At 32.4% G+C, this 120,216-nt stretch overlaps 5 protein-coding genes across 7 annotated transcripts; 2 read left to right on the top strand and 3 right to left on the bottom strand.

Moving 5' to 3' along the window:
* Nucleotides 1-4,388: 4,388 nt before the first annotated feature.
* On the bottom strand, nt 4,389-35,464 carry LOC139502499 (cell surface hyaluronidase CEMIP2-like). Its single transcript, XM_071291981.1, has 24 exons — nt 35,317-35,464; nt 32,276-32,495; nt 29,136-29,299; nt 28,547-28,688; nt 27,262-27,429; nt 26,528-26,746; nt 25,884-25,988; nt 25,366-25,502; nt 24,597-24,669; nt 23,640-23,773; nt 22,238-22,368; nt 21,406-21,475; nt 18,718-18,852; nt 18,117-18,258; nt 16,601-16,664; nt 14,792-14,827; nt 14,211-14,339; nt 11,991-12,174; nt 11,259-11,474; nt 9,472-9,665; nt 8,075-8,215; nt 6,303-6,483; nt 5,026-5,178; nt 4,389-4,509 (listed from the first exon to the last, which is right to left on the bottom strand). The coding sequence occupies exons 1-24, from the start codon at nt 35,434-35,436 to the stop codon at nt 4,480-4,482; spliced, it is 3,288 nt and encodes a 1,095-aa protein (XP_071148082.1). The 5' UTR covers nt 35,437-35,464; the 3' UTR covers nt 4,389-4,479.
* A 20,180-nt stretch (nt 35,465-55,644) lies between these two features.
* LOC139503911 (uncharacterized) lies at nt 55,645-60,731 on the top strand. Of its 2 annotated transcripts, none has more exons than XM_071293922.1 (3): nt 55,645-55,723; nt 57,207-57,260; nt 59,567-60,731. In XM_071293922.1, the coding sequence occupies exons 2-3, from the start codon at nt 57,215-57,217 to the stop codon at nt 60,715-60,717; spliced, it is 1,197 nt and encodes a 398-aa protein (XP_071150023.1). In that variant the 5' UTR covers nt 55,645-55,723; nt 57,207-57,214; the 3' UTR covers nt 60,718-60,731. The 2 variants fall into 2 exon arrangements, with proteins under 2 accessions (XP_071150023.1, XP_071150024.1); XM_071293923.1 differs by having other exon boundaries at nt 55,647-55,723; nt 59,594-60,731.
* A 6,493-nt stretch (nt 60,732-67,224) lies between these two features.
* LOC139503152 (uncharacterized) lies at nt 67,225-69,227 on the bottom strand. The gene has a single exon (XM_071292885.1). It carries the CDS (start codon nt 68,991-68,993, stop codon nt 67,311-67,313), a length of 1,683 nt encoding a protein of 560 aa, XP_071148986.1. The 5' UTR covers nt 68,994-69,227; the 3' UTR covers nt 67,225-67,310.
* Nucleotides 69,228-73,315: 4,088 nt separating this feature from the next.
* LOC139503603 (dnaJ homolog subfamily B member 11-like) lies at nt 73,316-87,881 on the bottom strand. 2 transcript variants are annotated; one of them, XR_011659141.1, is made up of 11 exons: nt 87,767-87,881; nt 86,067-86,226; nt 85,355-85,446; nt 82,770-82,902; nt 82,116-82,258; nt 81,461-81,543; nt 78,677-78,734; nt 78,060-78,171; nt 77,489-77,648; nt 76,199-76,639; nt 75,742-75,999 (listed from the first exon to the last, which is right to left on the bottom strand). XR_011659141.1 is itself a non-coding variant. In XM_071293413.1 (10 exons), exons 1-10 carry the CDS (start codon nt 87,838-87,840, stop codon nt 76,566-76,568), a joined length of 1,089 nt encoding a protein of 362 aa, XP_071149514.1. In that variant the 5' UTR covers nt 87,841-87,881; the 3' UTR covers nt 73,316-76,565. The 2 variants fall into 2 exon arrangements, 1 of the variants encoding a protein (XP_071149514.1); XM_071293413.1 differs by having other exon boundaries at nt 73,316-76,639.
* LOC139503602 (microspherule protein 1-like) lies at nt 87,882-116,772 on the top strand. The gene is made up of 14 exons (XM_071293412.1): nt 87,882-88,160; nt 92,388-92,692; nt 93,374-93,418; nt 95,138-95,218; nt 102,874-102,983; nt 106,200-106,308; nt 107,335-107,473; nt 108,682-108,757; nt 110,361-110,389; nt 110,886-110,978; nt 111,671-111,753; nt 115,018-115,233; nt 115,794-116,253; nt 116,656-116,772. Exons 1-13 carry the CDS (start codon nt 88,001-88,003, stop codon nt 115,878-115,880), a joined length of 1,533 nt encoding a protein of 510 aa, XP_071149513.1. The 5' UTR covers nt 87,882-88,000; the 3' UTR covers nt 115,881-116,253; nt 116,656-116,772.
* The last annotated feature ends 3,444 nt before the right edge of the window (nt 116,773-120,216 follow it).

The raw sequence follows: 120,216 nt of genomic DNA, 5'->3' as shown, positions 1-120,216 counted from the left end.
TATGTTGACTTCCATGTTGTTTGATTATTTTTCTATTTTGGGGATTTTTACTATCTGTTAAAAACCGTACACTTCGTCGTCAACTTTAAGTATAAAAAAGAAGTTGTGGTATGATTGCTAATAAGACAACTCTCCACAAGAGACCAACATGACACAGACATTAGTAGATACAGGTCACCGAACACCCTTTAGCAATGAGCAAAGCCCATACCGCATAGTCCGCTATAAAAACCCCCGAAATGACAATGTAAATCAATTTTAACGAGAAAACTAACGGACTTATGCATGTACAAAGAATGAACGATAAAACAAATATGTAACACATAAACAAACGACAAACACTGAATTACAGGTTTCTGACTTGGGACAGGTCCATACTTACAGAATGGTGGGGTTAAACATGTTAGCGGGATGCCAAACCTCCCCTAACCTGGGACAGGTGTATAACAGTGCAACATAAGAACGAACCATACAAATCTTAGAAAAAAGGCTTAACTCATCAGATGGACAAAAATCATTAGTTTAAGTTTTTCATTCATAAACAACTTTGTCAAGTCCTCATGATTGCTTTTAAAAATATTACATGGCAGTATCACGAGCAAAAGAATGATTTTTTTCTTTATAATTACACATTTGGTAGTAACTCGACTTAGTTAATTGCCGATTTGAATGAAATACATGGGATTCTGTTGACCTCACTATCTACTCTATATAGAATGGCATAAAAAAAATCAAAGCTTGGTGACTATGCTGAGGATATCTATACCATCAAACAGTTATTTCGGCCTAATATATGAATTATCTCTTTAAATTGACAATGAGAGTCGGTTTAGATCAAAACTTTACGAAAAATGAGACGATTGCAGTTTCTCAATTGGAAAATTTTGGGGATTTTTTTGTTCAATGTAACAACATTCCACCAGCACTTGAATATGTATGTATCTCCTAATATGAGGCTTTTCAGTGTTCACATTTCCTCTAAAAATGATTTCCTCACCAAACCTTTGATTACAATTCAAACCTGAAATTTTCTAATCAAATAGCAAATCAAAAGCTCTAACACATTATACAAATGGATAACAAATGTCAATATTCCTGACATTCTACAGGCATTTTCCTATGTATAAAGTGGTTTTTAAATCTCACTTGTATGACAATCGTATAATATTCCAAAATTACGTTTTAGGCAAAAATAAATTTAGAATAGTTAATTGTCAGTTATCTTGTCATTTGAGTAGTCTTTTTGTCGTATTTTTTTTTTAATATTGACTTGGCTTATCCGCACTTCCTACTTGTGCAGCTGAAATTGTCAGTTAAACTTTTTCATATTATAAAGAAACTAAGGTTTAATTCCCTTTGGAAAACTTAGATGAATCCGACTATTTTTTGTATGTCTTTTTGTCCCTATAGCACTTAAAATGTCTCTTTTCTCAGTTCTTATACTTCATTCGGTTTCTTACAATTGCCTTTGAGCGTTCCTGTTAAACCCAATTCCAAATTAAACCGCGTCGGACGCATGTCATTTATTAACTGTTGTGTTGATCTACTCACGGTTGTTGGCGCTTATTAGATATACCCCTTTTTCTCTAAAACAAATGCTAATGCTAGGGACCAAAGGATCTAAATTGAACGATACCTTTTGAAATTAACCGTTAAATACAGAATTCAGGGAAAAGATTCATATGATCTTAAATATTTGCGACATGTTGGATGACTTTTTTTTTTTAAATATAAAAAAGAAGATGTGGTGTGATTGCCAATTAGACAACTATCCACAAAAGACCAAAATGACACAGACATTAACAACTATAAGTCACTGTACGGCTTTCAACTATGAGCAAAACCCATACCGCATAGTCAGCTATAATAGGCCCCGATAAGAGAATGTAAAACAATTCAAACGATAAAACTAACGGCCTTATTTATGTAAAAAAAAATGAACGAAAAACAAGTATGTAACACATAAACAAAGGACAACCACTGAATTTACAGGCTCCTGACTTGGGACAGGCACATACATAAATAATGTGGCGGTGTTAAACATGTTAGCGGGTAAAATAAAAGTGTTTTTCAATGTGTTTTCGCGTTGATCTTTCTTTGAGATACGCAAATGAATCCTTTGAAACGCATTTATGTTGTTAAATTCACCATCAGGGCATTGTTTATTTCATGATGTGTTTGAACTGGGGTGTCCTTTCGCGCACTTCCCGCCCAAAAGTGTCCCATATATGCTCGATATGGTTCAAATCTGGGCTACGATCCGTCCACGGAAGATGACCCGAATTCCATTGGAACAATGAATCTTCCTCCATGATGCTAATTTTCAATTTTAGCGAGCTCTGCACTACATTGGATACGGAAAACTGTGTATCTGTTCGTGAACAAAGGTCTCCGAAATGGTCTTATCGCACGATAACCAGTAGCGATGAGTCAATCTCGAACAGTTCTTGTTAAAAGGTCCCTGTATGCCAAACACTCTCTTTTTTGGATTGTATTGTATGCAAGGGGTTTCCTTCTGACCAACCTTTTTTATGCTTGATTTTCCCTAGCAAATGGTATAGAGGGTCTTCTTTATTTCGGAAGGTCTTTAACATCGTTTAGTGCCATTTTTAATTCTCAAAACGACTTCTAGTGGAATGGTGATGACCAACAATGCAGTTATTACAGCGACCTCCTGCTTCACTGATGCTGATAATCTGTCATCTTGCTGCAGTTAAGAGTTGTCGATGACCCATTACAAGGTGTCAATCACATAACTTTAAAATTTTGGTTATTTAAAGTGTTGAAAACAATGAGGATGAAAACACCTGTTTTGCTGTTTACGGGTACAGTAGCTGCATGTGCAGATAAAAACTTACTGAGTCGATATTTATTGATTAAACTCAGGTGATACTTGAATAATGTTTAAGTAGTTCTATTTTACCAAATTATATCACAAAAAAATAAAAAGTGTTTTTTTAATTTCAATTTCAATTTGGTGTTGCAATACTTTTTTCCATGTGTATAGGTTCGTGTCTGTGTGTGTTGCATTGTTGGTTTTTTTTTGTTGCACTTGATTATTTCTGTTGTTTTGTTGTTTTCCTCTTATTTTCAATGTGTTTCCCTCGGTTTTAGTTTGTAACCGGGTTTTCTTCTTCTCTCAATCGATTTATGAATTTCAAACAGTGGTATACTACTGTTGCCTTTATAAATCTCTATATCGATGGAATAGATGCGTTCACATTTGTCACCAAAGTTAAATTATTGAGTAACAACATTATCTATATAGCGGGAAGTAAAGTTAAAGTATATTGATAATTTCTTTTCTTTCTTCCTAAGAAGTTCCTGTATAAGGTCAGCCTCATAAGTATAAAAAAACAAGTCGGAAAGAAGAAGAGCATAATTCGTTTTCATGGGAAGTGTCGCTAGTTCGTTGAAAAACGCACCATCCCAATGTATTATATATATATGTTGTCAATCAAGATATCAAGTGGCTTGATAATATCAGTTTCGGAGAATTTTTATTGGAATCAGAGTAATTCTTTACACAGGAACTTCTAAGGTAGAAAGATAAGAAGTTAGCAATATCCTTTAATTCTACTTTCCGCTATATAGATGATGTTCTTTCACTAAATAATTCAAAATTTGGTGACTATGTTGATCGCATCTATCCCATCGAACTAGAAATAAAGAATACTACAGATACAGTTAAGTCGGCCTCATATATTGACTTACATCTAGAAATTGACGATGAGGGTTGGTTGAAAACAAAACTTTACGACAAAAGAGATGATTTCAGCTTTCCAATTGTGAAATTTTTAAGTAGCAACATTCCAGCAGCACCTGCATATGTCCCTCTTTTACAAAGTAGTATTTATCCCTCCTTGTATCTACGATGGTAATTCTTTTTTATGAAACAAAGCAATACCAACTCTTTCAATTTGTCTTTAAGCTTGGAATGGGGAATACTTGTATTAAGTGTAGAAAAGTCAAATGTTTAATACCATTGCAAGATGAAAGAGTCTTAGATCGTATGTGCCCTAAGAGGTCTTTGGATTCTTTTAGTATCCGCATCTAAATCATGCCACCTCTGAAAAAGGCAGTTTCACAATAAATTTAAAACCTGAATTTGGTTGGTGGTTAAATTGATGTTAATAATTTAGAAAGAGGTTTCGTGGAGTACAATGGCTTAAACTTGTCTAAAACGAACCTCTTCGAGACTTCAGATTTTGTATGGTTTGGCAGATGTAAGGTTTCGTCAGGTTCTCAACGCACACCATTTGATATGACTGGTCTAAAGAACATGTTTGGTTTTGGTTAATGCAATCATCGGTTTAGACAAGTTTCATTGTATATTGAAAAATTTTCGGAATAGAGAGTCATCCAAAAGACAAGAGAGGCTAGGTGAATAAATAGAAACAGTTTATTGGTACAACGAAACAGATATGTTTTTGCATGATTTTATTCATTTAGAATTTCGAATTTGACACCCTGTTTTTCTTATCCTCTGGTTGAACCTGCTCCCCAGTTCTGAAAAGAAATGTAAAATGTTTAAATAAAAATAAGTATTATATTTAAAAGAAACTGACTCACATGAGAGCATGTCGTCTAATGACAATTGGTAGGGCACCATAGTTAATCTTTTTTTCAAAATAACTTAGTAATATTAAAATGAATAAAAATTGTTAAAGGCCTTTTTGTGACTTTGGTGGAGATTTGTCTCTTTGAAACTCATACCAAATCTTCTTATTTTTAAGAAATGAAATCTTTTGCAATGTGCGGTAATTAAAATTATTGAAATCGTTTCATATTACAACTGTGATAGATACAAATTATACATATATCTAGACGTGAAATATCTCTACAAAATTTCATCAGCTAGACAAGCATAAAAAAGATTAAAAAAAAATAGAATAAGATTGTAACAGAAAACCATTAATGTATTTGACTTATCTTCTAAATATCCTATTCATATAGAGATCTTGGAATTTGGAACCTGCTGTTTGTTTTTCGTATTATTCTTAAATAGAAAAGAGAATTTCTTACCGCAGGTGGTTCATTAGCAGTAGCAGGAAGTTCTCTGGTATCTATCTCTCCGTCTGTGTCAACAGATCGTTTTTGTCTGCTTCCGTGACTACGTCTTTCACTAAGTAGTTCGAGTAGTGTTGTCAGTTTTCTTCGGAAATCGGACTGAACATTCTGAAAGACGGAAAATATAATTAAATGCGTAACGTTCTGTGGATTAAGTTATTTTCGTGGGTACCAATTTTCATGGATTACGGAAAACTTGCATTTTCGTGGATATGTGATGTGATTTCGTGGTTCGTCCAAAGCGTGAATACAACTGTACAGAAATTAGTATTTTGTTGAACATTTAAATTCGTTGCTAAGCTATTCCAACGAAACCCACGAAAATTGGTATCTCACAAATAATAATGAATCCACAGTATGCATCAATCAAGGAATAATTTAATTCAGATGCTGGTCATTTATCAGCACGGAAGCTACTAGAGAACAATTATATTATTTCTGTTAAGTGAACAGTATGCTGATATATCATAAACACTAACAACAAATGTTCTAGGTACTGTTCGATAAAAATAGTACTAGTATTTATTTACATATGCGAAAATCTGTAAAATAACGATCAAGTTATAATAAGATATTTACGTAACGCGTTTGTTACCATACGAAAACAATCAACATAGCAAAATTATGATGCACAAATATATGCCTTGCTTGTATTAGGACTCTTAAACATTTGGCCTTTACCAATAATAAAGATACATCAATTGTCCAAATGCTCATCTAGTGCAGTACAACGGATATCTCTGGGCTCATAAAACACAGATAGAGCCTTTTAATAAAAAAAATCACGCTTTTTGGTTACCCTTTAATGGAAACTAAACTAGCTACGAGATATATAAAAAAGAAATATGATTTTGCTTGGATCAGTTATTTATAAAAGTGAAATTGTGAAATAATTATTCGCTTTTAGCAGCCAGTATTCATCAATTTTGTCAAAATAAGCTAAAATACATCGATGATGAATTATTCACTTGCAACTGAATAATTGGCCCACATTGAATCCGTATTCACGTGAACTCCAATCTAACCCCTTAGCTAGGATGATTTATGCGTGTTCCGTTTTTAAAAGAAAAGAATGAACCATTAAAATTTAAACAAAGGTAAATTATCTGTCAGATTGATAAATTAGATAATTCTTATACATTATGTTGTAAATCAATTATGAAAATTTGGGTCAAATTGAACAACATGATTTTGATAGTAAGTGTCTCCTTCAATTTGAATAATAAACTTACCACATCAGAATCTGATGAAAGGTTGAATTTTTCATGAACAGCACTTAAACAGTCAGACTCGGTTAAATCGCCCTTTTCAATTTTTATCATTACTCTTTTACACATTTCACCCTCTCCAACACACTGACCGAATTCCCCAGGCTCAAAATCGTTCACGTCAGCTAGAAATAAGGCAAGGTACCTATTTACAAAAAAAAAACATAAATTCAACACAGATATACATTTTGAAAAAGTATACAAAAAGACAGGTTCACATCGTACGACCTTACTTATCTTATTGTACGTTAATATTGATGTTTTATGAATATGGTGTGTCCAAAGCGGGGTCGAGGTGTTACTTTCAACTTGCCCATATTGTACATGAAAAAAATAACCAAATTGAAGTCAACTTGCCTGAGAGACTTGGATCCTAAATTTCAAAAAAGGTAATTTATTAACGAAGAAACTTTGTTAGTAATTCTTCCATCGAGTTCCATGGATTGCCAGTCAACCAGCACTAAATTTTAAATTCGTAAATAAGTTTCTACATTTCAACTTGATAGATCAACTTGATGTGATTTTTGCAATCCACTATGTACTACCTAAGAAATGACTGTACCAAGTCAGGAATATGACATATGTTATCCATACGTTTGATGTGTTTGAGGTTTAGATTTTGCCATTCGATTAAGGGACTTTCCGTTTAGAATTTTTCTCTGGGTTCATTATTTTTTTCATTTTACCTTTTTTTGCATTTTGTTGGAGGATTTAAACCACATATTTTGGGGCCGGTCAGACATTTAACCTACGGTAAAGTAGTTTTTTAATCAAAATAGTTTCTAAGCAGAGTTGTTACTTTTACTAAGTACCACATTTAGGTAATTTTGGTATGTAATGAAAAGCCAAGATACTTGTGATCACTGTAAAGCCCTTGTTAAAAGTTTCTTTGTAATGTAAAAAAATAACATGAAATAATAATTGGAGAACACATTTGTCATGTTGTTTAGTTTTTCTTATCTTTGTAATAAAAATATCAAACTTGCAGGAACCAGTGTGCTCTAATATGCAATTAAAGATATGTTGAATGGGTCTGCACAAGTCAGGATAAGTTATTGTTTGTTATAAAATAACTGACACTTTTATTGAACTTTAAGGATGTTCGCTACTCTGTTTAAAAATAACAAGCTTTTTAAAAGACTGTTATGAATTGATAGTATATAAAGAAAGAAACTAAAAAAGAAGAAAAAAATGGAGGGTCCGTGTGCTTGTTTTTTTAGATATAAGCCATTGAAATTTGGCGGGAAATAATTCTGTCTAGATTTTTCTTACATTTATCATTAGCACCTTTTTGTTTCAAAAACTATGAAAAAATAACAAGTATTTTATAAGATTTTGAAATATGGCTTTTTAAACTTTATGTAATAAAATTATGAAAAGAAAAATAGGGGTTAGTGGGCATTTTCTTTTAAAGGCAATACATAGATAAAACCAGAGGATTCCGAAAATCTGACAAAAATTCACCAAATAGAGAAGCAAACATCCTTAAAACAAAGTAATAATTAAATCTTGAAACTGCAGAATTTCGGACGCATGAAATCCGAACGTTTTGTTTTTATTTTTTACAATAGAAAGCAATGGGGTTATGAACCAGTCGTTTCATTTCTAGAAGGATTTGTTTGATGTAGTATGATTTAAAAACATGTAAACTATAAATGTTGGCTATTAAGAAATCATGGAAAAATAAATTGACATTTCAGACTATAGAATAATGTATTAATCTTAACAACACAAACCCAGTATCGGAATCGTAAAAATAGTCTCCAATCGCAACAACGTCGCTTAACGAATCTACGGCTGCCCATTTCACCCTTCCTCCAGTAACTTTAAAAGTAGCATCAGATGGGATACACACTCCAAGTCGTACACCTTGTGATCTGAAAGTGAGACAAATCATGAGAAAATACATTTATTATATACAAAGTTGGACCCAGAAGGACATTAAAAGGTATTTAAGCAGACTGATAACGTATGGTGTAGACTTCTGTCTATTAATTAAAAATGAAATTGATGCCTTTTGATTATCTTTTCCATTGGCTTGCTTATTGTTTGGTGTATTCACACTTAGTTCTTTGGTTTTTATTAAGAATTTACTTAGGTATATGATTTTTTTGTCAAATGAATGAATCTCCTTAGGGTTTTTCCTACAATATTGGGTAAAATATTTTGCCACATAACACCCACTTTGTTCATATTAGACTGCAATAACTCATGAAAGGTCATTTACCAAAATTTCGGCTGATTTTAGATTTCTTTTCTTATTATTTGAGACCAAAATAATGATGATTCTAAATATAAAGTAAAAGTCAGATTTAGCCTTTTCCCGCCATTTAAAAAAAATATCAAAAAGGAGTTCCTTAACCTATTAATATGTTAGTAGATATAGGGAGATGTGGTATGAGTGCCAATGAGACAACTCCCCATTCAAGTAACAGTTTATAAAAGTAAATCATTATAGGTCAATGTACGGCCTTCAACACGGAGCCTTGACTCACACCGAACAACAAGCTACAAAGGGTCTCAAAAACTACTAGTGTAAAACCATTCAAACGGGAAAACCAACGGTCTAGTTTATATAAAAACGAGAAACGAGAAACACGTTAGTAATATGTTAGGCTTATTTTGTTTACTAATGCTAATTAGACTTACGATGTCAATTAAACACTCTAATTACATCCTATACTACCTTTTGAAGGATTCTATCAAGTGAAAATACAACATGTATTCAGTGAGAGAAAACATATCGAGTTACTTTTACGAGTTACATGTCATGCACGAGGAAAAGCCGACAGAATTATTATATAGTAATAATAATAATAATAATAATAGTTTATAAAATATACACAATAATTGAATATATAATAAAAAAGTGTATAAAGGCACAAATAATCTAAATACATTACTATCTTATGTAGTAAACTTGCTTTGAAATCCGATAATTTTCGGAATACATTGTGATTAATTGATCCATTGTTGTTTGCATGACGACCAGTGCAAACTTACTTTGACAATCCAATAATATTTAAAACAATTTCTTCAGAACCTTTTTTGACAATCAGATTGATTTTTACCTGCTTTTAATATAATATAAGGTTACAATCTGACAATTTATTTAATGTCTTTAGAAACTTACTTTGACAATCCTACCATTTTTATATTAATATTTTTTGGAACTTCTTCTTCAAAAAACATAGAATAACTGTAACTGTCTCCTGTAATGACAAGAAAGCTGGCATCTTCGGATGAATCCGCATCTACTCGGGCTGACTCATAATCATCGTCCCTTGTCATCGTTAAAACGTTTTCTGAGGAGTATTGTATAGCTAACTGAAATAAACAATAATTTGCATTTTGAAGATTTTCACAGTTTTCCATAACAGAATTAAAAACATTCTGGTAATACCCGGTATATTCAAGAATGTAAATCGTCACTTTATTTGTTTTGTCGGTCTATCAAGGCGAACCAATATTTAGCTACCGTAAATAGAAACTTGGTTTTCTTCCAGATATTTTAAATGCGACAATAAGTTATTACAATTTGATATTTCATACTAAGGAATATCGTAGTTTCTCAAAGTTGATTCTCAAGGTCTGATTGATCATGGAAATTCGAACAAATACTACTGATTATTGTATTATTTGGTGGATTTATTGTACAAATATTTGATTTTCTATATGGTGAAATAAGAAGTTGTGGTACGAGTGCCAACGAAACAGCTCTGCACCCAAAATATAATGCGTAAAAAGTATACAATTTTAGGTCAAAGTACGGCCTTCAACACGGAGACTTGGCTCAAACCGAAGTGCAAGCTATTATAAGTGCCTCAAAATAACAAGTGTAAACAACTAAAACAGGCAAATCAACAGTCTATTCTAGCTTTCTATTGAAGAAACGAGACCACACCAACAAATGACAACCACTGAACAGCAGATTCCTTTGTTAATTCACGAAACTTTTTATACTTCAGTGGTTATTGTTCATTTCCGTTTCTCGTATTTGTTTTTCGTTTTTCGTATATTGATTTGAATAGTTTGTTCTTGTGTTGTGTCATTGTACCAATTTCCCATGCAAGGGGTTGGTATGCGACTCCAAACATGTGCAATTCAACCACATAATTAATGTACCTATTCCATGTAGGAAGCTTGGAATTTCGTGGTTGTAGTTTGTTACTAATATCAAATTTGAAAATAAACGGACGGACAGGACATTCAAACAAAAAAGAAGACAGGATGAGCAACTTGGCCAAACAAAAAAGACAGCAAGACAATTTATGTAAAATATGGTCAGGACAAACTAATAAAAAGGCAGGACCGAATCGATTAATAATTAATAAGGCAGGACAGATATGACAATTAAAATCCTCGCCCCCATCCCGCAAAAAAAATCAAACGGAAGCTCACTTGTGTAATCATGTACTTGTTCTTTTTTTTTCTTATTTTACATTTACATTTAGGATATTGCAATATATATTTATGATACATTTTCTTTTGCAATTTTTTTCTTTTGAATCTCTTTAACTTCTTATATACTTTAACTTTCATTTTTATTCAAGCACATGAAATGAGTCTGGTGTTTTAAAAATGCCATAAATGGTGGATCAAATTCAAATCATCATTTTTTAATAATTAATGTTTTTATAGTAAATAATGCTATACTGATGATAAAAGTGTTTATCAAGCTTGCTTTCGTCAAGCGTAAAACTGTCTTAGAGAGAGGAAAAAGACCATTAATAGAACGATAAACGGATAATCGGATTTTCTACGTATAGATATCGTACAATATTAGCCGCTCGACACAATGTGAAACTTTTTAGCTCGTTCGCTACGCTCACTCGCCAAAAAGGTTCACATTGTGGCTTGCGGCTGATCTTTTACGATATCAATGTGTAGAAACCCCGATAATCTATACAAACTACTTACTTTACCAAAAGCATGTTCGCAGTATCCGAAGTTCCAATTTGATCTAATCTTACAATCTTCTGTCATGTGAAAGGCTTCAGGACTTAGAACTGTAACAGCAGAGTCAGCTGATAAGTCCGTTACCGAGTTATCCATATCCCTGAATGTTCGGATATCGTCACCAGTTCTCTCCGTTTCATCCTGACGAATATCTCGAACTCTGTTTCCTTCACTAGGCTGTGGTAGAAAAAAAAACATTTGTATCGAAAGGCAGCTATGAATGAAACAAATGATAATCTGATACGAATTCCGTAAAATCATCTATAAATAAAGGCATCAGTAGTATACTGCAGTTCGAAATTCATAAATAGATTGAGAAAAAAAACAAATCCGGGTTACAAACTTAAACTTACGGAAACGCATAAAATGTATTATTATACAAAAACACATGGTATTGATTGATTGCAATTTTTTTTCTAAATAACATTTTATAACCCAATAACCCATTTTTAATTTTGAGGGTACTAGTTGGTCTTTTTTTGTAACGTTTGTCTGATATTCCTCTATCCTAACTAATATAAACATTTCACCAAATTCCTACTTTATTTAAGATTCAATATTCAGCGATTTATCAAAATTTAAGAAAATTCGATATTTCTTTTATTTCGATTTAGGACCTGATAATACCTATCCAAATTTAAGGTAAAAGTCCGAATCAGCCTTTTCTCTCCATTTTAAACGAATAAAACTTACATCAGAAAAACCAAATTGAGCATTAGTAATACTGTGGAAAGGTGATTGTTTTTGTAGTTTATCCCAACCAATGGCTCCCATTTGGTAATATTCGTTATCAGCAAAATCATCGAAGAACACATCTGTCACATAAATAGGCCCTCTTCTCAAGGCGATTGCATTTCTTGGATTGAAATTTTTCATCCTTAAAAATCAAATGAAGAATATCAGTATATCAATTTTTTAATTATAATATGTAAAACATATATACAAAGTTCGTCTAAATATCAACCCAACTATTTTTTGTTTTTTCCTGGACGGGATTCGAAATCATGCTTCTGCGATATCGTGGCACCATATCGCTTTGCACTATTTCCGACGCGCTAGCGCACTCGATCACCTAAGCGCGACAAAAAGAAAGCTTTCGGTTGCCGGGTTTTACCTTTCCTAGTCAGTTTCATCTAGCGGCGTAACACAGTATATGATAAATAAGGCATGAAGATGGAAATTTTACAGATCAGCTAAATTATCTATGCAAAAGGATCTTACAAATAAATGTAGGATGCAATCACAGAAATGATGTTATTATAAGTAAGTCTGAACAAATGACACCTCTATGACATATTTAATCCATCAGATTAACAGTGATTGTAATACAAGGCTGAAAACACATTATGTATGCATATTTCGTCTAAATATCACCCTACACTGTAATATATAGACATATCATGATTTAAAATCCCGGCAAAGGAAGAATAAAAATTTGCTTCCTAAATTCGCTGATTTAACATTGTTATGCTGATAATTAAGTAATTTTTTGTGAATATATAAACCGGTCACCCTTTTCAACACATTACAACAGTTCATTAAATGTATTGAATTGAAACTTTCTAACTTAAAAGTTCATTTAAGAATACAAATTTATATATCGAAACATGTCCTTTTCTAAAGATTATAAAATTTCGTGAAATGAAATGTTTTATCCGTTTATGTTCAATTAAGTCATAAAGATAACCTAAAAGTATATTCTTATATATACATCGGATTTGAAATTCCGTTTCAGTATACCAATTAAAAAAACCTTAGTGAGCACGTTCACATACCCAACATCCCCACATTGTCACTGGAGAAATAAAATAATTGTAAGAAAACAAATTGAATTATAATTTCCTGTGGATATGCACATCTACATAGTATGTCCTTATAACCCAAAGTTTCATAAAATTAAATAGATTTTTCGCATTTTAATTTCCACGTGATATATCTTTTAAGATATTATCTCTATTCAGAGATGATCGAAGCCCATCTAAAAACAAGAATGTGTCCCAAGTACACGGATGCCCCACTCGCACTATCATTTTCTATGTTCAGTGGACCGTTAAATTGGAGTAAAAGTATAGTTTGGTATTAAAATTAGACAGATCATGGCATAGGGAACATGTGTACTAAGTTTCAAGTTGATTGGACTTCAACTTCATCAAAAACTACCTTGACCAAAAACTTTAATCTGAAGCGGGACAAACGAACGAACGGATGGACGAACGTACGAACGAACAGACCAACAAACAGACCAACAAACAGACAGACGAACAGACCCACAGACCAGAAAACATAATGCCCCTCTACTATCGTAGGTGGGGCATAAAATTGAATTGGAGATGCATTCCCAAATTGAAAACATTTTCCAACATTATATTACAGCAATATTCAATAAACTAATGAGTTCAATTTGATACCGAAATACAGTACAATACAATTTATTAGGATGGCAAATTCCCCCTTGGACTTATAGTCCTCCCGCAGAAAACAATTAACCGATTTTCTAGTTACAGAAACTATGACAATTGTAATTCACAAGATGCGTTTTCAGAATTAATTTGTATCTTTAGCAATTATCGAACCTTATGATTCGTCTACAAAAGACTCTTCAATGTCGTGCTCTAATCATAATGTTTTAAAAGGGCAAATAAAGTGAGAAGTGAGAATGAGACCCAAAACTTTCGAAAAGAATGGATTAGCTTTTCTGTCATCATTTCTTAGATTTAAGATTAATTTTTTCCATCGTATCAGTGTTTTTGTGGCTTTTCCTTAATAGGTTTAAATAGAATAGTTTTCAAGGAACCAGTTTGATTAATGGGTATTGACATTGAAGATATGATTTCGTCATTCAATTGTATTATACTTTGACCTCATGTTACACATTTATATGTCTGAGCGTAATCAATAAATCTTATTTCTTACATATTTGAAACCAACGGGAATGATCTTCCAATTGATACGGGTTGGCCGTTTACTTTTGCTGGTTCTCCTAAATTAGGAGAATCTCCTATAAATACACTCTGGTCAATGAACTGCAAGGCGGTATTCTCTCTAAAAATATCATATATAGAATCATACGATGTAGTATAAGATTAGTATTAGTTATTGACCACAGATGGGATTAAGAACTACAAATTTCAATAAAGATAATATTCACCAACGTGATGCATAAAATTCCTTTCAACAGAAACGTGTCATAGTTATTACATTTATAGTAATAGAATAGTTATTCCCACTTATAAATGGAGGCAATTCACATTGACCGTATTATTTGTTCTGCTCCGAATGCGCAGGTCGACAATAAAATAATAAACGTCTCTCAGTAATGCTCCAGATCAAACTATTAAATTTAAAACTTTTAAATAGTAATGATTAAAATAAAATTGAAACAATAATTAATCCAATTCTCACCCAAAATTTAAAACGAAGCTATTACTAGTATTATAAGTGTCGGGTGTGATTATGTGTGTGCATTCATATTTAAGCTTTCATGTAAAACTTACTTCACTATATTAAGTAACTCGGCACTGTCTGATAACCTGTAAAAATGAAGAATGTATTATATATATTAAATTTATCATAGTAGGTCAAATACATTTGTTGTAATACGATTTCGTAGAAATGAAACTATATTTAAAAGATGACTGATAGAATAAAGAAAACAAAAACAGAACTGACTGTTGCCTCTAGACCTCAAATGTAAACAAAAGTAATAGACTATTTTCATATTGCCGACTTTTGACTCCGGAAGTTTTCGACAGGTTTCCTTCTCTCTGGTAGGACATCATGGTGCTCGGTCAACCAAGTCAATTTTAACTTTTAATCGGTATGTTGTGTTAGATTTGAATTATAGGCCTGGTATCTTTAATAAGTATAAGCTTGTCGTAATGTTCTATTATAGTGTTTGTTTGTGTTTTTCTCTGTCCTCCTTGTCCTTAAAATGTCCTGTACCAAGTCAGGAAAATGGCCATTGTTATATTATAAGATTGAGAAGGGATATGGGGAATGTTTCAAAGAGACAACAACCCAACCATAGAATAGACAACAACCGAAGGCCACCAACAAGTCTTCAATGCAGCGAGAAATTCCCGCACCCGGAGGCGTCCTTCAGCTTGCCGCTTAACATATATACTAGTTCAGTGATAATGAACGCAACACTAAACTCCAAATTGTACACAAGAAACCAAAAGTAAAAATAATACAAGACTAACAAAGGCCAGAGCCTCCTGACTTGGGACAGGTGCAAAAATGCGGCGGGGTTAAACATGTTTATGAGATCTGAACCCTACCCCTTAACCTCTAGCCTTTGTAGAAAAGTAAACGCATAACATTTAGTTTCTGTGTGTGTTGAGTTTTTGGTGTTTCTGTTGTGCCGTCGTTCTCCTGTTATATATGATGTGTTTTCTTTTTTATCAATCGATTCATCAATTTCGAAAAGCGGTATACAAATGTTGCCTTCATTTAGAGGAAATAAAATGTTATAGGTTTTCATAATACGAAAAAATAATCGGGAAAAAGTAGACTTTCCAACAAAAGTTTTCAGATTTATTTTTTGATTTAACTTCTTTTGCTTCCTTTTTTTTAACCAAGTACCAGAATGTTTAACCATATACTAGGTAACCTGACGAAAATAATATAATCCGGAGTCAATATTTTGTTATATGAATAAACTCATCTTAGATACCAGGCAAAAAATTTTAATTACGCCTGATGCGTGTTTCGTTTACAAAAGACTCCTCAGTAACGCTCGAATCCAAAAAAAGTTTTAAAAAAAAATTTTTTTTTTTAAATACAGAAATAGTATACTGATGTTTGTTTTCCTTTTCGGTCGTAACAGAAGGTTATAAAACTAGTGAGAGCTTAACAAAATTAAACAAAGATGTCATAGCTTACTAATTTCGTTGCAACAAAGGACAAATATAACAAATATCAGACAAAATATAACTTCTGGCAATCTATAACAAATAACCATGTTTAACAGTTGATATTTACAAATAACTGCATCCCCCATGTCTGTAAGTATTCGATTGATGACTAGTTACTAATATCTTCAAATGAAGACTTCAAAGGAATATTTTCAAGAATGAAATGTCTAAAAAAAAATTCACGTTCGAAAAAGATATGTGAAAGATACGCATAAGTCGAATTTAAATTGACATCTCCATTGAAAACAAAGAAAAAGATAAAAGACAAACTTCAGTACACAACACCCAGCATAAAACACCAAAGACTAATCAATTGGAACCCCATCAAAAACCGGGTGAGATATCAGGTGTTCCGTAATCATAGGCAGATATTGATTAATAACTTACGATGCCTGGACTACTTTAATCATTCCTCCTCTAATCCATGCGTTTCTGGGACTGTTTTTGTAGCCTAAAAAGGGTGAAAATGTCTGTAATCACACTGTATATTTTTGTATACCGTCTAAATTCATTAACTTATCATGTGATAATAAAAAAATAATAATAAATTAATCATAGATACCAGGACCTAACATGTGTACCCTTAAGGGTGTGTGTCTTTAAAGGACGCTAGAATGAAATAAGTCAAAAAGGCTAAATAAAGTACGGAGTTATAAAGCATCAATATTCTCAAAGGAGATACAAGTTTTACCACCAAAAACATCTTAAGAATCTAGAAATAGCTCAAATCTGCATCACTAGTTAATGTTGTTGAATAAATTAAAAATTATTGAAATCATTATATCAAGGTTTCAACAAAAAAGGAAAACTATTAATAGGTCAATATTGTTTCCGTTAAAAAATAACTTACAGAACAAGTAAATGTACAAAACAATGATACTTGTTGAAACTTCAATTTTTTTATAGACATATTCACACGTGATACTATTTTATCATAGTGTCCACGTAATTTGATTGTCTGTTTGTCTTTTTTCATTTTTAGCCAGGCGTTGTCAGTTTATTTCCGATTTATGAGTTTGACTGTCCCTCTGGTATCTTTCATCCCACTTTTAAAGTTATTTTACTTATTTTTATTTATCTTCCAAATACAGTTTCGATTCCTATCAAACATAACGAGACATTTATCCGGATACGGTGTACATTTTTTTTGCACATCTTGTTTCCGGTATACCATATTTATTCAAGTGTATTGCTTTCTGTTTGTTAATAAATAAAGGCAACAGTAGTATACCGCTGTTCAAAACTCATAAATCCATGGACAAAAAACAAAATCGGGATAACAAACTAAAACCGAGGGAAACGCATTAAATATAAGAGGAGAACAACGACATAACACTAAAATGTAACACACATAGACAAAATCCCACGAGAATAACAAATATAACATATATATATAACATCAAAACCAAATACATGAATTTGGGATAGACCAATAAATATTAATACGATCCACTTTGTCACATCAGACGATCCATTCTGTTACATCTGGCTATCCGTGTATTTGACAATCGCAAATGGCAGTCAGCAGAGTTTAAGGACATTAGTTGTTCTACCTGCTATTGAAATGCGTTTGTAAAAATATACTTTTTCACTTTTTTTGGTCTGTTGGGAAATGTTGTTTGTGTAGTATTAAGATTCCTCTACAAAGAAATTTGTTTTGCATGCACATGCATAAAACATTCTATCCAACGCAATCATAGGTTTGTATGTAGTTTCCAGTTTAGACCTGTATAAATGTGGGTTTGTGTTGCTTATAGTTTAGTTTTCTATGTTGTGTCTACTATTGTTTGTATGTTTGTCTTTTACATTTTTAGCCATGACGTTGTCAGTTTATTTTCGATTCGTGAGTTTGACTATCTCCTTGGTATCTGTGGTCCCTCTTTTATATATAAATAGTTTTTACCTGTCATTCTGTTTATTATAGAAGGTTTATCCGTAGAATTCTTATATTTCAGGTGCATTATGGGATCTTCTTTTGGTCTGTATCTGTTATATCCTGTAGCACTTCCGTCGGGGTGAAATTCGTTATCAAGGAAAAATCCATGCTGAAATTAAAGTAGCAACCACAAATAAACATATGACAGTAAATAAAGCTTCTTAATAAATGGCTATGCCCATTTGATTGTAATACAAGTGAGAGGTTTATCTAGCTATAACATGTATAATACCAGGATTAATTCAAAATTTTCTAAATAAGGAATTAACTGCTTCAAGTTTAGAGTATGATAGTTGTATTCCTTTCGTTTGATGTGTATGATTTTGCCATTTGATAAGGGACTTTTCGATATTTTTGTTATTATTCTACTCTTTTTTTTTGTAAACATCAGGAGATATATGATGGATTTTGATAACTAGGTACTTGGTTCAGTTCAACTTATAAGCAAATGCTACCTATAAAGTTATTAGTTTCTTGTGATTGTTGTAGTTGTTTCAACAATGATTGTCGATACCATGATTGTCCTTTCATCTTGTAAAAACGAGGTAAAAATATTTTGCATGCCTACCTTTTTATTTGAATGGGCAACATTGTTGTCAAATTCAGTAATAACTGTGTGTCTTGCTTCATCTTTTAACATGTATCCTTTATCAGCTGAAGGTCCCGTTGGAATTCGTGGATATGTAAACCAATATCCTCTTCCCTGTAAAATATAATAATTGTTTATGAATGGTTGGAAGGCTGTTTCACGTCCAGTGACAAATTAAACGCATATTCAAAACGATAACATGGTAATGTGATAACCAAGAATTGAATGGTGACGTCTGGAGAGACAGATGGCGTTCAGGGAAGTCTGAAACAAGGGTGTGAAGGGTTGGCACCCCAACACACTGTTCCGTGAAGGAACACCAAACCAAGATACAACACAAAATAAAGAGCAACAACCCCAGGGTTTTCCGAGAGGGGAGGATGAGAGACCCATTGAGCAGGACAAAACGGAAACAACTCGGCTACTCCAATGGACTTTGACTGGAACAACGGCAAAAACCAAGTGTCACTGTGGAGAGGTTTGCAAGAACTTAAAAAGTTTAAAGATACACCAGGCAAGAACTAAATGTGGATCTGGGGAGCAGCAAATGGAACGCACAGTTAACACTGATGAGACGACGGAGGACCATAGCCAGGAAGCACGCCACAGTGCTGAGGACCTCTTACCTTATGAAGCTACTCAGTTCAACATTGAGGAGGAGCAAGGAAATCAAAACCTGCAGAAAACAGCGAAAATACCATCAACATACAGCAGAAAAGAAAAGATACAATGGCCAACAACAGATGATAGGAAATATGGGAGATCTTTGAAGAAGACCTTGACAAGATCTTAAATAGACCACTAATTGGAGATGTACAGAAAAAGATATCATCATTGTCAACAATTGTGTATGCAGTAGGACAAGAACGATTTGGAGGTAGTAACATCAAAACAAGAGAAGGCACTCAAGGTAACACCAAACTTAACCGACATCAACAAGAAATACAAACACTCAGAATCGAAATAATTGATGTCACAAAACAGTATAAAAGAGCAAATGAGGAGAAAGAAGGATTGAATGAGCTAAGATCAGTTCTGAGGGAAAGAAGAAACAATCTACAGAGAGCAGAAAGAATTAAAAAAAAAGCAAGTAGAGAAAGAGGGAAGAAGAGAGCAATGTTTGTTGCTAACCCATACAAGTTTACCAAAGCCACACTGGATGGAACAAAGGCGGGATCAGTAAAAAGCACAAAAGAGGAAGTAGAAAAACATCTATCAGAGACACACAACGACGAAAGGCAGTTGGAACATCTAGGAAACTACGAAAGGATAGAAAAAGTACGAACCAGAAATACCAATGAATATTAAGGAACCATCATGGAAAGAAGTATCAGATGTAGTGAAGAAAGCCAGATCTGCATCATCACCAGGACCAAACGGCATCACGTATAACGTATATAAGAAGTGTCTAAAGATTTTGAAACACCTGTGGAGGCTACTGAAAGTGGTGTGGAGGAAAGGGAAGATACATCATGTTGGCAGAAAGCAGAGGGGTGTTTTATTTCCTGTTGAGGTTGGCTGCAGAGGCTTCCTGCAAAGTCAGTTTGGCGGTTGTTTTCTGCAGTAGGAGTGACTGACCGGCACAGAAGAACAGCAACTCAGAAACTGGGCCAAGCAGCAGAGAAAGCATCTTGCTAGATGAAGAGAGATAGTAGTAGCTGGAAACCCACCACCAATGCACACTGATTGATCACCACTGTGGACCCACTCCTGAGAGTGTACCGAGCTAGGGGTCAAAACACATGACGGATGGCCTCGGCTGAGGACATTGATGGTGTTTGCAGTAATTCCACCAGTACTGTATGTAAGAAAAATAGGAATATAAACAATGCTTTGTACTACATCGACATGCTCAGCCAGATTGGTAACATTCTAGTTCACAAGGAAATAATCCTGTATTCCTACCAAGACACAGTCTTCTGACTCCAAAACAACTTCTCCTAAATGCCACGTGCTTAGTTGAGAAACAGCACAGTTTCAAAGTCTTTGGTTTGACCTTACCGGGGTTCAAAAGAGGGACGAAAGATACCAAAGGGACAGTCAAACTCATAAATCTAAAACAAACTGACAACACCACGGCTAAAAATAAAAAAGACAAAGAGAAAAACAATAGTACACATGACACAACATAGAAAACTAAAGAATAAACAACACGAACCCCACCAAAAACTAGGGGTGATCTCAGGTGCTCCGGAAGGGTAAGCAGATCCTGCTCAAACCTATGACCTCTTACACTCGAGGCGACCACAGAGATCATGAGAGTTTACAAAGTGTGAATACAACCCTCACACAGTCCCATAGTGCTTTACTTAATAATTCATCACATTCTACATGTCAAAATTACATTGATAGAATAAGATGATCTCGTGCCGTCTTAGTAAACAGAGACCCAAAAGGCAACGTTCGCTATATTATCATTTGCTTAAAACTGGCCTGCACAAACTGATAAATTGTATTGTAAATTTTAAGTTTATCAATCTGATGAATGTAAATATTTAGAAAAAAATTGAATTTGAATGTTGAAATCGAATATTTGACTTTAAATGTTGAAAAAAAATGTTGAATGCTGAATGTTGAAAATAATTGTTAAAAAACATTTTTTTTAGATGTTGAAAGTTGAGTGCTGAACATTAACTAAACTACACTGATAATTAAGTAAACATTTACCTCTCCCCCTGCTGCTACGTTGTTTGTCACATTACTAAGAGGATTCGTAATCCAGAAGGTAGATGGTGATCTATGAAAAAAAGTAAAATGGCAGTTTTAATTATGCCGAATTTCTTCCTAAACCATGTATGAGGTTTTTGATTTTATGTAAGATGTTAAGACTTATTGGGTTTTTTTCTTTGTTACAGGGTAAAACATTTCGTCTAATATCACCAACTTTTTCTATATCAAAGTACATAGTTTATTAAATACGCATAGTTTGTTCTTGAACAATAGACGATTAAATGATCAATTTTTTTCTTTCATTTTTGCTAATGTGCTTTGTTTATGTGCCTTTATGTGCTTCTTTTTTACATATTTGTTTGTCTTAGTAGTGATTACGATTATAACACAATGGTGACTGTTGTACCCCTATTTTGTCATTTTTACATACAAGTATTATGCATATTTGTTTTGTTCACACGCCGTTGTTAATATAGTGGAATTTGATGCAAAAGTCATACAGGTGAGAGGTTTAGCTAGCTATCAAACCAAGATTAATCCACCAATGTTCTACATAAAAAAAACTGTATGTACCAGAACAGGAAAATAACAGTTGTTATCCATGCGTCTGGTGTATTTGAGCTTTTGATTTTGCCATTTGATTAGTGAATAAACTCATCGACTTTCCGTTTTGAATTTTCCTCAGAATTTAGTATTTTTGTGATTTTAATTTTTATCTTCTGTAGAATTGAAGTTTTTTTTTCTTTTCAAGAGGTAATTCACACACGTAGAAACTACCAAAGTTGTTGTTGAAAGAAAAATGCATTTATGAGATATTTAAGATATTTACTTATCAGCTTTAATAAGTGTTCCCTTTTCCTGCCCGAGGCCTAAGTTTCCATTTAATACCGTTCTCTTCTCGCCACCATCTTCCAAGAAGTAACCATGACCCTTTGTCATGTAACATACATTATCTTCAACCTAAATATCAACAAATTATAATTTAATTTATTGTTAAGCATTCGATATAAAGAACAGATTACTTTAGATTATTTCCCAACCACCTTTCGGAATGTTGATCCTCAATGCTCTTCAATTTCATACTTCACCAAGTTCATGTTGGCATTTTTTAAATGTTTGGTTCGTGTGTCTTGTCTCTAATGAGTGTTTTGAAGTAAAAACGGGCATTTGACATACCGAATTTTAAGTCAGTATTTATGTTGAGTTTATTATCCATATCAATAACTATTGTGATACTCGAGTGATACTCGAGAATATTTAGAGTACTAAATGTCACTTGTAAAGGGTGCACTTTATTTCATTTCGGTCTTTTCGATTTAATGTTTTGTGGACTTTCTTGTTTTATAGTTTTATTATTTTTGTATTCGCCTAATGGTTAAGTTTGATTTTTTATCTTATTGAAATTTTAAATTTGTAGTAATTTTCACGTCATTTGAATAACGCTGACACTAGTTTTAATACAAAAAAACTATTCATATCAAAGTAGTATTGTAGTGTTACACATTGCTCTTTTACATTAATGAAATTAACGATAGAATTTAAGACCATATGTGTTTATGATTAAAGATTTTCCTTCCCCAATGCTGGTGGACGTTTACATGGGAGATCATATTTATGAATTGACTGTTAAGAAAACATTGAATTGTTGGAAATAATAAGTAGCCTACAGACTATTTTTTAGTGTTACTGATGAGTCTTTTGTAGACAAATGTAAGGTTGCAGTACAAAATAACAAGCATGCAATAACCAATACATACGAACCCACCACTAAGCGTTAAGCAACACGACGGGTGCCAAATGTGGAGCAGGATCTGCTTACCCTGCTTACCCTTCCGAAGCACCTGAGATCACCCCTAGTTTTTGGTGGGGTTCGTGTTGTTTATTCTTTAGTTTTCTATGTTGTGTCATGTGTACTATTGTTTTTCTGTTTGTCTTTTTCATTTTTAGCCATGGCGTTGTCAGTTTGTTTTAGATTTATGAGTTTGACTGTCCCTTTGGTATCTTTCGTCCCTCTTTTAAGCCCGCGCTTCAACAATGTTACAGGTTTTATAATCTAAATACGTTACGAAAAGGGGGGTAAAAATCTGAACATGCGCTATATCTTTCAATTGTTCCGCTGATTGGTATCGTATGATTTTCTCAGTTTTCATTGACTTTCCATTTTCGACTTTTAATTGGAGTTCGGTATTTAGTTATACCTTGTATCTGTCATAATCAATATCTATACTTACAATAAGACCATGTGTTCCGTGAATAGTAACGCATCTGCTGTTTGAATGATGGATAGAGTTGTGTTTGATCCATGGCCTAGTAGCTTCATCAGCATCAACATCTTCACACATATGAAAATGAATTGGGTATCTGCCTGTAAGTTTAAACAACAAATATAAAATTTATAAAGATAATGAGATGTAGTATGAATGCCAATCATACGATAACATCAATAGTACATATGTTACTGCATTTTGACAACACAGGTCTCTACAGTGATGCCCGAGTCTAATATCAATAAAATATTTGTAGAGCTGATAAAATAAAAAAAGACAAAAAGATTTTTTTGTAAAAGTTAGTTGAATAAAATGAACGAATCTATCATAAATTATGAACATTCCATTTCTATGAAGCACCATTCCAATAACGCCTGCATATAGAGTTGGTATCTTCCAGTTGATACGTTATTCCAGTCGATGAATTTCCTTTTTAGATTTCCTTAATAGAGGGGTGACGTTTATGAGGAAGCTAAAATTCCATAAGTTCCAAACGGTGAAGTTAAAGTCATCATTTTCAACACGGTTTTGAAAGCCATCAATACTGTTCAACTTTGTGCTTTGTTTTGCATTTCAACTATTCTTATTTAAAGCGTTAACAATGAGTCTGCTCTAGACGAAAATCGTATTTGGTGTACCCGTACACAATCATAACCTAGGTATCTTTAATGAGTTGTTTGAGTTCATAACATTCCTTCAGAGTTTGTTATATACCATGATTTGTTTCGATCTACGATATTTGAATGTCGGTAAACTACTGTTGTCTTAGTTTATCTGATGGTCGTTTTCAAATCAATTTCCCGCCACGATCTTTCAAAATGTAGAGAGCAGATGTTTATGTAATGTGACTTGCTTAACTTCTAGATATATAGAATGTAATCGAAACATTTATAAAGCTATTCTGAGATTATTTTTACGTACCTAACACTTCTTGTTGACCAAGATCATTAAATTCTGTATTTTCAATATGAACGCTTTTGAATCCTTTCAGTACCTAAATATAGAGTTAATTGTAATAGAATTTTAATATAAACGCTTTTAAATTCTTTCAGTATCGCAATATAAAGCTCTACACATTTGAAGAAATAAAACAAAATGGCAGTTATTCGACTTTAACTAATACGAATTACAGAAACCTGGGTCGTTTGGGGATTGGTTCTAACCCATTCTTCTACCATTCAGTATGGATTGAAAATTTAAAAGTGTGAAACTATACATTGATTAAGGCTATATCTACAAAGTAGACACAGAAAGGAAAGTGTTGTCTCAAATAAGCGTAAGTGGAAAGAAACTTTCAAATTAGGTATTTTAATGTTACAGTATAGATGTTATGCCACAAACAGCAAACATCCCGGCAGTTCATGTTCCATCCGAACACTTCTTACTCTACACCAACTTGATGGAGTAAAGGAAAATCGTTCCGGAGCCTGAAATTAACAATGCACAGAGTTTGCACAAACAGGTACCCTTTTCCGTTAGTTGTTTCCTGGCGATATATAATTTAAGAAAATGCATATAATAATTCAGGAATATGACAGTTGTTATCCATTCGCTTGGTGTGTTTAAGCTTTTGATTTTGCCATTTGATTAGGGGCGTTCCGTTTTGAATTATTCTCATGGTTCGGTGTTTTTTTTTGTATTTTTCTTTTCACACTGTGAATGACATTTCATTACACAGTGATATAATAACCTTAAGATTTCCTCCATATGTAGTCGATCCTTCTGCATCTTCAGTGTCAAACAAAATGTTTCTGGTTAGTAGTCCGACTTCGCCTCTCATATCAACATTTTTGTAGATTTCTCCATAGTGAGTGAACTTCAATGGACCTGTAAAAGATAACCAAGACATGAGCCAATACTAAGAATAGCTTTGCTTCCCTCTAAATGCTCTTCGTCAACTTTTATTGATAAATGCATGAATTATGAAAACCATTCAATGTTATTTTCCTCCATATCCATCTTCGTGAATTTCTTAACCATGCCGAAGTAAAAATCTATTTTTTTTTAATTCAGTTTATTGGTTTACCAAAAGAGAATAAAACAAATAGAATGACAATCTATAGTAAAACATAACTTTACGCATCTGTTCAAAAAGGTAATGTCGGAACCTAAAGATTTAGTTATAACGTCAATATCTATAATAATCAGGATACAATTGTGGGTGTGTCTATGTGTTGTCACGTGAGTTTTATTATTACAGATACTTACTTGACACCCGTATTTGGTTATCACTACAGGACGAGCAATCAATAAGAGTTTTGTCTTCAGCCTGCCTCCAGTCATAGTCGGTAGATGCAATTACGACAGTATCGCCTATAAAACATAGCAGAAGAGGAGAAACATTTCTTCTTCAATTGTCGAAAAAAAAGACAAAATCGAGGGTACATTGTAAAAGGTATGAAAATAATTCAAATCGATTTTTTTATATATAAATGAAATATAATTGAAATTTAAGATATACATATCCCACACCTCATGGTTTAATAAAAAGAATTGTTTCATTTATAGAACAGGAAATAAAGAACCAAAACAAACAGTTTTAGAATCGTAAAAGTGAAATGATTTTGACTTGTTCGCTATTAGTAATTATTAAATTGAAATTAAGCTTCCATGGATATAAGATAACAGAAATGTTACATAACGTGTGATAGCTAGTTTGAAAACTAACAACATAAGGTCAAAGGATATGGATATTTACTACTTTAGATCACCGTAAGGCCATCAAAAGTGAAGGGAAATAAGTGTAGATCGTGTAGTAAGCCTCCAATGCATCATGGATATTAAACAAAATGTGAGACTACTGCAAAATTCTTGTTTCTTCTAAATTGATATAGAATTGTGACTTTAACTACCTGTTTCCCATGTGCTGACATCTTCTATAAAATTCAAAACTGGTCTGTATTTCAAATCGACTGCGACCAAAACTTCAGCTTTAGACCTATCTCTCCTATTGATATCAAATGTACTAGTCATAACGACGATGAATTCTGCAAAAACCATTGAAACTTCGGCAATTGTCTTGCCTTCTGACTTCAACGGAAGGTACACCTCTTTCGTCATGGAAGTTGAGCCTGTAAATAGAATGTGCTTATCTTTATATATGTTTTTATCACAATAACCTTACTCAGAAAACAACTTCAATCCTCAATATCTTGGTTCGCACTATCAAGATCGTATACTCCATTCTGACAAAGACAATGTTAGTCATACTAAGTAAACACCTTAAGTTATAAAAAGATCAGGAAAAGGATCACTTATTTCCCTGAGCAAATTTATTGTTCTATCTTTTGTTGAAAGAAGAGTGTATAATCATCCTAAGCATCCCTGAACAGATTTATTGTTTCACATTTTGGTGTGAGCAGAACATAAATGTAATTTGGAGATGGCTTTTATAGGTTGTCCCTGTTGCTCAATCATATTCATATCTTTATGAATAAATAGATGTAAGAACATGTCGTATGATTTCTAATGAGACAAAGTAAACTATATATATACAATTAGGTCACAGCACGACCTTCAACGTGTAGTATTGGCTTACACCTTGGCCCCAAAATGACTAATGTAAAAACAATTTATATTATTTTACCTTTTGTTGTAAGAAGAGAATACATTGCATCCTCAGTGTCCCTGAGCGGATTTGTGCCATCTGTCTGTCCAGCTAAAATCTCAATTGCTTCAAGTGCTCCAGTGATGTCTCCTCTACGGGGTAAGTCTTTTTGTATTGCAATACCAACTATGTTGCCATCGGGAATATCTGTATTTTACAATTTTACATACAAAATACAGTTTATACAAATAAAAAAAATGAGAAATATGGCCATACGAATATTTAGACCTAAATCATGACAAAGAATTTCAAAATAAAATGTTTCTATAAATGATATATCTAATTCGAAAATACATTTGACTGACGTATTTTTCAATGCTGTCTGGCAAACTGTAAACAACTGACAAAAAGAATCATTGTGATATCTTATTAGTTATTAAACGGAAAACGATGACAAAAGTCGACACTTAATTGCGAAGATGAGAATTGGGTATTCCAATATATGCAAAGGCATTAAAGAAATTAAGCAGACCATGTTTAAGTGGAAGTTTAAATTTCTAATAACGATTTTTTTTTATTTTGGGTTGAAAAGTAACGATTTTTGAAATAACAACAATATTCTAAGAAACGATAATCACGGCAGAAATAACACTTTTATTTAAATACACTGTATGTATACCAGATCTTGAATATTGATGTTTAGGTATGATATTACAAATTCAGATCTTAAAACATGAATGTGTCCAAAGCACACTCTGAAATGATTTTCCATGTTCAATAGACCGTGAAATTGGGTAAAAAATCTAATTTGACATTAAAATTAGAATGATTATACCGTAGGGAACATCTGTACTAAGTTTCAGGTTGATTGGACTCAGACTTCATCAAAAACTACCTTGACCAAAAACTTTAAACTGAAACTCCCACTTTCATTTTCTATGTTCAGTGGATCGTGAAATTGGGGTCAAAAGTCTAATTTGGCTTTAAAATTAGAAAGATCATATCATAAGCAACATGTGTACTAAGTTTCAAGTTGATTGGACTTCAGCTTCACTAAAAACTACCTTGACCAAAAACTTTAACCTGAAGCGGAAAGAACGGACGGACGAACGGACGGACGGATGAACGGACGGATGAACGGTACGACGAACAGACAGACGGACGGACAGTCCAGAAAACATAATGCCCCTCTACTATCGTAGGCGGGGCAGTGGGGCATGGTGACACTACTCATTTGTCACTTGTATTACATCTCCATTTGAAACTTGTGACCTGCATGCACGTATCTTAGAATTTTAAAGAGACTCTATATAATTAATCTTACCATCTAAGAAGTTTACAAATGAAATTATTAGGTCTGGATATTTTCTACCATTGATCAAAAAGTTGAAGAAAGCTGAGTCAACTAGTTCTCCTGTAGTCGGGTTGATACTGTAAACAGCTAGTCCTTTTTTCTTAGTATCTTCCTGTAAAAAGATTAATCAAATTAACTGATTGATTGATTGATTGATTGATTGCAGTTCAACATTGTGGCCTATTTTGTAGGACTTGGTTTTATTGGTGGAGGAAAGCCGAATCAGTGCCCTAGAAGCGGTATCACGATTTCCCAAGGATTACAAGAACAATGTAATATCCCAAAAACAAACTGATATATCCCAATCACAAGATTTTTTATGGTGTTATACTACTTTTTTATGGTGTTGTACTACTTTTTTAAAGAGTTATACTACTTTCAACAATATTAAAGAACAACCGATAGGAGTCTCGCGCACCTGTCACGTGCTGGATTGGTACTCACAACTTAAGGGGAAACAGACAAGTGGTATGATCGTTGAACTACTCAGACCACTTGGCCAAACAATCCCGTTTCTCTATCTAATCAGTGTACATGAATGTTTTCTTATTTTACTTACTATTTGGCTGGCAATAACGTCTGTCTCCGTGTTGAACTTTGGAGCGGTCTGCGCAAATTTGGTCCAGGAAAGTTTTGGTTTTCCGTGAATTTCGAGTGTTCCACCAGCAGTTACAAACAATGCTTTATCTCCGCCGGCACCCAGATTGTTTTCTTCAACATTTCCTGAAATAAACAATTTAATAGTATTCAAAATTTGTGAACAAATAATTTCTCGAAAAGTTTAAAGAACTTTAAAAATGAAACCGGGTTTAATGAGGTGATATTGTTCAATGTCGTCTTAGTGAGACAATGCATTATCATTCGGTCACACTTATGAGTTGTCTAGGTACCAACTTAAATATTAAATAAAATAAAAAAAACTTTTTGCTTCACTTTTTTAATTTTGTAAAACTGTAACGTAAGTTATTTTGTGAACGACTAAAGAGATCATTACTTTTTATTTAAGCTTGAATGACAATAAGAATATGGCATTTAGTATAATACTAGTAAATTAAATATCACATAGCTGAAAGGGTGATATAGCTTCGTCGCGGTTGACAATGATTTCTAGTGGTAATAATCTGCTCTATCACCCTCTCAGCTACGTGTTATTTATATAGTATCAGGTGACACTCTCAGATATGTGGTATTCTTTTTTAGTTTAGTTTTCAACGAAATCGATACAGTTTAAACGCGGACCTCGGAGAGGACATCAATATCAACTGTCTTACAAAATGACATATTTACATTACCGTTTGCTCAATATGGAGCAAATTATGTGTGTCCCTTTTATTGAACAATACTTAGCTAATTGAAGGATGAACTTAATTGGTTATCGACTAATCAGAAAAGGAAATAATAATACATATGTCATTTTAATTTTTACATTCACCCTAAAACAAATGTCCTTACAATGAAATCAAATCAGCCTGTAAATGTTCATTTAAGGGAGCTACCATTTGATTTTTATGGGGGGGCTAAGATGAAAAATTTTGTCCTGCATTTTTTTTTAGTTGTAATCTGTCCTGCCTTTTTATTTTTCACTCTATTCGGTCCTGCCTTCTTTTTTTTTAGTTTATCCTGACTTTTTTACCTAAATTGTCATCCTGACTTTTTTTTTGGCAAGTGTCTCATCCTGCCTTTTTTTTTACTCAAAATTCCTGTCCTGCCTATTTTTTTCAAATTTCATCCTAGCCCCACCCATAAAAATCAAATGGTAGCTCCCTAATGCTTGATTGGTTGTTTGGTGTTTTATGCCATTACGTACAGTATTCATAGCTATATCGTGGCGACTAGTTTCGATTATAAGTGGAGGAATTCCGGTCGCCTGAAACACCGACCTTCGGTAAGATAACTGGTATTCCTAGTTAATTAGGATCGAAGTTTTACACATCTGTCATGTGTGTGTTTCGTACTCACATACTAAAGTGTTGAGAGGCTAGTGGAAAATTAAATGAAGTACTTGAACCATCTAGCCACCAAGGTCAAAGCAAATGTCTAAAGTAGATAAATACCATTTAACTCATTTAACCAAAATTTATCTTCCTGGGGTTTCCATAAGATAAGTAAAGCGTACATAAATACGAAACATAAGATTAAACAAAGTACTACAACATTTTATACTCACACAAATACATACATGTCATCAAAGACATCTATTTAACATGTTTAAAAGGATATATTTCTTATTTCTTTTTCAAATTTATATAAAGGATATAACGTTCTTTCTTATTATCTCAATGATTTTATTACTAGCATTTGTATTATAATTGATTATCATTAAAACCTTTTAATCATCTTAAAACATGAAAGCACTTGTTATTTTGACTAAAAAGGTTTTTTGACGGTTAAAGGTCAATAATTAAGAGAGGTAATTGAGTTAGTGTAAGTTTATTATTTTTTGTCGTTTTCTTTAGAATTAGAGATCGTTTAGTCATCGTCGAAGTGATTGTAATTGTTTTCAAAATTAATAGTAGCAATAAGAACACCGCTCTTTATTGTGGGATATAATAATAGTTCCCTGTCTTTTGTCTATTTGTTTCTAACAACAAGGGGGATTTAGGTACCAGTATGTTGCATAGTAGAGAACCTTCATCTTGGAACTGCTACGAAACGTGCAGTGACTGAAATACTTTTTTTTTCATTGTAGCATCTGGCCCTTTTACTCAAAAAAGTTTATCGGAAGGTACCAAGACCTTGATGATAATTATTCCGTATCAACTTCACAAATGATACAAGATGGTCTTGGTGTAAAGATTCTGCGTACTGACATTGTTTATCATCTTAATAATGTGTTATATTGTTCTATAATAATAAAATATTACTTTTACTGTTTGATCTGTTATCGGTGATATCTATTTGGCGTGGCTCGGTACTTATACATCCCGTCAACGTGTTGTTTGTATTATCTTTAGTTTTTGCTGGCGTGTTTTGTACGTGTGACTTTTTCTATTTCTTCGGTACATATGAAGTGACTGTATTTTTAAACATTCCGCCATTATGTTATTGTTCTGTTATAATTTTGAAAATAATTTGAACGACAAAATTATTTTATATATCTTCCTGTGTGACGTTTAAATTCTGACGTCAAACATGCGACTCTTCACTAGTCACAGGACTTCTAATATTTCAATCCTTTATGGGTTGATTTAAAATACATTTATATTTAAACAATGAATATGGTTGTTAAATTTGATAGATGCATTTTTGTACTCCTTTGTTAAACTTGGGGTGGTTTTTTTTCTAATTGAGATTGTGACACGTTGATGACTGTTGTACCCCTATTTTGACAATTTACCTATTACGTCTGTTTAGTTCACGCATCGTTGTAGATATAATGGAATTTGATGCTACTGTCATACAAGTGAGATGTTTAGCGCTATAAAACCAGGTTCAATCTACCATTTTCTGCATTCGAAAATGCCTGTACCAAATAAGGAATATGACAGTTGTTGGCCATTCGTTTGATGTGTATTATCATTTGATTTTGTCATTAAAATTTTGACTTGAATTTTTCTCGGAGTTCAGTATGTTTGTGATTTTACATTTTGCTAACTTAGAATCCAATTGTCATATTAGTATTATTAAACGTGTAACAACTTGGATTATTTCCAACCCCAACATCCCCCACAACTGTAACCCAATCCCCAATCTGCTTACCTAGAAAAGTGATGCGAGTGTTTGATAGAAATGGACAATCCTCTGATCCGATGTGTAGTTCTCCGTCTACTTGGACCCAATGTACTTTCAAGTGGACCTCAGTGTTTGGATCCCAGACTAATTTACCAGTAGCTGTGATGACTATGGAGTATAATGTTGGTGGCTGTTCGTCTAGTAATATTGGTTGTGTAATTGTCAGGTTGTCATTTTCAGCTGGAGGCTGTAGTAAAAAAATAAATAAATATTATATAATATGCATATGATGAAGACATACTCTTTCAATCAGTTTAATTGAGGTCTGGAACTGGCATGTCAGTAACTGCTAGTAGTCCTTTGTTAATTTATGTATCATTGTTATTTTGCTTAGTTTCTTTTGTTACCTATTCTGATATCGGACTTGGATTTCTTTTAAACTGGGTTTTACTGTGCGTATTGCTGTGTGTTCGTTTTTCTTCATTGGCTAGAGGTATATGGGAAGGATTGAGATCTCAAAAAACAAGTCAGGAGCCTCTGACCTTTGTTAGTCTTGTATGATTTTTAATTTTAGTATCTTTAATATATATCAATGAAGCACTGTGCTCCAAAACATTCATGTAAACAGCCTAGATAGTGTCTGTAAAGTGTAGCCTGGAGCCCAACAATAAATTTCGATTGGATCCCAAATCCCGTGTTATCTCCCAACGTTATCGAAGAGGTCGTTTAATTTTTAGAAATAGACAAATAAATAAAATCTAATAGCTAACGGTCAAAAAGTTAATAAAAGATTTAAATCGTCCGAGTAATATCATATTAATGTTTTATTAAACCACTTTAAAATGACAAAAACGAAATTTAAATTTCATCATCAAATATTTATCGCAAAGAAAACAAATGTTTAGATACCAGATTTTCACTGTAAAAATATTATCGTACTTTCACATGTACTTGTTTTTTTAATTAAATTAAATGTACATAATATCTTTTAAAATTTCCTTAACATTACATTTTATTTGTACTAGACCTATAATCGACGAGTCAGGTTGTTCAACACGGTAGTTCACAAGGTAAACAATCTAAAGGAACAATTTTCTGACTAAAAGCCAGTTCACAAGGTAAACAATCTAAAGGAACAATTTTCTGACTAAAAGCCGACCGTTCTTATTATCTTTGGTCCTAAATGTCGAGTGTGATACACAGAGAAGCAACAATTACAGTTTCAAGTATTCGATGCGACCCTGCAGGGATCGACGCGGATCGAATCCATGATATCTTGCACGCATGGCGAGCAAACCTAGGCGTTTGTCAATCTATTAATGAAGAACTATACTATACATTAGTTTAAAACTTTAAAACTTAAACTTAGTTAATCGATGGTTTTACAGAAATTTGCAAAGCACTAAACAAAAACAAAAATATAAACTAATGCAATTTAAATGATACACGTACTTACTATATACATGTGGAATTACGTTTTTTGTTGTTTTTTTTTGTTGTTTTTTTTTTTAGATTATATAGTTAGTTAGGCTAACTAAACATGTTGGTTTTTATATAGAGAATCCAAACAACACAAATTTTCCTTTTGAATAAGTTATCAGTGAAAATTAGAAAATCGTCAAAATTATAATGATTCTAATGATCCAACACGTGTAATCCTATACATATTTAGAAAAATCTGTAGGAAAAGAAGTCAGACAAATTTCTCCTTAGTTAATTTTACACCAGGACTATTGTAATTTTTTCAATCGTTATTAACAGCTTCGAGTTCGTATTTTCATGATTATTGCTTCATAATGTATTGCCACCGTTACTGCGATTTTAATAGAATAAAGTGTGTTCTTTTGTTGTACTGTACCAGTTTAGGGGCGGGAAGTGTTTGTGCCTTAAAACTAGTTTAACCGCGCCACTTTATATATTTGCCTGTCCCAAGATTTGTTTTTTCGTTCATTATTTTGTACATATAAGGCCGTTAATGTTCTCGTTTGAACGGTTTTACATTGGTCTTTTCGGGACCTTTAATAGCTGACTATGCGGTTTAGATTTTACTCATTGATGAAGGCCATAATGTGTCTTATAGATGTTATGTTCTGTCATTTGATTTATTGTCGAGAGTTGTTTCATTGGAAATTATACCACATCTTAATTCTTAATTGTATTTTTTTTTTTTTTCATTAAATGCTGCATACAATTATTCAAAAAAAAATGTGAGTTCTTTTTTTTTTTATATTTTTGCGGCAACTATTCCGTCGCAATTCACAAAAATTAAGAAAATAGTATCAAATACATTTCTGAACTTTTCAAGTGTCCAACCAATAAACAGTACGTATTATCTATGAACGTTTGACCATCCCATAAAATTTTGATAAATTTAAACAATTTTGGTCTATCAATTAAGGAAAGTGTACCTTTTTGTTGCTTCAATGCCAAACATATGGAAATTTTATTTAAAATAAGCAGCTTTTCCGCTTTGAATACAGTGAAACCTGGCTAAACCGAATTCTGTATAAACCGAAAACCTGTATAAACCAAACATTTTCTAAAGCACCGTCATAATAAATTTTATGCGTTGTGAACCTGATAAAACCGAACATCAGCCAAAATCGAACAAAATCTTAAGTCCCGAAGAGGTTCGGTTTAAACAGGTTTCACTGTAAACAGGTTTCACTGTACCTCATATCTGACTAGTAGAAGACAGAGAAGTATGGCATGCAGTTCTAGCAATTTCTTTAAAACCAGAATATGGATAAAGATATTAATTAAAACATAAAACAAGTATAAAAATGACGAAGGTTTTGGATTGTTAAGGATGTTTGGGACTTTTTGTAGACAGTAAACGACACCACGTTCAACTCTAATCTTAAATATTTGGTATGGTAATTAAATAATCACTAAGAAACCGGACATGTTATCACATTATCAAAACCCCCAAGAGGAGGCTCCAAACTGAATCAAATCGAAAAAAATATTATAAAAAGTCTAAATAAAATTGGCCAATTATTATAATAATGTCGTTTTATTGTAAAATGCAAGAAAATTATTTAATTCTTGATGTAAGTAATATTTACCGAGCCGTTCCACGTTCCAGCATGATCGCTCCATTTGAGTAAACTTGCGTCAGATTCCGGACACTGTGCTGCACAGGCAGCAATCAAAATAAAATAGAAAAGGAACTTTAACAGTTCCATTTTGAAAGTGATTTTTCGTTATAATGAATTCGGGGTACTGGTATCTTTTATATTATAGATAGTCTAGGGGGTCATCACGGGTTTAATTTAGACCTATGTCTTCTTAAATGTGCTTGTTGAATAATACCATGTAAAATTATAATTAAGCTTCTTGCGTTTACAATAAGTTTGAATTAATTTTAAGTACAAACTGTATTCACTGTCTACTGTTTTTATTCAATGAAAACAAAATGAATGATAGGTACAAAATCCTTATTGGTACCTCTAAAAGTTAATTGAATATATATCACCGATGGCTGTCCAAGTACCATGTTATAATTAAATCAACCATGCCATATTCTTTTCTAAACGTTTAGTTATTGACGTACATGTTTTGATAAATAAATGAAACCCGCAAATAGTTGTTTAGAAGTCGTGATTTTGAAAAGTGCTGACCCTATCTAATGGTCATTTTAACGATTAAAAAAATAAGATTGTAAAGTTATTTAGGGTTCAATGTCAAAATTGTTTTTGTTTTGTAAAATTTATATTTCGTCATATATATAACATCACAGTACCCGAATTGCACTCAGTATCAAGTTTGCACCCAGTTTGTGTTACGGACATCTGGGTTTCTTAGGGAGCTTCCATTTGATTTTTATGGGGGACGGGGGACAAGATTCTGTCTTTTTTAAGTTGTAATCTCTGACTCTGCCTATTTACTTTACATTCTTTTCGGTCCTGACTCATTTTTGAAATTAAAACACCTGTCCTACCGTTTTTTTTTTCAAATTTTATTCTTTATTTAACCCGAGTTTTACTATGCGTACTCCTGTGTGTTTGTTTTTCTAAATTGGCTAGAGGTATTAGGGGAGGGTTGAGATCTGACAAAAAAATGTTTAACCCAGCCGCATTTTTGTGCCTGTCCTGCCAGGAGCCTATGCATGGCCTTTTTAAATCTTGTATGATTTTTAACTTCAGTTCATTTATATATTTTGGAGTTTAGTTTGACGTCTATTATTAATGAACTAGTACACATTTATTTGTATTGGCCAGCTAAGTCACACATCGGATTGCCGGATTTGTTTCGCTGTATTGGTGGCCTTATGCTGTGTTCTGCTCTTAAGTAGAGTGGTTGTTTCTTTGACACATTTCCCATTTTCATTCTTAATTTTATAGACACTTTTTATAGGTGAAGACCGGTTGGTAAACGTGTTGCGTGTTTTATCCCCCACCTACGATAGTAGAGGGGCATTATGTTTTTTTGGTATGTGCGTTCGTCTGTTCGTTCGTCTGTTCGTTCGTGCGTTCGTCTGTTCGTTCGTCTGTTCGTTCGTGCGTTCGTTCGTGTGTCCGTCTGTGCGTCCGATCATCCGTCTGTCCCGCTTCAGGTTAAAGTTTTTGGTCAAGGTAGTTTTTGATGAAGCTGAAGTCCAATCAACTTGAAACTTAGTACTCTTATTGCTTATAATATGATCTTTCTAATTTTAAAGCTAAATTAGACTTTTGACCCCAATTTCACGGTCCACTGAACATAGAAAATGAAAGTGGGAGTTTCAGGTTATAATTTTTGGTCGAGGTAGTTTTTGATGAAATTGAAGTCCAGTCAACTTGAAACTTAGTACACATGTTCCCTATTTTACCTTTTTAATTGTAATGTCAAATTAGATTTTTTACCCAATTTTCCGATCCATCGAACATCGAAAATGATAGTGCGAGTGAGGCATTCGTGTACTATGGACAAATTCTTGTTCTGTTCTGTTGTTGTTTAACTTACGGACGAAAAATGCTGAGCTAAGCATAATTCAAGTGTATACGTGATTGTACTTCTTTTTTCTTTATATATATGAGGATCTGGTTGGGTTTTACAGAGTTAAGAATAATTGGACTTCTTTAAGAGTTTAGAAAATTGTGCAAAAACAGTAATGAATAGAGAAAATAGACCACAATAGAAAAAAGATAATAATGGGTACTTAAATATAAGGAAAAGGGAATAATGACCATAACAAATAAAGACTATAGACATACGTTCTAAACCTTCAACGAACACAGAAAAGAAAACACTCAAATATAAACAAATCTTAACATAGATCAGTCTATATCTACCGGGTAATAACGTGTGGCATATTATCATTGGCAGGTGGCAGTTAGGTCCGCTGCTGTATGCCCTGAGGTAATCGGTGCCCTGAGGTAATCATGGTAATGCGTCATTGATTAAATACGCACGAAAATATAGTTCTTATTTAGATAGATCTTAATACCAAATTTTAATGTGACCAAATACCAAAGATGTCAACAAACTTCCCAAATGATTTTATTATTTGTATTCACCGATCGTTCATTTCGTATGTACGTGTAGGGTGGGGATGGCTTGTAAAATTATAAACTTTTTTTTTTTTTTTATAAAAGTTCAATTAATGATCTGAAGTATTCATTCATGACAGGGTTACCTGAGGTAACCCCAATTATAACAACAAATGCAACCATTAAACTCAAGTCAACTGGGGTAACTTTATATATAATCACATAAACAATACAAATCTATGAAGTCCTACATTCTAAATTAAGAAATTGTGTAATTAAAATATAAATGTATACACTAGCAAAGTATGTACTAAAAATTCTTTCATAACAGGGTAACCTGCGGTAACGCAAACAATAACAGTAAATACAACCTATTTAACTCAAGTTAATTCAGATCACTTTTACATATACATCACATAAACAATATAATTTCAATGAATTCCTACATAACAAAAGAAGAAAGTGGTTTATTACAGCATAACTGCATATACTAGCAAAGTATCTACTAAGTATTTTGTTATGACAGGGTTACCTCAGGTAACCCATAAAATAGCAACAAGTATTATCCATTGATATCAAGTTAACTAAAGTCGCTTTTCCGATATATCACATAAACAATACACATCTATGAGGCCTACATGTAAAATAAAGAAATTGTTTGATTACAACATAAATGTTTTCACTAGCAAACTATCTAATAAGCATTCTTTATAACATGGGTACCTGAGGTAACCCCAGACATAATTACAAATATAACCCACTTAACTTAACTGAAGTAAACTGAGATCACCTTTACATGTACATCAAATAAACAATACAACTTTCACGAAGTCCTACATTTAAAATAAAGAAGTTTGTTTATTACAATAAATGTAAACACTACCAAAGTATCTACGAAGTATTCATTCATGATAGGGTTACATGAGGTAACCCCAATAATTACAATAAATACAACCCATTCAACTCAAATTAACTCAGGTTACATTTATATATACCTCGCATACACAATACAAATTTATGAAGTCCTACATTTTAGATTAAGAAATTGTGTCATTACAGCATAAATGCATATACCAACAAATTATCTACGAAGTATTCTTTCATAACAGAGATACCTCATGTTATTTCAAAAATAACAACAAATATCCATTCAAATGAAGTTAACTAAAGTCGCCTTTCCTGAATATCATATAAACAATACTTATCTATGAAGTCCAAAATGAAAAAGTAAATGGTTTATTAGAAGTTAAATGTATACTCTGGAAAACTATCTACGACGTATTTTTACGTGATAAGGTTACCTCAGATAACCAAAACAATCACAACAAAGATAACCCATCTAACTCAAGTTCACTCAGGTTACCTTTAAATATATATACATCACATAAACAATACAAATCTATGAAGTCCTACATTTCAAATTAAAAAATTGTGGAATAACAATATGAATGTAAACACTAGCAAAGTATCAACTAAGAATTCTTTCATAGCAGGGTTACCTGAGGTAACCAAAAACAATAACAGCAAATACAACCTATTTAACTCAAGTTAATTCAGATCACCTTTACATATACATCACATGAAATATATAACTTCAAAGAATTCCTACATTAAAAATTAAGAGGTTGGTTTATTACACCATAAATGCATATACTAGCAAAGTATCTACTAAATATTCTGTCATGCACTGTTACCTCAGGTAACTCATTAAATCGAAACAAGTATTATCCATTCATATCAAGTTAACTTAAGTCGCCATTCCAATATATCACATAAACAATACCCATCTATGAAGTCCTATATTTAAAATAAAGAAATTGTTTGATTACAACATAAATGTTTACATTAGCAAACTATCTAAAAAGCATTCTTCATAACATGGGTACCTGAGGTAACCCCAGACATAATTACAAATATAACCCACATAACTGAAGTTAACTGAGGTCACCTTTACATGTGCATCACATAAACAATACAACTTTCATGAAGTCCTACATTTAAAATAAAGAAGATTGTTTATTACAATTAATGTAAACACTACCAAAGTGTCTACGAAGGATTCATTCATAACAGGGTTACCTCAGGTAACCATAACAATAATAACAAAGATAACCCATCTAATTCAAGTTAACTGAGGTCACCTTTAGATATATACATCACATAAACAATACAACTTTCATGAAGTCCTACATTTGAAATAAAGAAGTTTGTTTATTACAATTAATGTAAACATTAGCAAAGTATCTACAAAGAATTCATTCATTACAGGGTTACCTCAGGTAACCATAACAATAACAACAAATACAACCCATATAATTCAAGTAAACTCAGGTATGTCCTTTAAATATATATGCATCACATAAACCATACAAATCTATGCAGTCCTACATTTTTAAATTAAGAAATTGTGTAATTAAAATATAAATGTATACACTTACAAGGTATATACTAAGAATTCTTTCATAGCAGGGTTACCTGAGGTAACCAATACAAATACAACAAAAACAACCTATTTAACTCAAGTTAATTCAGATCACCTTTACATATACATGTACATCACATAAACAATATAAATTTTTTTTTAATGAATTCCTACATTAAAAATGGAGAAATTGATTTATTACACCATAAATGGATATACTAGCAAAGTATCTACTAAATATTCTGCCATGACAGGTTACCTCAGGTAACCCATGAAATAGAAACAAGTATTATCCATTCATATCAAGTAAACTGAAGTCGCCTTTCAGAAATATCGCATAAACAATACAGATCTATGAAGTCCTACATTTAAAATAAAGAAATTGTCCGATTACAATATAAATGTTTACACTAGCAAACTCTCTCAAAAGCATTCTTCATAACATGGGTACCTGAGCTAACCCCAGACATAATTACAAATATAACCCACTTAACTGAAGTAAACTGAGGTTACCTTTACATGTGCATCACATAAACAATACAACTTTTATGAAGTCCTACAGTTAAAATAAAGAAGTTTGTTTATTACAATTAATGTAAACACTAGCAAAGTTTCTACGAAGGATTCATTCATTACAGGGTTACCTCACGTAACCATAACAATAACAACAAAGATAACCCATCTAACTCAAGTTCACTGAGGTCACCTTTTAATATATATACATCACATAAACAATACAAATCTATGAAGTCCTACATTTTAAATAAAAAAATGGGGAATTACAATACAAAGCTACACACTAGCAAAGTATCTACTGCGAATTTTTTCATAGCAGGGTTACCTGAGGTAACCAATACAATAACAACAATACAACCTATTTAACCCAAGTTAATTCAAATCACCTTTACATATACATCACATAAAGAATATAATTTTAATGAATTCCTACATTTAAAAAGAAGAAGTTGGTCTATTATACCATAAATGGATATACTAGCAAAGTATCTACTAAATATTCTGTCATGACAGGGTTACCTCAGGTAACCCATGAAATAGAAATAAGCATTATCCATTTATATCAAGTAAACTTAAGTCGCCTTTCAGAAATATCACATAAACAATACACATCTATGAAGTCCTACATTTAAAAAATAAAGAAATTGTCCGATTACAACATAAATGTTTACACTAGCAAACTATCTCAAAAGCATTCTTCATAACATGGGTACCTGAGGTAACCTCAGACACAATTACAAATATAACCCACTTAACTGAAGTAAACTGAGGTCACCTTTACATGTGCATCACATAAACAATACTACTTTCATGAAGTCCTACATTTAAAATAAAGAAGTTTGTTTATTACAATTAATGTAAACACTAGCAAAGTTTCTACGAAGGATTCATTCATTACAGGGTTACCTCTGGTAACCATAACAATAACAACAAAGATAACCCATCTAACTCAAGTTCACTGAGGTCACCTTTTAATATATATACATCACATAAACAATACAAATCTATGAAGTCCTACATTTCAAATTAAAGAATTGTGGAGTTACAATGCAAAGCTATACACTAGCAAAGTATCTACTAAGAATTTTTTCATAGCAGGGTTACCTGAGGTAACTAATACAATAACAACAATACAACCTATTTAACTCAAGTTAATTCAAATCACCTTTACATATACATCACATAAAGAATATAACTTTAATGTATTCCTACATTTAAAAAGAAGAAGTTGGTTTATTACTCCATAAATGGATAAACTAGCAAAGTATCTACTAAATATTCTGTCATGACAGGGTTACCTCAAGTAACCCATGAAATAGAAATAAGTATTATTCTTTCATATCAAGTTAACTTTAGTCGCCTTTCAGAAATATCACATAAACAATACACATCTATGAAGTCCTGCATTTAAAATAAAGAAATTGTCCGATTACAACATAAATTTTTACACTAGCAAACTATCTCAAAAGCATTCTTCATAACATAAGTACCTGAGGTAACCCCAGACATAATTACAAATATAACCCACTTAACTGAAGTTAACTGAGTTCACCTTTACATGTGCATCACATAAGCAATACCACTTTCATGAAGTCCTACATTTGAAATAAAGAAGTTTGTTTATTACAATTAATGTAAAGACTAGCAAAGTATCTAAGAAGAATTCATTCATTACAGGGTTACCTGAGAGACAGGGTTACCTCAGGTAACCTAATAATAACAACAAATACAACCCTTTTAACTCAAGTTTACTCAGGTAGCATATATCTATACATCGCATAAACAATACAAATCTATGAAGTTGTACATTTTAAATTAAGAAATTGTGTAATTACAACATCAATGCATATACCAGCAAAGTATCTACGAAGTATTCTTTCATAACAGGGTTACCTCAGGTAACCCCAAAAATAACAGTAAATATAATCAATTCAAATAAAGTTAACTTAAGTTGCCTTTCCTAAATATCATATAAACAATACACATCTATGAAGTTCAAATTTATAAAAAAAAAGTAAATCGTTTATTACAACTTAAATGTCAATTCTGAAAAACTATCTACAAAGTATTCTTACATGACAGGATAACCTCGGGTAACCATAACAATAACATCAAATAAAAAATACAAATCTATGAAGTCCTACATTTTTAAATTCAGAAATTGTGAGATTAAAATACAAATATATACACAAGCATAGTATCTACTAATATTTTTTTCATAACAGGGTTACCTGAGGTAACCCAAGTAATAACAGCAATTACAACCAATTTAACTCAAGTTAATTCAAATCACCTTTACATTTACATCACATAAACAATATAACTTCAATGAATTCCTACATTGAATATGAAGAAGTTGTTTTTTTACACCATAAATACATATACTAACAAAGTATCTACTAAGTATTCTGTCATGACAGGGTTACCTCAGGTAACCCATAAAATAGCTACAGGTATAATCCATTTAAATCGAGTTAAGACAGATCGCATTTTCTAAATATCGCGAAAGCAATTTACATCTGTGAAGTCCTACATGTAAAATAAAGAAATTGTTTGATTACAACATAAATTTTTACACTAGCAAACTATCTAATAAGCATTCTTTCATATCAAGGGTACCTGAAGTAACCCCAAAAATAATTGCAAATATAACCCACTTAACTGAAGTTATTTGAGATCAACTTTACATATATACCCCATAAACAATATAACTTCAATGAAGTCCTACATTCAAAATAAATAAGTTTGTTTATTACAATTAATGTAAAGACTAGCAAAGTATCTACGAAGTATTCATTCATGACAGGGTTACCTCAGGTAACCCCAATTATAACACCAGATACAACCCATTTAACTCAAGTGAACTCGTGTAACATTTACATATAATCGCATAAACAATACAAATCTATGAAGTCCTACATTTTAAATTAAGAAATTGTGTAATTACAGCATAAATGCATATACCAGCAAAGTATCTACGAAGTATTCTTTCATAACAGGATTACCTCAGGTAACCCAAAAAATAACAACAAATATAATCGATTCAAATCAAATTAACATAAGGTTGCAGTCTTGTTATTGACTGCTCCATAGGCTCACATGCAAAACAGCTGATCTTAGAAAAAAATTCATGTTCATATCATGGATGTACCAAAGTGAAATTGTGATTTAATTGAAAAAAGGGGGTCTTGCCACGAAGAATAAAACGTTATGCAATCCTGAAGTCAACTCATTTTTTCTACTTTCTGTTTGCTATTTTTACTAGACCTCACCACTTCAAGTAAACATGATATCCTTCCACTTTCCTGGAATGATATCCCCAAAAGATGCAAGATTTTTTAAAAAGTCTATATTTATGTTTCCATTCACCATAAACCTATAAACAAACAGAAAAAAATGAGTTCAGAAAAAAATTCAGTCTACTAAATTATCTGTAAATCTCATTCTTGTCTATCTTTATGAATAACCTGACCATGCACAGTTGTACAGTGGTTCCCTGAGGTAACCTGACCATGCACAAGAGTACAATGGTTCCGTGAGGAAACGTGACCATGCACAGTTGTACAGTGGTTCCCTGAGGTAACCTGACCATGCACAGTAGTGCAATTGTTCCCTGAGGTAACCTGACCATGCACAGAAGTACAATGGTTCCCTGAAGTAATCTGACCATGTACAGTAGTACAGAGGTTCCCTGGGGAAACCTGACCATGCACAGTAGTACAATGGTTCCCTGAGGTAACATGACAATGCACAGTATTACAATGGTTGCCTGAGGTAACCTGGCCATGCACAGTAGTACAGTGGTTCCCTGAGGTAACATGACCATGTACAGTAGTGCAATGGTTCCCTGAGGAAACCTGACAATGCACAGTAGTACAATGGTTCCCTCAGGTAACCTGACCATGCACAGTAGTGTAATGGTTCCCTGAGGTAACCTGGCAATGCACAGAAGTACAATGGTTCCCTGCAGAAACCTGACCATGTACAGTAGTACAATGATTCCCTTGGGAAACCTGACCATGCACAGTAGTACAATGGTCACCTGAGGTAACATGACAATGCACAGTAGTACCATGGTTCCCTGAGGTAACCTGACCATGCACAGTAGTACAATGGTTCCCTGGGGAAACCTGACAATGCAAAGAAGCACAATGGTTCCCTGAGGTAACCTGACCATGCACAGAAGCACAATGGTTCTATCGGTAACCTGACCATGCACAGTAGTACCATGGTTCCCTGAGGTTACATGACCATGTACAGTATTTCAATGGTTCCCTGAAGTAACCTGATCATGCTCAGTAGTGCAATGGTTCTCTGAAGTAACCTGACCATGCACGGTCATGACGGTAGTCCAATGATTCCCTAATTACTTACCATGCACAGTAGTACAATTGTTCCCTGAAGTAACCTGACCATGCAGAGTAGTACAATGATTCCCTGAGGTTACCTACCATGCACAGTAGTACAATGGTTCCCTAAAGAAACCTGACCATGCACAGTAGTGCAATGGTTCCCTGAGGTAACCTGACCATGCACAGTAGTACAAAGATTCCTTGAGGTAAACACACAATACACAACAGTACAATGGTTTCCTGAGGTACCATGACCATGCATAGTAGAACAACGTTTCCCTGAGGAGACTTGAACATGCATAGTAGAACAACGTTTCCCTGAGGAGACTTGAACATGCACAATAGTACAATGGTTCCCTGAGGTTACCTGACAATGACCAGTTGTATAGTGGTTACCTGGTTTAACATGACCATGCACAGTAGTACAATGATTCCCTGAGGTTACCTACCATGCACAGTAGTACAATGGTTCACTTAAGAAACCTGATCATACACAGTACAATGGTTCCCTGCAGATTAGTATAATGGTTCCCTGGGGTTACCTGACCATGCCCAGTTTTACAGTGGTTCCCTGAGGTAACCTGACCATGCACAGTAGTACACTGGTTCCCTGAGGTAACCTGACCATACACAGTAGTACAATGGTTCCCTGAGGTAACCTGACCATGCACAGTAGTTCAATGGTTCCCTACGGTAACCTTAAAATACACAGCGGTACAATGATTCCCTGAGGGACCATGACCATGCACAGTAGAACAATGATTTCCTGAGGAGACTTGACCATGCACAAGAGTACAAAGGTTCCCTGCACAGTAGTACAATGTTTTCCTGAGGTTATCTGACCATGCCCAGTTGTACAGTGGTTTCCTGAGGTAACATGACAATGCACAGTAGTACAATGATTCCCTGAGGTAACCTGACCATACACAGTAGTACAGTGGTTCCCTGAGGTAACCTGTCCATCCACAGTAGTACAGTGGTTCCCTGAGGTAACATGACCATGTACAGTAGTGCAATGGTTCCCCGAAGAAACCTGACAATGCACAGTAGTACAATGGTTCCCTGAGGTAACCTGACCATGCACAGTAGTACAATGGATCCCTGAGGTAACCAGACCATGCACAGTAGAACAGTGGTTCCTTGAAGTTACCCGATCATGCACAGTAGTACCATGGTTCCCTGAGGTAACCTTACCATGCACAGTAGTACAATGATTCCTTGAGGTAAACTCACAATACACAACAGTACAATGGTTCCCTGAGGTACCATGACCATGCATAGTAGAACAACGTTTCCCTGAGGAGACTTGAACATGCACAATAGTACAATGGTTCCCTGAGGTTACCTGACAATGACCAGTTGTATAGTGGTTACCTGGTGTAACATGACCATGCACAGTAGTACAATGATTCCCTGAGGTTACCTACCATGCACAGTAGTACAATGGTTCACTTAAGAAACCTGATCATACACAGTACAATGGTTCCCTGCAGATTAGTATAATGGTTCCCTGGGGTTACCTGACCATGCCCAGTTTTACAGTGGTTCCCTGAGGTAACCTGACCATGCACAGTAGTACACTGGTTCCCTGAGGTAACCTGACCATCATAGTAGTTCAATGGTTCCCTGAGGTAACCTGACCATACACAGTAGTTCAATGGTTCCCTGAGGTAACCTTAAAATACACAGCGGTACAATGATTCCATGAGGGACCATGACCATGCACAGTAGAACAATGATTCCCTGAGGAGACTTGACCATGCACAAGAGTACAAAGGTTCCCTGCACAGTAGTACAATGTTTTCCTGAGGTTATCTGACCATGCCCAGTTGTACAGTGGTTCCCTGAGGTAACATGACAATGCACAGAAGTACAATGGTTCCCTGAGGTAACCTGACCATTCACAGTAGAACAGTGGTTCCCTGAGGTAACCTGTCCATCCACAGTAGTACAGTGGTTCCCTGAGGTAACATGACCATGTACAGTAGTGCAATGGTTCCCGAAGAAACCTGACAATGCACAGTAGTACAATGGTTCCCTGAGGTAACCTGACTATGCACAGTAGTACAATGGATTCATGAGGTAACCAGACCATGCACAGTAGAACAGTGGTTCCTTGAAGTTACCCGATCATGTACAGTAGTACCATGGTTCCCTGAGGTAACCTTACCATGCACAGTAGTACAGTGGTTCCCTGAGGTAACCTGGTCATGTATAGTAATTTACAGATGACCTGAGGTAACCTGGTCATGTACAGTAATTTACAGATGACCTGAGGTAGCCTGTCCGTGAAAAAAAAGAACATAGATGTAATCTGGACTGACTAAGCTGACGAAGGGGGTTATGAACATTCAATTGTGGTAACCTGAGGTTTGTAGAAAATTAGCGTTTTGCAAAGTTTATCTGTGGTAACATGCAGCTGGTACAATGACCATGAAGTTGTGACCTTAGGTTACCTCAACATATTCTTATATACAGAGGTATTCTGAGGTTACATATTTATATACAGTAGTTAAGAAATGACATTAGTTAACATGTGCACTTGGCCATGTATAGAAATGCAGAAGTGCCCTGAGGAAAACTAAAAAAATAATGTTTTGTAAAGTTTATACAAAGTGTTGTAATACAAGTATGTGCAGTAATACAGAGTAACCTCACCATGTACAGCAATACAGAGGTAATATTAGGTAACCTCACAATATTCAATCATACAGAGGTGACCTGAGGTAACCTCACCATGTGAGCAATCATAGATATGATCTGAGATACAGGAAATACACAGTAATTTAGAGATGACCTAAGGTTATCTGACCATGTACAAAAGTCCACTGGAGATGTGAGGTTTTTCCTTGAAAATATCCAACATCTCTCAAATAAGATTGATAAAGACAATTAACATTTTAAAAAAGCAGTTATATACTATATAACCTGTGCTTGTAACTACGTTACTTTCAAAGTAATGTCAAATGAAAAAAAATAGATTACTGTTCGTACTACAATGTTTCTCTTTTTTAATACTGGTGAATAAAATCCTTACAGTGTGTACTGGCTGGTCATCATCGCGTACGATACGATTTTGATACTCATACACAGTTAATGAATATTATGCATGAATATAGATAAAGTCAGCACGTGTAGCCATAGACTGAGAGTTGTAGATTTGTAGTGTAAATATATAGATGCAGTCTATAGAATACAAAATTAGATCAGAAACATAGTTATTAAAATTGAGAAATGAAATGGTGAATATGTCAAAGCGACAACCACCCGACCATAAAGCAGACAACAGCCGAAGGCAACCAATGGGTCTCCAATGTAGCGAGAATTCCCGCAGCTGTAGGTGTCCTTAAGCTGGCCCCTAAAAATATGCATAATAGTTCAGTGATAATGGACGTCATACTAAACTCCGAATTATAGACAAGAAACTAAAATTAAAAATCATACAAGCCTAACAAAGGCCAGAGGCTCCTGACTTGGGACATGCGCAAAATTGCGGCGGGGTTAAACATGTTTATGAGATCTCAACCCCCCCCCCCCTATACATCTAGCCAGTGTAGAAAAGTAAAAGCATAACAATACGCACATTATAATTCAGTTCAAGAGAAGTCCGAGTCCGATGTCAAAAGATGTAACAAAAGAACATAAATAAAATGACAATAGTACATAAATAACAACAGACTACTAGCAGTTAACTTACATGCCAGCTCCTGACCTCAATTAAACTGATTGAAATATTATGTGTTCATCATATGAATATCAGGCACAATCCCTCCCGTTAGGGGTTTAGTATCATACTATCATAAAATATATGAGAAGAACATAACCCGTGTCATGCCAACAACTGTTTTTTAGAAATAGATGTGTTTAGTTCCGATTCAAAGACTCTATCAGTGAATCAATATTAAATCCAAAATATGCAATCTTTAATGACCTGACAACAGTATCGTAACTATATCCCTTTTTAATAAGTCTATTTAAAGGTTTTGTTAGTTTCTGAGGAGAATACTGACATTTTTGTTCTTTATTTAGAATACTTCCATAAAAAATTGGATGTGAAATACCCGAACGTATAAGATGTCTGCATGTTGAGTTATATGTACGAATTATTTCCTTATACTGATGATAAAATTTAGTAAATGTTTTGACCAGTTTGTGATATCGAAAACCCTGGTGTAATAATTTTTTAGTAATACATAAATTTCTCTCGCTCAATCTAATACGTTGTTACATACACGAGAGAATCGTACAAGGTGAGATATATAAACACCATTAGATGATGACAAGGGAACGTCACCATCTACAAATGGATAATTTACAATGGGAAATGAAAAAACATCTCTCTTATCAACAATTTTTGTATTAATCTTCCCGTTTATGATATAGATATCAAGATCGAGGAAAGGGCAGTGGTCATTGTTATCATTAGCTTTAATTAAAGTAAGTTCTACAGGATAAATTTCTTTAGTATTCATACGGAAGTCGTTATTATTGAGAGCCAATATATCATCCAAATATCTAAAAGTATTGTTGAATTTTTGTACCAAATATTGTTTAGATGGGTCTTTGCTAATTTAAGTCATAAATTGTAACTCATAACAATACAAAACAGGTCCGCAATAATTGGTTCACAGTTAGTCCCCATTGGAATTCCAATAACTTGATGATGTACGGAATCTCTAAAAATAACAAAAATGTTATCAAATAAAAATTCAAGCGCATAAATAGTATCAAAGCATGTCCAATTGACATAGTTCTTTTGTTTATTGCTACTAAAAAATGATCGCAAAGAGTTTGAACATATGTACTCGCATTCCGACTTTTTAAATGCCCAATTAATCAGGGATGTGATTTTTTTCTCAATAAGAATATGAGGCAAAGTGGTATATAGGGTAGAAAAATCAAAACTTTGAACAGATTTAAAATCACCAATATATGCATGCAATTTATCAAGTACTTCCAACCAGTTTTTGACACTCCAAAAGTAATTAATTCCACTATTTTCAAAGGCCTTATTTGAACAATTTATTATCAGGTTTTTTATTGTACCAAGTGTACTAGTAAGTAAAACAGACAATTTAGTAGTTGAACAATGGACAGTGGCGGGTCCAGGGGTGTTCTGGGTATAGGAACCCTTTTTTTTGGAGATCAATGCATTTGAATGGAAACATATAGTTGGAACCCCTGGATTGGGAACCCCCTTTTTTTTAAATGGATGGATCCGCCGCCGCCCCTCATGCAGTCGGACAAGATGGACTGATTTTCATTAACCTATCTATTTTATTTAATGTTATCGTTTTCTACTTATGTTACTTTAAAAGAAGTAACCAAAATCAATATATGCGTAATCTGTCCATATGTAAGTGTCATATATTCAACAGGACATTCACGAAACTTAGGCAGCAATCATTTCATTTTCAGGGGGGGGGGCTATGTTTTTTTTAAAGTTTGTTTCTAATTGTTCTGCCACTATATGTAATGCTAAAATTGAAATGAAAGAAAAAAATGTTTTCGACCTGTCTCCAAAATATTGTCTTTCGCCGAAGAAAAAAAATCCATACCCCCCCCCCCCCCCGAAAATCAAATGTTTGCTGCCTTATTCATGTGTTGATAACTTTTATTCTTTAATAGTTAGTTTAAATAATTATATATACATTTATTTACATAAGTCTCTATGAAACCAGTTTTTGACAACTATTATTATAAAAGTTTAAATCGCCATTCAAAAAGTGTTTTCTTTTTAATTATTTTAAGTCATTTACGTTTCACTAAATAAAAATCTGTTCACGTTGCACTGATCACAAATAAATCAAATATTTGGATTTTTTTCGTGAATTATTTGTCGTAACTTATTGTAAAAAATTGTATGTGTTCCTGTTTTCTCCTATTTTTCGCACAAATACTGTCAGTCGAAATAGAAAGTACAATGATGTATTTTTAGTTAATTCTATTTTTAGATCATGTTATTACTACGCATATGGGCACTATTGCCACGATTACCTGAGGGCACCGATTACCTCAGGGCATACAGCAGCGGACCTAACTGCCATCTGCTTATCATTGTGACATCTCCATTGGATAAATGCGATCATGTGAATAAAACGATATCTCCGATAACACATCTCAGATGTGATCGGATCGGTTGAATTTGAAGATTTAATTCCAATGACAGATATTGCTTGCATATTAAGGACGAATACGAAGTAAAATAACCAGATATCGGTTGATTTTTTTAAGTAACTGCATGTATATATAAATAGCCTGATATGTGTAAAGGCATTGACCGCTGCACATTTTGAATGAAACTCTTCATACAAAAAATGTGTACACGGTCAATGTTTTGTAAACCTATACACATACACAAAGGAGCATTCCATTCTTTCACTAGTGACATGTTAAGCTGTAACAAATAAACTATAGTTCTAAAGTAAATCAAGCTTTTCGAAAGTTCGTCTTTTTCTGAGTATAGTTGAGCCGTTGTTGTGGAGAACATCATAAATGTTGCATCTTATTTGAAAATGATATACGAAAAGCGAATTTCTCGCGATTGTCGTTCACCAGCCCTGTGTTGACTTGAGTTATCATTGATTCGTTCATAATAATAAATTAACTATTAACAAAACTTTGAATGTTTGAAATACTAAGGCTTTTCTACCTCAGGAATAGATCACCTTAGCTGTATTTGGCAAAACTGTTAGGAATGTTTGGTCTTCAATGCTCTTCAACTTCGTACTTTATTTGGTCATTTAAACATTTTTTGATCGAGCGTCACTGATGAGTCCTTTGTAGACAATACGTGCGTCTGGCGTAAATATAAAATTTTATTCGTTGGGCCGGTTTCACGAAGCTATCCTAAGACCTGTCCTAAGATATGTCTTAGGACATGTCTTATGATCCTCTTATGACTATCCTAAGACATATCTCAGACCTCGTCTTTAAGCTGTCTTATGATGCTCTTAGCTAAGATATATCCTATACGCAAGTTCTATAGATTTTTATATATTAACATGTATAGGATTTATTGAAACATTTATGTAAATGTAGTATGTGGTTCCCATAGATGATCATAGATTACTATACGTATTGATTAATATTCTATTATTAGATCATTTGAAAAACTAATATAAAACAGTAAAAAGAAAAAAAATTATAAAGTGATGATCATTTTTCTTTTTTGGTGAAAGTGAGTTGAATTCATTTTGAATATAATATAATTTTGATAGAAGCGTGTATTTTTGCGCCTGTCCCAAGTCAGGAGCCTCTGGCCTTTGTTAGTCTTGTATTATTTTAACTGTTAGTTTCTTGTGTACAATTTGGAGTTTAGTACGGCGTTTATCTTCACTGAACTAGTATATATTTGTTTAGGGGCCAGCTGAAGGACGCCTCCGGGTGCGGGAATTTCTCGTTGCATTGAAGACCTGTTGGTGACCTTCTGCTGTTGTCTGTTTTATGTTCGGGTTGTTGTCTCTTTGGCACATTCCCCATTTCCATTCTCAACTTTATTCTTCCTAAACACATATCGAATGTTTTTATTGATCATGTGAATCATTTGATAATTCGTCAACCTATAAAGAATTAAATAAGAGCAGTAAAGGGAGATTTACTAATACGATAATAGATAAATGATTTGCAAAATTGATATAGAAAATAAGTGTAAATTATATAGATAAACGTATGACTATCCTAAGACCACCATAAGACACTTCTCGTGTAGTCCTAACTTTATGACCAACGTTAAGAGATGTCCAAAGTTATGACCTCTTTGTGAAACCCACTTAATTAGGACTAAGATATGTCATAAGACCATCCTAAGACATGTCTTAAGTCCTAAGACAGCTTCGTGAAACTGGCTCCTGGGCCCAGTTTCACGAAGCTGTCTTAGGACTAAGACATGTCTTAGGATGGTCTTACGACATATCTTAGTCCTAAGTGGGTTTCACAAAGCGGTCCTAAATTAGGACATCTCTTAACGTTGGTCATAAAGTTAGGACAACGCGAGAGGTGTCTTATGATGGTCTTAGGATAGTTATACGTTTATTTATATAAATTACATTCATTTTTTATATTAGTTTTGAAAAAAAAAAATATCTTATTATTATCTAATTATCTATTCTCCTGTTTCTGCTTAAAACATATATACATTGACGGATTATCAAGATTTGTCAACAATGAAAATTCGATGTTTTGATATAAAAAATGCACTATTTTATCTCTTAACCTTTTATAACCAATAAAGTCGAAATTGAATTCAACTCACTTGTACCAAAACAATGTCATAATTTTATATTCTTTTTTCTTAATTTTGCATTGAAAATTTCATATTTATATTGATGTATTGTTTAAAGATAATTTATATATAAATTACTTTTATTTTTTTTATATTTATTTTGCAAATTATGTCATTATATTAATCAATACGTTTAGAATAATTTATGGTAAGAAATACTACATTTACATGATTTTTTTCCGTAGATCATATTTCTATTTGAAAATTTAAAGAACTTGCGACAGGTTTAGGATGTCTTAGCTAAGATGATCCTAAGACAGCTTCGAGACGAGGTCTGAGATATGTCCTATGATAGTCATAAGAGGATCATAAGATATGTCCTAAGATATGTCTTATGACATGTCTTAGGATAGCTTCGTGAAACCGGCCCCTGATATCTATGATGAGTCTATTGCTAATCAAAATTACGGAATTTATGTTAAGTTGGGTCAGGTAAGAGGGGTCCGTCAAATCTGTATTCTAAAAATAAAACTTTATGATAGGCCATTTTTCTATTTATTTACGTTTTCTAAATTATTCTGTATTCTTTATATTTTCGCATTTCATTTTTCTCTGGGGGTTTTTTTTTTTTTTAATTTTTTGTTCCATCTTCTGTATTTTTTATAATTTTCCCAATATTTTTATTCTGTAAACGAACCATTCACACCCTAATAAAGATAGCATCAGTCTGACGAACTCAGTAGTAAAACAGGCAGGGTGTTACCGAGGGATCACGAAATATTCATACGGTAAAAGATAATTAGACAACATACCTCGGATGCTTCCTAAGAGATATTTTGAAAGCTAACACTCAAGGGCGGATCCAGCCATTTAAAAAGGTAGGGGTTCCCCACCCAGGATAAAAAGGGGGTTCCAACCACATGTCCCCAGTTAAATGCATTGATTGTCCAATAAAGGGGGTTCCAACAAAATTTATACATGTATTGAAATTGATATTCAGGTATAACCACTCATGGTACTTCATCTTGTCGACACTAAGTCTTATATAGTGGAATATATAGAAAATAGGTCATTTTTTTCTCAGACCGCTCATATCGGCTGTAATCTTACCAGGGGCGGATGCAGGAATTTTCGAAAGGGGGGGTGCTAACCCAGGGCACCCAGGGCAAAGGGGGGGTGCAAAACATATGTCCCGATCCCGATACAAATGCATTGATCGGCAAAAATAAAGGGGGGTGCGCACCCCCGGAACCCCCCCCCCCCTGGATCCGCCGCTGTAATCTTACTTTATCAGAGGAGTATTAATTGATATTTTAGTTTGGGAGGACATGATTTCAGTTATTAGCTGAAATTGGGCTTCGAACTAGTTTTTAATACAAGTTGTACTTTAGATATTCTATCTAAACTCATGTATTATGATATTAAACGCTGGAACCAGTTGCGAAATAAAAAAAAAAAAGTTATTAAACTTAATTTCAATGGTATTTTAATTATAACCAGTGGTTATAAAAATTATAAAAATCAACCTTAAGCAGTTACAAGTAAAATAGCATCGTTCATACAGCGACAGTAGATAACACAGTAGATAAAGTTATATTTTGACAATTATGAACTTGGTGTGACCTCTAATTCTAATTTACGTCAAAGATATTAGTCCGTTGAAGACCGTAATGTGACATTTATAGACCGTGATGATGAAGATTGCTTTTTTTTTTATTATCTTTGTTGGATGGGTTTTTAATTGTCTACATGTCTCCTGATTGACAAAAAGAGACCACTGATTCTTCAAGATTTTATTTTTTCCACAACGGAAATGTCAATGAGACCGTGGCAAGCATATCCGACTTCCCTAAGCAGTCTTGATAGTAGCAGATCCAAGTCGAAGCCCCCCCCCCCCCCCAAAAAAAATATTGTAAAAAAAAATCGTTTCGCTTCGTTCTCTAGAATATTTGAATATTTTCCAATTTCAGGAATTACCCCTCCCCTTTTTCATAATTCTGGATCCGCTTCTAATTCAAACTCTAGATCCATTACTGTAGTAATATACATATATTATTGTGCAAAGAAAATGTAAAGAAATGTCAAAAAGGGGGGGGGGGGCTTGAAAAAAAAATTAACAGAAGATCCAGTGTTTCCTCTCAATGACCAGTCCTTAATTAACATGTTTGATCAATACGAAATGATAACAAAGATCATAAAAATCAATTATTATAATATAATAATTCATGAATAGCAAAGTACCTTTTAAAAGTATTTTGACTCAGGACTTTTTTTTTTTTTTTTTGTAAACTCATTTATACAAAATATTCTTTTGTTAATTATTTTTTACATATTCTAGTATTCTAGAGCATTTTCAAGACGATTTACATGTACATCTAGTATATAAAATACCCTTCAGGAGCCCCCATCACGATCATGATCAATTGGTTTTTCTCCAACATGGCGGATCATGTTTGTAGTGTTTAGGAAGCTGATCATTCTGTTTATCAGGCACGTATATCGTACAATTTACAGTATCAAAATAAACAAGTACATTTGTAAAATAATCATTTCCAACAAACAATATTTACTGACAAAATTAAATGCACGTAAAAGGCTGACAACGCTTAAATGATTTTAATGACCCCTTTTCCCGACCGACTTTACAAGGTGACAAAGACCACAACAATCATAATTTTATCATAAGTAGGTCATTATGTAAACAATATGTTACTCGTTTTACTTTGTTTATTTATAAGATATGCACGATTGGTTAATCAGAAAGTTGGTCCTCAACGCATGCAAAAAATGTTAAAAATGAACATGATTATGTTGGCCTTGATCCGTCATGCTCTGTGAATCTCTATGTAAATACTTTGTATTTTATTGAGGGGCCATGTTGAGGGTAAACATCTATTTATAATTATGTACATGTTAATTTTGAAATACCATACTCGAGAAAATTCGGATTGATTAATATGTATTGAGACAGAGTTGATGGCATGTAATAAATGAAAACAAACATAACTTATGGGTATGTGTATTCTAATAACCATGGAGGCAACTGCTGAAAAGGGGGTATCTTTCTACATTTTAATTGTTCAAAAGTGTTTTTATTTTATTTGATCTTGTGTATTTATTGCCTTGTTTAAGTCATATAAAAAGAATTTGAAATGAAAATACACAAATAAAATACAAAATTATAAATACGAAGGAACGGTAGAAGTTGAACAAATATTTTTGGAACTGTTATAAAAATAATTTACGAGTCAGTTTACAATGCATGCAGATTCTAAAAATTTCTCAATTTTGCAGTGAAAAAAAAATGTTGTTACTTTCTCAGTTCTTAGCTGAATTATGTTTATATATTGATGCATGGATGGGTTTTACAGAATAGAGAATAATGGGCCAATTCTACAGAAAAAGGGGCCAAAAAAAAAGGACAGGGAATAATGGGGTGTTAAATTATAATCAAGAGAATAATGGGCTAAATTTATAAAGAATAGAGGAAAGTTGGTTTAACAATATAAGAATACACAATTGGTATGAGTTTTAGGTCCGGATTCATTTCTGCTTTCTAGGTCATTTGAAAATGCCTGTACCAAGTCAGGAATATGACAGTTCTTGTCCATTCGTTTTAATGCGTTTTGTTATTTGATTTTGCCATGTGATTATGGACATTCCGAATTGATTTTCTTCTGAGTTCAGTATTTTTGTGATTTTACTTTTCACTATGCCCAATATTCTCATTTTTTTAATATCTTAGTAAAAATTGTCTCTCTCTATTCCTTATTTTTAACCCTATTTCTCACTATTTTTTTTCTTTATATTTGGTCCATTATTCTCCATTGCACAAACTCTTCCATCCTCTATGATGCATGTAATATTTGCCACTGGACCTTACACAATAATCCATCGTCGTCGTCATCATGTTTACCAGAGACATATAATATGTCTCTGTGTTTACTAACTATTTTGTTTTATTTTTTTTTAGTTGATAAGATGGACCAACAGAATGAAGAATCGAGTAAAGGAGATCATAGCATTGGTAATATTTTAAAAGAGAGTCAAAAGATCAGCAAGACAATAGATATAAGAAGATGTGGTATGAGTGTCAATGAGACAACACTCCATCCAAGTCACAGTTAACCTTCATAAGTCAAAGTACAGTCTTCAATCTGTCAATACGGAGCCGTAGCTCAAACTGAACAGCAAGCTATAAAGGGCACAAAAATGACTAGTGTAAAACCATAGAAACAGGAAACCAACGGTCTAATCTGTATACAAAAAACGAAAAACACTTATGAACCGCATCAACAAATGACAATTACTGAACATCAGATTCATAAAAGAGTCGAAAGAGAACAAAAGTAAATTAAAACATCAATGGTCGAAAATAAACTGATAACGCCATTTCTAACAAAACGAAAATGACTAAAACAGACAAACAACAGTACACAAAACCAACATAGAAAACCCAAAGACTGAGATAAAAGAAGTCAACATAAACCTGCACGGGGGATGATCTCAGGTGCTCCAGAAGGATAAGCAGATCCTGCCCCACATGTGGAACCTGTACGTCGTGTTGATCATGTTAGTGTGTAGGTGTATAGTTTAATTAACGCATTGAAACCTATGGCATTTGTCTCTGGAAAAAAGTACGTACTAGTATAAAGATTGTACTTTATCCAAACTATCTTATTTATGTAAATAGGTAGAAGCTTGCATCATTTACAGTACATGTAGTTCAGCATCTATTTAACCGCATACAGGTTTTTGACTCTTGTCAGTTTTATCACAAAACCATCGGAAAAAATACAACTTCGTGGTTGGAAAAGACGAACAAAAAAGGCAATAGTCCTAAAAACAGTAAAATGAAGATTGAGATTAATAGCAATATTCTACGTTACTAATCTCATTAAAAACCCGGCGAGAAGAACACTAACTGTCTTGCTCATGTGAACAAAATGTATCATAAAAGCTGCATGTGGTCATTAAAGAGGAAAATCAACTCACCCGTGGTCATCACTAACTCAGATTCAAATAAAACCATAATATTATGAACGATAAAAATGACGAATTATTGTGATATAGGTTTTTGATTATTTAATTAAAAAAAATCCGTTACAAATGATTTTGTTTAAAATTTGGGTCGCCAGTTGTAGAACTTTCAATGTAGCAAAAAGTACATTGAATTAAATATTATTTGGCCTTTTATTAGATATAGGAAGATGTGGTGTGGGTGCCAATGATACAACTCAGTCTCCATCCAAATAGCAATTTATAAAAGTAAACCATTATAGGTCAATGTACGGCCTTCAACACGGAGCCTTGGTCACTTTAAGACTTTTATGACTGTTGACTATTTCGTGTCGACTTGTTTTTATTCATACCTCATCTCACTCACTTAAAGAGTGATACAGTAGTTGGCCTACTTAAGTCGACGGGTCATAATTTTTAATTCGTAACTTGTCAATTTGTAACTTGTAGTTGTATTTACACCAGAGAACACTGATATTAGTATGAATTTTCCAGCTCCGTCTCATATTTCATGTATTTCGTTTGTTTTTCCCAGGTTTGGTGACGAGTACAGTAAATATCATATATGTTTATTCGAGGTTCTATCATATGTATGTGCTGTATATAATTAATTTAAATTAGTTATGTGTACATTCCATATGGAGGCGCTCCTACTTACAGAAGAAGAAACCGAGCACCATCTGTCGTCATAATGATCGTTAGCATAATACAACGACAACATTTATTAACACTTTGACATTTCACACATCGACATTTCACGAATCGACAAGTTACAAAACATCAATATATAAATTGACAATTAAACGATAAAGAATTTTGAAATCACACAGTTACAAGTTACAAATTGACAATTTACGAATTAACAATTTTGAATTATAAATATACAAGTTACAAACTGACAATTTACGCATTACGAATTATGAAATTACACAACTACAAGTTACGAATTGACAAGTTACGAATTAAGAATTTTGACCCCGTTGGCTTTCCATACTCGACCACCTGCCCCTTCTAAATTATATTATACTTAACTTGCCAAATAATAAATATTTTTTTAACCGTCCAATCATGGTGCCCAAAATTGCCCAAAACTTGCCGCAATACAATCATGACAATCAAACAAATGATTTCACAATAAAGAAAGTAAATGATTTGAATGATTGGGATGATTGGGTGATTGAAGTACATTTTAAAATCAAAAACATGTACTAGTATACACATTTAAACAAAGTAACCTATAAATAATGTCATTGACAAAACATAAATGACTATATGTATGAATAAATATTCACCTTCGAGTGTTTTATATTTCAGATCAGAAATCGTTTAATTTATTTGCAGAAATGGCCGAACAATCTCAGAACATGCCACCAGAAAGTCCAGTTCTTATGTCGGATTTCAAATGGTGCGACTCAGCAACTGCTCTGATGTTGAAACTTTATCGTGAAAAGCAAATGAAATTCAATAATCCTCACGTGAAAAAGAAAGTGGTTTGGCGGGAAATAGCAGACGTGATGCAACAAAATGGATACGCTTTTGACGCAGATCGTTGTGAAAGAAAATTTTTGAACCTTAAAACTAGTTACAGGAATACAATTCAGCATAATTGCATGACTGGAAATATGTCTAGAACATGCGCATTCTTTTCCGAATTGCACGAGATTTTTCAGATGCAGATTGGTATTGACGATGGAAAGACACCAGTGAATCTCCAGCCATCGCCAATTCGTCTGATACCGAATGCGAATAACGTACAAGTGGTACCAGTTTCTGAAGGAAAAGAAAGAAGTTCTTCTATTACCTCTCCACCTACCGACCACTCCGCATATCGATTTCCTACACAACGTCAACAAGGGCCTCAACATTCACCCCTTCCTCAAACGAACTCTGAATCACCATTTGATAAAAGATCGAATAATACACCAGCACATTCTGTACCAAATTCTAGTCCAAATAGTCAGTTCTATGTTTCTGCATCCATGCTTTTAGAAGCTTCCGCACAACGAAATAGTTCTAATGGCAACAAACAAATTTCACAAGGGCAGAGTCTTGGACTACAGAAAGCATCAGACAATCATACCGAGAGGCGTCTATCCAGTCACCAATCATCTAGTTTTCAACAGAGAAATCCACCTCCTAGTCCCATACAAACCACGACCGCGCCATTATCACACCCCACCGAAAACGGTCGCCATAATTATCAAAATACATCTGTTATTGACCTTTGTAATGACAGGAAACGTTCAAGTTCTGAAAATGAATCAAGACAAGAACGAATTAAAAAAAGCAAAAATAACGACTTACAAACACTATTGGCTAGTTTCGAAAAATACCGAGAGGAACAGAAAATTCGTGAAGATGACCGAATGAGAATGATGAAAGAATTCCATGACGAGGAAATGAAGGTCACGAACCGGTTTCTGGACATAATTCAACAGTGTGTCCAGTATAATTCTGATGATTAAAAGATTGAATTGCTTTTTTTTTCTCTAAAACTTGTCTTCACAGTTTAAGATATTGAGAAAAAAACGATACAAAAGAGTATAGAATAATAAGGTGCAAAAATTAAAACATGTAAACTGTTTACCAAATAAAGACAACAGTAGTATACCAATGTATACCGCTTTTCGGAGGTCATAAATCGATTAAGAGAATAAAAAAAAATTCGGGTAACAGACTAAAAAAAGCCAAAAACACATCAACTATAGGAGGAAAACAATGCAACAACAGAAAGACTTAAATGCAACAACAACAAAAACAAACATTCAGCTGATAACCACCTTTGGTGAGATATTTTCTCGCTGCGTTGAAGACCCATTGGTGGCCTTCGTCTGTTGTCTGCTCTTTTGTCGCGTTGTTGTCTCCTTCACAATTTATTTATAGATATTATTTTTTACAAAACTATTTGATAACAACTGCCATATTCCAGACTTGGTACAGAACCATGATTTTGGTTAGTTGAACCATGTGTTATAGCAAACCAAACCTCCCGCTTATATGGCAATGTTAACAAAAGTATCTCTAGAAGGATTACCCTTCATGACAAAAATACAGTAAAAACAAACGCAAGAACACTAGGCACAAATAAATGCATAAATTACTTTGCTTTTCAGAACAATGTTTATATGCATCAATTTTGGTACACACCAATATTTGAACAAGTCAAAATTTGTACGCATCAATGTTTGTACACACCAGTATGTGTACATGTCAATGTTTGCAAGAACCATCGTTATCTTTATTAAATTGACACTTCACAAAAAGTTACAGAATTTATCTTTGTTTCAAACAAAGAAATATTTGGCATGAGTAAAGTTTTACTCCTGTCAAGTACTACAGACTAAATTTCTCATAACATATGATTGCATACGATAAAAACCATCAATGGAGGTTAACCAATCAAAGTCTCATCACTTATTTTCCTATCTATAAGCTTAAGTAACCATGTAACTTTAAGTTTCCAAAATATTTTTTTATAAAACCTTCAAATCAAAACGAATTGTGCTTTTAAACAGCCAAAATATATATTTATGACTCAGAAATTTGCGTGATCGCACATCACGCATCAGATAATTGGAGTTTTGCTTGAAAAAACACAGTAGTCATGACCTTTTCCAACAGAACACGAATAATTTTTCATGATCCCGCCGTAGCGGAGGGGGCATTAAGTTTTACCCTTAATTGGCCTTCTGCACGTTCGCACTTCCCAGTGTCTGTTCTCTTACTTAAGCTTGCCTCATACAAATGTTATGAAACTTTACAATACTAGTATGCTTATAACCACGAAATACAGACCAAGTTTGATTTTGGGTAGGATTAATTTTACCATTCTAAAGTTATGGTCTTTAAAAATGGAAAAAAAAGGCTGAATTTTTCGTTTCCGTTCTCTAATTTTAGTTTGCCTCAAGCAAATGTTATAAAACTTATATACAATGCTTATTACCACAAAACACAGAAAAAGCGCAAATTTTGGTTGTGTCACTTTTTCTGTTGTTAAGTTATGTCTCTTTATTATCTTATATGCAATCAGCTGGGGCATCATCTTGTCAGTGTATGGATATCTCTGACATTGTACCACAAGTTTCCATATCACAAAATGAAAGATGAGATTGAGTGTTGTGGATAAATGCCTCAAACATCAGAAATCAGGGACAAAAAGCATTTGCTAGTTTCCTGACAATAACTTGAGGGTAATTTCTTCAAAGTGGGGATCAAAAAGTCGGGGGGGGGGGGGGAGATTTGTTTTCCCAATTTGTTTAAAAAGTTAATATTCTTTTTTTCAAATTGTTTAAAACAATAGATTTTAAAGATCATTGGCCTCATTTGTTTTGTACCAGAAACCTCTATTATGTAAAATAAATATTTGATCACAATCCAAATTCAAACAGGATCAACCTTGAATGATGTGTCCAAAACTTGCTGCAGTTGTTTTCGGTTCTACCTCTGTGGTCGTATCAGGCTGCGCACGAAGCATTTTAAAACTCTTAAAAAAAAGTTAATTGCATTTATTTTTTTTAACAAACAAAAAATTGAGTTTACAGTTCAGATTTATCAAATACGATAAGTAGATAAAGGAAGATGTGGTATGAGTGCCAAGGAGACAACTCTCCATCCAAATAACAATTTATAAAAGTAAACCATTGTAATTTAGTGGTTGTCGTGATATTTGTTTTTCGTTCATTTTTTTAAATAAATAAGGCCGTTAGTTTTCTCGTTTGAATTGTTTTACATTGTCTAATCGGGGCCTTTTATAGCTGACTATGCGGTATGGGCTTTGCTCATTGTTGAAGGCCGTACGGTTACCTATTGTTGTTAATGTCTGTGTCATTTTGGACTTTTGTGGATAGTTGTCTCATTGGCAATCATACCACATCTTCTTTTTTATACATTATAGGTCAAGGTACGGCCTTCAACACGGAGCCTTGGATCACACCGAACAACAAGCTATAAAGGGCCCCAAAATTACTAGTGTAAAACCATTCAAACGAGAAACCCAACGGTCAAATCTATATAAAAAAAAACGAGAATCGGGTATAAATTACATAAATAAACGACAACTACTGTACATCAGATTAAGTGTCTGTATCTAATGATATCGATGATGAAAGCTAAATAAATCCCTGCTCTTCTTAATAGGCTGACATACTAGGTCGGACTTTTAACGTTTTTGTCACGGTAGTAAGATATGGGATTGACATATTATTCTGACCCGCTCAGTCTACTCTTCTCTCAAATGCCGTTTGCTCGGCGGAGAAAAAGGCTAAGAACTAATTTCCGTTTGACCCGGTCAAGTTCGTGGATACCGTCTGCCTATGACGAGGCCACTGATATTCTTGATGTGGGCACAAAATAATGTCTCGTTTTCTTTAAGGGTCAAACAAAAGTTTTGTTGTTAAAGTTACATAGATTCAGAAATGGCTTATGGAAACGAATGTTTTTTGCATTAATTGGATGTGTGATAATATCATCAATGATTAAGGTCACTATTCAATGAATATAAATAAGAAGATGTGGTATGAGTGCGCCAATGTATTTTATTTCGTTTGAAATAGGATTTTTCCCGTTTGGTATTTGTAGTTATTATTTATAGATGGGAACTAGTATAACTAGTTTGGATACTGGTTTTGTAACAGTATGTACTATTTATAAATTTGACGTTAGGTGCAGAAGGCACGAGGAAAGTTTTGGCGGTTTTTTATGGGAAGGGTTTAATGGTACTATATAAAGTTTGGCATTTAAATGTATTAGTATCGAAGGTGCTCGCAGTTACGTCGAATTGAAGTTGGTCACATAGGTATATGTGCAGTTGCTGCCGCAGTATGTTTATTGTACGTACAGGCGTTGGAGGTATTAGCCGAGGAAAAAGAAACGATGCGAAAGAGGAACAATGTTATATGCCATGTATTTATATATTGTTTCAATCGAAGAAATATGTACAATAAAGTAAAATAAAATATTGTATCGCAAAAGAAAATAAGATGTTACTGCGAGCAATTAATTCTATATCTGTGTTTGTCTTGTTTATAGCCTATTGAATTTAGAGATTAAATACTTTAAATTCGGACGAGCAGGACGAGGGAGAATTTAAATGAGACAAATCTCCATCCATGTCAAAACTTGTAAAAGTAAACCATTATACGGTCTTCAACACGGAGTCTTGGCTCACACATAACAGAAAGCTATATATAAAATGTCTTTTTTTACCTATTCTGACATCGGACTCGAACTTTTTCTTTGTGCATCGTTGTGTGTTTTTATTTCTATACTGACCAGAGGTATAGGGGGAGGTTGAGATGTCTATAAACCGATGTTAAACATGCATTTTTGCGCCTGTCCCAAGTCAGGAGCTCCTGGGATTTTTAGTCTTGTATGAATTTTAGTTTCTTGTTTATATTTCGGAGTTAAGAATGAAGTTCATTATGACTGAACTAGTACACTTTTTTGTTTACGGCTCAACTAAAACACACCTCGCTGCATTGAAGGCCCATTTTGTCTGCTCTTAAGTCAGGTTGTTGTCTCTTTGACACATTTTTATTCTATTCGTTGTTGGTTTGCTGCCAATGAATAAGTAAGTTTAAGGAAATTTGCAGTTTTTTTGCCCCACTAAAGTAGAGTGGCATTATGTTTTCTGGTCTGTATGTCCGTTCGTCTGTCTGTGTGCCCGCTTAGGTTAAAGTTTTTGGTCAAGGTAGTTTTTGAGGAAGTTGAAATCCAATCAACTTGAAACTTAGTACACATGTTCTCTATGAACTGATCTTTCTAATAGAATTTTACTCCAATTTCACGGTACATTGAACATAGAAAGTGATAATGCGAGTGGGGCATCCGTGTACTATGGACACATTCTTGTTGGTTATTATCTTGTATATTATTATAGAAAGAGACGAACTGATAACAGCAATAATGTTCAGCAAAGTAAGATCTACAATTAAGTCAATATGACCAAAATGGTCAAATGACCCCATAAGGATTTATTGCCATTTAAAGTCAATTTTTACCATTTTTTTTTTTTTTTTTTTTTATTTCTTTTACAAAAATCTTCTCCTCTGAAACAACTGAGACAAAATTTACCATACTTGGCTGCAATCATCATTAGGGTATCTAGTTAAAAAAATGTGTCCGATGACCCTGCCTGCGTAGCCTGCCAACCAACACGACAGACAAGGCTAAAAATAGAACATAGGGGTAAAATGCAGTTTTTAGCTTATAACTCTTAACATGCTGAAACTAAAGCAAAAGTACAACGGCTGCATTATTTCATGCATCAATTGTAAATCAAAATATCAGGTGAGCGACACAGGAGCCTCTAGTTATTAATAATATTTGCTCTATCAAATATAATGATAATAATCATAGTCTTTTATTCAGAAGCAATACAGCTTATAGAATTTACATATACAAATATAATAGCATCATTGAATAGTTACATACATGTTTTATAAATTACAAATAATCCGCTTTACTGTCTAAACGACGTTAACTTTCAATTCGTATTAACAAAAGCGTATTTCTAATGCGAATTAGATAATTCGAATCAATTCGACTTAAAAAAAAAAGATGAGTATTAACTTGCATAAGAGGAGCGTTTCCAGATAACTCCTCATGCAATTTGAATGCTAACAAGTTTTCATTTTACTGGCTGTTTGTACATATATTAAAGGTGTGCATATGGCCAGGGTTTTTGATATTTATTAATATTTGCTCTTTTGGGAGATAGCGGAACTTTGTCAATTTTGGGGAATAAGCGGTTAAATTTTAAAGTTATTTTGTAATAACACTTTGCATTTGTTGGGGCATTATATCTCAAAGAAAGTCCTATACATTGACTTTGTTATAATTAGTTACTTCAGAGTGGAGTGCAGGGTATCGATATCACTATGTCTAGTTTTTTGTTATTTCACCCTTTTTAGTCTTATCTATCAAGACCTCTTTTGTATCTCAGGATACCTTAAAATAAGAATAAAAACTTATTTCGTTTTGAAGCCATAGTTTATTTGAAAAAATATCAAGCCAATTTTGGTTAAATGTGTTTCAGTAGTTTCAGAGAAGAAGATTTTGGTAAAATATTACATAAATTTACAAAAAAATGTTAACATTTACTATAAAGGGTTAACCTCCTTAAGGGTTCGACTGACAATTTTGGTCATGTTGACTTATTTGTAGATCTTACAGTGCTGATCATTATTGCTCTTTACAGGTAATCTCTATCTTTAATAATAAGATCATCATAAAAACAAAAAAATTCCTTAAAATTAACAATTCAGGGGCAGCAACCCAACGACGGGTTGTCCGATTCGTCTGAAAATTTAAGGACGGATACGTATTAACCTGATGAACATTTTTACTCAGATTTGCTCTAAATGCTTTAATTTCTACTCAGATTTGCTCTAAATGCTTTAATTTCAGAGATACAAGCCAAAAACTGCATTGTGTCCCAATGTTTATTTTAGCTGTGTTGGTTGGCAGGTGGGGTCATATTGGACACATTTTTAAACAAGATACCCTGTTGGTGATTGTGGCCAAGATTGGTTAAATTTGGCTCAGTAGTTTTAGATGAGAAGATTTTTGTAAAGGTTAACAGACGAAGACGACGTAGAACGACGAACGCCAATTGATAAGAAAAGTTCACTTGACTTTTTAGGTAAGATGAGCTAAAAAGGCATTCAATTCTTAATTAAATACTGTAAATCGATCAATTCTTATAAACAATTTGCACACAATTGCAACCTTTGTAAGAAAATAAATATCATGAATATAAATATGTTAATTTAGGATCTCTTTTATAAATAAATCAGCAATGTTGGAACAATGCACAAATTTTATTTCTGCAAAGTCTTCAGCTATAATATCCGAAAACGAATGTATCCACAATGTTGATATTCAAATGAGCATTCATGTTAATGTCTAAAGTTGGTTTGAAACAAGCTAGCTTCCATTTTCTATAAATATGATGGGATTTTTAAACGGCAAAATTCAATAGAGCTATATTTATTTGACATTAATAAAGTATAATTCACATGTTGGATGCATGACTTTAAAAGGCCATTTTGAGTTTTCTTTAGAAAGAAACATCTACTGTATATAATTTACCAAGCCCATCTTTTGCTCCTTTACCAGAACATCCTATTTGTAACTGGCACTTTTGATCTATATTCAGAGCCAAAGGTTTCTCAATACCATGATTTTTATTCAAACTAGTGATTAGCAAACCTTCCATAGATAACATGTGAACAGCATTGCTGTTTCTATCTGATACTAATATTAAACCTTCTTTTGTTGTAATTAGGTCAATAGGTGCAAAATTGAATTCAGAGTTGATACTAGGCTGCCCCTTATATGTCCATTTAAGATTTCCATACAAACCAAGGACAACTACCCTCCCTTCCCACGTGGCATTCACATGATCTATTACACATATATCCTCATTTATATTGGTTGATATTGTATCTGGCAAGGTAAATAATCTCTGATTGTTTGTGTCATACTCATATGTTCTCATATGTCTACAGTTATAATCATATACAAGTATTCCTCTTCTACTTTCGTTTTGAAGTGGGAAATTACTTCCGTGCTCTCTAAATCCAACTAGAATGTTTATATCAGTAGCATGAATTCCTCTGGCAATAAGTGGCGAGATAGATGTTAATGTTACAATTTTACTGTCCCCTTTGAAAGTCGATAGGCATCTAATTTCTGATGCAGCAACCGTGAACAGTAATTTATTATCCGGTGTTTTTGTCATGTCAATAATATTCACTTTGTTATTTTTTGCTATACTTGTCGTGATACACTTTGAATCTTTAAGTTTAAAGGATTTGATGGTTGTTTTGTTTGTTAAAGATAAGACTTTAGCATTATTTTCAAAAGTTTTAATCTTGTAGATGCCATCTTCCGTATCCGATGTAAATGTTCCAGCGATTCTGAACTCTGGAATGGTTAATGTTGACCCAAAGATTTCTTTATTATCATCAAGATTTCTTGTTTCTGAAAATATTAATTTTTGTTCTGATATTATATTTGCAGGTCTTGTAGGCAAATCATTGTCCAGTTTACCAGAAGCTGTAAAAATTACTGTTGCGTTGTGGGATTGAAATGTCTCTTCAATTTGAGCTTTGTTTCTTGCAAGGGCTTCATATTTTTCTTTAGCATCCTTCAACTGTCTTGACATTTCTTCTTGTCTTGGCTTCCACAGCTTGTCTAATTTTGTGATGAGATTTTCTCTTTGTTTAGTGATATTTTCTTTAAGTTCACTTTCCTTTTTCAAGATTCTTTGTTTTATGTCTGTGTACTGATCATTTTCGACAGATTTAATCTGTTTCATTTCTTTTTCAAGGTCAACATAGAACGACAACTCCTCACAAAGTTTACTATCCAACTCCTGGAGTTCTTTTACCTTCTTATGATACACTTCTGTGATTTTTGTCAGATTATGTGTTCTATGGGATTCTAGTAGACAGATGGCACACAGCAACACCTTACAATCCTCGCAGTAAATAATGCAATGTTCCGCATTGTGAATCAAACATTGAATATCTTTCAGGTCCAAATGACGAATAGTTTCACTTGCCCCTAAGTTACTGAATTCTTTTAGATCAAGCACCTGGTGAACTTCAGTTTTCTTTATTTTTGTATGAATTTTAATTTTACATCCCTCGCACAAAATTAAATCACAGTTTACACATTTATATTTAGTTTCATTTGAAGTTTCACAGAATTGACAAACCATTAAGTTCTGAGCCATTTTAAACGGTATATGTTTGCTATCAGATGAATACCTTTCAGACTTTGCACCTTATAATCTGTTCCATTTGATGTAATACAAGCTGGTAAAACTAGTCGGGAAAGTATCTTTTCTAGTTTTATTTCGCTTTCCCGGAATTCTTCTGATAAATCGTTCATTTATTTTAATCCATATCTTTAAATTTTATTTCTTTTGTATCAGGCGTAAAGAATTTTAAAATAAAAATAAACTGACATTAAACTAAATTACCCATGAAAAAATAAACCAGTCCTATGATCAGATTTACTTCCTGGTTCAAAATGTATTTATTACTTTTTACCTGATCAATTAGCATGATTAGTTCATAATACAGCTTTATATATACGTTGTATTTTTCTGTATTGTAGTTTTCCCAAGATCAAGCACTGGAACATTTTTGCTGATAAAAACACACTTTTATATTGATTTCGCACTATTGTTTCAGATACTGAGATAGAGTGATGTTGTTACATGACTTGCATATTAAAGATGTTCAGTAGTTGTCGTTTGTTGATGTGGTTCAAACGTTTTTCTCCTTTCTCCTTTTTATATAGATTACTGTTCTATGCTTTTCCTGTTTGAATGGTTTTACAATAGTAATTTTTTGGCCCTTATATAGCTTGCTGTTCGGTGTGAGCCAAGGCTCTGTGTTGACCGTGTTTTGATCTATAATGGTTTATTTTTATAAACATGATAAATTGTGATTTGGATGGAGAATTGTCCCATGGCACTCATATCCCATCTTATAGATGAAACTCATTTTTTCTTGAAATGAAATAAAATTGTAATAAATCTTTACGTTATTAGCTTGAAGTAGATGTAAATAATATATGTCTAGAATACTTTAAATTGTCCGAAACAGATAGATTACAATTGCTTTTATCTTCATTTAATATTATGCAGCTTACTGTTCCGTTCATTGAAAAGTCATATGCACTGAGGGGAGTGGACACAACACTAAATTAAAAAAAACCACTGGTCCGAATTTTATTTTGATGAAACCTAGGTGAATTGTTGATATCTATTGACATAAGCTCTCTTTTGATTTTTATGTACTTCTGATATGACATGGAGGTGTTTTATTTTTTTCGAAAACGCGACGGGCGTATCATGCTGCTCATAGCGCAGTTCTTAATTATGAATTAAATACCATAAGATGTAGAAATGTCTAAAAGATATTGTTTATTTGGCCAACATTTATTCAGACTCTCTTTTATTTTCTGCTGAGGTGAACACAAAAATGTATTTCAGGAAAAGTTTGCGATGCATTCTAACAAAAATAATACTGTCAAAATTTGCATTTGTGTTAAAACAATCCGAAAATAATAACTGTGTCGTCATCTCGAAAAAAATATATGGCCAAATAAACAATTAAACTTCAGACAATTCTTGTATTTATTTTATATAAATTGGACTCATGATCATGTGCTTGTTCAACATTATTTAAACAAATAGTTGAAATGATGGGACACGTTTTGAGGCAACTTCGATTATGGGTCTGTTTGACTGGTGAGTGAATTAATATGCAGTAATATCCTGGTAGATTGGGCTAGTTTAATAAAAAAAAAAATCTCATGCTTATGGAGTGCCAATGTTTCTGAACATTAAAGAATTCTTGCAACAACGTTAACTCTTTGTGAGATAAATGAAAATAACAAAGGGGTAGGAGTTGCAAGGGCCCCCTATATCAAAATGATAAGTGAGAATATGAAGTGCAGTGGATGATTCAACTTTAGATATTTTCACCCACAATAGGCAAAAATATAGAGTTTGGTGTATTTAAACCACATCACCTGGTCTTTATAAAAAAAATTGAGGCCCTTAACCGCATGTTGCAACAAACTGAACATTCAAGTATTTATTTGTGAAAGCAGTCTTATATATTTTATAAGATCTTTTTTGCAAACAGTGTGTTTTAGCTCACAGATAATCAAAATTGGCCTTGATTCAATAAATTTTTAGGGAAAATTTCAATTGAAGCTATTTGTGATTTCACAAAAAGAATGGCTGATAATGTACTTTCTATCAAGTAAGCTATTACTAGTACTTATATGCATGTTACACCTCGTTCTTGAATAAATTTGTAGCTTACCTGACATAAAAAGGGGTAAATGCAGTTTGTATCTCTGAAACTAAATTATTACGAGTAAATTTCATTTTGACATACAGTAAAATGTTGATCAGGTTATTGACCTTTATAGTAAATTTCAACAATTTTTGTGAATGTTATACAAAAATCTTCTCCTCTAAAACTACTCACAAATTAAACCAATTTTGGCCTCAATCACCATTAAGGGTATCTAGTTAAAAAAAATTGCTGACACGGCAAAAAAAAAGAACATAGGGGTAAAATGCAGACTTTTGCTTATTTATCGGACACTAAAGCATAAAGAGCAAATCTAACAAGGGGTAGACATATTCATCAGGTTAAGATCTATCGGCCCTTAAATTCTCAAGTTGCTGCCCATGAATTGGTAATTGTAAGGACATATCACAGTGTTTGGTTATTATCTTAAATATTATTATAGATGGAGAAAAACTGTAAAAAGCAATAGTGTTCAGCAAAGTAAGATCTACAAATAAGTCAACATGGCAAAAATGGTCAATTGACCTCTCTAGAAGTTATCTACCTTTATAGTCATTTTTTTTACAATTTTTTATGAATTTTTGTTATCTTAATCAAAAACCTTCTGAGCTAAAAAGAATTAAACTTAAGTCACAATTTTCGGTAGTGTTTTTTGATTGAAAAATGTATCGATGACACTGTCATCCAACCAAAATGGCTGCCATGGCTAAAAATAGAACATAAGGCTTCACTTTATAGATGTCTACGGAAAAATTATTTGAAAACAATTTCAAATGGTCAGAACTTGAACACCAATTTAAAATGATAACAGGTCTTAAGTAACTATTGCAAGACTGCACTGGGATTAACTGCTTTTAATTTAATTACTGGTCCAAATTTAACCACTTGGCGACACAGGCTCTACAGTCTAATTTTTGTATTGTTATGAATCACAGTTGATGACCCAACTCAGTTAAGACCCATCTAAATTGCATTTAATAATTGATAAATTCAACAACACTTACCGTTATTTTGATGATATTTTTTCGTAAATTAATCAAGAATTTTCTAAATATATTGCTGAAATTTACTCAAAGGAACTTATTTTAAATAAATCAAATTTAAACGGGAATAATTGTCCTTTCTTAGATTTAGACATTTCGGTTTTACAGGGAAAACTCCACACTAAAATTTACGACAAAAGGGACAATTTTTTGTTCCCTATTCTTAATTTTCCCTTTTTGGTTGGTGACAGTCTTACAGGGTTTAAATTTCACAACTAGTTCGCTATGCCAGTGTCTGCTGTGACATTTTTGATTTTGACAAATGTAATATAAGGTAAATTATTAAGCCAGGGATTTTGTAATAAATTACTTAAAACCATTACTACATTTTTCCATAGATATAAAGATTTGGTTTTGAAGTTTGGTTGTACCTGTAGAAAATGTATTCCAAACAGAATGGCACATCGTGATTTTTACGGAAAAGTTGTTTACCGTGCCCTAGTAAACTTATCGATCCTTGAAAAAAAACTTATTCTAAAAGGTTACTAATTCAACACTATAATTAAATCATTGGATACCATAGCTTGTTTACCTTTTTCTTGTGTATTTGTTATCTAATCTGGTTTTCTTTTAAGAATTTGTAAACTGGAGTTTTTCTTTGCTTTGTGTAGTCTTTGAATGATTGATTATTGTTTGCTTAATTTCTAGTGGCATTTGTTACCTATTACATGTAGTCTGTTTCTATATGTGTGTTGGCATTTGTTTTTGTTGCAGTTCAGTGTTTCTGTTGTTCTGTCGAATTTTTTTGCTTAATCAAATTAAGAATATTGAATATTGAACAGTGATATACTACAGTAACTGTTGTCTTTATTTGGCCTTTGTACATGGTTTTGTCTGTTTTTTTAGATCTGTCTTGTTTTTCTGTTTCTATCTCCTGCTTTCAGGAAAAATGAAACAAATGAAATGTCAGTACTCGAAAGAAAAACCCCCTGGATGTAGAGTGCAATGGATTCATTCATTTTCTTTACTACATGTACCAATTTTTGTGGATTGAGGAAAAATTATACATTTCAATTCATAGTTTTGCAAAAGTCAGCTACAAGCATACTGAAAATTTGTACTTCTTTGAACATGTCAATTTTTGGTTTATCTTTACGCTGGAAAATTGAGAAATCATAATAAATCCACAGAGTGTTTGGGTTAGGCTTAAAATTACGTAAATAATCAAAACAAAGTAGAATAAATATATTTAATGAGTCAACATTTTGGATTTTGTATAAAAGTGAAATTTTTAAGACAAAAATAGTCTGATGTAGATACATCTTTTCATGGAAACCATTCATAAACAAACATACTAATCTGTTAAGTTACTCTCTTACAATGTTAAAATAATTGTTCCCATAAGTACACCACATTTAAAAGTACCACTGAAAGAATAATATCTAACTGAACAATCTACATACTGCTGTTGGTAACAAAATCTGATTGTAAAAATACAACGTATTGTATTTTCGTAATTTTATGGAAATTTCAAGTCAAGCATATAGGAAATTTATACCTTGTTGAACTTTGAATATTCAGAATTGTCTTTTATTTACAAAATCCTTGATAATTGGAACCCAGCCAATAATATTTAATTCACATTAGCTAGATTTCACTCTCACCACACGATTGATAAAGTTTCTACTATTTGCTGGTGAGAGACCTGTAAAATCAAGGTTATTAGAATATCTGTCAATTCGCCTATTCAGAATCTAATGCATTCTGGGTAATATTTTCAAAAATGTACCCCATAACATTGTGATTGGTTTAAAACGTTCTAAACAATGGAAATTCAACCAATGATGTAACGTTATTTTCATTTTGGTGTACGAACAATAATATTACCCATAGTCCTTTAGATTCTGAAAAGACGAATTACAAAGTACAAAATGGACTACTTACTAATTAGATAACTCCATCACTGCCTCCCCATAAGTCATGAAAAGTACAATTCATTGATATTTTATCAGAAAATGAACTGTCAATGATATTTTTAAATGCAGTGCATGATGTATATTAGTAACAATACATGAATTTCCCCAAAAATGAAATTTTGTATAACATAAAAACAGCACAAAATCTAAAATCCAGTAATTCGATTTTAATTTATTCTCAAAATAAGATATTTGATGCATTATTTGGTAAATTTTCCAAGGTAGGTCACAGGTTCAAAGATCAGAATTTTTATCACAAATAAAGGTTATTAGTTGATTTTATTGTGAATCTTCATCAATAAATTAACACTATATTATACTAAAATATAGTATACTAAAACATGTGAGATCATTTGAGAAATATTACTTATAAAAATATTTCTCATATGGCCTTGCACGTAATATTGTTCTATATTCTCACTGAAAATCAATTGCACAATTTTTAAAAAGAATTCTCTCAGAACCTTATACATGTACTGTAAATTAAGAAATTGTTTCAAAGCTTTTACTAATGGTAATAATGCAACACTTTTGTGCTCACTTATAAAAGATTAAGCTCAAATTCATAATTTAAGTAGCTAATTTCCTTCACAAATTTTTTGCAATCTCTTAATTAGATTACGCATTTTCACTAGTACTCTGAGGTTTTGCAAAAATATAACCAATGAAGAACTCAGATCAAAGAAATAAGCGTTCATTATAAAAAGATAATCGAGTGGTCAGAAAATTATAAATCGACTAAGAATTACAGAAAACAAATATGAAAGTCTGTTCACTAGTTAGACATACATAAAAACAATTTACGATTTGTCTTTCAGTTAAAAAAAACCCAAGAGGTCATAATAAACAAACAAAACAACATAAACAATGCTTTGAAAATCTAAGCTTCAATTGCTTTTGTAATACATGTACAATCTTTCAGTCTAGAAAACAACCCACTTTCGCATCTTCCAATCAGGAGGAAAATTGGTTTTTTTTATCTTTCATTCTAAAAAAAAAACGAAACATTTTCTTATCTTTACATCCAAACTCCAATAAAATTACTATTGATTCATAATTATTCATTTGATACCAATTTTGTTGGATAACCTGGGTATTGTTGAACGTTTAACAAAGCATAAAATGTAAATTGGCTTGTTTGCAGACTGTCAAAACCACCCATGAAAATAAAATCTTACCAACATATGTCATAATTGCAAGAGACAGTTATTCAATAGCATTTTCCTCCAAAACCAGTTATACCATAAACAATATGAACAGTTTTATATCAAATTTGTTTGCCTGGGCTTTACAAAAGGGGGAAACAAGCATTTTAATATTTACAGCAACAATATTCAGTACCATAATATACCATTAAATGCGGAGACCCTTCATCAGTGTAATCAAATCCACAACTCAAAATTCATTATTAAAACATAATTAGTCACCCAATAAAACTGCAGATATTTTGTTTATGTGATGAATATCATACTTTGTGATTTGATGTGCACATCTAATATTAGCAGGGATACATGGAAGTATACTGTAAATTCTGAACTATTTGTGTGAAGTTTTTATTATTGCAAAGTTTTCAATGGGACAGTTTCGCAATAACAAAAACATGGAATTAAATTATTTTCTGCATTTTTTGTAAGCATTTTTTTCTAAAATTGTATAAAATAACTATTTAACCAACAAAAAAGTCGTGCAATAATTTCTAAATTTTCAGTATTTTCATTTAAATGTAAATCAACTTATTGCCCCTTTTAAAATGACAATACATTTTCACTTCGATCAAGACAAAATACACAAGGTATGCCGAAGAAGAGATTTCTTAGTAAAAAAACAAAGGACCATGCACTCATGAGCTTGATAATAATAAAAACTTAACAAACCTACTTTTATTTCCTCACTCACCTCAAAAATACTCAATCTCAAGTTGAAGTTCAAAGGAAAATCAACTACTGTAAACTAACTGATTTTTGTAAGGGATTTAATTTTGCAACTTTTGCTTATAGGAAAACAACATCTATATAAATTGTTTTAAATACAATAAATGTATGTCTTCCATTGTGAAAAGATAACAACAAAATTTTGAAAATCTAGAAAAATCTAGAAAATAGAAATATACTTTCCCCTAAAAAAAGTTGGTTTACAATATACAATAATCATGTATTTTGATACAAAATGTAAGAAATTAAGAAAATCTCCATATAGGATAAATAGAACTTCAACTTAAGTTTAATATGTTTGTTTTTCACAAATTTCAAATTTGTCAAACATAACAAAACATGAAAAATAACAATTCCGTGTATTTTTTAATTGTAAAAAAACCCAAAGAATTCAACCATCAAGACCAGAAGTGTCTGTCTTTCATATATAATCAGGTCAACTGGCACAAAGTTTATGTCAGTCGTAGTAAACTCCAATGATATGAAAATAGTTTTTTATCAAGCTCTCATCCATACTCCCAAAGAATCAGTTATACATCCCTCAGTCACACAGCACATCGTCCTAATTATATCATTCATCACGAGAAATGATCCATCTGTAACCCATTATAAACTGTCTTAACTGTATCTTGGTTTAATATAGTTTTGATACCTACAAATAAAATAAATAATTAATATAAATAATAAATATAAATCTCAATTCTAGGATAAAAGGTCAGTTCATATTGTTATTGTCTATGTCTAGTGTCTTTGAAGTTGGGTTCATGTGGCATAGTCTACAGTTTCTATGTGGTGTTTTGTAGACTTTTTGTCAATCAGTCATTTTGTTTTTTACTATGTTTTTGTCAATCTCTTCAACTTATTAATTTTTATTGTCCCTGTGATTCATCCCCCTTTATTCAGTAACTAGCGTTTCCTTAGCTTGTGATTGAAAAGTGCCTAAACTGATGTAAAAATATTCTAATCAAATTTTCCATCACTGATGAAACTACTAATTTGCTTTCAATGTACTGTGTATTCTAGTCTTAGCAGTTGTTTGTTAGTTTTATGTTTAACCCACTTTCAGTTTCCTCCTTATGGTGAAAGGGAGGCGGAAGACTAATAACCAGAGGGAATTATCAACCTTATCAGTAAACATGGCAATCCATGACATTCAGATCACAAGAATTAAGAAGCTGTACATGAACTATAGTTGTTAAATACTAAAGTTATTTTTTCTCATGTAGAAACTTATCTCATTAGCAATCATACCACATTTTCTTATCTTTGTAGAGAATGCACTTAAAATATATATATAGATTTACCTTCTATTTGTTCATAAGTAAGTGTTATATCTACAAACCCATATAGAAACAGGGATGGGCACGATTACTGTCAAATGTAATCGATTACTAATCAATTACATGAAGGATTTTGGTGTAATCTATTAATAACTCATAGGCAATCATACCACATTTTCTTATCTTTGTATAGAATGCACTTGAAATTTCTATAAACATACCTTCTATTTGTTCATTAGTAAGTGTTCCCTTAGGGAAATCAATATCAAAAGTCACAAATAAGGATCCTTTTACGTTGTTATTTTCATAATTAGGCATCCCCTCGTGTGATTTTCTCATCCTGGCTCCTGGCCAAGTTATTTTATCTCTCTTTATATTTACCTAAAAGAATACATAAATTATAAGTAAAACTAATAACATGATAAAATTGAGAATAAAAATGAGGAATGTGTCATTTAGAGTCAACAACCCGACTTAAGAGTAAAAAAACAACCCAAGGCCATCAATGGGTCTTCAAATTAGCTAGAAAACCCTGCACAGGGGATGGTAAAACCATGAAAACATGTAAAAAGATGGGTTTCTATTAATAAGAATTAAATTAAATATAGATATCCTTCTAAAATTCATTATTTACTATAAAAGCAGCATATTTTTTCTTCACTTTAACCAGAAAATTAGTCTTTTTCATACTGAGGAAAGTGAAGAGAGATTTCCAGGTTTGATGAATATCTGTTTCTAGTATCTGTAAACAGGCAAAAGGACACACAAGCCAATCTTTTATAAATAACCTACCATATGATTATCTAAATGTTTTATTTCCATTTCAAAACCTGTCAGTGCATCAGCTAGTGATACAGTTACATTAGTAAACAAGTCGTCTCCCCTTCTCTCAAATTGTCTATGTCTGAAAAAAAAAAGATTAGAAATAATAGAATTGTTTGTTATTGAGTTTATATTTGCCAATTATTTATCAAAACTATTCATGTTGAAACCCTAATAAAAGGCAATTGTAGAATTAAGTTGTCTCCCCTTTTTTCAAATTATCTTTGAGTAAAAATAGAACTATATAGTGTTACAAAACTTGTCTATTTTAAAATAGTCCAGTTGTTGTTGTTTGTTGATGTGGTTCATAAATGTTTCTCGTTTCCTGCTTTTTTTTATATATAGATAAGACCATTGGTTTTACACTAAAAAATTTTAGAGCCCTTTATAGATTGTTGTTTGGTGTGAGCCAAAGTTCCATGTTGAAGACATTACCTTGACCTATAATGTTTTACTTTTACAAATTGTTATTTGGATACAGAGTTGTCTCATTGGCACCCATACCACATATTATTATAACTGTCTATCTACTGACATTAGAATACAGGTATCCAAGATTAAGAAAAAATAAATTAAATTGTACTTACTTAATTTGTTTGATTTTAAATCTTAAATCTCCAGGTTCCCCATCTATATGTGGCTCACCTAAAAAACAGAAATAAGTGGGTGGAGTTATAACAACAAGATATTCCATTCAAATGGACGCAAGACTGGAGGTAAAAGGCCTATTCCATTAAAATGGATGTGGGAGGGTAGGAAAGGAATTTCAAAATCTCCAACAACCAATAACCAGTCAGGGATAATAACTCTATACTAGACTATAGCATGTGTTATTACAGATACTTTCATGAGTTGTCTACTCTTAAATCCTTAAATTTACTTAATCTGTAATAACATATGTTTGTTATTTGTAAAACATATCATTTTAATTTTTAGTGGGCTCTAGGGAACTCTTAAAACATTGCGCAGAAACAAAATGCATAGCCTTGAAAACTAATTGTTTATTTAGATTAATACATTTTTCATTAACCATGGTAACTCAATGAGACGAGGCTTTTGAGTGATTGACTTAGCTGTAACAACAAGGCTAAGTTATTAAAGCATGTAACTTATTATATGAGACACTTGGGAATTACTGGAAAACTTGCACAGAACCTCATTACATGCTCTGGTCATTATTTCTTACAATAAATTAAAATATATTGTAATTAAGCATGATCTATTTCTGGGCAAATGTTTTGAAGTGATGTAGAGAAGCTGAAATGACACCCTTTAGTTGTTACAGGCATATTTTTTCTGTAATAACATAGGTATGCTATGTATGATTGGCAAACTATGAACTTTTACATTTCACTATAACATCTTATCAATGATTGAATGTAATGTCAGCCATGTAGTTGAGAGGAAAAATAAAGAACTGAAGAAGGCCATTGGCCGAAACGTCTTGAAAAATTGGTTTATCTAAACAATTATATAAAGTATGTTCCCTATTGGAATTTTGAAAACAAGGAAACTATGAACTGTTACATCTTTCCATAGTTACGTATACATAAAGACAATGGTAATATCAATAGAACTTCTATACTATAAATTTTAACAATTAATAATGTATAGTGTCCCTTTGAAACATGTAAGATACATATGTTATCACAGTTCTTTGATTTTTTTTATCCACGATAACAAATGAATGTTATTTTTCTCTAATAACCCTATAGAGTTATAATCTTTAAAATAACCTCTATTGTAAATTCTTGATATACTGTAGATTAATTTATTTTTGTGTTTTCCAAAAATCACAGATGAAATATGTTTATGTTTATATTTGTTTCATTGTTTTATCAAAGTCTACATACATGCCTAAGGAAAGTTTTCACTTCATATTGAATATTTGATATAGTATGGATTTTGCTCTTTGTTGAAGGTCATATGGTGGCATATGGTTGATACATACACATCATTTGTTCCTCTGATAATTGCAATGTTCTCCCCTGATATTTCATTTAGGATCCTTGTAAACATGGAAATTTGAAATACAATCTTGAATCTTGAAATTATAGCATCACATCCATAACCCAATTCATCAGGAAACTAATTTAGATAGCTTCACATTCAAGAAATATAGTATCAGAATACCATCATGCTAAAAGGCCCTTGGGAAAACACTGGTTGTCTCATTGCAACCATACAAAATCTCCAATTGTTTTATTTAATCTTATATTGAAGTGTTATTCCTATAAACAAAAGTGTTTCAGCACCATTCACTCTCAGCAGTAAACTTCATACTATGGATTCATTAATATTTGTTGGATACCAATTTTTGGTGGAAACAAATTAAAATGTTCAACAAATGACAAATTTTCTATAGGCTTTGCATGAAGAGATTGCCTAAACCACGAAAACAAATTAAAATGTTCAACAAATGACAAATTTTCTATAGGCTTTGCATGAAGAGATTGCCAATACCACGAAAACAAATTAAAATGTTCAACAAATGACAAATTTTCTATAGGCTTTGTATGAAGAGATTGCCTAAACCACGAAAACAAATTAAAATGTTCAACAAATGACAAATTTTCTATAGGCTTTGTATGAAGAGATTGCCTAAACCAGGAAAACAAATTAAAATGTTCAACAAATGACAAATTTTCTATAGGCTTTGCATGAAGAGATTGCCTAAACCACGAAAACAAATTAAAATGTTCAACAAATGACAAATTTTCTATAGGCTTTGCATGAAGAGATTGCCTAAACCAGGAAAACAAATTAAAATGTTCAACAAATGACAAATTTTCCATAGGCTTTGTATGAAGAGATTGCCTAAACCACGAAAACAAATTAAAATGTTCAACAAATGACAAATTTTCTATAGGCTTTGTATGAAGAGATTGCCTAAACCACGAAAACAAATTAAAATGTTCAACAAATGACAAATTTTCTATAGGCTTTGTATGAAGAGATTGCCTAAACCACGAAAACAAATTAAAATGTTCAACAAATGACAAATTTTCTATAGGCTTTGTATGAAGAGATTGCCTAAACCACGAAAACAAATTAAAATGTTCAACAAATGACAAATTTTCTATAGGCTTTGTATGAAGAGATTGCCTAAACCTCGAAAACAAATCAAAATGTTCAACAAATGACAAATTTTCTATAGGCTTTGTATGAAGAGATTGCCTAAACCACGAAAACAAATTAAAATGTTCAACAAATGACAAATTTTCTATAGGCTTTGTATGAAGAGATTGCCTAAACCAAGAAATCAAATATCCATGAAAATACAAGTTTTCATTAATCCATGAAAATTGATACCCACGAAAATAAATGAATCCACAGTATCTTAACCTGTATACTGTAAATAGGTTGTTTACCTTCAGCTACAAATGGGTATTCTTGTCCGTCTCTCATTCCAGGTTCTATTTCTACTTCTAATACCTTCTCTTCTGGTACCATTCTAAGAGGAAATAACATACTCATTATTAATTGTCTTATGCTTTAGTAAATTTTATAATATGGGTGGTTTGGGTATCAAAAAAGTGCCTCCCATGTCCTATGCATCTAAATCTGGAACAATATCTAAACAGCAAATTAGCAAGAATGTGTCTATAGTAAATGGATGCCCAACTCTCACTTTCATTTTCTATGTTTAATGGATTGGGCCAAAAACATAATGTAGTTTAATTTATAACAGGAAATTAAGAGAACTGCTCATGCTTCCCAAACCTATTTTTCAACTACGGGTATACTTCAATTATTATCACAAATTCTTTAAAGAAATATGTCTACGAGCCTATGGTTGTCTTTCATTTATTTTTTTAGTAAATTGTATTGTTATAAATTAGGCCACTAGTTTTTCTCGTTTGAGTTGTTTCACATTGAGGGTTTTTATAGCTGACTTTCCATTACAGTTTTTTCTCAATGTTGAAGGCTGTACAGTGATCTATAACCTGCATCATTTGAATTCTGGTAAATCATTGTCTCCTTGGCAATCTTACCCCATCTCCTTATTTTGAAATAATAACTTACTTGACATTAGGACAGTCATCACAGACCTGCTGTTGTGTCATCTGGAATCGACCAGGACCTAATGACTGGGTTACCATTTCTGTTCTACAATTACATTTTCTGGTTCCCTTGGCTGGTTTGGCTACTGGTTTATACCTTATAATCTATAAAATGTAAAATCAATTACACTACACTTACTTCAATAAGACAGAAATATATTTGCTGTATCATTTGTAACAATAATTGTTAAAAAATTTAAAGAATGTTGATCTTTTATCAGAAACAATCAGAATTGGAGGAGGGGAGATAATCAGAAACACTTGACAATATTTTGAATTATCTCCCTTGAACTATTATCCTAATAATTTTCTGTTTTACAGGAAGTGTCTTTAAGGAGGCACAATATATTATTGGAATTCAATAAGGTTAATACTGTGTAATCTTATTTTTTTTTGGGTGAATACCTGTACTAGTTTTTCCTTGTGCATTTACATATACAGTGTATACATTATTCATGTTTCTTTGCTTGAGTGTTTCTATAAAGTGCCAATTAGTTATCTTTATCAAATAAACTAATTGTTTTTTCTTCTTCTGTTCATACAAAAGTTGGACAAACTTTTATTAAACTATAACTCATGTAAATTTTGTCATCGCCATTGTGGTAAATTAACATACCTCAATAAAATTTCCATTATATAATTCTTCTAAAGTGACATCTAGGTTCATAGTAACATCTCCTCCTTTTGGAATCTCTCTGTCTTTTTCCTGGCCTCCAAATCCAAAACCAAAATCAAAACCACCGAAAAAACTGAAAAATAAATAAACATATGTCAGACATTTGTTAATATTTCTTAAAAAGTATCTATGTTTATATTAACTAGGAGACTGGAAGGATTTTTCTATTTTGTACCATAACAGCTGTTCAGTTTATCCCAAGTCCTTATTTTAATGTTTAAATCATCTTGAAGAAATGAAATAATATTTTCTATTAATTTCCTTCTTTAACCATGGTAACATCAAAAGTAAATGGTATGAATGCAAATTAAATAGTTCCACCAAACGATGTGTACATTGCAACTGTAGGTCACCGTATGGCCTTCACAAATAAGCAACATTGCTAGACAGATGTAATGCCTAGTCTTGATGTCATATGACACAATCACAATCACCTAACTATCATGCAAAATGAAACTATAAATTTCTATTCTCTTAAGGTCTTTAAAAAAAGAAAATAACATACAACCATGGCAAAATAAGCTTAATTAACAGAAGCCAGGCACTTTCCACCTACCAATGAAACAAAATCTGGTAAAAAACTCCAGTGGGGAGGTTATTTAAATTTCTATAAAACAGAAAATGTATAAAATCAAAAATATATGTAAATGGGTTTTTCTAAAATTCTAAGTTCAGACATGTCAGAAACTGAAAGTAGTATTATTTTTCTGGAGAAAAAAAAACTTTGCTCATAAAAAAATGTTTTCCTGAAAAATATAATTTTAGAAAGGGTCATTTTGAACGAGTTCAATTTCATGGATTCCTTTCAAAGGGGTTGATACTAACACAAGATAACTTTATACATTAGACCGAAAGAATGCAACTTGAAATTTCTACTTTGGATAGATGTAAAATATTATGTTATACAAATTTTAAAACGTATTTTTGACTCCAAAATTTATGAGAAGAGGAGAGGGGGTAATTCTATCAAATGAAATGAATGAATATATTAATTTACCAGCACTTAAGATGTTGTTACACCTTCAACATTGTTCAATGTTAGGATTGAGGGTCTTCTAAATTTAATTTACTTATATACCAATCATTTTTACAAATTAGTCAAAATCTAAAGGAGACTAGAAGGGCTGACTTATTACTATAGTAAGCAAATTAAGCAAATTCTGCTCTACTTAAACACATGTCAAGCTGCTCGTGGTAAATTCTGAAAGCAAAAAACCTATTCATAAAACAGACAGCCAGGTTAAAAATCAATCTACTGCAAGTAGAGAAAAACATTCATCTTTAATTTATCAATCTTCATCAGTTGAAAATACAATGACTTAATATGTGTCCAAGCATACATAAACACCTTCAATTTATTCACGTTCTCATCATGTCATTGGTATGTTCTAGACATGCTAGTTTTGGATTTTATGGAGTTGAAAATTTGATACTCACAAAATATTTAACTCATTCTACTACGCATTTGATTCAAAGCATACTGAGACTTTATAAGTACTTTTTCATTTTATTTTTCACCAAAAAAACATACTCTAAGTAATGTTCATGCACTGATTTGTAACTACACTACAATCCTTCGTCCCTTCTTACTGTTTTACTTTTACTTTTCGTCCCCTCCTGTGAAATAATTATTATGCATATCTATCATGTACTATAAAGTAATGGTTATATCAGAATTAAAGCGCAATATATGGAGGGGGAGGCTAAAAGGACCTCATATGAAAATGTTAGTAGTGGGTTTACAAAACAACTTTTAAGGAAAATGATACATTAAATTCTATTTCTTATCAAAAAGAATGGAATCCTACGCCTTCCCTCTACATTTAATTTTGGAATTGCTCACATTACATCACAAACAAAGATGGCATATTATTGTAGATAATCATTTAAAGTGCAAACACACACATAATCATCTATCAACTTTACATTTCCTCACCACTGGGATGAAAATTTAACATACTAGTATTTGAAGGTAAAGTTTTGAAAATGGGCCAAAATGAAGTTGAAAATTTCTGAAACCTTGCTTCTATATTTGAAATGATCATTTGTACATGGTTACAAAAGAGTTAGAAGACACATTAAGCTTGAATAAAATTTGGACCCTGTTTTGTGCCAAGTTAAGCTAGTTGTGCTTCTTTCTGTTCTTCAGTGCTATTTAGTCAGACAGTTTGTATTGGTGCATTAAACCAGAGTGCCCAGAGAGAACCAAATCCTTATGGTAGGAATACTGATAATCCTATACAATTAATATTGGAGTCAAATGCATCTGCCCTGTGCCAGATTATAATTTACAACATCAGTGTAGAATGGTAGACAGGCTAATGGTGTAATACATAACACCAGTCTTCACCCTGAACCACAGGCCCAGCAGCCCAGGCTTGTAAAACTGTCTTTGGCCTGTAAAAATCATAACTACATGCCAACAGAATCAAACAATATTTTTTCTCCAAAACAAAGAGTTCCGGGCCTGTAGATTTAAAAGTAAATCATGAAGAGTAGTACATCACAGCCATGTATCAATTTACCTAGAGAAAGGATCACCACTCATGTCTCCTTTTTTTAAGCCTTCTTCTCCATGCTTGTCATAAATCTTTCTCTTTTCTGCATCAGATAAAACCTGCAAAACAAAATTAATTGGAGATGTACAATTAGAAATATTCCAATAACAATGAATGTGGTATTGTGGGAAGGATATCAGTGATTTTTTTTACTGTGGCATAAAATGTAGGGAATTCAAGGTTGTCAATTCTTATAATATAAAAATAAATATTAGTCATAGAAAGTTTGATGGTTTTGAGAGGGTTTAATAAACTCTGTTGTTTAAAAAGATGTCCTTTCATGTCCAAAATATTTGAAATTATAACTTTATAGAACAATGTAGAAGAGGCATGTTGTCAAAAAAGTATTGTATCATAATTTCTATTTTTTCCAAAGCTACATCATACATGTTTGAATTGTTTTCAAATTAATATGAGTACAAATTTGTTCATTTTTTTTGGTACAGTTTTTAATACTTTACATATATATTTTTAACATTTTTAAAGTAAACCTTATTCATTTTGTTATTTGACATGTTTGAGGAAAAATTAATATTCATTCAGGGAACTTCTCAAAATTTAGTGTGTTGTTTACAAACTGTCATAATTTGCATGATTAGCAGCATACATACCATGCATACCTGAACATGCAGAATGGCATGTTCCAAGTTGCTGGAATTATCTTACTAGTAATACATACCTCGTAAGCAGCTCCAAGGTCCTGGAATTGTTCGTTAGCTTCTTCATCATCGTCTCGCCTTTTGTCAGGATGTAGTTCTTTAGCCATTTTTCTGTAGGCTTTCTTTATCTGGTTAGTTGTAGCACTTTTTGAGACCCCAAGGATCTTGTAAAAATCCCTCCTAAAATAAAACAAGAAAAAAAAAATTATATATCAATCTAATCACCTGGCATGACTAAAGCTTGAGAAAAATATAAGGTACAAAGAATGTTGATCTTGATAAAATACTGAACATACTGAACATACTGAACATGGTGAAGAGCAAGCTGAATTTAATACCTATTACCTTTTAACATGTTGAAAGAAGGCTAATTTTGATTTTTAGTTTGAACCAAAAAACCCTTCTTGATTGTATGATGACATGGTTTACATCAATCAGTCAATAGACCACTTTCATGGTCATCCATCACCGGAAAAAACTCGTCAATTATGCGTGCCTTTTTGACGTCATTTACCAGATAAAGGAGATTGCCTGTATCCCTGCACTATTAATGTTCATCAAGTGTCTGAGTGATCCTCATTCTGCAGGATAAACTAGAAATAATGTTTGTTCCTTAAGTAATTAATCACAATTCCCTAATGACAACAGTGCTGATTGATAATTATATGATCATTCAATTTGCCGAATAATTTATGCAATGTAGCTAGCATCATAGTTTTCCAACCACTTCTTCAACATTGCAATGGAAATGACGACGCCCCTAAACACACAAATAATGTTCACTCAAACCAGAGTTTTTGACGGAAATGCATCAAACTCGAAACTTGTCTATTAACATGATTAACAATTCACTCCAGGTCAACCTGTGTAGAACTCTTTCAGACAACAATTCGACCATGATTAAATGATTTAGCATAATATCTTCCATAGAATTGAGAAGTGAAACCAGAAATGTTTCAAAGTGACGTAAACCCTGACCTAACAGGAAAAAACATACCAAGACAAATCCACAACCTTCAGGAACTTCATTTTTTTACATAAATAAGGCTGTTAGTTTTCTCGTTTGGATTGTTTTACATTGTCTTATCAGGGCCTCTTATAGCTGACTATGCGGTATGGGCTATGCTCATTGTTGAAGGCAGAGTACAGTGACCTATAGTTGTTAATGTTTGTGTCATTTTGGTCTTTTGTGGATTATGTGGATAGTTGTCTCATTGGCAATCATACCACATCTTCTTTTTTATATTACTAATATTATTAGTCTTAGGATTATCAATTTACCATGTTTACTGAAATGATAAATCAGTGTCAATATTAAAGGATTCTGTAAACAGACCACCAAACAACATGGAACATTGCTTCATAGATAGACCTCTATGTTATGGTACTAGTCTTTCTCTTGGTACTGATATTTATTTGAAACAATTTCATTTGAATACAAAAATAGACTGAAAATACAAATTTCTTCAGTTTTTTCAAGAACCTATAGTTATAATTTGTGCTACAATTTCAAAAAAAATATAATATAAAACCAGAATTATTATTTCAATAAAAACAAAAATCAACCAATCACAGCTCTCCACGCCAAAAAGTTGTCTGCTACAGGGAAGAATAGGTGGAAAATGTATATTTTTCTCAGTAAATGCTTTAAACTGTAAGTAAAAAACACGTGGAAATGGTAATGTGAGTTTCTGGTGTCAATAGACAAAAAATTACGAACCCTCCTAATGTTTGAACGATCAAAATCAACAAAATAGTCAGTGACAAAACTTGTTTCACGCCGAAAGCAGCCATGTTGGATGTTGAACTGGTTACCTATCAAGCCACGTCGTTCCAGTTTTAAATCAGATAATCAGAACCAGTCGAAATAAAATGGTTGATATTGAACTTCCGGTCAAAAATTACAAAGACGCAGTGATATTTTCTCCTAAAAATTACATATTATTGATAAAATATGACCGATACAGACCAGGGAAACCTGTCAACAGATGAGAGCATAACTTCAGGGGATCAACAGAATGAAAACTTAAGGGCTGAATCTAGTATTTCCACAAGTAGCAACGCCATTCACAATCCTTCATCATTGTTGCAATCAAATGAAATACGAACACAAGGTTATTTTACAAATTCATTGCATGATTTTGATAACTCAACAGATAGATAAACAAATAAAATAACTACTTCCATATATACTTTCCTTACCTTCAACGTTACACCTTTATATTTTTTAATTTCATCATCTTTTTTTTACACTCAAAGTTTCAAAGTCAAAGTATCATACACCTTATCGCTATTTGTCTGCCATTACTTGATATCACACAGGTCCTGGTAAAATTTTGATGTCATTTAACAAAATATCTGAAGTGGCTGGTTCAGCCGTGATCAGCAATAAGTTTGTCTGACCATAGTCCAAATAATTATGACGTCTTGAAAGGCTATTATAATTTTTTCTTTGACGCCTTACATCGACGTCATAATGCTGAAGCCACTATTTTCGGTTGGACTTTGAGAGCATATTTTGTTCTCAACTTTGAGACCCAATTTAGCCATCAAATTTTCATTGAAGGCTAAAACAAAATGCATATATAAAAATTCTTACCTTTTATGTGTTTGTTTGTGCAAAATATTTCCAATTAATCCCTACAGAAATAATAATGTAAGGAAAAATTCCATCCGAGGCGGGAACATGTCGACTGCATTTTTTAAAACGTTTGTCTGATTTCCTTTAAGGAGATTATAAAATAATTTTTACATCAAACTCGGTAAAACCCAAATTTCCGGAACCATTGTTTTACATTATCTGGAAATTCAGGTCAGCTAAAATGTACTGAGTTTGGTTCAAAAATATATTTTATACACCTTAAATGAAGCATCTTTATGAGAAATCAGCTGAACGTTTTAATAAAGCAGCAAATTCCTTGTCAAAGTCCAACTGAATATATGAGTTTGGCGTTATGGCGTCGATGTAAGGCGTCAAAGAAAAAAATTATAATAGCCTTTCAAGACGTCATAATTATTTGGACTAGTCTGACCAAAGAGTCTGTTTCACTTAAACTTTTGACCTCATACAAGTATCACTTTTCACTTGGGGCGTCAGATATTTTCTATTATGACGTCAAAAAAGGGACCTTTTGTGATAAAATTGTGATGGCCAGTCCTGCCTCAGGCATTATCTGTAAAAGGTGACAAAGACTGTATGATATATATTTTTTTAATTCTAACATATACCTGATATACATAATTTATAATACATGTACAGCCATTGGACAAAAGTGAGTTCCCAGTCAAAAAAAAATCCTATCATTTCAACTAAAATCAATATTTTTCAAAAAATTATTACGAAGTAACAGTATGAGCGATTTTCATATAGATACCAAAAGATGTAGAAATGTCTGAAGTTTTATTGTTTATTTGGTTATACATGTAGTATTATTCATGCTCATTTTAAATTTCTGACGAGATGAACACAAGAAACAAAAATTCTTGAAAAGTTTGCTATTTTTCTAACCAAATTAAAATCATGGAAAATTGCATTTTTGTTTAACTCATCAGATGATGAAAATGAAACTCAAGAAAAGTATGACTTAATAAACAAATAAACAATAAAACTTTAGACATTTTTACATCTTTAGGTATCTATTTTATAAAAATCACTCATACAGTTATTTCAAAATAATTTTTTGAAAAATATCAATTTTAGTTGAAATGATAGGACTTTTTGGGACTGGGAACTCACTTTTGTCTCATGACTGTATAGTTTACTTCTATTCTGTTAAAAAAAGAAATGGAAATTAACATTTCCAATCTTGGTTCTATTGTTAGTAATTTTAGTTGTTACTTTATTTAAGATTTGACGTCCTATTCAATGTAAACAAAGAAATTTACAGGTAGCAGTTTTACATATCAAAGAATGATTAAAAATGAAATTGGTATTAATTTCCTTGCTACTAGACTACATATAGCTCATCAGAAATATATATTTTACTTCAAGTCTCATGCAAACAAAACCAGGAAAAGGAGGAAGATATCTGTGCAAATGCAGGAAAATAAAATATATATAGCTAGCTGTCAGTCTTTTTGTTGGATGAATGTATATAGGTATCGCCAAGATTTCCCTTTCAATGTACTCCAATATTTGATAATTTTAATTCATGTATGTAATCTTTATAAGTTTACTGCATGCCATGCTACCATTGTTTCTAATTGTCTATTTCTCTCTCAAACTGACATATATGGACCATAATTTGCTATTGGGCTCCGTTTCCTATAACTATAGAAAAGTGATAAAATGTGAATTACTGTAAGAAAAGTTGCAACTACATCTAAAGATGCCATTATTTTTATCAACATACAAGTGTATGCTCCTCTTCCCTAGAATTTTTTTTAAAATATACAAATTTCAAAGATTCTACAACCGTATTTTTGTGTCGTTTCTCGCGTTACTTATTGCTTCCGAAGAGCATAACGCTGACTGATTTATAGATAATCGTCACCGGCAAATTCGTAACTTTTGCTTTCAAATAACAAAGAACATCGACCAATAAGAATAGTGAGAAGAAAATGCCGAGAACTATAGGTATTTATGTAGCAGATGTAAGAACAGTGGCTTGATTTTTGTGTCCGATTTCATAACGCAATTTTTAGATGATGTAATCTGCTTTGTTGTAATAGAATTCTTAAAAACAATATGCAAATATGAACTCTCGCGAGATGTTCAAACAGGTAAATCCGAGATGATTTACATTATTGTTTTGATCTTCGTAATAATTAAGTAAGAAAATTACGTTGTCGTTATGCGTTACATTTCACACGAAACAGAAGTCCAGTTTTTTATTAAAATTGTTTTTGTCCTTAAGTTCTAATCATTTCCAGTCATACATGAAACATGTGACTAACATGTGATAACGCCATTACGGCCGGATGTACGAAATACTATGTCTAAACATTGTTTTTGTTTCCAACGAGATGTTAGCAAACATAATCTGTAGACTTGTTTCGTCTTGTTTCAAACACACTTCGTTTCCCGATAATGACGTGAAGAGTCCTTGGAAAAATCAATCGAAATTACGTCTCTTATCATTGTACCAAGGCTCGTTGGATTGATTTAACTTCAGCAGTAAATATTACTGGATATTTTAGGTGAATAAATATAATTTAATAACAAATACATGTTAATATACCGTTACACTTAGAATGTACAAAGTTGGAATCTCTGTCACAGTTTTTAATTAATATTTTTTATTCATGTTCTGCAAACACTTATCAGAAACGCAATAAACTTGTCAAAAGAGAAGTAAACTTTTACCATGCATGACTTGAAAGGAAGTACTTTATTGATTTTAGCCCACTAAAGTAGGTTAAAATGTGGAAACCATGTAGATGGTGTACAGGTCACAAGTATCACATTGTGCCTATTTTAAAGATTTTAATTCCAAGTTAAAAGTTTTTTTCTTTACTGGATTTAAAGAATGTTACATTGCCAATGATTTGGAATAAATTGTATATAACTGGAATATCAAAACCAAATATAAATACATTTTTTTTGCTTAAACATCAAGATACAACGATTATGGTATCCTGTATCAATGGAGAAAATATGGAAAATTCTGAATAAATTGTACTAATTGTTTTCAAAACAAGCACATATTTAGGAGTTTTATAATACTGTTACATTTAAGATGGATTTTAAGAAAAAGTATACTGTTCAGATTATTTTAAGCAGATTTTGCAATGAAATAAAACTAAAAAAATGCTTTCGGTTTCTTATGGTTTCCTGTCAGGTTTAAAAAAAACTTTAATATAACATTGAAAATAGATTTTAAATATTAACATGAAGCAATTGCAAGTAACACAAGTAATGGTGTTTATTTATGCCTTTTGAATTATATTGTGCAAAATAAAGAAAATAAAGATTGGTTTCCTGTTTGGTTTCATGTCACGTAAATGGTGACTCAAAATGTATTAATTTTTTCTCGAAAAACTCAATTGTTCCATTCATACTATTCTAACACCAACACAACCCACAAAATAAAAGTTAAAATTTTAGAACTTATAAAAAAGGATACAAAAAGAAACCAAAGGCCGAATACCAAATTATGGTCCATATAATTAAACTTTTATATTGTAAATATATATAAGAAGTGCCAATGAGACAACTCTCCATACAAGTCACAATTTGTAAAAGTAAACCATTATAGGTCAAAGAACTGTCTTCAACATGTAACCATAGCTCTACTCTGACATGCCAAACAGCGAGCTTAAACAATGTTTAACATGTTTACATGTACTTTAAAGGGCTAAAAAAAAAAACTAGTGTAAATATCTTTTTCTTTCTATTTTAGCATCATATTCTGCCTCAGTATCTAACAAACCTGCCATTATACAGGCAGGCACTTCAAGACCTAGTCGATCCGCCTTTTCTAGAAATCAAATACTACAAAATACTGTCCCAGAAAGACGGAGCTCCTCGCGATCCATCAAGCGAAAGAAATTTGACGATGAACTTGTAGAAAGTAGCTTATTTAAAACAGAAAGAACGACTAGAATGAAAGTCCCTCCTCCACCCTTTACTGAGAAGGAGAGAATAGAACCAATCGTCAAAATCATTAAAGAAACTCCAGTTGTTATACCCATTGAAAAGAAAAAGGTTTGTTGCACTGTGAAGTTTTTTATGGCGTTTATAATTTATATGAATCGACAAATGATCCTGTATTTATAATTTCAAATGCTTGATTTTGTTGTTTAAGGAAATTCCACCTTCAACATGTTCAACTGACACAAGCAACAAGCCTTTGAGAAATATGTATTTTATTGAACGCATATTCTTGGTTCATGTGTAATAAAGATAAGTACCTCCAGTGAATCCAACATGTATTGTTGTACTATTAATGTGGAAATTAACCTTTTGATTAAGTTTTATATTGTGTTTCTTTTGGTTCATGAAAATTAAATCTTTTAGACCATTTTTTAAAATTTTACCTGTAATATATAATTATTTTGTTTTTGTTTTGTAAGGTACATGTATGACGTTTGAAATATGAGCTTGAAACCATTTATAAAACTTTCGACAACCAGACACCAAAGATGAAAAACTCAGATTCCGCTAACCACTAAAGTGCAGGCACTTTGATTAGGTTACGAATCACCCTTGCTGTCATATAATCATGAAAGAAGCTATAACTATGATATATTTTAGTGTGAATCACTCAAGTCCTACCATCATCCACTGACATTTATATTCTATTTGGTTTTTTACTGAGTCTTGTTGTGTGTTTATTTTCTTCTGTAAACCAGACCCAATCCTTCATCTGTTTAATTTCTTTTTCAGACTTCTAAATCATCATCTGCTGTAAGAAGAGCAAAGAGACAAAAGGTAACCATGTTATATATAGTGGTAGTCTAACCCTAAAGATTTATGATATATTAAACATCATGAGAGTCATTAACTACGGCTAGGGGAAAATAGCAAAACCTCGAATTACTTACCTTAATCTTATTTGTGTTATGTGGGGAGGAGGGGTAAGAGGTAATTGATGATTCAGCTTTAAGGGAAACTATGTGTGCAAAAGAACACATTTATCGGTCAATAAGTAAGATATATAGATATAGACTATAGAGAGAAAAATATTATAAAAAACATTTACATGTATGAAACACTGAAAGGTATCATTGTAGACTTATTAATTTACGTTAGAAAATCATATTTTGCAAATATTACTCAACACATCCTAAATCTTTCCAACTGTATATGGAAATTAAATGTCTGATACCTTGTTATGTTGGGTTATCAAATAATACAAATGAATGCAACATTTAAAAGTAATGATAAATATTGACAACAACACTTCAAATGGTCTGCATATGAAAATGTACATATAAAAAAATATGATATTAGTTTTGTTTGCGTAATATAAAAAAAGTTTCAATCACTGCCTATTTTTTTTCAAAGACTAAGAAATTACCTCCCTATTTGGCTATAGTTTGTGTTGTACACTGTAAAAGAGCAATTTAAGTTAATATCAAATAACTGGAAAATAAACTGAACAGTTTTTACAAAAAATAACATTACATAGAATAGAAATAAATATATTTAAATGTCAGCTGCAACTCATATTTATATGAAGCTTTATATATAATCTATTTTGTATGAAAATATAGATTGCTACTTATTAATATTAAATCAATATCTTTATAACATGTGTGTGGTAGATCAACTTAATATTAACCCAAGTGACCAATGTTCACTCTTATTTATGAAACTAATATTTTAATAATATGCCTACTTTATATTTATGAATGTATTAATGTTGTTATTGCTCTCAAATTTATAGCACCAGACAAGTAGAGATCGTTGCGGTATGGGTTTTGGTCATTGTTGAAAGTTGTATATTGGCCTATAAATCTAAAATTTCTATTAATTAGTCTCTGGTGGAAAGGTGTCTCATTGGCGATCATTTTTTTTATTTTTTTTATAAGCAGAGAACTATTGATATGTTAATTGCATCAGACTTTTTTAAATGTCAAAGTATTGTAAAATGGGAGATAACTCATGTTCATAATATTTACAAAAAATATTGGAATTTACCACAAGTATTGAACATAAAATAAAAAAATATATCCTTGTATCAAAAATTCTAATAGGGAACATTTATTACATTTAATACCAATTTTCAAGTTGTTTCAAACCATCTTAAAAATTTGTTTAATTTATTACTACAATAAATTTTTTTTACCAAAAGGAGACAAAACCATGATTAAAGTCAGAAAATATGGATATGATGATTGCCATTGAAATAAACTCAGAAAATATGGATATGATGATTGCCATTGAAATAAACTCACCATAGATACTAGAATCGAAATTGTGCCAGATTTGCATATGGTCTACAAAGGTTTTAACAGTGATGCTTGAAATAAAAAAAAAAATGAACAGGCCAAATAAAAAATGAAGTTAAAGAGCATTAAGGACCCAAAAGTACTGAAAGTTTTGTTATAAACGTAATCTATTCCTTTTTTCAGAAAGGGAGATAACTCATTAATTATTAATGAAAATACAATTTTATATACATGTGTTTAACTCTATTTATTGTAGCCAACAACTCCAGCCTCCACCAAAGATCTTGGAAGATGGAAACCACAAGATGATCTGGCATTGATAACAGCTGTACAACAGGTAAGTTTACAACAATGAATGATCAAATAAAGGGTTGGATGTGACATAAATGAGTTATAATTATTTCCCTTGGTTACCATTTTGGATTTGTAAATTGCGAACTTTCTTACTTGACTAACCAAATTGATACATGTGGCCAGAGAACACAGTTGTGCATTTCTTTTAGACAATAAATTCAAATTAAAAAAATTGCATCTGCTCTATCTCAAATATTTTTTTACAGTGGTATGTACTACTATTGGGGAAACTAGTATCAAAGTTATGGAAAAGTCTGCACGCTCTGACAAGAAATATGGACTATTCTATGTTAAAATTCAGTTAAACGGTTTCAGACATACCAATTTTGTACCTTTTTTAACTGGACCAAATCACTACTTAACATAAAGATTCAGAACCCAAATTATTTTATCACATAATTTCATCCCCTTACTTGCATGATTAATATTTCATTACTGAAAAATCATGAATTAAACTGGGAAGGTGTATGAAATTCTTTTGAAAGTTATACACTGTTTACACTAAGGAGACAACAAAAACCAAAGGATGATAACTGTGTCCTTTGACCATGTGATGCAAACATTTCTGATAAGATATTCTTCTAGATTGTTGTGATGAATTAAGCAAGACTTGAAAAATTAAAAAATTGTGTAGAAAACAATTTTTTCATCAGTCTAGCAGACTGTCAGTATAACAAGTTCAATAAGGCTGATTTAAGAAGGAATTTGTGCGTGGAGACCTCCAACATGGCAACACAAGGGAATTAACTCTTGCTCAAAGTGAGTCATCAAAAAATATCTATGGTCGAAAAATTGTCAAAAAATGGCTAGACAAAGAAGTCTAATAGAATGTTCCCTTAAAAGGTTGACTAACCTGACAGTGAAGATTTTGTTTGAAATCCACTAGTCAATCATTTATATTAAATGCCTTCTAAATACAAACAAAATAATATTTTATTTGCCAATCATGGCACCCCAAATGAGCAGAATAATTACAATATAATTTTCAAACATAATGTAAAGTTAATTAAAAATAGGTTTAACAATAATATGATTGATTTTGATTTCATTGATTGATATAAAATATTAAAGCAAATAAAGTAAGCAATTTGTAATAATAAAATAATATATTATAAATATGACCCATTGTCTGTTACTCTGGTCCCTCTATCTGAATGAATAATGATAGAAGATTTGTTTAGGATGTTGCAAATGGGAGATAACTAAGTGTTGATCAACTTTGCTTTCAGTTTTGATAGGTTGAATGGGTTGCTGGTAGAAATCATTGTATTTTTTAAATTAAATGATTTTTTTTTTATTTTACAGAAAGAACAATATGATGCAAATAGAAGCAATTTGATATATATAATTAATCATATATAATAATCAGTATTTATGATATAAATATTTATTTCAATTTTTTTTAATTTGTGATAATTTTAACAGATAAAAATAAGTGAGTATGATGAAAGTTCTAAACATTAAGTACACAAAGTTTGTTAAACAGTAAAATTCTGATATTTATTTTAGTAAACATGACATGAATTTATATACATGTTTAAAAAATATACAATTTTTAAAAGCAATTTTTTTATGTTTTTTTTTTTAAGTTTTAAACTATGTTATCATATTAAAATGTTTTTGGTAAAACTTTAATTAATCAAATAATCTTATCTAAATATTTTTAAATATTATTCAGACCCTTGTATAAAAAGTTTTGATAAGCATTGTTATCAAAACATTTTAATCAAAATATTTTAAAACAGAAATCATTAGCTAAAACCTGACTATCCAAACATTGTTAATGAGGATGAGAAACACTACTTATTCAAGAGTACACATCAAGTTTGAGTTTTGATTACTGTAAATGGATAACTACTCAGATGTACTTGTTTATATATATACAACTTGCCAGGTGAGAAGGCATATCATTAATCAATATCAAATCATATGCACACAATTTCAGAAAATTGTAGTTTGTTTGAATTTTTACAAAACTGGTATCTTATTGATATATATGTATTTGGAACCAGTGGCAGTGAAAATTACCCTTCATTGATGCAGTTACAGTGAGGTTTTTGCTTATGTTTCAAAGATAACACTTTTGGTAAGTTACATTTTTTATATAAAACCTTTTTTATGAAAAAAAATTCAATATTTCAGTTTATTTGTTTAGGGAAAAAATGTGCATATTTAAAAAATAATAATTTGATTTTTATGAAATTGAAATATTTTAATTATAATTTAAAAAGAAACTGCTTTGCACTTTTGAATTATTGCTAATGATCTTGTTAAAGAATGAAAGATTACCAAGAAATGTGAATAGTTTAATTGATATCAATTTCTAAACATAGAAAAGCTTTTAGATTTTATAATGAATCATATTCATATTTATCGTTTATAAGCAGTTTTTAAGATTTTCATTTAAAATATTTAAGATACATTTTAAATCTACATAATATTTAGCCAATTTGATTCTTTTAATCATTTTTCTTTCAGACCTAGGAAGCAGTTGACCATCTAACACCAATGGCTGCAGTTTGTTCTACCCACAATTCCATGCTCTGTTACCTGGAGACAGCAATCAATGACATCCATGTTAACTTGATGAAAATTGACACAGAGGTCAGTCAAAATCTGTCTCAAGGCCACAGTCCGCAAAGTGCTCTCTGGACATGCTGGACACCACAGTTTTTCAAAGAACCATCAAAAGAAAGTTGCAATCCCACAATTCCCTTGGATGGAAGCCATGATGAAACTATTTGCTCAAGTTGTGTTGAGGAATTACCCAGAATCCTTTTCACTGTGAAGAAAGAAGTAGATCGTCATGTTCAATATGTTGACTTTATTCAGGAAAAAATGAATGCAGTTTCCATGTCAACTGCAAAAGCAAATTTGACTCCTAAATCTCATGCTAATTTGAATCGCAATGCATCAGTAAGGAGAAGTAACATAAGAACCAACCCAAGCTTTCCTGTTCTTCATTCACAAAAATCACATGGTGCGTTATTAACCAATCTGAACAGTTCTGTACCAGATACAGAGTCTTTAAAACATTCATTTACTCTAGAGAGTCAACCATGTGTTTGCTGTGAAAAGTGCTCCAGTGTTTTACATATTTTCTCAAAGACCGTCTGCACTAGGGTGAATTATCTCAAAGATCAATGCAAAGAACTCAAGATGAGGCTTGTTAAAGAACTTCAGGAGAAAGAAAAAGAAAGAAATCTGTGGCTCTTACAGATCAAGACTGCTAAAGAGAATGTAAGCAGTAGCTTCTGTCATCTTGAAAACTTAGGTCAACAGTGTTTAGTCATATTCAAAAATCTTCAAGATAAGGAAGATAAAAATTCGAAACAATATGATAATTGTGATGGCAACCAGTCTGATGTAAGATCTGCAGCAGACGGTCAGTCATGTGACAAAGAAATCACCAATCAGAATACAGGATTACTTTCTTATTCTAATGAATCCACCAATAAGAATACAAGATTGCCATCATCTTCCAGTGAAGGATCATACACGCTTCCTGTTGGTTTGTCACATGAGGAAAATTATGAGGGCGATGCAGAATATAGCGTAATAACTGTGAGTGATATTCATGGCAACTGTCAGATTGGTGCTGATGATGAAGATAAAATTTGCATTTATGATGAACTTGTGTTTCCAACTCAAATTGATCAGCAGGAAGCAGAGTCAAAACAGTCACATGATATTTCTGTATCATGTGACATAGATAACAGTCCATTGCCAGAACTTATTGAATTCCAAAGGAAAAGATCTGATTCTTTGAATCGAACTGATAAATTATTTCAAAGGGAAGATTTTCGTAGGCGTTCCCAGAGCAATCCAGTGTCATTCAAAACTAGAAAAACAATGAATGCTTCTGGTCCATATTATACAATTCAGGAGGGAACAGACGACAGCCTTATCCAGGATGGGCCTTCTACAGATCTAAATTATGCCAAGTCTGAGTGTGATATTAATCAGCCCGATACAAAGCAGAAAAAGATCAAGAAGTCTAAAAGTTCTATCATGGTTCGGGCTACAAAAATAAAAAAGTTCATTACCAAGAAATTCAAGAGGAAAAGTTGGGGTGGTAAACCTCAGAGAAAGTCAACATCATCATCATCTGTCCAAGCCAGTTCAACAGGGGTTCAGTTCTTTGAGTACGACTTCTCTGACGACGGGATTGATAAATCGTTAAATGCTACATCAGATAGACTTGGTGATCTCTCATTCCTAACTGGTATGTCCAATAATTTAGAGAATAGTATGTTTGATGTGGATTTTAGTGGACACAAACTGGACTTCAGTGGACAAAATTTGGATTATAGTTCAGAAATGCATTCAATTTCTGAAGATGAGACAGAATCCTTCCATAAGTCAGAAACCAACTTCAACCACTGGTTTAATAAACAGATTGCGTCAATAGAAAGACTTTTGAATGATTCAAATGGTGGAGAGGACATGCTTGATCATCAGTTGACAGAGGACCAAAGTCCACAATTATCAGTGAACCCAAGAAATAGAAGCCCACATACTCAGGATCATATTCAGATGGTGTTGCCACCAAAACATAGAACACACACAAACTTGTACTACAATGACTTAGCAATGGAGAGAGCTCCTTTGGAAAGTTTGTCCGCCATTTCCTGTATTGAGCCAGTTGATCATATAACTAACATTGTTGATGACACTATGGACAATTCATTGTTTGAGGAAGCTGAAGAAAGAGTTTCTGGCTTTAGTTATAGAAGTGCGTCTCGGAAATGTGAAGTGTTTGATGCAGAAAGGAAAGTCAGCAGCTCCAGTGATAACTCTGTCAGTTTAAATGACAACCGAGGCTTTGATGTAAATCACGGATATGGAACCAGTGATATCTTCAGAAATAGAAATAATATGGTTGATCCTTACTTAACTGAACATGCTATAAACAGTTTTCCTATACCTAGTGATCAAGATTTAGTGTACAGAACCAGCCTAGATCACAGGGAGTTTATTGATCCTTTGAGATTTCATCAACTGGAGTGTCATCATAATATGGAGAAACTGTGGCACATCAAACCATATCTTCTACAAGGAACACTGACTGGTACCTTTCTCATGCACCTTATAAACAATTATCCACACAATTTTCTAGAGGTACCAGGATACAATTCTGTTACTAAGGAGATCTCCATGGAACTGGTTTTGAATGTTTTCTCACAGAGCTCCAAGCCACACATATTTGCCCGTGATCTTGTTTGGCATTTATTCACATTGTTGGAACTCTATGGTGGAAAATCTAAATCTGGCAAAAATACAGACTCTCTAGACAATGATCTGATTGTGGCCATTAGAAATGCTACTGTTCAACAGTACCACATCACTACCCAGATCTGGCAATACAAGTGTGTCAGTTTTATCCACCAATCTATCAACGACTTATTCAACCAGAAACTAAGACTTCCTGTGTTTCGTGCTTTATTTCAACAGAGTGATTGCTAGATTAACTTTGTGGTTTATTTAAACTGTTGTGAAAACACGGAAAATATGAACATTGTTTTGGGCAGATTTGTTATTTTATGAGTTTTTTATATTCTGATTTATTTGTTATATTTATAAAGTTCTGTGAATAGAACATTTGACCTTTAACCTGTAAAATAAATTACCTTTACTTGTAAATTGTATATTTATATAAATTATTTATAACTTATATAAAGTATGTGTATATGAGATATTTATTTAATTAATGCACATTATTTTAAACTGTTTATTTATTGATTTATGTTCTATGAACTAATTATGTACATTTGCTTATTTATTTATAAATTCATGTATATACAATTTCATTCAGATAGAAAAGAAATTATAAATATTAAATAAAATTTGAAAATATCACATCTTTAGTAGTATTTATCGTTAGGGATTTATTACTATCTGACTACACCACTGAAATCAATGATTTAGATATTGATCAGTTTGTGCACATGCACTCTACAAGGGGTATACTTCAAATAGACAGCACTCAAAAACACATGTACAGTTAAGAGAAAACAAAATATATTCTGCTGTCAATTTCAAGATAAAATCATTTTACTTTATGGTTCTGTTACATAAATCTTCCCACAAGAGAGCTGGTCTTTGAATAATGTGAAATACTAGCTTAGGAGCAGCAATACTGTAGCTCTTATATCTGATCAACACATAGATTGGACATACGCATAGGAATTTCCCAGCCAAATAGATTGTACCTGAATCATTCTATTTGCCAGGAAATACCTTGTTGAACATAAAATACACCTTGATATATTTGTTGTATGTAAATGAGTGATTTGAGGGCAACTGATCTTGAGATTAGGTTTTCCTGCAGGTTTAAACTTAATCAAAACCAACTATTTTGGTAAGATGTGTTATGAGTTCGAATGAGACAACACAAGATCTTCACCCGAGACCAAATGTCAAAGAAGTTAACAACTATTCTTCATCCTTCAGCCTTCAATAATGAGCTAGAGCTAGACCCATACTGGAGGGTTTGGATAGGGGTTAAATAATTACAGAATAATGCCCTTAAAAAATGAAGATTAGAGAATAATGGGCACAAAAAATGAAGATTAGAGAAAAAAGGGGTTAAATTTTTGAAGATTAGAGAAAAAAGGGGTTAATTTCTTAAAGATTAGAGAGAAAAAAGGGGTGAAAATTAAATGTTTACAGAATAACAGACCCCCCCCTCCAGACCCTTATACTGCATAGTAAGATATAAAAGGTTTTGAATTAACAAATGTAAAATAATTCAAACCGGAATACTAATGACCTGAATTAAGTACAATAAAAGACTAAACATATATGTTATGCAGCAATAAATGACAGTAATGGAAAAATAAGCTCTTAACTTGGAACCTGACTGAAGTCCATTATAACCTCAGTCCTGACTAAATAGATATAGGAAGATGTGGTATGGGTGCCAGTGAGACAACTCTTCATCCATGTCACAATTTATGAAAGTAAACCTTTATAGGTCAAAGAAAGGTCTTCAAAATGGAGACTTGGCTCACACGGTACAGCAAGCTATAAAGGGCCCCAAAAAATTACTAGTGTTAAACCATTCAGACGGGAAAACCAACGGGCTTATCTATATAAAAAAAAACAAGAAACGAGAAACACTTATGAACCACACCAATAAACAACAACTACTGAACATCAAATTTCCGAATTAGGACAGGTTCAAACGTTTTAAAGATGCCAAACCTTCACTCTTATCTAAAACAATAATGTAACATCACAAGATAGAAAGACACACTATAAAATATCAATTTTGGAAGCCTATTATAACCCATCTTAAATCTATTATAGAACCATGCGAACAGTTATAAGGTTATTTTGAGGAAGTTTATTGATGGTATTCTTCATGGGTGACTGAGTCAACTTATAACCTGTATAAAATCTATGGGATTTTTTTTTTTGGTTTGTGAGTAAAATGATGAATTTAAACATCAGTCACGGTAACTCTGTTACAAACAAATAAAATAAGACTCAACTTTTTACTATTTCATGCTAAGTTCTTATTCTGTTTTCTGCAAAGAAGAGATTTGACAGATTCAGTTTAGCTGTATATCTACCATCATTAGTAATTTTAAAGAAAACACAGGATTTATATCATGAAATATTTTTCTTTTTCAGACAAGCGACCTGACTGCTGTACATCTGGGGATAAAGTTTTCCTGTAGATTTACATTGAAGGAAATACAAGAAAGATGGTTTGCCTTGTTGTATGATCCTATTATATCAAAGTAAGATTTTTACTGTCGTATGCAATTCCTGCACATTGATCAAAATACTTCATAAGATAAAGTGATGATAAAAATAGATCAGGGATATGCACCAATAAGAGGCTAATCAAGGGACACAAAACACTAAACTTTTAAATGGACATTATCCACAAAGAAATTACATGTACTTATCACCAAAATATAAGCAAGAAAAGTCTTAATTTATAAATTTAGTGTGATAGATTACTGTGAGAAATTAAGCAAATTAATCAATCTACAGACCTATGCACTATCATGATTTTGGTGTACTATTCCTATTTTCATGCTTCAACTAGAATCCAGATTTTGAGTTTGAAAAACAAGCCACAAATCATTTTGATCTTTTCTCAAGGCAGATAATCTATAACTTAAAGTCATAAGAAACCTCAAATTGAAAAAATTATGCATATGTTTTTTATAACTAAATGGATAGTTTTCATTATACAACTTATGTACATGTACTTTTTTTCTGAGGAAAATTCTTTAATTTGTTCATATTTAGAAGAAGTTTACTTATTTTTAATTGCTACCTGGAACCTTCCAGGAAGCAATTCGCCAACATATTTTTCGGATGCATAGTGACCTGAGCATGGATCTGTCATTAAAATAAACAAGCATCTGATTATAATTTGTATACGTTAAACACATGCTCAATACCCATGCTTTTTGTTATTTGTTTGCAATAAGGTGACAATCAATAAACTTCGGCTTCAAAACACCGCATTTAATAAGCAGCCATATTTGTTAACTCATAACAGATGAGAGAGAAAAAAAATTGAAGATTATACGTAACGATATATTTGCGTAAAAAATGAGAAAATTGTGCACAGAGTAATAAGTCTATGATATATACATCATGTATAATACGTGCATTGGTTCAAGAATTAGATAAACATTATTTTTCACCACTTAATCATTTTTTAGCTCACCTGGCCCGAAGGGCCAAGTGAGCTTTTCTCATCACTTGGCGTCCGTCGTCCGTCGTCGTCGTCGTTAACTTTTACAAAAATCTTCTCCTCTGAAACTACTGGGCCAAATTAAACCAAACTTGGCCACAATCATCATTGGGGTATCTAGTTTAAAAAATGTGTGGCGTGACCCGCCAAACCAACCAAGATGGCCGCCATGGCTAAAAATAGAACATAGGGGTAAAATGCAGTTTTTGGCTTATAACTCAAAAACCAAAGCATTTAGAGCAAATCTGACATGGGGTAAAATTGTTTATCAGGTCAAGATCTATCTGCCCTGAAATTTTCAGATGAATCGGACAACCCGTTGTTGGGTTGCTGCCCCTGAATTGGTAATTTTAGGGAAATTTTGCTGTTTTTGGTTATTTTCTTGAATATTATTATCGATAGAGATAAACTGTAAATAGCAATAATGTTCATCAAAGTAAGATCTACAAATAAGTCAACATAACCAAAATGGTCAATTGACCCCTTTAGGAGTTATTGCCCTTTATAGTCAATTTTTAACCATTTTTTGTAAATCTTAGTAATCTTTTACAAAAATCTTCTCCTCTGAAACTACCAAGCCAAATTAAAACAAACTTGGCCACAATCATCATTGGGGTATATAGTTTAAAAAATGTGTGGCGTGACCCAGCCAATTAACCAAGATGGCCGCCATGGCTAAAAATAGAACATAGGGGTAAAATGCAGTTTTTGGCTTATAACTCAAAAACCAAAGCATTTAGAGCAAATCTGACAGGGAGTAAAATTGTTTATCAGTTCAAGATCTATCTGCCCTGAAATTTTCAGATGAATTGGACAACACGTTGTTGGGTTGCTGCCCCTGAATTGGTAATTTTAGGGAAATTTTGCTGTTTTTCGTTATTATCTTGAATATTATTATAGATAGAGATAAACTGTAAACAGAAATAATGTTCATCAAAGTAAGATCTACAAATAAGTCAACATGATCAAAATGGTCAGTTGACCCCTTTATGAGTTATTGCTCTTTCTAGTCAATTTTTAACCATTTTACGTAAATCTTAGTAATCTTTTACAAAAATCTTCTCCTCTAAAACTACCAGGATAAATTAAAACAAACTTGGCCGCAATCATTATTGGGGTACCTAGTTTAAAAAATGTGTGGCATGACCTGGCCAACCAACCAACATGGCCGCCATGGCTAAAAATAGAACATAGGGGTAAAATGCAGTTTTTGGCTAAAACTCAAAAACCAAAGCATTTAGAGCAAATCTGACAGGGAGTAAAATTGTTTATCAGGTCAAGATCAATCTGCCATGAAATTTGCAGATGGATCGGACAACCTGCTGTTAGGTTGCTGCCCCTGAATTAGTCATTTTAAGGAAATTTTGCCGTTTTTTGTTATTATCTTGAATATTATTATAGATAGAGATAAACTTTAAACAGCAACAATGTACAGCAAAGTAAGACCCAAAAATAAGTTAACATGACCAAAATGGTCAATTGACCCCTTAAGGAGTTATTGTCCTTTATAGTGCATTTTTAACAATTTTCATAAAATTTGTAAATTTTAACTAACATTTTCGACTAAAACTTTTAGGCCAAGTTCAATATAGATAGAAATAATTGTAAGCAGCAAGAATGTTCAGTAAAGTAAGATGTACAAACACATCACCATCACCAAAACACAATTTTGTCTTGAATTCAAATGCATCCTTTGTTTAATATTCACATAGACCAAGGTGAGCGACACAGGCTCTTTGGAGCCTCTAGTTATGACTTTAAAGCAGTATGGCAAGTTACTTGCCGCAAGTAATCCTTGAACACCTTACATGTTTTTTAATTGTACCTTTTAATGTAATGTGCATAATGCTAAAGAAGCAATTGTTCATTTCAAAATCTCTGGTTTTATGGTTTAACATGATTACCATGATTGAACATCCAATTCTGCTAACTTTGAGGCAAACACTGCACATTAGAAAAGAAAAGCTAACCTTTAGAAAAATATGTACAAACTTTTGAAATTAGAAAATGCAATGTGATTACAACAACTTTCAACCAGAGACTGTTTGATGTAGAAGTTAACAACTACAGGCCACAATATAACCTTCAACAATGAGCAAAACCCAAATGACAAGCTATAAAAGGTCAGACATGACAATGTAAAACAATTCATTGAGGAAAAAAAGCAGCCTGATTTATGTAACAAAAAATGAATAAAGTGATGAAGCAGCACATATATACGTGTAACATATTTAATTTTTAGATTGGGAATGCAGGCCATTAAACAACTACATCCAGATATAATATCTAATGTCCAGTCTAAAACATTGTTCAGTAAAGAGGAGGAAAAACTACTGGGAACAGTATTGTCTGTAAGTACCAGTATCATTAACAGTAAAAATTTCACAGGGAACAGTATTGTCTGTATCAGTAGGGGTTAATATGGGGACAAAGTCCCCAATAACTAGAAAAATTAATAAAAAGAAATATTTTTTTTTTATTGTACTATAAATGAACTCAAAATCGTTCAATTTTTTTTATGTCATGTTTTGAATTCCAGCATCTGCGCAGAAATCTACAATGTACTTCCTTTTTCCGGTCTCGTTTGTATGAATCTTTGAGTAAAATATATATTAATCAGTCTAGTATAAAATAGGAAGGAACACTATACCAATTTCATTTTTAATAATTTCTTGATATGAAAAAACGTTACCTGATGATAGCGTTTCTTTGTTTACATTGCATATGACATCATAACTTTAATAACGTCACAACTAAAATCCCTAACAACAGAACCAAAATCAGAAACGTTACGGTATTTCCGTTTCTTTTTTTTAACAAATAGTTACAAAAAAATAACTCATACAGACTTCGTCCCCATTTACAGGTCATGCCTGCCTCATATTAGTTACACAACAGTATTGTCTATAAGTACCAATAGGGGTTATCATTAAACATTACTTTCACAGGGAACAGTATTGTCTGTATCAGTAAGGGTTAATAATTGTCTGTAAGTACCAGTAAGGATTAAAATTATCACACTGAAAAGGGTTTTTAATGCAATGTGGAGACTTCATATGTGAGATTTTTTGAAATACTGCATCTGTTACATGCTGTCTCCTTAAAATGAATATAAGAGCAAGGGTAGGGAAGAAATTTTAAAGATGTAAATGATTTTTTGAAACGAAACACTTAAGATCTGGAAACAACTAAGAAATATTTTAAGGACATTAACATTCTGATCAGCAGTTTGGGCACACCAAACTGGCTTTCACCCTTAAGAATCAGAAAAAAAGTGTACTTAAGGTAATTACAGCCAATTTGTCAAATGAAGAACCTCTGATATATACCTTCTTGTTATTACAATGATATTAAATTGTTTGTTTACTTCCTTACAGACGAGCCAGCCTAATTTAGAAGTATTTGAAGAATTGATAGACAAGAATCCTGAATCATTTTACCCTTTGAGAACCCCTAAATCTCTACACAACCATTGGCTGTTGATGAAACAGTATCATTTATTACCAGACCAATCAGGTAAGAATTGATTGACAAGAATCCAGAATCATTTTACCCTTTGAGAACCCCTAAATCATTACACAACCAGTGGCTGTTGATGAAACAGTATTATTTATTACCAGACCAATCAGGTAAGAATTGATAGACTAGAATCCAGAATCATTTTACCCTTTGAGAACCCCTAAATCATTACACAACCATTGACTGTTGATGAAACAGTATTATTTATTACCAGACCAATCAGGTAAGAATTGATAGACAAGAACCCAGAATCATTTTACCCTTTGAGAACCCCTAAATCTCTACACAACCATTGACTGTTGATGAAACAGTATCATTTATTACCAGACCAATCAGGTAAGAATTGATTGACAAGAATCCAGAATCATATTACCCTTTGAGAACCCCTAAATTATTACACAACCAGTGGCTGTTGATGAAACAGTATTATTTATTACCAGACCAATCAGGTAAGAATTGATAGACAAGAACCCAGAATCATTTTACCCTTTGAGAACCCCTAAATCTCTACACAACCAGTGGCTGTTGATGAAACAGTATTATTTATTACCAGACCAATCAGGTAAGAATTGATAGACAAGAACACAGAATCATTTTACCCCTTGAGAACCCCTAAATCTCTACACAACCATGGGTTGTTGATGAAACAGTATCATTTATTACCAGACCTATCAGGTAAGATACGAATATTCAGCAGTTATTGATAAATATACAGATTTCCATCAGTAATTTGTTTGTTATTGGGTGGGTTTGGGATTTAATAAAATCATATTCCTGGATAGAAAAAGACTGCAATTTCGGTTTTGTATATTAAAAAATCTATAAAATTCAATTTTACATGTCTTTCTTAATTATGACTTTAAAATTTATTTAAGATCAGCAGTAAATTGTCAAAGTCTTTGTCCTCAGCAAATTTTCTTTAAGTTAGTAGAATAATTGATATTCTTTAAGCACTTGAGACAGTAATTTAAAGAAAAAAAAAGTAACTATGTTTCAAGGCTTTTTGTCCCTTTCGGATGGAGAATCACCAGAAAAGCTTTTGTTTTGATTTAGCGGTTTTGTGGCACACATTTTAATGTATCATATCTTATCATTTCCATCAAATCAAAAATAATATAATAAGGAATATGTGGTATTGAAACGAGCCAAATTAATTTTAGTGAAGTTGTTGGGTACCACCTTTATTTGTTTTCTTTTTATTTTAGTTCAACCAATGCCAAGAGGAGATCATGTTTTAAACTTTTCTGATGCTGAAGATATGCTGAATGATGATGATTTAAAGTGAGTATCTACAGATAATGATAAAAACAGTGGAAAATCCCCCCCCCCCCCTTTTTTTATAAGAAAATGCACTTTGAAAATAAAAGAATCCACAGAAATAAAAAATAAATAGGCAGAAGATACCGAAGGGTCAAATAAAAAATCCTTCAAAATAAACAAAACCATAGACACAGAAAATACAATTGAGAACCGAAATGGGGAAACCACAAATTAAGCATATACAGTGATGCATACTGTTAACTTACACCTCTAAGCCAATCAAGTTGGTTTTCAACTCATTTGGCCATCTATAAAATTCATGGAAAACCATTCTAAAAAAATTGAAAACAACATGTTTAATAATTTAATGCGTCGGAAGCGCTGTTCTGGATTTACCTTCATCAGGACCACTCAAGGCAAAATATTTGAAATCTGAGGATGTATAAGTACCGAAACGGTTGAAAAGCTATATGTCAAAAATAACTTTAAATAAATAGCCAAATTCATCTAAATTCAAGTTTGCCTGCAAATTCATCTAAATTCAAGTTTGCCTGAGGGAGTTGAAACCTTAGTTTCTTAATAATTTTAAAATTTATAAACAGACAATTTTAGAAAGGTTTCTTAAATCATGTCAGTACCGAAGTACTGACTACTGAGCTGATACTAATAGTCCACCAGCAGAGGTATCGACCCAGTGATGTGAAAAATTGAAAACAACACGTTTAATAGTTTAAGTTTCCGAAGCGCTTTTCTGGATTTAACCATTCGAGAGAAGACATTTGGGATGAATTTTATTACTTAAACCACCATTTGATGAAATCTGTCTTTAAATTTTAATGTTTGTTTTGAGGTGACAAACCTTTGATAATTTCAAATAGGGTATCATTTGGATCTTTGTTGATGTGACAAGAATTCAAGAACAGTTTTGTTTTATTCTGCAATTGACCTTGATTCATTGATATTTGTTGGATACCCATTTTTGTGGATTTCGTGGGTAAAGGGGAACCATGAATTTAAAAGTTCAACGATTTACAAATTTTCTAAAGAAACATAATATGCAAACTTTGCCAAAACCATGAAATTAACTACCCACAAATATGCAAGTTTTCCTCAATCCACGAAAATTGGTATTCAAGAAAAAATAAAAGAATCCACAGTATACAAATACATATAGAAATATAAATACAATATTTGTCCAGTACTGTGATTCACTGTTATTCCTGAGATATCAATTTTGTGGGAACAAGTGAACCACAAAATCAAAGTTCAACGAATAACAAATTTTCTATAAGCACTGTAAATTCAGAAATTATTGCGATTTTGTCATTTAAGACTAAAATCCTTCTTTTTTTTTGCGATATTGAGAAAAATCCAGTTTAATTTATATGAAAATATCAAAACTGGAGTTTCAATTTTTTTTAATACAACTCTGTCGCATTTTACGCAAGGATAAAAACATCGCAATAATTTCTGAATGGATGAGTATATATTTATGCTAACATTTGCAAAACCTCAAATCAAATATCCCAGGACATAAAAAAAAGTACAAGAATCTGCAGTAAACAGATATTATCTTATGTAAAGTTTCTTGTTTGATTACTAACATTCTTCTGTTTTATTTCAGAGATCCTACAGACGAAATATTAGAACATGGTTAGTGCTTTAATACTATATATGGTTTCAGGGTTTTTATGAGTTGGCTATACCGTGTGATATGTTTTGAGATTCATCACTCAACAACTTCCTGTTTACCATATACTTTTAGCGGTTGGGGTATCATTAGTAAGCAGTAGCTCTAAGATTCATTTGTTATAAATTAATTCCTCCTCGACTTCCTTTTTACTGAATACTTATAATAGGGGTATCAAAAATGAGCAATAGCTCACACAGTTACACTTAAATAAAATTGAGAATGGAAATGGGGGATGTGTCAAAGAGACAAAAAAACAGACCATAGAACAGACAACAGCAGAAGGTCACCACAGGTTTTAAATGCAGTGAGAAATTCCCGCACCCGGAGGGGTCCTTCAGCTTACTTCTTTGATACATGTTGTTAACTTTCAGAGTTGTCTTTCCTAGTACATTTTTATTATTTGATTCTTGAATCTTGCATAATTTTTGCTTAATTTTTATTTTGATTGCTTTTCAGAATTAGCTGTAGCAGACAGAAGGAATAAAAAAGAAATCAGACATTTAGAACAAGAATTACCAAAATGGCAGGTCCTTGTTGACAGTGTTACAGGTAAAAAGACATTTCAACAAAACCTTCTGAAACTAAAAACTGAACAATCAAATTTAGGTGTAGGTTTGTCTACTTGCCAAATGAGTAACTAACTCATGCAGGAGTGATTTATTTTCTCAGCTTTCAGTAGGAGAAAAATCCAAGAATATTAAACGTCGCCAACTTGTAGTCTTGAACCTTTCCCTATAATACTATATCAAGTAAATTTTAAAAATCACAAAATTAAATCGCTGCAAAATGGGCATGAAATGACTTAATGTGAAATAAAGTATCTGCCAAAATAAGTTGGTTTACTTTAAACAAATACAAAATATTAATTGACAGATATATTAATAGTTATCAAAGGTACCAGGATTATAATTTAATACGCCAGATGTGCGTTTCGTCTTCATAAGACGTCATCAGTGACAGAGATATTAATTCATTAACATCAGATAGAGTACCAGACCAGCAATTACAAGTAGCCCCTAGATTTTGTTTACAGAATAGAGAATGATTGGTCAATGATATAAATATTACAGAAAAATAAACAAAACAAATAAAGATTATATTGAGATACACAAATAGAAAGTATACAGAAAATTACAGAAAAATTTGGTCATCGTCTGTTAATTTTGAAACTTTTGATTAGTATCAACACACATGTATGAACCAAAAAAATCTAAAAAATGAGTTTAATTCTTATATAACAGGTATTAGTCCACCTGATTTTGATAATCAAACATTAGCAGTCCTGAGAGGAAGATTGGTGAGATACTTAATGAGGTCAAGGGAGGTAAGTCAAAGTTATATGGCTGTCTATAAAAAAACAAGTAGAAAATATTACATTTGTTTTATACAATTGATATAGGAAGATTTTGTATGAGAGCAAATGAGACAACTCTCCAATCAAGTCTTGTTATAGTAAACCATTATAGGTCAACGTACAGTCTTAAACATGGAGACTTGGCTCACAACGAACAGCAAGCTATAAAGGGCCCCAAAAAATGACTAGTTTAAAACCATTCAAGCAGAAAAACAAATGGTTTAATCTATATAAAAAACGAGAAACACTTATGAACCACATCAACAAACGACAATCACTGAACATCAGGTTCCTGACTTAGAACAGGTGCAAACATATGCAGCGGGTTTAACCCTTTCGCTGATGAGTTTTACTGGGATTCACGCTTCAGACAGCTGACGATGAGTCCCGTTTTACCGGGATCAGAATACCTCTTTTATATTTCCCGCTCAAAACAGTGCAAACATGAGTTATCTTTCTTTGTTGAATACCCAGATGAAAGTGTAAACCTGGCGCTTCTGTTTGTTAAAAACTGTTTCAAAATCAGAGGAAATTTAAGGAATTTACGAGAATTTGGAATGAGGGAACCATTTTTTTTTAAAGAATATGGAAGAATTGAAGCCAAACTAGTATACTTTTTATACGACCGCAAAATTTGAAAAATTTTTCGTCGTATATTGCTATCACGTTGGCGTCGTCGTCGTCGTCGTCGTCCGAATACTTTTAGTTTTCGCACTCTAACTTTAGTAAAAGTGAATAGAAATCTATGAAATTTTAACACAAGGTTTATGACCACAAAAAGAAGGTTGGGATTGATTTTGGGAGTTTTGGTCCCAACATTTTAGGAATTAGGGGCCAAAAAGGGCCCAAATAAGCATTTTCTTGGTTTTCGCACTATAACTTTAGTTTAAGTTAATAGAAATCTATGAAATTTTGACACAAGGTTTATGACCACAAAAGAAAGGTTGGGATTGATTTTGGGAGTTTTGGTTCCAACAGTTTAGGAATTAGGGGCCAAAAAAGGGCCCAAATAAGCATTATTCTTGGTTTTCGCACAATAACTTTAGTTTAAGTAAATAGAAATCAATGAAATTTTAACACAATGTTTATGACCACAAAAGAATGGTTCGTATTGATTTTGGGAGTTAAGGTCCCAACAGTTTAGGAATTAGGGGCCAAAAAGGGACCCAAATAAGCATTTTTCTTGGTTTTCGCACCATAACTTTAGTATAAGTAAATAGAAATCTATGAAATTTAAACACAAGGTTTATGACCATAAAAGGAAGGTTGGTATTGATTTTGGGAGTTTTGGTCCCAACAGTTTAGGAATAAAGGGCCCAAAGGGTCCAAAATTTAACTTTGTTTGATTTCATCAAAAATTGAATAATTGGGGTTCTTTGATATGCCGAATCTAACTGTGTATGTAGATTCTTATTTTTTGTCCCATTTTCAAATTGGTCTACATTAAGGTCCAAAGGGTCCAAAATTAAACTTAGTTTGATTTTAACAAAAATTGAATCCTTGGGGTTCTTTGATATGCTGAATCTAAAAATGTACTGAGATTTTTTATTATTGGCCCAGTTTTCAAGTTGGTCCAAATCGGGGTCCAAATTAAACTTTGTTTGATTTCATCAAAAATTGAATAATTGAGGTTCTTTGATATGCCAAATCTAACTGTGTATGTAGATTCTTAATTTTTGGTCCCGTTTTAAAATTGGTCTACATTAAAGTCCAAAGGGTCCAAAATTAAACTAAGTTTGATTTTAACAAAAATTGAATTCTTGGGCCTCTTTGATATGCTGAATCTAAACATGTACTTAGATTTTTGATTATGGGCCCAGTTTTCAAGTTGGTCCAAATCAGGATCCAAAATTATTATATTAAGTATTGTGCAATAGCAAGAAATTTTCAATTGCACAGTATTCAGCAATAGCAAGAAATCTTCAATTGCACAGTATTGTGCAATAGCAAGAAATCTTCAATTGCACAGTATTGTGCAATAGCAAAATTTTTCAATGGCACAGTATTGCACAATAGCAAGAAATATCTAATTGCACAATATTGTGCAATAGCAAGAAATTCCAATTGGATTTCAATTGGAGTTATCTTTCTTTGTCCAGAATAGTAGTTGAATCAACTTAAATCATTGTTTTATACAATATACAATGTATATTCACTTTTACTACCAACTGATAGATTAAAACAATCTTTACCATTCAGTGATAACAAGCACTTTTTTTACATTTTAATATTTTATGATGTATTTAAATAAGTAGTTATTGTTGCAAACTTCATTAGAAATTTGAATTGAGATCAGTTTTGAAATAAGGGAAAGGGGGATGTGAAAAAAAAATTGGGGGGTCAATTTTTTTCATTTCAGATTTCATAAATAAAAAGAAAATTTCTTCAACATTTTTTTGAGAGGATTAATATTCAACAGCATAGTGAATTGCTCAAAGGCAAACAAATTTTTTTAAGTTCATTAGACCACATTCATTCTGTGTCAGAAACCTATGCTGTGTCAACTATTTAATCACAATCCAAATTTAGAGCTGAATCCAGCTTGAATGTTGTGTCCATACTTGCCCCAACCGTTCAGGGTTCAACCTCTGCGGTCGTATAAAGCTGCGCCCTGCGGAGCATCTGGTTTGACATAAAATGTCGTTTCATGTACAAAACACTTGGAATGGACATCATTCAGTGTAAGGAATTTGTACAGTCTCATTAAATTTTTCAAAATTTTGCATTTTTAGGTAAAAAAAATACTATTTTGGGTCAAAGAGCAGAATTTTAAGAATTTCACCAAGATAATGCCAAAAATTTGAAAATTTGAATATTTCATGAAGAAAAACTTATCAAAACATGAACAAAACTGTGAACATGGTATTAGTGAATGAAATAAAGACACAAATAACTACAAACAAGTTTTTAATGACATTTATTATCTTGGCAGCTATCGGTGAAAGGGTTAATGTTTAAATAGGTACCAACCTTCACCCTTACCTGAAACAATTGTGTAACATCACAACATAGAAAGACACACTATAAAATATCAATTGAAATGGCTTAACTCTATCAAAGACATATTAAGACAAAAACCCTTATATAAAGTTCTGATGTGTTTTGTTATCAGCCCTCATCAATGGGTCTTTTTCAGTTAGTTTGGCATCTGAGTACTATGGACACATTCCTGTTTTATTGGTATTAGTATTAGATCAGTTTTATGTATTAATTAACTATAAAATCTATTTTTAGATAACACTTGGAAGAGCCACCAAAGACAACCAAGTTGATGTAGACTTAGCATTGGAAGGACCAGCCTGGAAAATCTCACGTCGTCAGGGTGTCATAAAGTTACGGAGTACGGGAGAGTTCTTTATATCTAACGAGGGAAAGAGACCTATTTATGTTGATGGCAAACCAATTTTAGGTGGAATCAAACAGAAACTGAATAATAATTCTGTTGTTGAGGTATGAATAAATTACAAAAGCACAAAAAATCAGTTGCAGAAAATGATTTTTAAACAACGGGATAATAATTCTGAACATTGTTGAGGTATGCATAAATGATTAAAGTACAAAAAAGTCTTTCAGAAATTTTATTTAATTGACAGAATAAAAATTATGTTGTTGAGGTGTGAATAAATTATAAAAATACAGAAAGTTGAAGAAAGAAAGACTTCACTTTGGTCAAAATTTTAAGTATCTAATAAGAAATAGGTATACACAACACTACACAGAAAACTAGAAATTGACAAAAAGAACCCCATTGAAAATAAAGGTGAACTTAATTATGTAAAAACGTAAAATCACAAAAAATACCAGACTCTGAGGAAAATTCAAAACAAAAAGTATCTAATCAAAAGGCAAATTAAAAGCTCAAACACATGACATTCCGACTACAAACGAAACCTCACAATACAAAACATTTTTGCAATGGAACTAATCAGGTATTATTTAATTCAATAAAATATGCATGTATATATACAACAGTTATATGGATCAATAAGTTTTTGCTTTTTTTTTTGCAGATTTCTTGTTTACGGTTTATATTTCTGATCAACCAGGATTTAATAAACGTGATACGAACTGAGGCACAGAAACAAGCCAATACATGATACATGCTAAACAAAGAAGTTGGTAGAGAATGGATCTGACTGTTACGATCGGCAGAAATGGATGAAATTTGACAACAATCAAATAGCAACAAAATCATCGTGAGCACATTGTGACAGTTGTGAAGTGACAATGTACAAAATCACAATATGACACTTGTATGCAATTCTCAAATTGCATAAACACAATATGAAATGCTAAATTTGCATAAACACTTTATGAAATTTGTAGTAAATGCTTAATTTGCATAAATGCATTATGAAATTTGTATGAAAAGCTAAATCTGCATAAACACATTATGATATTTGTATGAAAAGCTAAATCTGCATAAACACATTATTACAGATACTCGTATATAGAATCATATTCAAAACAGTGTAGCTGTGGCCATTGATTGACAACCTTAAATTATCCCATTGACTGGGGCAGATTAGGTGAACGTGTGTCCGTAACGACAACTGCTCTTTACTTACTTATTATAGATTTTAAACGGTGGGGTCACCAAAGGTTTTTAACGCCTTTAATATTAAAATAATTCGAAAAATTAATCAGGAATAACTTTATGTTTTGATTTATATTATTGATATAAATCAAAACATCGTGTTATTCCTGATTAGTTTTTCTAATTTCTTTATTTAGGTGTTGAGAACCTTTTGTGACCCCACAGTTTAAGTGCCTTTAACAAGTACATAGTGAGCAGCGGTTGTTACAGACAAACGTTCACATAATCTGCCCCAGTCAATGGGATAATTTGAGGTCGTCAATCAATGGCCACAGCTACACTGTTTTGAATATGATTCTAAGATTTGACCTAAAATTGTGTTGCAAAATAATGTTTCTAATGTTGAATGAAATATGAACTCAATTATGAAGCAATTAAATGGTGTAAACATTTTATTTGAAATTTTATTTATTTATACAGTGGAGTGATTTTTGTTGGTACCTTGTACCATTTGTCCATGATTGAGGATTTCATGGTTCTGCCAAAGTCTTCATATATATATATATACATGCCCAGAGAATTTGTAGTTCACCAATACACACATGAAATATATGAAAATAGTAACATAGGAATTCATTGTTCCCCTACACAGGCAAATTTCACTCACATCAATTTCACGTGAATTTAAATTCATGTGAATCTGAATTTCACCTCAAACGAGCTTATACGTGAAACTCACATGAAATCAGTTTTTGTGAGTTTCACGTGAATCTCATGTGAAACTCATACATGAAACTCATGTGAATTTCACATGAAAATCACGTAAATTTTTTTCATGTGAAATTCACATGAATTTTCAAAATAGAGAATTTCAAATAACATCTAAATTTTCAAATTTAAGTCAAAATCATGAAAAATATCAAATTTTTTTGTTTTAAATTTCACGTGAATTTCTTGTGAAAAATTTCACATCAGATTCATGTGAGTCTCAATTCATGTGAGTTTCATGTATAAGCTCGATTGAGGTGAATCTCTAGTGAAATTTCATCATGTGAATTTCATGTGAGATTCATGTGAGATTCATGTGAAATTCATGTGAGCAAATTTTGCCTGTGCATACTTTGGAAATACATGAAATTTGGTATCCATTGAATGACAATAAATCCACAGTAATTATATTAATTAGAGACGCCAGTTGTCTCTAATAGTATTTAAAACACTTGTTATGCTTAAAAAATGGAGAGAGCATATAGTTATAGCTTTGGCTGGCTGTGTGTCTGTGTTATATCATAATCAAATTAGTTGGTAGATAATGATTGAACAGTGTTGAGCTAATAAACTAGATGAAATATGAACAAAACACGGCATATAGAATTGCACTCAAATCTTTATAAACATGATATGACATTTATATTAGTTATAAATAATTTTATACTGCAACTCGTTGTGTTTATTTCCTAGATATAGTAACATAGCTATATTTTGTATAATGTCAATTTCATCATGGAACACTTTGTCCACAATCAGGGGTCCATTAAGGGATTAAAATAAATTTGACATTTGTGTTACGATTTAAAAAACTATCAATGTATCAATTTAAGTTGCAGTATAAAAACAATATTAGGTGAATGTCATAAAAATATAAACTTTTTTGTACTCGGCACAAAACTGTGGAAGGGCTGGGTAGAATCTGGCCCTTCCCCAGTTTCTCAGCCTCATACAAAAAAGATTATATTTTCCTGACATTCACCTAATATTTTATATTGATTTGGTGCAATATAAAGCTGATGTTGAACAAAATATAAACTTAATAATAAGACAATTCAATGAAGAGAAGATTTGTTTACATATTGTACTGGTATGCTATATTTTTTATGGAAGTTGTCTCCACTTGCATTTGAAACTTTTTTTAGTTGCAAAAGTTGTCTCAACTTGCAGTGGAAACATTTTTTAGTTGCATGGGTTGTCTCCACTTAAATTGAAAACATTCTTGTGAAGCAAGAGTTGTCTGCACTTGCATTGGAAACATTTGTTGCTGCAAGAGTTGTCTCCACCTAATGCATCTTGAGGTTTACTGTGCAATTAATATTCTTAAGTCTCTGGAGGAGGTTACTGATATGACACTAAATGTGATGTTTATGACCAGGTCTGTGCCCAGAATTGGTTCAGCGTTTGTGATTAGGTTCGTTTAAAGGGAATCTCTTTTGATGTTATAAGTCAAAAGAATTAAGCATAGAGTGGTATTTACCTTAAGATATATCATTTTCATAAAGAACATTTGCCCATGTATCTTCAGTCATGGTTCATTGACTTAAAATATTTTGCATCATTTACATGTTAAAGTAAGGATATTTTACTTCTGAATATCACAAACGGGCAAACCATATGTCTACAGATTATTTCTGTAAAGACTAAAAAAGAATTATTTGAGGTATGCCAACATAGATGATACCCATAGAGACTCATAGCACAAAAACAACAATTTTGTTAAATGATTGAACTAAAGTGCCTTGTAAAGTTTTGTTACATTGGGAAATAAGGATAAAAGCAATTGACCGTTTCATTATCTAAAGCACTATGGGTAGTTGCATTGCCCATACCCCAAAATGAAAATAACATCCTATTATTGGTGGAATTTCAAATGTTTAGGACGTTTTTAACCAATCATGATCCTTTGATGTACACTTTTGAAAATATTTCTCAGAACGCATTAGATTCTGAAAAATAACATTTTTTTCATAATTGTTTTCTTGATCTACTGCACCTGGCTATCAGTCAAGTAATGATTGGTCTAAGAAGTGTGTTTACAGTATGACTATCCAAACAATACTTAAGTTGAGAGTTCCAACCTGGGACAGCTAGTGTGTCTAACACCCATCTCATTTGGCCAGGATTATCAGTGTTTTGCCAAACTGGTCAAGATGATAACGTTAAACACACAACAATCAATCAATCATATATAGATTAGAATTGAACCTAAAGTATACTGGAAAACTTATTGTATTTCAAAATAAATCTATGGTTTAATAAGTTGGCACAAGTGGTGAATGTTGTTTTGGTGGCATAGGGGGATCCGCCCCCCTTTTGTGGAAAAAAAAGGTTGATTATATAGGGAATCGCTGGAGCGATCCACCCCCTTCCCCCTTAGAGTAAGAATTGCTGACCTTTTCAGAGTCAAACAGTTCTATATTTGAGTCAGGAATTTTGTTACCTCAATATTTTTACATATATATTTTTTTTTAAAGTGAACATAAAAATCATTAAGGTAGGTCATTGATTTAGTCACTGGCTTTAAACTTTGCTTTGCTACTCCTTCACCAAGCATAACAAATAAGAACACATTGCTTATATCCACTTCATTTTAACTTTAATGGATAGTTGTCTCCGATTGGCAACCATACCACATCTCCTTACTTTTATATAAAGTCGGGTTTGCCTGAATTTATACAAATATGCTCAAGTAGGGAGCATATACCATTCAGAAGTGCAAAAACTGGCTGGCAAAAAAACTAAAAAAATCTATGTCTGGGTAATTATATAAGATGTCACGTTCTATATTGGAATATTTCCTTTATGATATATATTTTTTTTTAATGTTTTCAAGAACATACACAACTAGATTTTATTTGATTCATTATAAAGATTTTTCCTTCTATTTTCAATAAATATTAAAACATCCCTTCTGAAACAAACTACATCGTCATGACTTGAAACAGAATGTTCCAAGATACGCCCATAAGATATGCAACTGTCTTTAATATAGATATTTGCTTTCAATGGTCTTTAATTGCTGCTTCCTTTTAAATCTAGTAGAAAATATTTCAGGGATATTCAGGACAAAAACAAATAAACAAATGGCCTTGCAAACGGCCACTTACGGACCCCTTAGAAAAAAT

Source organism: Mytilus edulis, chromosome 14 (assembly GCF_963676685.1).
Source record: "Mytilus edulis chromosome 14, xbMytEdul2.2, whole genome shotgun sequence".
Lineage (NCBI taxonomy): Eukaryota > Metazoa > Mollusca > Bivalvia > Mytilida > Mytilidae > Mytilus > Mytilus edulis.
Note: the sequence above shows the minus strand (reverse complement) of the source record. Positions and strands in the feature narration are given on the sequence as shown.

Bases quoted from the DNA above. Each gene is read 5' to 3' on its own strand.
- LOC139502499 (XM_071291981.1), bottom strand. From the start codon at position 35,436: ATGGAACTGTTAAAGTTCCTTTTCTATTTTATTTTGATTGCTGCCTGT. The intron at 21,476-22,237 runs GTAAATATCTTA...TTTTTTTCATAG, and splicing joins ACACTTATTAAAGCTGATAA to ATCACCATCTACCTTCTGGA. The intron at 12,175-14,210 runs GTAAGAAATAAG...TTGATTTTTAAG, and splicing joins TTCCCGTTGGTTTCAAATAT to GATGAAAAATTTCAATCCAA.
- LOC139503911 (XM_071293922.1), top strand. From the start codon at position 57,215: ATGGACCAACAGAATGAAGAATCGAGTAAAGGAGATCATAGCATTG. The intron at 57,261-59,566 runs GTAATATTTTAA...TTTATATTTCAG, and splicing joins TAAAGGAGATCATAGCATTG to ATCAGAAATCGTTTAATTTA.
- LOC139503152 (XM_071292885.1), bottom strand. From the start codon at position 68,993: ATGGCTCAGAACTTAATGGTTTGTCAATTCTGTGAAACTTCAAATGAA.
- LOC139503603 (XM_071293413.1), bottom strand. From the start codon at position 87,840: ATGGCTGCTTTCGGCGTGAAACAAGTTTTGTCACTGACTATTTTGTTG. The intron at 82,903-85,354 runs GTAAATTGATAC...TTTATTTTTCAG, and splicing joins AGTGGTGATCCTTTCTCTAG to TTTTTTCGGTGGTTTTGATT. The intron at 82,259-82,769 runs GTATGTTAATTT...TACATTTTATAG, and splicing joins ATAATGGAAATTTTATTGAG to ATTATAAGGTATAAACCAGT.
- LOC139503602 (XM_071293412.1), top strand. From the start codon at position 88,001: ATGACCGATACAGACCAGGGAAACCTGTCAACAGATGAGAGCATAACT. The intron at 110,979-111,670 runs GTAAAAAGACAT...CTTATATAACAG, and splicing joins CCTTGTTGACAGTGTTACAG to GTATTAGTCCACCTGATTTT. The intron at 111,754-115,017 runs GTAAGTCAAAGT...ATCTATTTTTAG, and splicing joins ACTTAATGAGGTCAAGGGAG to ATAACACTTGGAAGAGCCAC.